This window comes from Sinohyriopsis cumingii, chromosome 6 (assembly GCF_028554795.1).
Source record: "Sinohyriopsis cumingii isolate HCF-2022 chromosome 6, ASM2855479v2, whole genome shotgun sequence".
Classification (NCBI taxonomy): domain Eukaryota; kingdom Metazoa; phylum Mollusca; class Bivalvia; order Unionida; family Unionidae; genus Sinohyriopsis; species Sinohyriopsis cumingii.
Genome location: NC_142966.1, coordinates 60,976,533 through 61,104,820, shown reverse-complemented (window position 1 = coordinate 61,104,820; position 128,288 = coordinate 60,976,533). Strand labels below are relative to the sequence as shown.

Here is a 128,288-nt window from a genome sequence, read left to right as displayed (position 1 = left end):
CAAAGATGATTTTAAAGAATGCTTTTGGTCATACAAAAGTGTCTTTATATTTAAAAACACCTAATTTACATACTCGTGTTCAAACTATGTATTGCAATTTTTATAATACATATTTAAGTAAATTTACAAAATATGAGTGCAAAATGTATGCACATGTATGGAGTATAAAGTAATTTTCAAAGTGCTTAACCCAATAAATCAGGCAATATATTTTGCCTTTCAAGGAATTATGTGTTCCCCAAATTTTCAAACTTTGTCTAATCCTACATTTTTCATAAACCCTGCAATAAATAGAAGTGTCAGTTTAAGTTATATTGCAAGCGATACATGCATTAAATAGCCAATTAAAGTTTATTATAATGTATGTGTGTCTTGTGAGTAGGTTACCATGCCCTTTCAACCTTCGCCTTTGACTTCATTATACATTCACGTGTCAATTTGAGACAAATTATATATTTTTAGTGTTTTGAGTGGCCCTAAATCATCCTATATTTCATAGCTTAGGGAACGTACTCAGGCATGAATGAATTTTCGAGCATTCTGATTTGTCTGCAGGTAACAAATGATGATCCTAAATAAAGTTCTATATCTGACGGTTATCAGTTTACACAGAAATTTAGAGACCCTGTTTTCTTTTTATATGACTAAAATTGTATTTCCTTTCCAGTAAAAGACATTGATGCAATTACCAGTTTATCTGTGTTTGAGTGACTTTAAAAATATAATCCATTGTCCAAATGATTCGTCATGTTTGCCTTCTTTCCTACTTAGTTTATTTACACATTAGTTTATTTACACATTATTACTTTGCAAGGTCTGGTTGTAGTTGGTATGTTCTCACAGTGATTCGAAAATGTATGTATATCCTCTGTCCCAGAACTTTGGGGGCGGAGACACGTTTGTATACAAATCACTTTAGTATTTATTTGTTTTATTTTTAATTAAAATACACACTCGTGTATTATTTGCTGTGAGTTTACATTAAAAAATACTGATGTGTACAAGGCTCCGTCACTATATCATGTTTTTGATTTTACATTTTAAATGAATTATTTAACTACACACGTGTGAGTTTACAATAAAATTAATATTTGTGTGCGTGCAAATTTGCAACAAGTATGTTCCGCACCATCTCAAGACATGGTACAAATGTACACATATATATAAACTACATCCATGTGCAACTCCGTTCACATTACAAGATACCATCGTAAATATACACACGTATGTAAAATGGTACACGTATACGTATATCTATTGTTAGTGGTTCATAGTATAAGATAGTCTGCCATACTTTAATTTCGACTCTTTCTCAGCATAAAGCCATGGTTCCAGGTCAGTCCAAATGTTACGAATCTGTGGTCATGAACTAAGTAACAGAAAGAAACAAAAACGACAAGTTCTGTAAAACTTAACAAATAATTTAATTATCAGAGTTATAAAAAAAAATATTTAAGAAGAACTTACAGTATTATTAATTAGATCGAAAGTTCTACACAAGTCCAAAATAATAGAATGTTCCGAATAAATTTCAGATCATCGAATGTGCTGGTCTGTCAACAGTGCTGATGTATCACAATGACATTGTCCAGAACACCTTTGAATAATTGACAATAGTCCCAGAATATTGTTTTAGTTCAATGAGCAAGTTGTCATTCTAACATAGATTCCTAACAAATGTATTCTTTCAAGTTATCCTAACACATCATTAAAAACCTCTGCAGACTGATATTAACACCGGGATATATGAACTAAGAATCCAGAAATAGGAATTAATTTCTCATTTCTCCCTATTATGCAAGCAAACGGGCTCAACACGAACTTTTCTCATACTCGCTACGTGCTATTTCGCAATTACTCACGTTGTAAAATAACCCACCTGACCCGCCCATCGAATGGGAAATAACTCCAAACCCATAAACAGGTTTATCATAAATATTATTATCAATGGTCGTAAACACCTATTAACAGATCTTATACAATATACGTGCTAAAAGTGAAACACAAAATAGATGAAACCTTATAAATTAAATATAACCACCAAACAATATTCATTTTCTGCCTGGAGTAGGAATAAATTAAGAATTTTTAGGTCCTTTTTGTTGTGATACTTCTTCCCTTTGTCCTAATTTTCAAAGAATTATAAATACTCACTTACTCCAAGTATTTTATATCATATCCAGCTTAACATGTTGATTCTGATATTCTTACTCAAACATTTAAAGAATAATAATTTATGCGAATATGAGGTGATGTCTTGGCTTAATTCGTTTTGTCCAGATGACAGTGCGTGCATTTGCTACTGTCTAGGTCATTTAGTTAAATTTATATCTTTCTTTCTAATGAAACTTTGAATATGGAAGACTCAGGTAAACTTCATCTGAATGTAAACAATGTGTATGATCTTCTAATGCATGTTGTTATGTATATGTGTGTGAATGGGAGAGAGAGAAAAAGAAAGAGGTCAAATACATAAATATTTCAAGTAAAGTCACCTTTCTGAATATTTTATTCTAGCAAACATTATACGTGAGGTCACAAAAGAAAGATGCATATGTAACGGAATTTAGACCATAACCCCTTGGTCACCATATGAGGGATTTGGATCGTGGTATGGTGGAAATGTAGAGCGGGGATTTGACAGGGTGAGGAAAAAGCTGTGATTGTCTTTGTTTTTTTTTTATTAATTGTTGTATTGTTGGGGTGGTGTTATTGGTTTGTTTTTTTACTTTAAATTTAAAATTTCTTTATATGCCTGAAAACCGTTTCTGTATCCACGCGTCTCAGCAGTCGATAGGATGCAAATTGTAATTTCCACAACAAGTATATTATAACATATTATCTGATGCAAAGCTATTAGATACCTTCTGTGGTATAGGTAGGCAGAGAACCAGATTTCGCAGGCCATTGATGGGAAAAAAATGAACCTAGTTCATTTGGGCACAATGAAGATTTTTTGTGAGCACTCGGAAGTGGCAAATCATGTAAAGGTCTTGATAGAAGTCCTTAGCCTCAACTGGTCATCAGATTTGTATCTCTCTCCCTGCTGGTAAAGCATATTGGCACTAATCATGACTGTTATAACCTACAGTAAATGGCATTATATGGAAATAACGTATGTGGGCTAAAAGCAAAGTCTGCAAAAGAGTACAATGTAGATGAATCACATTATCATTTGGACTTGGACTATTAGTTAACTGAACGCTACGGACTCATAATCCTTGTGGATTTTTCTGCTCTACTAATACGAAAGTTTAAATGGTTCAACATTAATGTAAGGCACTGCTTTTTGTATTTGTTGTATTTTTACTTAATATCTGAACATAGTTTGTTGAAATTTAAATCCTCTCTATCCGTGTAGGTCACGTAGTAATAAAAAATGAGTACCTCTTATGTCTTTCTGAAAACAAAGGTCAAGGACGAAACAATATCATTTAACTTAAATTATGCTGGAACTTGGTTGAATGCATTTGTACTATTTAGAGCTGCGCATGCGATGAGATCAGCTATTTTTTTAAATGGCAGTTACTGAAGTGAAAAAACGTTTGTTAACACCAGGATACGATATCACTTCCAAGGAAAATTAAGCGATCAACAAATAAATAATACACTCAAAGTATAAACAATGCATACATTTCACGCTGTATGTGCTGGATTATTATAATTATTTATTTCGGTTTCTTATGAAATTGTCAGAAGAATAATATTTGATGTGCTTCCATTTTCATATTTAACTTAGCAATCAGTCTTTCTTTCTTCGGCGTAAAGTATGGACAAATTTTCAAATAATTCCAACTATACCCAAACTCGTATCAGTTGGGGTTTTTTTTAGAGATAGCCTTGACACTCACTGACTTCTGCATGTTTAGCTTGACCTTATCCCACAACATGTCTTAAAAATTTGACACAAGCATGGCAAAAATGACTTTTACATAAATTAATCCTCAAATTTGCATTACTGAGTCGACCGATGAATTTCCGAATATTTTCCAGCTGATATTCCGAGATGGCTTTGAAAAACTATAACATCATTGATGTATACGTCACAATTATCTAGATCAGATGTTAACAACTTCATCAGACGTTAGAATGTTCCCGGAATGTTTTTCATCCCAAAGGTCATCACGCTATGTTGATAAAGCGCATCTAGAGTTATACATGTCAAAATTGCTTTCCTTCTTTCCGTAAGTGCCATAATCCTTTGAACAGATTAAAAGTTCAAACTTGGCACTATATTTTCCATTTCCAAAAATCATATGTTCCTGTTATTAGAAATTAAGTCGTTTTAGTAACGGAGTTCACTCTTCCATAATCAGTACATATGCAGAAATCAATATATGGATATAGCACAAGAATACATGAAAAACTCTAGGTACTTTTACTTGGTTCAATAAAATCATTCTCCAGTAAATAATTAATTTCTTCTTTTTTTTTCCTCATATTAACGCTACATCTGATTCAGATGCAATGATAGATTTTACTTATTCGTGTTGGAACATCAGAAAACAAGTGCTCATATTCATGTAATAAATGATTTGGCTTATTCCTTTTCTGTCGTAGTAGGTGTGAAAGGTTTTGGTCGAGATTATTTAAAATGTCTGAATACGGAGTTGGATGAAACTAAAGCCACTACAGCAACTAATGCATTCCATCGGTTACACCTCACTATATGAAAAAGGTGCATGTAAACTGACTGAATAATTTTAAATGTGATATCTCTATAGTTCTTTAGCATATACAGAGCTGTTTCTGTTTCCGCCTCCCGGGAGTATAAAGTACATACTTTAAGCCACTTAGTTTCTTTAATTCTATAATGACAATAATATTCAGCCCGAAGAGGATTTTGAGGTATGGGCAAGACAACCGGAACTTCATCACCAGACTGGACATTCTTTTCTTTTGTATTTATGTCGCACCTTAATTTCATGTTTATTGAATATAGTGAAGATTAGTTATTGCTACTTCAGAAGCCTCTGATAACATATATGTTAAATCAGAAAGATTGCCAAAAAGATTAGTCTTTAAATCATCATTTGAAAACAAATATCGTTTTGAATATTGTCAATGATCCTCAAACAGAATGTCTTGTCCCAAAACAAAGTCTGATACCGAACTGACAGAATGGAGATGCAAATTAACACTCTACTCCCTGGAAAGAAAACTCTCATACGAAGAATACTTATCAGACAAAGGATATGTACCTGATAACCTGATAAAACACAGTCCGAGAATCTCGTGTGTCCCTCAATATTTTAATACTGATAGGCTTGGCATAATCATCAATAAGTGATATTGAATCTTCTGATATGAATGGTTCCTGAATGTACAAAATAATCCAAGACAGAGGTATATTTGACCCAACAGATGTATTGCTTAAAAGACAGTGGCCTTGACCTCTTTGAAATAAGAGGATTTGGAACACATGCGTCTCTATTCTGCTGCTTATTTGTCAGCCTCTATCAATCAGAAATGACATCTTTTTCCGCAGTAAGCACACGTGCAAAGCGATAAGGATTTAACATCAGTCTTATCATATATCTGATTACTAAATATTGTTCCGTTGTATAAATCGGAAATACTTATGTGAGACCAGTATGTTTTTTAACTAAATAGCTTGAGAGTGGATGAAATATTGATAAATGAAACTTTGTGAATAACCATAAGCTGTACGAGTAGCATCTTCCAAAGTTTCCTCTTTTTGCTCATCAAGATTGGTCTTGATCTCTCTATGAACTCTTCAATTAACACGAGTTGTCTGAGAATATCATACTCTTTATCCCCTTCTTGGCAGAGCGCTATCTATCAAATAGCTGTTCTTTTTCCTTTGCAAATTCGAAATGGGTTGTTCCAGTTTATTTTCTACACTTCCTATATTTTTGTCGATATGCCTCAGGTATCAACTCATAAGTCTTCAAGATAAATTTCTTTACCACATCATAATCAGCACGTTGTTGTACCGACTATGAAGTATAGACTGTGTGAGCTTTGCAAATAAGTACATTATACAATAATAAACGTCCAATGCTCCTGCCCATTTCAAGATTTGAGATATGTTCTCATAGTGAGGAAACGATGTGTATTTGCGTTCCCTTTCTTCTCACTCTCTGAGTTGGTACTTCCGTTTTTCTTTCTCTGTGTCTGCCTCTCCCGTTTTTCTCTCCGAATGTGCATTTCGTTCACTTCTTTCTCTCATTATCTCTCTCGCTCTCTCTCTATGTATGTGTACTTCCATAATTCTCTCCTGTAGCTGCTGCTTTATGAACTCGAATTATATCTGATTCTTTTTAAGTCATTGGTTTAATTCCAATCAAAAGCAGCGACAACTTTTCTAATAATGCCTAAAACACTATTACCCTAAAAATTGTTTTCCACCAAAAAAAAAACGAAACATTCTTTATATATTGCATTGTTAACAAACTTTCGATTTAGAGAGATTTTCATGTCTGGCAGGCAGAAGTAAATAATTAACTCTCATCTTTTATTATAGACTTGTTCTTCCTGGAAAGGATCTGAAACAAAACTTTTCACTGTGAATATTTCCTGGTATCAATAAAGAATTATAAAATGTATGAAATCGAAAATCTTAACCAGTGAAAATGAAAATTCTGAAATAATTTCAATTTAAATTTCAAAGCCCATTTTAATTTCTCTTAAATATTTCAAATATATTTCGATTTCGGAAGAGCTCATAATTTTGTTTACTACTCTAGGTCTTAATAAAACGTACAAGAAGAAACGAAACCAACAATTTAAGTAAACTTAAACAATTTCTTCCCATAAAACAACAAGGTGAAACTTTAAAGACAACTGATTGTTAATTAAACCCTAAATAATACTAAATATGCTATCTCAAGGTCCTAGAATAAAAAAATATTCAGATTAAATTATAATAGTCTTGAAAGTTCCGATGTGCAGTAATCTTGTATGTGCCGATAAGCCAAGTATTGGATGGCTAAGCGATCGTTTGTTGGAACGCTTCTCGGAGACGCAAGAACAGAATGATGAGGTAAATACTGTTTGAATTTTCAGAGAATTAAAGAAAAACATGTTTAAAGACATCCTGAAAAATGGGACTTTTCTGAAAATGCTGTTACGCTAGCCAAAACTGTTATGATGATAAGAAAAGATATGTTCAGCCATGAACGCTTCAATCTACTGGCTGCCTCCCACCAGAATTTCAAGAACTCTCTGCTTCAAGCCATATTTGAGGCAGTTCCCTGATTTTTAGCCCTCCAGATCGAACGATCAGTACAGACGTGACTCCCGGGCTTGTCTTTCCACTGACCAGTGCATTCTTTGCAACAAACAGAAAAGAGCATATAATTATACTGTAAAACGAGGTACACGCTGAAGTGTGAGCCAGCTCTCCCCATCTATATTAACCTCAATATCCATGGCCTGACCAGAAGCAAGGAGCTCATCCATCAATTATACCTTATGGGTATCAGTATTTAATATGACACAGTTATGGTGCATGACTGTATATTGCATATGAGTTATCAATAGGTGCTGACCAGTTTTACAATCAATTTTAATAACAGACCTGTTTACGACTTTAGAGTAATTTTCAGTTTGATGATTGGGCGTTAGTTTTGTTCTGTTGCGACGTCGGGTATTGTGAAATATGTCACTTGATATATTGTGATTTAGATCGAGTGGGAAAATGTTGAAAAAAGGAGGAATCGTGCTGAATTTTTTTTATTTTCCGATAAGTTACTATATCGCCAGGTACAAAAACATTAACCATCAGGAGGATCCCTACTTTGTTGGCATACTGCAAATCACACAGCGAAGTAAAAAGCGAAGCTCCCCACGCTGATATTAATAAGAAACACATAATATTAATTCATACGCCTGGAAAGAATAAATGCAAATGGCTCCATAAGGGAAGACAACTTACTATGGACAGCAATGTTTCATGGATATCGCTGAATACATGCTAGTACTAATATTAGTACCCTTACTCGTACCTCGTGGACAGGGTACTAACATGAGCATATACGTGTTAATGGAGCAAGCCGGGTGTGATTCACACCCGGCACTCTCTTAGCCTAATAATAACACTTTAAACATATTCCTTGCATATAATCCAATAAATTGAGTAGTCCTCTTATCTAATACCGGAAATATCGAAAATCATTGTAGAAATAGTTGAAAAATCTCGTTTACTGTTTTTAGCCGATATTTTCGTTTAGATCGTCCACCATATTATTTCAAATAATGATTACTTCCGTTCTCAGCCTCGTTTGTTTGTGTGCCATATAAGGACATTGACGCCTTATTTGGAAATGTAAACAAATCGTAGTAAAAATTTGGCGCCGTTTGGGTCAGAAATTTTGCGCATTAAAAGTAAATACGGTTTATCGGCAACTTTGAAATTCACCAAGAAGCGATTATTCGTACTTGATTGATAATAATATAGCGTAGAATATCCAAAATATGGTCTGGCAAACCTTACGTAGAAAAGGGGTCACGGCGAGAGTCTCGCGTTATCTGTCATGGCGGACAGTATAAGGTTAGAGTAACCATGCCAATTTATTTTATCGTATAAGGGCTTAATAAATTCAAAATAAGCCAAACTTCTTTCACAGCATGATTATACTTATGTAGTTGATTTCTACACTGTTTGTTTTTCTGACTTTAGTGATGATATTTTTTGCTCCATTACATGATATGGGATCAGTTCGTAGCCTCAACCACAACAAAATCAAGTTGAGGCTACGACATCGTAGCTAAATACATGCCGATCATGTATGTAAGGGCGGCGTTCCTGTCACGTGTAACCGATTTGGAGTGGGTGTGAGGGGAAAACTTCATTTAGGTAGTTCTTCCAGCAGACCGGAAAGACGATGGAAATTCTGGTATGAAACATAGAAACTGCATGAACTCAGATAAATCTGTATGTAGAAGAAATCATATTGAATATATGCATGAATATATATATATATATATATATATATATATATATATATATATATATATATATATATATATATATATATATATATAATGCCTCTATCCTACCGCTCCGGTAGCCCAGTGGTTACAGCGTCCGCCTTGGATGCGTGAGGTCGTGGTTTCAAACCCCGGTCGAGTCATACCAAAGACTTATAAAAATTGGTACTAACTGCTGCCTTGTTAAGATGTTAGTGTTAGGACTGGTCGGCCTGGTGTCAGGATAATGTGACTGTGTGGAACATCATGCTACATGTCTGAGGCATGATGCCCCAGTGCTGCACATCACTATAAACTGCGCACTGCAGACATCGTAGCGATATGACTGAAAAAATTGTTAACGCTACGTTAAAAATCCAAATCACACACAAACACAAACACGCGCGCACGTTTCCAATGAAAACCTAGCTTTAACAGTTTTTCACATGAAGAGAAAAATTGTATTCAACATTAAATTATATTTACATTACATTGTTGAGAATATGATAAAGTCGCTGTAGAGTTACCAAGATGGCAAGCCAATTTCTTCGCTTAATAGGAAATTTAAATAAAAGTGGCATCATACGCATTCCACGTGTTTAGGGTGAATTTGGAAGGAGTGGTGTTTGACAAAACTATACTGTTCGATTTGCTTCAAATCGGCAATAAGGTTTGAATACTTGGTAGAAAGGAATGCTTTTTTATTGGTACTTACACTAGACACTATCATTTTATATGACTGATTATGTCCTTATTCTTACGACAATGGTGAATATTCTCCAAAAGAATAAGATCTATAATAACAGTTAAGGCAGTCATTATACAATAGGCAATGGTTTCACAAATATTGCTGCAGTGGCTAAGACCTCAGTAACAACGTGGATGTTACCCTAATCTAACATACAAAAAGTAATTGACCTTAAACATCCATTTAATCTTTATTTCAGTAACTTATTCCCTTTTGTTCAGTCAGAGCTACATAAGGATCCTACCTCTACATACGCAAAAATACAAATTATATCTCAGACACAAGTCAGTTCAATAATTTCATTCTACACTTCGTGCAAATTTACATTTATATGTATATTTGCATATGTTTTTAACAAATTATATTTGTATCGATTTGCACACCTATGTAAATATGCGTGGTATGTACATTTTGTATCATCTCTGGTGAGATTGCGAAATTAAATTTGAGCATGCATAACTATGCATCGTACGTAAATTTCTGCACGTGAAGAAATTATGTAATTAGTTTTTTACAAAGTGTTTTAGCTAAATACACCGGAGAAACAATTGCGATCACTGGCCTATATCTTAATACACACTTACTGTGCATGTAACAATATAAGATGTATGACACGAGGGTCCATTCTTACTGCAAATAAGCTGCGTAAAAGTTAATTAAAGCGCTGTTCTGTCTTCTTCCTTTTTCTCGTCATCATCATCATCTCGTCAATTTTACTCCAAAAGTAATTGTAAGTATGCTTTTGGTCGTGCAAATGTATATTTGTATCTACAAATGCCTAATTTGAATACCCATGTAAAATCCATTGCAAATTTGATAATAAATACTTCTGTATATTGACACACGTGCAAATTGTATGTACCTGAATGGATTATAAAGTAATTTTCAAAGTGCTAAGCCCAACAATCAAGCTAATAGAAACATATGTTGATTTTTTAGGGATTATAGCTTAATTTCTTAAGGGATTATATTAAATTTCCCCAAATGTTATAAGGGCTAACCCTACATTTACAAAGCCTAGTAATAACTATAAATGTTAATTAAAAATCTTATGATTAGCGTATTTTCGTGCGAATTTGCACTCGTCTTGCAAGTAGGTTCTCGTTCATTTAGAACCTTCGCCTTTGACTTTAATATATTTTGACATGTCTGTTAGAAGTAAAATATATATTTTTATTTTTTGTATGGCCCTAACACCAGCTATATTTAAAAACTTAGGAAACAAATTCCGATATGCACGAATCTTAGAGCGTCCTAATTTCTCGGTGTATAACAACGGAGGATCCTAGTTAAAAGGTTAGATCTGACGCATTATCAGTTTACACAAATATTCCTAAGAAACACAGATTTCCATTCGTTTCTCTAACATTTCCCAGCTAGTAAACGACGTCAAGGCAATAACCCTTTTATCTATGTTTGATTTATTCAAGTGACTTTTATTTGTGATTTGTGATTTTGATTTTTAACGTAGCTTTAACAATTTTTCAGTCATATCGCTACGATGTCTGCAATGTGGCAGTTTATAGTGATGTCTAGCACTGGGTCATCATGCCGCAGTCATGTAGCATGATGTCCCACCCAGTCACATTATCCTGACACCAGGCCGACCAGTCCTAACACTAACCTCTTAATGCTGAACGCCAAGCGAGGCAGCTGTTAGTACCATTTTTGTAAGTCTCTGGTATGACTCGGCCGGGGATCGAACCCACGACCTCCCGCATCCGAGGCGGACGCTCTAACCACTAGGCCACCGGAGCGGTAAGTGACTTTTAAACAAATAATTTATTCTCAAAATGATTCAGCTAGTTTGCCTCCTACTTAGTTTATTTGCACAGTGATACTTTGCAAGGTAACAACAAAATTATGTCCCTTCTTAACTATTCATGTCTGGTATGCGACCTAGGTAATATTTTGATTTTGTTTCGATAGTCACAAATTAAAATATCATGAGGAGATAGGATACATAACAGAAATTTATATCGATAACAACGACGACTATGACAGATGATGACGATGGTGATGCTAAAAGGAAAAGAATGTTTTTGGAGAAAGTGGTCTACTAATAATAATAAACTTGTTATTTGTCATCATTATCATTTTCGTCGTCGTCATCGGCAGCAGCAGCAGAACCAAGACGTATCAGAGGAACAAATAATTTATAATTTATATACGAATATGCTCTTTCCATTTTATGGAAATTAAAAGAAGTCCGTAAATACACACTCTCGCACATACATTATATATATATATATATATATATATATATATATATATATATATATATATATATATATATATATATATATATATATAGCCAATTACTAGGTGCAAACGTGACGGAGTGTAGTGTTGTGAGTTTGTGAGTTTCCATGATACTATGGTTTACTTTTAGTGAATTCCGGTCATAGCCGCATGAGTGTCCCCGTCGTACCATAGTCCCTAATTTAGTGGTGTACATTGGTTGTGTGACTTCAGGTGCAGTATTTATGGGTTGAGACTGGTAATTTATACAATGAAATAGACAAGATACTACTCCGTCGTCGGCAGATACCGTTTATGTTGCCATGGTGGAAAATGTGATGCGATTTTACAGGCAAAATGTGGTTCAAAACCATGGTTCGACTGTCCTAAAGTGTTGTAGTAAAATTAGTTCCCTGTTTTAAGGGACGTTGTATAGATTTACGGAGTGAAATGCTGACAGTACGGAAAGTTCATGAAGAGAAAGCATGCATATGTGCGGTTGATAGACAATTGAAAAGCTGTGAGATCGGTGGTATTGTATTGATTAGAGTAAAATTATCCTCAGAATTGACGCGCTGGGCTTTCTAATTTACAACAGAAATTGTATGGAAGTCTTTGGATTAGGGTAAACTTATGAATTCTAGTGGAATCGCGCTAAGGTTTGACACCGCTCGGTCAAGCAAATACCCCTGGTTTGCAACAATATCATAAGGGTTAGCACATTTGACAACGTCGTGCTACAGTTAGACAAGAAAATGCAAGAAAACTGTAATGAAAAACGCATAAAGTGATATAGTCATCGTGTTCCCAAAGTGCTTAAGTATTATGTCGATACTAACATCTAGACCGAGACCTAACTATGGTGATTTTGACCTGTAGGATTAAAGTAATTGATAAAATCGTGAAATATCCACATGGTTTGACCGCAATGATTCCAGATGAGGCATGTCTTATTTAATTTCTTATACAGACAACATTTGCATGCAAGGTAACATAAAGTTCTAATTTTAGCTGACATCTCTCTGAGTATTCATATCAAGATGCAGAATACCGTAAATATTCAATTTAGATATCAAGACTCCATATAAACATTGAAACAACCATGATACCGTTGAAAAGATTCCACCAGACAAAATTCAGTTAAATTTCTGTATTTGACCAGCAATAATATCAAATCGTTGCCAGTAGAAGGTGTGACTACATGGCTCATTATGTGGATTGGCTAATTCCACTAGTAGCTAGAAAGACGAAGCATATAATCCTATAAAATAACGAATGAAATATAACACGTTAAGGGGAATGGGTGTACATGTTTTGTAACACCGTTACCAGATTTTGGGTTCTCTCGGCACTATTTAAAGAATGTTAGTTTGTGCAGCTGGTATACAATTTGTTCATGTTTCAGGACATATAAACAAGATCTGTTTCCTATGCCAAAAACAATTTAAATATTTAACTTCTTCAAAATTGTCAATTTGTGTCAGTTTACTGTTATTTTATCGATTTCTAGACTCATTATTGCATAGGATGTCATCATTATAATATGTACTTCAAATGGTATAGACTTATGGTACCTCTGGTCTCAAAACATATGATGTCTTGATATTAAAAAGAGACTACGATGTACGTTCGCATGCATTGCTTTATTTGACCTTTACAGAACAACATCTTGTAGTATGCTATACACTTGATGTTCAAATCTGGATATAAATTTTATAACGACGCATTGCAACTGGCGGGCAGTTAATTGACTCTAGAATCTTTGTAACAATAGAGCTATTGAATATTGAAAAATGATTTCAATTAGATAATAGTGCAGAAGAAAACGCAGAATAGTTTTCGTTGACTCTGTATTTGCAAACAACATCAGTGTCCACAATATGTAGTCTTGAGTGCAGTTGTGCTTTACGTAGTTTATGTATGTTTTCTTATTTTTTTTCGAAACAATGGGTCATTGTGTTTACCTTTGTAACATGTGTCATTTTGGTAATAAAAGAATGAAACACGAAAAACGTAGCACGGTCCTCTTTGTTAAGCACTTGAAGATTAGAACAACATTGACATATACAACGAGACCTTACCCCTGCTATTTTGAAATGTAGTATTCTATTACTTGATAAAATCGTACAATAAATATGTGGCTTGCTGGGAGATGATTCCTCTTATTGTATCACTTATAAACCCTGCATACGGATATAAAGAGATATAGAGGTCAAAGTTTATCTAGTTGACCTGTTATCTCTGTGTTGACGTGAATGTAACATAATTCACGTCATCAGTATAACTATGGAATATCGACATAAACACTTGAAAATCTAAGATACAGGTGAAAAGATGCCTCCAGAAAAATCTGTTAAGTGCTTTATTCCATTAGAGTTGATATCGGGTAATTGAAGAAAGAAGGTGTGCTCACAACGTAAACTGTAACAGGTTGGCCGTATCAACGGGAAGCCAGAAAGACCACGCTGATAATATGAATAATAATGTACTAAACTCTAGGGGGTGGGGGACGCTACAGATTTCGAAGAACCTTACCGTATATTTGGTACTCTTGACACGTTTAAATTAAAAATGATTTTTCCAATGGATATTAAATTGGTATGTGATTAATGACACAGTCATTCTATGTGACCATGTTTGTTTCTCTGATTATTATCTATCTCAGTATCATACAGTGTACGTATATGTCTACACAACTGCATACCCACCTAGGTACGCACGCACGCACGCACGCACACACACACACACACACACACACACACACATACATACATACATACATACATACATACATACAATGTTCTTCGCTGACTGCAGTCACGACTTTTTGGCGATAAACAGTTTTGCCAGTAGAGAGAAGCTACCTTTTATGGGACTTTGCTTAAAGATTTATATTATAGAAAAAGCCACCAATTTGATTCATCAGTTATTTGAATCATAGGGGTGATAACTGTAAATTCGAAATCCTGAAACCATAAGTGCACTGGCAAATATGCAAACATTTAATTGACTTTCACTGCCTTTAATTATAATTGTTAATGTTCCGGCTCCGTACCTGTGCTCGTTGACAAGTGAAACATAATTGCGTACATTGTCAGATGGCTCAACACTCCGTTAGCAAATGATACAAGTTCATTACCTCGGCCAGAATCCACCATAATGATGAATTCAATCTTAAACACAAACATCAAAGACGCTTAGTTACCATTCAGGAGAATTGCTGAGTGCTTTGAACTGGATTTCATCTCCGGCAAGTAATGAGTGAAAAATTATTTGGTACAGGGTGTCTGTAACGGCGTGTGTTAGTGACGAAGAAGTGGGCAATTGATCATTGTCAATATTGCTTTTTGTACCTTACTTATCTCTATATCCACATAAGACAAATACATATGATCCAGACCAGCGCAACTTTCAGATACGAAGTTCAGATCTACCAAAGTAATCCCCGTCCCGAACGCTGAAAGTAATCCGATAACAAGGTCAAGCAAATTTTTAGGGCAAAGAAATGTATAGGGTCAAAGGGAATTTAACACAGGAATGACACTTAGAGGTTTAATGGAAATTGAACATGGGTGACGTCACTGTACTGGACACTAGGGAAAAAATGGCAACAGTATTACGAGTGCTGACCTCAGTCAGGTGAGAACTTAGTAAGTGTTCGAGTTGACCTCAATATACGCTACAGTAGGTAGGTAGGTATGGAAAATGCTATGTGAAATAGATTGATAGGGACTAGTGTTTCTGAAGAGGTTTATAGGGAAAAAAGTATTTATGGGTAGAAAGTTTTACAGGGTAAAAAAGCAAGGGTAATGGTAAAGAGTTTTAAGTTTGAATTGTCAACATACGCACACGCACACGCACACACATACATACATACAAGCAAAAATTAGTTATGGAGTAAAATCTCTTTTCTAGAGATCTGGAAAGCCAAGTTATTTATTGGATTTTGGCAATCGCTTAAGGTCTGCTATAATTGTCACGTTTCACTGCAGGTTTTCCTACAGAATAAGGTCTACTTCTGAGAAAGGAGAAGGAAATCTCCTCGGTGTACACTTGACAATCTACAAATCATCTCTCTCTTACTCCTGTTGTTGTTGTTTTTGCTGCATCTGCTGTTGTCTCTGCTTTCTATACCTCTCTGTCCACATTTTCTCTTATTGCTTCTCTTTTCTCTAAAGATTTCTTCTATCGGGTATTCTGCCACTTTAAGCATCCTAACATTCTCCATCTCTCCTGGCTTCTAAATCAGGTTTTGCCGCACACGATGCAAATGCACATGGGCTTCGTGCAGCTTGGCTAACTTGGAAGGCATATTACTGGTCGACGACTCAACTATGGATAGTCAGACTGTTAGTCAATTTAGATTTTTTAAGTGGTTTTCACACCGTCGTGCATGTACTGCTGTTTTATGCCTACACGGTAGGCTGTTTAATTGCTCCTAGGGGAAGAAATTCGAGCCACTTCCCCCAGGCTTTTATGTGCTCACGGAGCACTGTTTAATTGAAGCCATCCGGCAGTGGGACTTAGATTAGTCCTTAACTGTCTCGATGGAGGGCTTGAAGGCGAGTGGGAATAGACCCAACACACACTCGACCTATTCAGTCGCTACTACTTAGCTGCATTTAGGTATTTATGAGTAGGAATAGACCCATCACTCACTCATATGTTGGTACTGAATTTTCAGTAGTATTAAGGACGTGCACTGCACGATATTTATTTTGATGTCTGGTCGTAGCAAGGGAGGAGATGGTGGAAAGGCGGTTCCAAGATCACAGGTCGGTGGTCCTAGACTTCAGGGTATCGGGTCTAAATTTTCGTCCTACACAATTTTGAAAAAAACTGTGCTATTTTGAGTTTAGAATTTAGCTTAGGAGAGGTGTCTTAGGCAACAGTTTTTAGCAAAGTTTGCCACCTTGTGAGGCTGGTCCTGATGGTTTTGGACTTTTGAGACCAAATTATATGTAGGATTCGGTTTTTAGGGTCTTACGTGTCTAAATTATCGTTGTTTTATTTGCAGCCTAGTGCTGCTTGGCCTGATGGTCATTGGTGTTTGAGACCACCTTATATTTGCTAATCTGATGTCTTTCTTTTCTAAAGTTGTGTATAGGTTTGCCACTGTGTGCGTCGGGCCCTGATGGTCTTATAGTCAGACTGGAGACTTCACCGCTTTATATTCTTCAAGCGCGGACGTGATGGAAAACATCCCTTTCGTTTTATAGGAATGGCAGTGCTAACATAATCTAGAGTAATTGAGAAAGGTGAAATACCATATATTCATGCAGTTTCGAAAATAAAAGAAAAAAACAGACACCTATTTTCAAAACTTAAACTTTTTTATTCATAACAAAAGATCTTCGATACAAATCAACAAGTTAAAAATTTCTTTCAAACAGTAACGTATGTACAAGGTTCACAACGTTGTGGAGTCACATTCGACTTTCACTCATTTAGGGTATTTGGCCACTGAAGCACACTACATTTCATGGCTATCGACAAAAGATTGTTATAATGTCCACAGAGTCATCTTTCTACTTTATCATCGTTCTAATCACTATCAAAATAAGTTACTATATGTTAGAAGGAAAATACAAGACTTCGTTGAGGAAGAAAATACATACAATCTTTACCCCACACCAAGGAATATGTGTCTTCTAATTTCACCTTATTGAATCGAGTCTTCTTTGCAATTCTGCTCACAAAGTCGATGATGTCGTCTTCCAAAGGCAGTAATCCATAAGAATCAAAATACTTCACACAGTGATCGCTGATAAAGTAGACAGCCACCGAATGGGTTCCTAGTAGATGACTGTCGTCGGTTTTGATGGTCAAAAGTAAATGAAGTTCCCCGGTATCCATTCTTTTTTTACAAGTAATAAGAAATCATCAATTCAATTCTGAATCATTCCTTGAAAATAGCTTTCGAGTAAATGGCTCTACGCTTCGTCTCCGTACTCTGTGGAAGAGAGATTCGATTCGTTTGATCTCCAGAGAAGCCAATGGAGGGGAGGAATATTCACGCAAGTCTTCATACCACCGAAGCAATACTGCTCCTTCCGAGATAAGACCCGAAGCGTCATCCAGATGCTCTTCCAGTTTTTCTTCTTGAACAATCATCATGCATTTATTTTTTTGAATTTGACTAAGATGGTCGTTTTGACATCCATAACAATTTTTGTGGGTCAACGCTGTAATTTGTTTCAGCCCGGTGCTTAGCAAAACAAGAAACTAAATGTTCTTCTTGTTCTGGCCGTCTCGACATCATGATGTCATCTTTGTCTTTATCTTTTAATGTTTGTTCTGGTTCAAAGACATCATCATCGCCCATCTCCAAAGGGGCTTTACACTCCGAAGGGGAACAAGATTCTTCCATAGCTTGTAATAGTCTACAATCACTTATCTCAAGCTCTTGACTTCTAGGTATTGTCAAATTCTGCATACAAGATGATGTTCACCGTGTGGGTAGAGATTCTGAAAACTTGAGTCCCGCACGAATCTGTCGGGATTCTATGGGGTGGAATGTTCATCGTTGCTGCCTTGATCTGGAGTGTAATCAAAAGCCCACAACGCGAAACCTCCTGCATAATCGTCGTATGAAATGTCGTGGGTGCTGTTGGAACCCAACTGTCTAGTGACTTCGTACAGAGACAAGTAAGACCTCAAGTAATTCTTCTGCTAAAAGTTAGGTTCGAAGGGTCTGGTACACAAGGTCTGGCCGTCTCGACAGACTTCTATCTTAGACACTTTGTAATGTTTAAACTCGAAAGGATTGGTAGTGGCAGCTCCGATGAGGTCTGCATTGCTGGCGATGTCGATGATCAAACTTTTGGGTAACTGTTGTTGAAAAAGATAATACTCGATGTTGGATCGGAGTCCAACGGCAACGGTAAAGATTTTCACTCTCACACATCGCATCGGATACTTGGTGGTCGTAACACTCAAAGTGTGACTGATGTCATTTCCCACTTTTGGTAATACATCCACACGTCTTACGTAAAGTCTGGCTTCTTGGATGTTTATTTTGTACCCGTTCGCGTTGGTCATAGAATGGAAAACGGTACCGCTTCGATTCAGTCTCAGGCGGACATCAACTCCGATCAGCCAATACTTGTCTTGCAACCAAATGACCAAATACAAACTATCCATCAGTTCTAAAGTGCGTCCTTATATGATTTGTTTCGACGGTCGCTGAATCCCACAATGTGAGGATCGTCATCTTCTCTCAGGGCTTTGTCGTTGAACTTATTTTCGCCCGCTGTGTCAGGTTTCCGTACCACGCAAGCATCCAGAAGGGTGTTCTTGGCTTCTGTCACGTACGTCAAGAGATTTTCTAGGTACTCTTGGTAAAGGTAAGTATCCATGCTGCCGCTGACCAGTTTGTTATTCAAGTACATATCCAATGAGCTGAACAAGGAATGCATGCAATTGTTGACGGGAGCTACTCTGGCATCGGCACCTGGAGAGGTATCGTCCATTTTGAGAACTTTGACTTTGAGGTAGTAACTACTATTCAGATCGATGAAATCTTTGGTATGTCCCTTGAATTCAATTCGATGGGGGCTGTGGTCATCAAATATGAGACGGGATGAAATTCTACCCATTGGAACACTTGTATCATGATGGGTGGCATGGAAAACAAATATAATTCTGACTTGCAACATTCGCAAGACTCTCGGTGCATCATTTCTTTTCTCTATTTAATAATCAAAAACGTATAATTCTCTACTCTTCTTGTCTTAGTGTTTCTCTCAAAGTGTTCATGAACTCCTTTCGAGGGTTTCCATCCTCTATTTCGTTATATTCCACCATATCGGTGTACACAAAGTTCAAATTCAACCCTTCGTTCATTTGCACAGGGTAACAAAAACAAATTTGAAACATCATTCGTTGTCCATGGAATTTGGGATCAGTTTGAGGTCTCCGCCCAAAATGTCAGACAAAGCAGGAGAAAAAGTGATGGACAACGTTTTGGCATCCGAAAAAGTCATAAGCAGGAGGCGATCTATTTTGTGATACAGGATCAGAACACTTCTTTTCGTTTTGTCTCGGGTTTTGTCCAACTGAATGTCGAAAATAGAGCCAATCGTTTACACCAGATAGTAGAGAATGGGGGCGATTCAGGGACAATGGGACTTACCATTAAAAACAGGGTCCCGGCACTTTGAGAACTTTGTAAATTTAACAAGGGGAAAACTGGCCCGGCACTTTGGGGACAATGGGAATTAATATGGGAATCTATTTTGGGTCAGTCTAGGGACAAGGGAAATTTAACATGGGAGAAAAAAGCAATTCTAGGGACACGGGGAATTGAACATGGGATTTTTTTCGTTTTTTTAAAAAAAATAAAACAAATAAATAAAATAAAATAAAATAAAAATAAAAAAAACGGGTATGCAATTGAAAGTCTATCTCTTTTCGAGAGATGTGGGTGGCCCTGAAAAGGGCCTTTCGTTTTCTTCTTCTTCTAATTTCTTCTATTTCTCCACCAGCTTCTTATTTTCTGTCCAACACTTTTTCTCTTCTTTTCTTTCTTTTCTTCCTCCTTTTTCTTCTTTTTCTCTTCTTTCTGCTTCTCCTCCTCTTCTTTCTTCCTCTTCTCATTTTCTTCTTCTTTTTCAATTTTTTCGTTCCATTCTCTCATCCTTATCCTTTCCTCTTCATCCTCCTTCTCCTCCTTTATTTCTTTCATCAGAGCATTGATCATGTCCTTTACTTTTCTTAAATTGTTGATCTCCATCTTCATTCGATGGGGACTATAAGAATAGCGATCCTCGTTTAGCCTCACTAACATTTGCTCCATCATACCCAAATTGTCCAGGACGTCTTGCAATGTTTTCATTTTATCAAGTTGGTTTGAAGCCATCTTCTTTTTTATTCTCTGTAGAATGGTTTGAACGACGAATACTGTGGGTTCTTATACGAAAAGCGCGGACGTGATGGAAAACATCCCCTTAAAGCCCAAAAGTTATATTACCTAGATCATCACTTAAAACGTGCGGACGTGAAGGAAAACATCCCCTACTTTTCTCATTTCATATGATCTACTATCCACATAAGTGAAGCAGCAATTAACAAACCCCAAATCTACTATCCACACACGCAAAGCATTATAATGAAACCCAATAATCTACTATCCACACAAACGTACGTGAGCGCTTACACACACACACACACACACACACACACACAAGGAAAAAAAGGGTCAGTGTTTATATTCACACTACTCTACATACACACATTGGCAAATCGATTACTATTTCTTTTCTAAAGGTTTGGGTAGCCCTGAAAAGGGCTGTTTGTTTTTAACTCCAGATGCACCTATCTAATGCTGGCACCTTCCTGGCCTGGCACCACACACACATCTTCTTCCCCAGTCTTTTTTCACTCTTTTTCGGGGGAGAGCAGAGGCGAGATAAGTGGCTTCAGAATCCCAATTTTCTGTCTCTGGGATTCTGAAAATTCCTCTCTCCTTTCCCTCCTCTGCTTTTTTTCTTCTTTCCTCCTCCTCTTTCATCCTTCCCTCTTCGACAATGGCCTCCGCGGCCAGTTCATTTAGCATGCGCCTGGCATATTCCAGGTGCATCTGGAGTTCTAGAAGCTTTACAATTCTGGTGTTCATTCTCTTGATCAATCAACAAGAGTAGCTAGACTGCCGAGCGATTTTCAATTTATACTAAAAGCGCGGACGTGAAGGAAAACATCCCCTAAAACAAAAATGATCTTACCTAGATCATGACCAAACAACGCGCGGACTTAAAAGAAACACTCACTGACTTTTTTATACTACCCATCCCTATTCTAAAAAATTTTCATTTAATCAATAATATACTATCCACATACGCAAAGCAATCAAATCAAACCCCAAATCTACTCTCCCCACACGTCAAACAGCAAAAAACATGATCTTAATCTACTATCCACACAAACGTACGTGAGCACTTACAAACACACAATCATATACACAAACACATACACTCACACTATAAAAAAGAGTCAGTGTTTATATTCACACTACTCTACATACACACATTGGCAAATGGATTGTTATTTCTTTTCTAGAGTATTGGATAGCCCTGAAAAGGGCTGTGTTTTTGCTTGTGCAAAGCTGAAGCTAGGGCGATCTTTTAGTTTCTAAGAATGTTACGTTCTCTGACGATAGACTTTCTGACGATAGGTCTGCTTCTTCGGAAAGAGAAGAAGAACTCTTTGGTGTCGATACGACAATCGACAAAGCCTCTGTCAGGTTCAGGTTTCTGCTGCTGCTGCTGTTGCTGCTGTTGCTGCTCTCTCTGCTGTTTCTGAAGTCTGTACTTCTCTGTCCATTCTTCTTTCTCCCTCTTCACTTCTTCTCTGAAGAGCTCTTCTATCAGGTCTTCAGTGACTTTTAGCATTCTCACATTCTCTATCTCTTCTGGCTTCGGTATCAGACTGTGTCTGGCCCTATGCAAATTCACGTAGGCTTCGTTTAGCTTAGCTAGTTTGGAGCACATCTTCGTAGGAGGATGAGTCGACAATGGATGGTTAGACTAGAGGCTACCCCGGCTTTAAAGTCAAAGCGCGGAAAGGAAAACATCCCTCTACGGTTTTCGAGCCGGAACGTTCAATGAGTGCTATCAGAGGCATAGTAAGAAGTCAAAGAGCATGAATCAAAATTCTTATAGTCAAACAAAAGACAAAGGCATTTTTTTTAAAACACAAAATTTTTTATTCAAAATCACTTAACACTAACAAACAACTCTTAGATTTTTTAACAATAACTCAACAATATAACATCAAACATTTTTTTCAATTAACACTCTACTTTAAACAGGGCTGACAACGTTGTGAATGAAATTGTGGTTTGCACTGTTGGAAGTCATTAGGCCATTGATGGACACTACGTTTCCTAGCTTGAGACAAAAGATAAGCATAATGGTCACAAAACCATTGATCTACTTTCACATCATTTCTAGAAGAAGAACGAGGATCAAAATGAGTCTCTAAATGTTCTAAGGAATAGCCCAGGCTGCGATGATGCAGAAAATACACACAATATTGTCCACACACCAAGGAATCTGTTCCTTGTAATTTCACTTTATTGAATCGGGTGGTCTGAGCATTTCTTCTTATAAAGTCGATGATATCGTCTTCCAAAGGGGGCAATCCGTACGAATCGAAATATTCCACACATCCTTCTTGAGGAAAGTAAACGGCTACCCAGTGGGTTCCTGGGAGATGACTGTCGTCCGTGTTGATGACATAAGCTAGATGGTCTTGAGGTTTGCGATGAGGGAGTTCATCTTTAGCACAGACGACATGATTTCAAGAAGCCGTATACGAACTGTGGTTCAAAAGGTAATAAAGTTCCCAGGTATCCATTGATTTGTGTGGTTTTCTTCTTCACAAGTAATGATAAGTGACCAATTCGATATTGACTTTTTGCTTGAAAATGTCTGACAAGTAAAAGGCGTTTAGCTTCGTCTCCCCACTCTGATTCAGAAGAGCTTCGATACGATGGATCTCTTGAGTGGTTAATGGTGAACAAGAATGTTCACGCAAGTCTTTATACCACTGATGCAACACGACTTCGTCCGAGATGAGACTCCAAGCTTCGTCCAGATACTCGTTCAATTTTTTCTTCTTGACTGAGCATCAGGCATTTATCGTGTTGAATTTGACTAGGATGATCGTTTTGACATCCATAGCACTCTTTCTTGATCAATTCCGTCATTTTTTCGACCAAGTGTTTGGCAAAACAGGAGACTAAATGGGCTTCTTGTTCTGGCCATCTTGACTTCATCATGATAACTTCTTCGTCTTGGGATTCTTCTTCTTCTTCCCCGGACATTCCATCTCCAAAGTTTCTCCACTAGGTAAAGAGGGATAACAGTCTTCCATGGCTTCTAATGGTCTAGAATGACTTCTCTCAAACTGTTGATTTCTATGGTATTGTCAAATTCTGCATACAGGAGGACGTTCACTGTTTGATCTGGAGGTGGATTTGCAAACCGAAGTTCCACACGAATCTGACCCGATTTTATAGGGTGGAAATGTCCCTCGTCGCTGCCTTGGTCTGGAGTGAAATCAAAACCCCACAAAGCATAGCCTCCTGCATAATCGTCGTACGAAATACCGTGACTGGTGTTGGTTCCTAACTGTCCGGTGGCTTCGTACAGGGACAAGTACGATCTCAAATAATTCTTCGCGACACCAAAGTTAGGCTCAAAGGGTCGGGTACACAAGGTCTTGCCGTCGCGACTGACTTCGATCTTGGACACATTGTAATGTTGAAACTCAAAAGGATTTTGATCGTGGGTTCCGTTGAAGGCTGAATTCCTGACGATACCAACAATCAAACGCTTGGGTAACTGTCCTTGGAACAGATGATCTTCGATCATGGATCGATGTCCAGCGTGAATGGTGAACGTTTTCACTTCTACGCGTCGTATTGGATACTTGGCGGTCGTTCTGCTCAACGTCTGACTGACGTCGTTTCCCACTTTAGGTAACACTTCCACACGACGCACGTAAAGTCGGGCTTCTTGAATGATAGTTTTGTATTCATTGGCATGGGCCATCATATGGAAAGCGGCACTGCTACGATTCAGTCTCAGACGGATATCCACCCCGTTCAGCAAATACTTTTCTTGTAACCACATGTCCAAATGCAAACGATCCATCAGTTCTAAACTTCGCCCTTGCAGAATTTTCTTACGACGGTCGTTAAACCCCACATTCTGAGGATTGTCATTCTGTCAGGACTGTGTCGCTAAACGTGCCTACACCTGCCGTGTCAGGTTTCCATACCACACAAGCATCCAGATCAGTATTCTTGGCTTCTTTTCCGTACGTCAAGAGATTTTCCAGGTAGGCACGATATGGGTAAGTATCCATGCTGCTGCTGACCAGTTTGTTATTCAAGTACAAGTCCACTTCGCTGAACAAGGAATGCATGAAATTGTTGACAGGAGCTAGTCTAGCATCGACTCCTGGATTGGTGTTGTCCGTTTTGATCACTTTCACTTTCAAATACAGGTAAGTGCTATTCAGATCGATGTAATCTTCGGGTTGTCCTTTGATTTCAAACTCGATGGGAGCGGAATCCGTCAAAGAGGAGACGGGATGAAATTCCACCCACTGGGATTCTTGCATGGTCATCATGGTGGGGGGCATGGCAAACAGATCCAGTTCCGACTTGGAACAGGCGCAAGACTCTCGGTGCATCAATTTTTTTTTCTCTTTCTCAATAATCGAAAACGTCTAAGTCTCGAACGGTTCTTCTTTTCTTTGCCTTTCTAGCGTTATACGTGTGAAGTCTGGTGAAAGGGTGTTTTCTTCGTCGTCTCTTTCTGCCTTGTCCTTGCTGAATGCCTGACTCGGTAGCGTGCAGGGCATTTATAGGTGTTTCTCGTCGGCCCAAAAGGCCTTTGCCCGTTTGCAGCAAGACATTTTTGCCTGCCCTCATGAAGGCTTCTTTAGCATTTTGTTTGTCGATGATGACATTTTGGAGAAATTCTTTGCCTTGCGTCAGTGCCGCATCTTTCAAGGCGTTCAATCCGCGTGTCACTATTGGTTTCAACACCGGGGCCACCGAACGAAAGGCCGATTTCAGCATATCTCCTAAACCGTCTCCTCGCTGTCGAGCGACCCCTCGGTACATTGGATACATGACTTACGAGTCGTGAGAGAACCGTTTTCGAAAATGGAGTTTCACCGTGACTTTTCCTTTGGTGAATGAAATATTTTGTCCCAGATCTCCTTTTATAGCAATGTTGACCGTGTCCAAATAAGACTTACTGACAGGCAAATAGTGAGGATGTACAAATTCGCGGTGAACGTGGTGAGTGTTTCCACCTTCCTCGTCAGCGGTCGTGGCAGAATCCACTTTGAAAGGAATGACACGCAGTAACGGAACAGAGGTGTGTCCCACCACGTTGTACTCCACCACGTCGGAGTACACAAACATCAAATTCAGTCCTTGGTTCAGTTCTACCGAGGCACGAAATAACTTGCTAAAAGACTCGTTGTCGTAAATGATTGTTAATTCGTTTTTCTTGAGCATGGCCTTTCTGATGTCCATATCTCCGCCCAACATGTCAAACAATTCAGGACAAAATAAAATGGACACGATTTTACTCCCGTCAAATTTCATCAAGAAGCGACGAGCTGCTTTGTGGTATTCCATAGTGACACTTTTTTTGACACTTTCCAAAGCTTTCAGAAACACGACATTAAACCTCGAGGTTATGGTGCTCACCAAATGTTGACCACTAAAATAATAGCCTGGGGGAATCAACAAGTGATAGGTGGTGTACTTTTGATTTTTTGTGCCAGGGGTTTTCTTGTCATATTTGCCATAGGTATCCAAGTACTGTTGCAATTGTTCTTCATGAACTTCCACATCAAAAAAATTTTGAGTGGGAATGACATTGAGGACTTGAGTCGGGTGAATGATTTCTACTAAAGCCACTTCCCAATGGGCTTCGTGATCTAATGGGATGGTCTGAGGTAATTTGGCCGTGTAACAGCACAACGTGTTCTTGGGAAACACCTCCAAGGAACTGTCACTGGGTAAGGTTAAGTAAAATTGGTTTTGGTGACTCATGATTCCAGAGTTCTGTGGCTGTCCGAGCGGTTACTGGACGTCAGAAGCGTGTCTCCGCCCAAAATAGGGTTGTTGTTGTTATTGGAGTGATGTCTGACACTGGCACTGGACACAAGGTTCCCGTTGTTCCCGTTCGAAGAGAATTTCAGGGAGGGATTGGGAAGCAGGTAACCGATGCAACTGCTCAATAAAACGGTCCACAGTTGTTTGTCTCCTTGTTGCAAACTCAAATTGGCAATGGCTGCCCCGATGACACAATACACCACGAAGATTTGGCAGAAAAAGACGATTTGCGTTTTAGGCACACGTTCTCCACACCACACCCACAAAGGTTGTTTTTGTAAATCTTGCAGAGAAGAACTAGGTGAAGGAGTGGTCGACGTAGCTGCGTCTGTGTGAAAGGGCATGATGGTCACTTCTTTTTATAGTCGATGACTTGCGAAGCGTCGATCCAAGAATCAAAACTGGGTGGATATCCTTTCCAACGTACTTTGACTTCTTTGACACGTCGTTTACCCACTTTACGGGTTCTGCGTTCGAGAATGCTTTCGATGTCGTACACGTCGTCTTCTTTTTTGGTGACACGTTGTAACTCGGGCAAATAAAACGTTCCTTTGAGCACTTCTCCGTTAATGTCTTCCAATTTATAGACGGCAGGATCACGGCCATGCACTCGTCCAGTGACACGAAACAATTCGGTCGTCCAGTTAGGTAAGTAACCTTTGTCGAAAGTGCATTTGGTTTTGCCAATGCGTACCCAATCTCCTACGGTCAACACTCCACTTTTCTTGGGGGCAGCCCTCGTCGGGGACGTACCAAACAGGCGCTCAAACACCAGCACTTCGTTGTCGGGAGTCACTTCTTGCGGGGCACGTCCGATGCTTCGATGGTAAGATTGGTTATACGCTTGCACCAGGTGCGGTAAGATGTCGATGTACTTCAGAGTGTGGTGATGCGTAAAATATTTCCACATACGTTCTTTCAAAGTGCGTTGAAAACGTTCCACGATGCTGGCTTTGGTTTCGGGATTCTCGGTGGTAAAAAAATGAATGTCATGTTTCTTTCTTTTTGGAAAGCTTGGTTCAGAAATTCGGTTCCTTTGTCCGTTTGCCATCGAAGAGGGTGACGACCACTTTGTTTCAACACTCGTTGCAGGGCTCGCACTAACTCGCTGCTCGATTTGGAAGTCAAGGGTACGACCCAGGCAAATTTGGAAAAGACGTCGATGACACAAAACAAATATTTGTATCCGCGATTGTAGCTGGCCAAATGAGAGACATCGGCTAAATCGGCTTGCCATTGATGATCGATGCCTTCCACTCGGGTGCGACTTCTGGCAAACTTGTGTCGAATGGGTTTGTGTAAAGTGTAGGTAGCTTGTTCTTGTAACCATCGTTGCACTTGAGGTAAACGGAGACTTTTCAGTGGAGTTTTGTCAGCACGATACAATTTTTGAACTCCTGCGTAACCTACAGGATGGGAGGGATCGTAGTAAATGCTGGCTAACACTTTTTCCATTTTGTGTTTGTGTGTTAAAAAGGCACCCACTCTTGGAAAATGCTACTCTTTTTCTCTTGGGGTACTTTCTTGGATTGCAATGCTTTGCGTGTGCAACCAGCAATAGGTGTCGCAGAGGAGGATGTCGGAACAGGGGATATCGTTCTTGTTTCACTTCTGTCTTCACTTCTATCTTCACTTTCTTTTTCTCTTGTGATGAAGAAGGGGTGGTCATCATCTTTTTAATCCATCCAATTCTGGAGGTAGGTGGTGTTGTTAACTTGCGTACTTTTTCTGGTGGAGTTTGAAACCCTTCTTCTTCTTCTCCTTTTTCTGTCTTGGTCACTGGTAGTGGTGGTGGTGGTACTGGTGATGGTGCTGGACTTTTCATCAAGGTCTTAAAATCTTTCAGAGTGGGTAGAGCTGTTTCGTCTAAAGCTTTCTGGTGAAAGAGTTGTAGTCGTTGCAAGAGTTGACCGTACTTTTGCGATTTTTCTGTTTCGGACAAATCTTGGCGATCCATCAAGGACTGCAGTTCGTGTTGTAACTGGGACATTTCGCTCAAATGGGGATTAGGAGGTAAATGCGGGGTGCGTTGTTCTTGCCAATGATGGTATTCCATCCATCGTTTGTAAGGCACTAAAGCTAGTTTTCGTCCTTCCATGGGGTTGTCAAGGGTCGATTCTGAGATCTTGGGACTTCAGAGGGCCTTTTTATCTTGCTCCCATCAGTCCTCCCAACATGGTTCCCATGACTCCTTTCAGCAATGGGCCTAACAAGAGGGGTAAAATGCCTCCACGTTGGACCAACATCTTCTTCTTTTGACGAAGGGGGATTTTCTTTTGAACCATTTGGCGAAGAACGTGACGATGTTTGCCTAAGCATTGTTTCTGGTGTTTGGACAAAGGGATCGTGCCTTTCAAGACGTTCAAACAACATTCGCACACGGCATCGATGACCTCTTTGGAAGCTGATTGAATGAGTTTTTTTCGTAGGGCTGGAGAAGCTTTGGACAGGACAGATAACATGTCCCCGTGTTTGACTAAACGTGGAGGCAGTCCTTTCCTTTTCTTTCCTTGGGGTTGTTTAGAAGAAGGATGTTTTCTGGAGGGTGACATCTTCAGGAGCACCAAAACACTGATACCCTACTTGGTCACACACCTTTTCTATACTGGAACGCGTCGCCACCGATTGTCTTTACGTCGTATCAACTTGAGGACAGGCATGACACGTCGTTCAGGGGTACGTGACGGACTAAATCGAGTCAGTTCTTGCTTGGACAAATCCAGTAAACTTTGAAACATGCCCGATCTTACTTGGACTTTGATTTTGGGAGAAGGTACTTTGTGAGCAGCGGCCACTGCCACTAAATTGGAGGGTCCTGCCACTGGAGAAGTTCTTGGGGCCATCAACGGAGAAGTTCTTGGTGTGATCAACGTCTCCAAGTACTCTTCAGTTCTTGGTGACATCAACGGAGAAGTGAATGAACCTGAGGCTACCGGTGACGAGGTCACCGCCGTGGCAGGTCGTGGCTTGCGAGTGTAAGGTTGCGTCCTGGCCGAAGTGCCTCTCTTGCGACTAATTTTCTTCTGTGGACTTTTCTTTTTCTGGGGGCTTTTTCTCTGTTTCTTTTTCTAGGAGCTTCTTTTCTTTTTCCGGGGTGGTGTCTGGTAAGAGGAGGGTCCCGCCACTGGAGAAGTTCTTGGAGACACGGGTCTCCTTGGGGACCTGGTCTTTTTCTTCTTCTTGGAGCTTCGTTTGACTTTTCTCTTGGGGAGAACTTTGGGGGCATTAGGATCCCATCTTAAGAGAGAGCGAATGATGACCCCTCCTAGAGTACCGCTCCCTCCAGGTTTCAAAATGATTTGTTTTTTGGTTTGAGGGATCGGCCAGTTGGGTCAAAGCGACTTTGTTTCGATCAAAAAAGCGTTTGGTTTGATGAGGAATCTGAATGATCCCTTGTAGAAATTGACGTGCTGTCACCGTGAACCATCGTAAGACTTCTTTGAGACTAGCTTCTAAGACACGAGCTCGTGTTTGTGGGTTTTTTTCTCGACTGATGTCATACAAGGCACGAATCAATTTGACGGGAAGATGCGACTGAAGGGATGTCATGTTGACGTTGTGTGAGACAGACGAAAAGTGTCTGAGGTTTTTACAGATTTTTTGTGGAATGAAGTTAAGTCGAGGACGGAGACGTGTACAGGACAGGCCCTCCGTCTTGGCACCAGTGGTGAAACAAGTGGGTACGAAATCGCAAATCATCGGGGGTCGTAGGTTTCAAATCGACGAGTAAATAGGCGTGTGGAGTTTGAGTGGCATCGAAGTACGCCTGAGTCAGCCAAGGCGTTCCTAACTGTTTGGCTAAGACTTGCACTTGCGATTTATCTCGAGGGCTTTTAAACAAGACCACGTAATGCGCATTGAGACTGATGGTACGATGGGCTTTACTTTATTGAAACAAATTTTGAGTGATGTAAACGACACTGGCATTACGATGATGCCCTTTGCGCGTGAACCACAGTTTAATTTCTTCTTCGTCTTCTCCTAACATGTCGTCGAAAATGACCAAATGGGTTTGACGGGAGTCAGAGACGATGCCGTCGTCTTCTTTAGGAATGCCTTCCACAAACACGATGGAATCGCCTTGACTTTCTAGCAAGAGGCTGTACACCGATTGCCACTCTTTGTAACACCACACGATGCGTTGAGGTGGTCCATCGATCAAATGATGTTTATGTTCGATCAAACGTTTGACGAATTCGGTTTTGCCTGAACCGCTAGGTCCAGCAATGAGCATGTTAAAGGGATGCGAAGATAAAAAGCCTCCCAACTGGCACGATCTAAGTGTTCGTCGATGACTTTGACAGTAGAGGAAGAGGAAGCAGAGACAGCAGAGGTAGCCATAGTGTTAGGAATGTCACGTGTGACACGAAAACAGACAAGACAAGAGTTTATATACTTTTTCAGGACACGTTTATTGAATGTTTCCAATATCAACATGAATGACAAAAATACATAAAAGCCAAAGGCTTAAGTACAACGATAAAAGGCACATGATAACCATCAACGTGGAATAAACACAAGTGTCTGTACAACATGTTTTGGGTAATGTTCTGACCAGTTCTATAGGGGGTAAGGTCACACAAGTGTCCTCCCGAAAGGGTCTTTCAGGCATGTCCACGACAGTCCTGTCCTGGGTGACGGGTTCTTCTGGCACTGTCACTAACACAGGTTGAAAAGTAACTTTTTTCCTTGAACAACTCTCGTGCATACTGGGCCACTTCTTGGGTCCAAGCCTCAAAACCCCCTTTTTTCCAGTCACGAACATCTGTCCAATGGGGGTGTAAGTCACAAGCTACACACACATCGTCGTACATGTCTTCGGTAGCTAAAAGTTGACGAATCTTTTTTTCCTGTTGAGGTTGAGAAGTATCCAGATGAAAACGCAAGGCTTTGAGCAAAAGGAGTCTTTCGTGACCATTTAAGGCCACTGGGGTGGTTAGTACTGTTCGTAAAGAGTCCACAAGGAATCGGCTGGTAAACGAAATCCCAGAAAACAAGTCACTAAGACACACACCACTTGTCGACCCAAATTGAATGCATACAGTTCTTGTAATAATCGATGGTAATGATCCACGGTTTGAATATGGTCAATGAGTTCCTTCCACGGAATCTGTTCAATTACATGTGACATAAGCCGTGGCATGGATTCCTGATTTTATAGTCTATTTGTTTCGGAAGCAATAAAGGTACTTTCTAACTAGACATCTTCGTTCTCCAGTAGGGAATCTAAATCTTGCATACTGTAACCGAAACGTCAGAGTTTGTCTAGATGTTTCGTCTTCCGCTAAGCAGATTCCACGTAAAATATGTTGGTAATGCTTTAACTCGTCTTCCTCAATACGTTGCACTAGGTGAATCTCGAAGTAATCAAAATTACGAACGTTTAGTTCATTCGCTAACTGAAAGTGTTCAACAGGGTCTGACCACTCAAACAATTTCTGACGAATCAGTCCTTTTATACCATTCAGGTACCAGTGGTTAAAGATCTGGTGACGTAACGGATGCAACTGTTCTTTACGTTTGACTTGTATTTTGACCAGCTCTCGGTAAATGTGTTCTCTCAACTCCACAGGCAAAGCACCAATGTTCTCTTGTAAAGTATCCATGAACAGGTCAGTCCGTACAATTCACAATCTTCTCCTAGAGCAAAAGTAATCCACATAGTGAGTAATTTCTGACCACTGCCATTCAGGGTAACGTCCAAGAATGTCACTGAACTCTTTTGATGTAAACGGTCTAAAGTAATACAATAGGACGAATGCACACTTGACCCAAAGAAATCTAACACACTGGTTGACTTTTTTCACTTTCCTCTTGTGAATTTCTCGGCACAAAAGTTCTACAGTCACCCATTGAGATTTCACTCTGGCAAACCCTTGCCAAACTTCCTTGTAAATCTTCTCTTGCAGTTCTTTAGGTAATGATTCAATATCGTTTTTGAAATGAAGTTTAAATACCGGTCTCGGTGATGTCCAACATTTGATTCCTAGCCAGTCTGGTTTCTTCTTCGTCAACGACATGGTAAGTTACTTCAATGTCTCGGTCCCACTAAGGGTAAGTAATGACAATTCGGTGACCAACGAGCATGTTCTAGGTAGGCCGAATCTTGCGGTTCCCAGGGGTGAAGTGACACACCGCAACTGAAGCACTTGACTTTATCTCCTTCGCCCAAGTAGAAAAATCCGGCTCTGGCTAATTCTTCGGGGGTCGGGCCTCCCAGATACTTAGGCCATTTTCCTTTGAACGATTGAAGACGATTTTCAAAGTCGCAGTATTCCGACAAACGCACAGGAAACGAATATTCGTCTTTCACAGGTTCGTTTCGATGAGGGTTGGGTGACATGGACAGGAGTTTGCTCAGGGCTGGATGACATCCGTAGGGAGGTAGACGTGAAGGTGAACATCCACCTTTAAAACGAAACCCAGTAAAATGTCCAAGAGGACGAGCTGCATCGCTTTCGCATCCCTCAGGTTTAACACGCACAGCATCACTTTCCATGATAGGGGTAGTGAGAACAAAGTTCCCATGATCCTTTACGGCATCGCTAAGGTCACAGCGTACAGCATCGTTCCCATCGCAAGGCTCACAATCGCATTCCACTTCAGAAGCCCCACACTTAAATTGTGCCTGTCTGAACTTGTTTTGTGTTTCTCTGAAAGTATTCATCTTGTTCGCTTGGTCTTGGTAGTCGCAATGAACTATCGATCTTGCCTAGGGTTCCTTTTCATATACAGACCAATACCGACGTGTCCATACGGTAAGGTGAAATGACTGGGCAGTCGCACTCGCTTCTGGTACACGATTTGATAGACTTTTTCCAAGGGTCGACTGACGATGTGGTGAGTGGGTAAACGTACAATCTTGTTGGGTTGATAGGTGGTCATTTTAAAGTGTTGATCTTTTCCAGACTGCAAGGCTTCTTTCAGTACCCCAAAGTTGACCACTCGACTGGTACGATAATTGAGAGTCAATCCTTTCACTTTACACGTCGTGTGCACTTCTCCTTGTTTGTCCCGGTATTCGTAGCCGTAATTTTTAGGACCGCCACTGGCGAAACTTAGAATCTTGTCGTCGGGATGCTCGTCTGTCCAGGCTCCTAAACGGTCTCCTTCATGTCAGTGTGCTGTTGACTCGGGTAATGGATGTAAATGCAACTATCCATGCCAAAGTACAGGACACGTTCCCCTAACAGTTCTAAAGCTTCGTACAATTTTAAGCGAGCATGAGCTGTCACGTAAGCCGCAATGATGACATTTCCAAAAGGGTCGTCTTGTACAAAGTCCAGATCTTCTTCGTAATTGACCAAGATCAAATCCTCACGAACGACGTCCACGTGTTTCATAAATTTGGTTTTGTCTTGAATCATCTGAAAGTAGCGGGAAGGTTCTGTCAAATATTCCGTCTTGGGTAAACACGGACGTTGTGCCATTTTAACCCACAAGCAATTTAACATCACTTTGGCAAACGATCGCCTGCCTTCGTTTTTCTCGATGTGATCTAAAGTGATGCTTTCTTGTTCATAGTATTTCTCTTTGAATGTCTTTTGGTCTTCGGGAGTGTGACACGAGGAAGGATAGCCACTGGCTTCTTGTTTCAGTTTCAAAAAGGCATCCACGTAGTCTGCGAAAATGCCTTTCTGAGTGGGGTCACCCTTGTGGTATTGTTGTGTCTTGGGAAAGTGACAAATTTCGCACACTTCTAACAGTTGATATCCCATGTCCAGAGCTTTGAACAATTCTACGCTGACCCAGGTTCCCGTCAAAGCCTGTTCTTCATGGGTGTGCTGACAAGGCTGATCTTGGTTGCACGTTTCGGCACAAGTACGGCACAAAGGATACATCAGTTTACCTTGGCAATGGTGAGGTAGCACGGGATGGTACAAGTTAGTGGGAGGCAAGACTTTGCACTTGATCAGACCTTCGTATTGTCGAATGTTTTTCAGGTCGATGTGTTCCGTCAACAATTGTGGGTGTCCTGCAGGAAAGCGACAATATTTGCACACGTAGGGATACAGCGAACACACGTCTAAGGATTTGATTTCTTCTCCTTTCTCTTCGTCGGCTTGGTACAGCAAACAGGTGGCATTGGTCCTTCCTCCGTACAAACTATCCCTCGGGTTCAGCGGGTCCATGAACTGGTAACTTTCCACGAGGCGTTTCAACTCGGGATCGGTTTTCAAACGGTGATCGTATTCGTGTTCCCACATTTCCACCACTTGGTATCCCTGTTCTAACTTTAGTCGTCGCTGACAAGTAGCCTGGTACAAGTCTTCCATGGTTCATTGTAAAATCTGATTTTTAGTGCCACGGTCAGGATAACAGACGGGACATCCGTGAAATAAGCAACCGTTAAACACGATCTTGGGGTTTTCTAAGTCCCAGCCATCGAACGAATGCGTTCCGATGGTCTTTTCGCCCCCTCCGTTGCGGGCATGCTGCATCCACTTGTCTTCCTTGTCGCACAAGTAATGTAACCAACGTAGGGCTTTGACCGAGTATTGACGTTTGACATAGTTGGTCGTTTGAGGACTGATGACAGCTACGGTGTTTTCAGGCATGAATCGTTGCCGGTACACTAAGGAACATGCTTTGGCAATGGGGCAAGATTCTTTCAAAGGATCGACCCCTCCGTGTTCCATGAACAGTTCTCGAAATTTTCCACATCAACGTCGTAAAATGTCCACGTCGGAACGACAATACTTTAACATTTCTTCCTGAAAGTCGAAAGGGTCGGAGGCGTGAGCCTGGTACCAAGCGTAGAAAGCTTCTCGTTGTTCGGTACGCATGTTGTCGGGGTCGTAATAGTGAGCCTCAGGCAAATGGGGTAGAACGGCGTGTTGATTGGCTACCGTGTTGAAAAAGTGTGGAAAGTACCCTTTAGCCATTTCTGTCATTCCAAATGTTTTAGGCATTCGACTCAAAGGCATGGCTAAGTAAACTGCACTTGTCCCACTTGCATGAAAATGATTTTGGCTCCGTTCAAAGTCACTTTAGGACGTTCGGTGCCTTATTCCGTTTAGTATCTCAAAAGAAACTGTCCATCGTATCCGGAGAAATTGTGAGCCATCACCGTGGCATGACGATGACAATCTCCGTAACGTTTGATGTCCTCTTGGCTCCACGTCTTGTCGATGGGGTCTAAGACCCATTGGGCAAAATCGGCTAGTGTGTTCGGTCCCCGAAAGATTTTTCACCCCTCCGGGAATCTTGCTGCAGTGAGGGCAATGACTGAAGATAGGTTCTTGAATGCACTTCTCGCACGCTCGATGAGCCACGCAGAAATTAGGAATGTGAATACCGGTCTCTTGCATGCATTCGAAATCGAAAAAGATGAAATTGCCTTTCTTCTTGTGTCCATCCTCTTTCTCTGGTGGGGATTGGTATTTTTGCACGTAGCATTGGTGTTCCAAGTCCACGATGTGGTGACAAATGTGACATTTTTTCTTTCCTGAACATACGTGTGCCTTGGCACTGTTGGTATGTATGCCTTGTCCACACGTAGGGCACAATCTCAGGAGTTGACAAGTACATTTCTGCTGTGAACCTTGCGTCTTCAGATGTTGTTGGTAACAGGCAGGGCTGACAAACGTGCGCAGACAAGCAGGACAATGCACTCGTTCTTGCCCTTCGCTCAGACAGGGTGGAGAGGCCAAACATCCTGAGCATTTCCATCCGCAATGTTTGTGTTGCTCTCGATTTTTATAGCCATAGTCACATTTCTCACAGTAATAACTGTATCTCAGGAATGCAGTGATACTGGTAATGGTATCGAAATGGTCATCGTGATAATAGACATGAATGTATTTTCCATCTTTAAAGTCTTTCCCTCGAAACAACAGAGGCCCGCGCACTTCTTGAGGGTGCACTTTCAAGGTGTTGAATGGAGCTAGGGTATCTTGCAAGTTTTGCATTTCAGGAATGCCACAGGGTGTGTCTTTGGACAGGCCGGCTTGTTGCAACAGGAGTTCTGCTTCACTTCGTTGTTTGGCTCGGTTCGATTTTCGAATGTTCTTCCAGTCTCCTTTCCATTCTGCCGTGTCGTTCTTGTCGGCATAGGCTCGTCCCACCACGATGGCACGGGCTAAACACATCTGGTCTTGAGAATTGTGAATTTGGACGAGACTCTTTTTGGTGCTGCGAAGGTCGTTCACCAATAACACCTTATTGCGTTGTCCGGTCCCTTGAGGAGGAGAGACGTGGGTCATGTCGAGTGTGGCTTTTCCATCGGTGATGTCAAACTGGTCATTAGATTGTTGCACGTGTTGAATCTTGTCCATGACTTTGGAAGCGGTCAATTCTGCAGGGGTGCTAAACTCGATCCAAACAGGGGATTTCAAACCGTCGTGTTGTATGGAGAGTCTCAAGCGATCGTCTTCTTTGGGTTGACATTGTCGCTTGAGTGTGGTGAGCAAAGAATCCCACACTCCAGTGATGAACCCTTCTGCTTTCTCTAACGGTGCTTCGGACTTGAAATCTTTAAATTTCACCGTGTATTTGTAAGCCGTGGTTCTAAATTTTCTAGAGGAGCGCTTTTCCGTCTCTCGAATGGAATAGTATTTTTCAGGGTTGACTAAGGGTGGCGAACTTTGTTTAGAGGGTTTGGATTCTGGTTCACTCATGTCCTCTTCAAAATCACTGCATGAATTTGTGCCAAGACTTCAGCTCTGGTAAGAGGCGATAGATCACGTTTCTGCCTCTTACTGTCTTCTTTCTTCTCTAATGAATTGGATCGTTTCATCTTGAAAGCAAAAAGTCAAATGACTAAAGTTTAAACACCATGGGCTACTTTATAGTCATGGCAGACCAGCGTATATAAAAGGGTATGTGTCTTGTCCTTTCACTATTCATTTCACTCTCTAACCGAGCACAACGATGGAAGAGACTAGCCAAATCGAACGTTTCATCAGAGCTTTGCGAGGGGTCATTAGAAAATTCTCTTCAGACCAGCCGACGGACTACTCTCCTTCCTTTCGAGATAAAAGTGAAGATACTTGCTATATCTGTCAGAAGAAAGGGCATTGGTCTTCAGAGTGTCCAGACCGTCAAAAAAGAAAAAAAGGGGCTAGAAAAGACGAAAGTCAAGATACCTGTTATTATTGTCAAGAAAAAGTACATTGGTCTCCAGATTGCCCAAAAAAGAAACAAGAAGAGTCAGAAGGAAAGAGGGATTCTTCAGAAGAAGAAAGGGATTCTTCAGAGGAAGAGAGGGATTCTTCAGAGGAAGAAAACAGCCAGGTAAAGAAAAAGAAACAGGAGAAGAAAAGAAGAAGGAAAGAAAGTGAGGAGGAAGAGGAGGAGGAAAAGACTGTGACGGTGAAGAAATTTAAAAAACAGAGAGACTAAACAATGAGACAGAAGGAGTGTAAGAACTTTTTAAAGTGCTCTGTTGTGAATTGTGAATTGGATTGTAACTATTGACAAAAGAATACATTAATTATATAAGGTAAGTGTCTTTGAGTTTTGATTTTAAAATAAGAACGTACACTCACGCACTCATATACACGTACTATAGGGGTAAAATGGGTTTTTTTGGTTTTCTTTTTCTTTTTTTGAGTTATTGGCAATTGAAAGTCTATCTCTTTTCGAGAGACGTGGGTGGCCCTGAAAAGGGCCTTTGGTTTTTGGTGTAGGGGTGAGTTTAAGCAATCAACTTTAACTGCCTTAAGCCTTTGCCACGGCCAAGGCCTACTTCTGGACTGCGTACTGTTTGATGATGATGATTTGGTTGAAATCACTAAGGGTGGTACGGTAGGCTTAGTCACAGGGTTGGCGTGTTTAGCTCGGGAAGGTCGTATTCTCTTCGGTCGTGATAAAGAAGTCTGATACATTTGTTTCAGACTTCTTAACTCCGCTAAAATGTCCTACAGTACCGTGACCGTTTGATTTTCACCCTCTTGTTTCTTTGCTGCTGCTTCTTCTTCTTCTTCTTGTTTTTTTTTTTCTTACCTCTTCTTGCTGTTGTTGCTGTAAAAGAAAAGCTTGTTCCGCTTCCTTTTGTCGTTGTATAAATTTCTCCAATTCTTCTTTCTGTCTCTGTCTAAAATTCTCCACGTGTGGTAATGAAGGTGACGAAGGTTCCGGAACAAATTCTTGCGAGGTAAGAAAATCCACAAAATCCCAGTTCACCTCTTCTGAAAGTAAGTCCGGGTTCCCTTGGGTGGTCTCCACTGCTGGTGCACCCCAATGGATCGGTTTCTGAGTTTCCGTCATGTTGAATAACTGTCGCATAGATTGACTGCACACAGGCGCTAGCGAATCTATATAGACCACGTGACGTCACAGACTGCTCTCTTCGGATTGGATGCGCGCTGACTGAATTTTGTAACGCGTGTTTGGATTGGTCAACAAACTCAATCCGTTTCAATCCTACCTCTACCTATAAATAAGCGCAGTTCACTGCATTGATTCACGTGTTCTCGGCGCCTCAAGATGTGGACCGATGTGCAATCTTCTACGCTTGTGTCTTCAATGATGTTCCAGACGGACATACCCATGTATGTCCGATCCAACTGGACAGTTGTCCACAGGACATACACCAGTCTGTGGATACGTAGGATCTACGTAGAAAGACAAGGATGCCTCAAAAGAGTCCTGATTTACGGTCCTACAGTGAGACGCAGCCTAAGGACAAGAAGAAGACCAATGCGGTGCCCCTTATGTTAATGGATACATTAACATAAACCCAAAGGCCCTTTTCAGGGCCACCCACATTTCTCGAAAAGAGATAGACTTTCAATTGCCTACCCCATTTTTTTTATTTTTTTTTTAATTTTTAAAAAAGAACCAAAAAAAATCCTATGTTCAATTCCCCTTGTCCCTAGAAATGCTTTTTTCTCCCATGTTAAATTTCTCTTGTCCCCAGACTGACCCAGAATAGATTCCCATGTTAATTCCCATTGTCCCCAAAGTGCCGGGCCAGTTTTCCCCATGTTAAATTTACATAGTCCCCAAAGTGCCGGGACCCTGTTTTTAATGGTAAGTCCCATTGTCCCTGAATCGCCCCCGTTCACTACTCCAGATGTTGAGCGCCTAATTAATAGCTTTCAGGAATTTTGATGGTATAGATACTCAGTTTAGCATTGGCAGATGCTGGTCTTGTGGATTTGTAAAATCCAGGATCGTTGGCATTCAAGTTTTCCTGCACTTGTTCGTTCAGGATTTCGACGAAGAAAGTGGTTTGATTTTCACTGATGTGAGATGAATGGTTTCTGCCAAATTCACTTCCCAATGTGTTTCGTGATCCACTTGTATGACCTGGGGTAATTTGGCCGTAAAACAGTACAAGGTATTGTTGGAAAATACATCCTTGGAACTGTTACTTGGTAAAGTTAAGTAAAATTGATTATTCATAATTCGAGGGTTCTGCTTTCCGATGAGTTACTCGAGGTCAAAGTAGTGTCTAAAAGAATGTTGTTGTTCATACTATTTGGTGGTGACTTGCTTTGGCCGTAAGGCTCGCCTTTAGCCTGGAATATTGCAAGGAAGCCGTGGGTAGAAGGCAACCGATGCAACTGATGAGCAGAATGGTCCACAATTGTGTCTCTCCTTGTTGCAAACTAAAATTGGCGATGGCTGCTCCGATGACACAATACACGATAAATATTTGGCAGAAAAAAGACGATTTGCATTTTAACCACTCGTTCTCAGCGCCACACCAACAGGGGTTGCTTTTGTTAGTCTTGAGGAGAAGAACTCAGAGAAGGAAGGTGGTTGCTTTTTAATGATGCTATGTCGAACGGCATGCTAGTCACTTCTTTTTATAGTCGATGACTTGCGAATCGCCGATCCAAGAATCAAACCTCAGAGGATATCCATTCCAACGCACTTTCACATCTTTGACTCGGCATTTGCTTACTTTGCTGGTTCTTCGATCAAGAATGAGTGGAACACGAACCACCCCACCCCACTCCTACCAATCACCCAAAATCTACTCGTTTGCTCATTATACATAGTAGTAGGTAGTACTAGTTCTGGCTTTATTCTTCATCTGGAATCACTAGATAAAGAAGATAAATTTTAATAGTTTATAATAATATATTTTTTTCATGTTTAAAAACGAGGCCTGTGAGTCAAGAGACTAATAATAAGGATGTTACAGGTCTGTAAGTAACGGCACTAAAGATAAGGATGTTACTGGCTGTAAGTGACGACACTAATGATACGGACGTCACATGCCTGTGGGTGACTACACTAATAATAAGGATGTTAATGGCCTGTAAGTGACGACACTAATGATATTGATGTTACAGGCCTGTAAATGACGACACTAATGACAATGATGTTGCAGGCCTGTAAGTACACTAACGATAAAATGTTACATGCATGTAAGTGACGACACTAATGATATGGATGTTACAGGCCTGAAAGTGAGGATGATGCTCAGTATTTTATCATTTCCACAATCGCCAACATTTAAAAGATATTTCATCGTAATAATTACAGTTGTTTACAGTACAGTAACACTGACGGTTATACTGTGCCGAAGCTAGTAGAGTGACGTGTCTTTACAAACGACACCACGGTAGCCAATCTGAGCTGTTCCGACGGTGATAACCTTGAAATTCTATCTTCATACATGATTTCTACTAACAACCTCTATAAATAGCATAGAACACCCAACCTTTTTAGAGCATTTTGAAGAGAGAAAAAAACAAAAAAGAAAAACGCAAGAAACACCAGGCAAATGCAACAAGAAACCAGCGATGTGAAGCAACCAGGACCGTTCCCGAGCTCTCCTTCCCACTAATGACAGCCAACCATTCAAGTGTAAAGGACCTTTATGGACCCACAGACTGAGGCCAAACCATCAGGGTTCCTTGAACCATTCCCTTCCCCCAGGAACAACTAGCAGGCTGCGGTGCAGTCAGAAAAAGTGGCACATGCACAATTGTGCGCACGTCACTATAATTAAACTCAACAACAACAATCATAGCCACTGAGCCATCGCGGCTTTCGAGGAGATTGTATAGACGTGTCATCTTTTAAAAATTCAGCGGTGATACAACTTTTATTGGTATGAAGACTAGTATCTAATTGTAAATCCTAGTATGAACATTTATATAATTTACTTCAAGACACTATGCATAATAACATACGTTCATCTTGTTTGAAATGTAGACTAGATGACTCACAAATGTATGAGTCAGCCCTACGAAATCTATAAGAAAAAGCCAATATACTGCGAAGAAAGAAAATTCCTGTTAAAAGGTGGAGTCAGATTGATAGAAATTTGAATCAGTACAAAATCGTCAAAAACAAACATAAAACTCAAAAAATTATAGTTTCGATTTTACTTTTACTGAATAAGTGGAACACGAACCACCCCACCCCACCCCACCCCACTTCTACCAACCACCCATATACAGTAGTAGGTAGTACTAGTTCTGGCTTTATTCTTCATCTGGAATCACTAGATAAAGAAGATAAATTTTAATAGTTTATACTAATTTATTTTTTTCATGTTTAAAAACGAGAGAACAGAAGGAAACACCTTTACAGGTGATTGTTGAATTGACCAGAAAGCATTATCTACTTATATTTAGTTTGCTTCAAGTAATGTAAAAGTAGGTCGAGTTAAAAATATATAATACGAAGTATCCGAACTTACACATTCTTTGTTTCCACGGAAGCAATGCAATTTTTAGGCCACCTGTAAACAGCATGGTGTGTCGGTCTCAAATCCAGTTCTAGTTTTAAGATTTTGACGTCGTTGTATCTCACATACACTTGAGAACGCTAGATTCCTTTAGCGAACTAAGAATCTGAAAAACTAAAGTGTCTTGAGGTAAAATGAGTGTCATCGGTACATACAAAACACTTGCAATCCGTTCGAATAAGCTCTTCCAAGACGGTGAACGGAGCAATAGATAGGCCTCAGTTTATTGACTGAGAAGTTGCATATATATCGAACTATTTTTTTCATTCACAACTTTCTCTGTCCATTCTACAGTCAATGAAATTGTAGAAACAGTAGACGTTGATCGAATAAATTGTGTTTTTATTTTTGCAACGAACTTTCCATTGAACAAACTGTAGGAGTTCTTTTGCAAATCACTAGCCGATATATAGAGATATGGTTTTGTTTCGCATAAATAACCGATATTGTCAGAATAGCCTCAGAAGCATTCGGAACAAGCTCGGCTATATCTTAGAGACAAAACTATGCCTCCGCTGTATGTCGGCGCAGTAATTTGCAGAAGAATCAAACAATTTGTTTGCCTGAAATTTCTCCACAACAAAGAAATCAATCCATTCATATCACCTCGTCTATGAATGGATTCACTGTAGGTTTATGAAAGAGGTTGTGAATAAAACAAATAGTCTGGTCATGTGTGACATCTTGATCAATCCCTGTTTTGAGCAAAGCTGAAGTACTCCTAATGGCAGCTAGTGACGTATGTACTTTTGAGAGAGTGACATATGTAAGGTGAAATTGTTTGCATTTAAAACATGCACAGTGGAGAGAATGTTGTCATACGTCTATTCTGCTTTCATGTAGTGAGGCTGACATTTCTTTGCATATTGTACTTTTGGAAATTGTACATGATCTAGCACACTGATAACTAAAATGACCGCCCCATTGTGCTCAAATAATCAGCCTTAATTAATCTCAAGTAGACTATCCTTAGCAGCTATTAAAATAGGGAAATTAATTTTGCCGGACTAGACAATACCAGCTTCTCAAAGTGCAGTGAATGAATTACTAAATATATAAAATGCATTTTTTTTAAAAAAGCTATCGGCTCTTTTTTTACAATTTATCTCTGAAGTTCAGGAAGTGAAAATGAACAAGTGGGGCTAGCACTTTTTTGAAAGGTGTACATCTGGAGTAAGGCCAAGCTGTATAATCTATAACCCATAATACACCCATCAATCATACACCAAGATAAAGGAAATTAAAGGTTCTTTGAACAATACCTAAGACACGAAAGGTCTTTTTAAATGACCAGTATAACCAGTGAGGAAACCCAGGGAAATTCTCTTTCTTCAAAATTCTAAACCCCTTGCAAAGTACGAAACTGCAGAGTCCTGTTACAAAATTAACGATATCAACATTTTTTCATTGTTCATGGCAAAAAAATAATTCAAAAACTTAGTATATTTAACAAAACAGTTCTATTATTAATATCTTGTACAAAATATTTGTGTTTGTTATACATTAATTTTAAACATACACGCGCACACAAACAAAATACGTCCACAAACAAAATGTACAAACATAAATGAACGCGTGCATGCAAAAATACATACATACACACACTTTTTTGTTAAAGGATAAGGTTTTTCTTAACAGAAAAAACAAACACATTGAGCAGCGACAATGGTTTTTTGTTAAGAGAAAACACAAACACATTGAGCAGGGACAATGTTTGTTTGTTTGGGTTTTTTTGTTAAGAGGCTCCAAAATTTAGCTGAACCGAGCACGAGCTCTCGTAGTTAATTATAGATGGGTTATTTATAAATTTGATTAGTTAACTACATTTTATATCCATTGGATTTGCATGTCTATTTTTGGTCTCTATATTGTCCCTAAAGTGTCGCTAAGTATCCTCAGTTTGTGACATTTTGGAGAAAATGCAATAATTGTTCGCCGATTTTGACGTCTGGACAAGTGCTGTCTGGCAGTGCTGTTTGCATTCGGATAGTCTTGGATTTCACCAATGATCCAATGGTAAGATTCGAACAACCTCGAGTACGCAGTAAATATCGTTAATGTACATTGTGATGCATCTTAATTGTCTAGACATCAAAATCGGCGAACAATTATTGCATTTTCTCCAATATGTCACAAACTGACCGAAGTTTGTCAAGCTGTTTTGAAAATTGAACTATTCTTCATTACTAATGGATTAAGCTGGAAATTAGCAGACGCAATTAGGATAAACTAGCAGGGTTTGAACTACCGAAGGATGAGGACTCGTGTCTTCCCTTGTGTTATATTGGTACAGGTTAGACTCCTAATTTTCTTTGTAACGAACCCCTGTGGCACACTAGGCGGCGGATGGAGACAAATTCAGACCCGGAAAATTGTCGGTCTCTTGTGTAGCAATATACAAAGTGCACTCTGTCGGACGCAAATCACCGAATCTATCTACAACAACATATGAGGTTATTTCTTGACTTGATGGAAACAGAGTGAAATATGTCAGCACATAACTAACTAGTGTTAGTTTATCTACTGCAAGTGAAATTTCCTTATATGTGGTAATAGGGAAACAACGCACTACCTAACGTTGACAGTTAATCGAAATGTCTTTTCCCATGTGCTCGAGAAATAAACTTTAATTAGCCCAAAATACACTAACTTTAGCAGTTATTTAATCAGTGAAAATTAATTTTGCCAGGAAACATCTTCTAAAAATGCAATAAATGAATTGTGATAATTTTTAAAACGTTATCGGCTAGTATATTGCCGTTATTATAACACGGTGGAGCAAGCAGTCTTTGAAACATGCGCATCTGAAGTAAGACCAAGCTTTATACTCTGTATCCCAAAACACACTCAGCAATAATACACCAAAATAAATTGAAAATATTGCTTTAACGATACCAACAACAAACCAGGTCTATCTTAAATAACCAGTAAAACCAGTGATGAAACCCTTGGAAATATTTTTCTTTAAAACTTCCTGTGCAAAGTACAAAACCGTAGAGCCGAAATAGTATTTCAGCGGACACTATACTCAGGCGCAGATGCCATATCAAGCAGGCCTGCCCTAAGGCTAGGCGAACGAGGCAACCACTTTAGGCCCCGCTCTTCTCCGCAATGCAAATTTTTTGCTTGGGGCCCCGTGCTCATCGCTTGCTGCTTTGGCCACCGCATGCTGCCCTGGGCCCCTCACATCCTAGGGCCGGGCCTGATATCAAGTTTTGAAATTCTAGATATAGTATTACCTTTTCTTTTGTGAACTGGATTTTTACAATGTTATTTTGTCGGGAGTAGTGTTCTAGCCTGAGGTTATGGCGCTGTACCCACCAGACAACTGTAGAAGAACAGGTTTCTCTAAAATGAAGATGTTGTGTATTCCAACATTTCAAGCCAATCATCCCCCTTCACAGGGAGGTGGAAGGGTTGCTGTGGATGGGGTGGGTGTGAAACAAAGTACTTAGAAACAAATGAGCACGTAATTCAAAAGATAACCTATTTCATATTTGGATGACATGAGAAATTTTAGTGACGGTATTTCAATTACGGGGAGAGAAACACGGATGAAAACGGTAACATATTCTGCAGACGTGGTGTCTATTTTGTACTGGGTTCAAAGGCAATAGTCATTCTGTCTCGTGTGTTGCAGCATGATCTGTTTTAACTTCAAAATGATATGCTTCAAGTACTGACAGAATCCAGAATATTTAAGCAGGTGACAAACTTTAACCAATACCTTAACCCAAACCGTCTATGACAATGACCTTGACCCTGTACCCAAAAGGAAAAGCAAGTATATAGCAAAATGAATTGTCTTTACTTTATATTGTTTCACTGGATTTGGTTTTGGGATTTTGGTGTTTTGTTTCGGTTTTGGTTTTCGGTTTAAGATACTAGTTTGTCGACAAACGGCCAAAAGTTGGTGAAAACAAAATGTCAGCCCCAAGCAAGCGTAGCTCCGAAAAACATTAACTCTAATAACTCGGTGCAGATTGATAGCTTTCATAATTTCGCTTTGAATTGTAAGCACGTTGGTATTATTACATTGCTAAATTAAATCAAAATTGTTTATTTCTTTCTGAATTTAAGGCACGTATAATGAACTATATTGATTATACTTGCATCAAATTATAACTTGCTTACCTATCTTTTGTATCAGCTTGTGTATAGCTTGGAAGTATTAACCGATTCAGCACTGCGGCTTAGTAACCGCTTGCCACTGAGTGTCTAATCATGCCGTATACAGCCTCAAAAGCGTGTCGGCATTTTGGTCAATTTCATGGTTGCACATAGTATACAGCTTGCTTGCCAAGTCATGGGAGATAGAGGCTGTGGCGATTATCAGGAATGAATAAGGCAAAAAGGTGGCAAAACCGACATAATGACACAACCCAAGATGGCAAAAGTTCAAAACGAATCTCTCGAACACATAACTTTTAAAACATTTTTAAAGTCACTTCAGCAAATTAATATGCATTCACTTTGGATTTGTAACTATTGCTTTGAACATTGATTCCTCCAAAGAATTGTAGAATATTTAATCTCAGAAATATATAATCTTAACCATTGTCTTTTTAATGAATTTACTACCGGCTATAGTTTGCTAGTTTGCTAAAACGATATGTCAATGGCTTTCTTTTATATCAGGTCTTATTACTTTTTATCAAAAGTACTGATGCAATAGTTTTTATTTAATTCATGTTGTTACAAAATTAGAACATGAAGAACAATACTGTTAAACTTACGAAATGATATTTACACTCAGTATGATAAATTATTTCTAGTAACCAGTGGTACGCTTACAAAATAAAATACATATAAGTGGTACTAACGTTTTCCATTACCATATTTTGCCCCATTTTATATCACACTCAATAGTTAAACAGAGCGAAAAGTGATATTCATGGATCGTTCCGGAAAATGATTTATAACAGTAACAAAATGTTTTAAAATAATAAATAAATAATATTATAGCGTGTGGGTGTGTCTTTTACGCACAAAACCACCTAGTTTATAGCATCATTTTTGCTGGTATGTGCATGATCGAGATGGTATAGGTGTTGGTGCTTACAGGCATGGCGATGGGTGCTGTAAAGCATGGACCCGAGGTTCGAATCTCCATAGAGTACCTATTAAAATTTTCTAATCTGTATGACAATATTATTTATTCTAAATTGTATTTTGATAGTCTCTGTGCAAGAGTATTAATATTAATTGTTCTAACTGTATACAAGAAACATGTATTGTCTTCATTTATTTGTTTTACCCACCGAGTTAAAATGAAAATCTTTGTACATGTCTGACCTTCCTGTGAGCGGTTGATGCCTATTTATGTGAAAAGTTCAGTAATCAATTCTGTCATCATGTACGTTGGCTTATTCTTGTCAAACATTTGAATATAAAATGTCAAATAAACGCTCAATGACATTATTAATTTTACCGCTATTATAGGCCAGGCCCGGTCCTAGGGCAAGGCGAACGAGGCAATCGCCTTGTGCCCTGCATTTTCAGGCAATGCGATGTTTTTGTCTGGGGCCCCGCACATTCTAGGGCCGGGCCTGCTCTATTAATTATCAATTTCACCTCTATTAATTATGTTAAGAGGCCTGGTTCTCTGATAAAAGTATGCATGCTCTGCCTGTTAACTTTCTTCTGTATGTTAAATATACACGTGAAGTCCAGAAGTAACTTAATCAAAATTTAGATTTTGTTTTGCTGCTGATCCATTCAAGATATGGTTTAATAACGTTTAAAAATGTCAAAGAATATAGATTATTTCCACCGTAAAATCTACATACGTTTGCAGTTAGCTTAAGTGAATCTCTATGTCTACTGATCATAACCTTGATTCAGGTACATCAGTTCATCGTCTTTTAGTCCAGTCGAATCTGTATTGACATTGAAGGAGCAAGCAGCTAACCTCTTATGCGTTTTTGGTATCGGAACATCTAATAGGTATTGTTACTCCTCTTCAGAGACTATTAAAGCAGCACAACTGTATCATATGAATTTTTTTAAAAATTCTAAGAAACTTTATAGAATTGTAGTCTTTGTACAAACACAATTACTGTCAAATACTTGGGTACACGCGGATGATCGAAGTCTGACCGTCTTTAAACGCTATTTTCTGCTCTTCAGATCGAACACTATGTTAATTGAAACATTTTTTTGCATTGTGAATATAACAGAAAATACTAAAGCAAAGTACAAATTTTGTTGTGCTCCTTTAGGGATATTATAATCTTTGTATTATGCGTCTATGTATAACGGTAACAACGAAATAGTTAACACATTTTTTTTTATCTACAGTTGCGGTCGTGTTCATACCTCGCGTTTAATTCTGTTTTTTTTTAAATAAGAAACGTATAGAGAGAGAGAGAGAGAGAGAGAGAATTTATCCATTTCTCCAATGTTGAGAAACTTCAGCGCGTCGAAAAAATATTTGCAAATCTTCATCAATAAATAATAACAATAATAATAACAATAATAATAATGAGGACTTTATATAGCGCCTAATCTTTAGAAGCTCTAAGCGCTTTACAACATTAGACAACACATATAAGATTTTAAAAAAAAACATATAATGATATGATTACAAAAACAAACACCATGAAATCAGAAAACATAAAAAAAAATATGCTGAGAATATTTAAGGTAGGAAACATTATTAGGTCGTTAAGTTTCTTCTTGCAGTCGAAATAAGTGAGTTTTAACAGCTCTCTTGAATTGGATCACTGTGTCTTTGTGTCTAATTTCAGTGGGCAATTCATTCCACGTTGCTGGGCCCTGGTATGCAAAAGAACGCTCTCCATAGGACTTTGTTTTCATAGTGGGAATAATGTGCATACGATTGTCAGAAGAGGAGCGTAAGTACCTTGTTGGTGTGTACACATGTGTGAGGTCGGATAGGTGTGATGGACTAGAGTCCGACCGTGAAATGTAGCACAGATAACAAATTTTTTGTTTGATTCTGGATCAAATGGATAGCCAGTGCAGGGTACTGAGCAGCGGGGAGGTGTGCTCTGGTCGTGGTACTCTAAGTATGATCCGAGCAGCTGTGTTGTGAACTTTTTGAAGTTTCTGGAATAGATATTGAGATTAACCAGAAATAATTGAGTTACAATAGTCCAGTCTTGAAAGTACTAATGAACACACAAGTGTTTTAGTGGCATCAAACTGAAAGATATTTGCGAATGGAGCTGATGCGTCTCAGCTCAAGATATGCAGCCTTGTATATGTTCATGACATGTTGGTGCAATGTGAGAGTACTGTCCAGAGTAACACCTAGGTTTCGTACTGATTGTGTGAATTTAATGTTGGTGCTGATATTTATTGTTTGAGGTAAAGGATGTGAGTGAGAAAGTCTGTGTGTTATGATCAGAATAGCCTCAGTTTTATCATCATTCATCTGCGGCTTGTTACATGTTATCCATGATTTCACATCGGAAATGCACCTCTCTAGACCTTGGATGGTAGCATCAACTTCAGTTGGGTGGCTATATTTGCATATTTGGGTGTCATCGGCGTACAATTGGTGAGACACTGGATGATGATCTATGACACTTGAGAGCGACTGAGTGTATAGAATGAAGAGAACGGGTCCAAGAACAGATCCCAGTGGAACACCAAAACATAGATCAACTGGGCTGGAGTGTATTCCATTTGCATATCCAATTTGTGTCCTGTTGACCAAGTAGGACCTGAACCTCAGTAAGGCTGTATCATGAATGCCAAATACATGCTGGAGACGGTGAAGTAATGTATCATGGTCTATTGTGTCAAATGCTGCAGACAAATCAAGGAGGGCGAGGACTGTAATCTTTCCGCTATCCAACGCAGAGAGAATGTCATTAACTACTTTTAGAAGAGTAGTTTCAGTGCTGTGGCAAGGGCGATATGCAGATTGTACATTGCTGAAAAGACTGTTTGAATTCAGATGAGATACAAGCTGGGATAGAACAACCTTTCCTAAGATTTTTTTATATGAATGGGATATTAGAAACTGGGCGGTAGTTCTTTAAATCGTTATGGTCTAGTCTTGGTTTCTTCAGCAGAGGCTTTACAATGGCAGTTTTGAAAAATGATGGGATTTCCCCGGATGAGAAAGATGTATTAATAACATCAGTTAGTGAAGGCAATACTGGATCTAAGCACTCAAGCAGCAGTGATGTTGGAATTAGATCAAGTTCACATGACATTGGTGCGCTCTTCATCACGACTGTACGTACGAAATCCATTGAGACAGGTTCAAATGCTACTAATGGTTGCCGCTCAAATTCTTTATCCCAACTGTATGGTGACGACCAGTCAATAGAAAGTGTGGTGTCAAGCTTATCTCTAATGGTTTGTACTTTGTCACGGAAGAAATTTACAAACATGTCCGGAAGGTCGACTGGAGAGAAGGTAGTTGAAGAGGTGTAGATTTGTTCCTTGACATTGGCTTGTTAGTAATCTTGAAGAGCTCTTTGCAGCTGAAACTTTCCATGATCTTAATACTGTAGTGGGCTGATTTCGCTGCAAGGACTATATTTGTGACATTCTTCTTAGCGGCTTCTTAGATTTGCTTATGAATAGTGAGTATGATGGAAAGCCAGAGCCTCTCAGCTTTACAGCGGTCTTTTTAGCAGTGCGAAGCTGGTCCCTAACACTGCTATACCATGGAGAACACTTCTGAATTGATACTCTGCACTTGGTAACTGGGGCATGTTTGTGGAGCAATGAATGCAGGCAGTTATCGAGTTGTTCTGCTGTAGGAGGTAAGCAAATTGTTAGGTTTGCTTGGATGTCATGCATTAGTTTGGTTCTATTTATCAAACGGAGGCTTCTCTTAGTAGCAGATAAATGTGGAGGGTTAGGGACTGATACATCAAGATGGCAAATAATGCAGAGGTGATCTGATGCAAGGTCATGGGATACCAGGGAGCACCGTAGAATGTTATCATCAGGTCTATGAAGAATCCAGTCTAAAATTTGACCATGTTTATGGGTGGGTTGGTTAATTGACTGTTTGAGGTTGAAAACATTAATGGAATCTATGAGTTTTGATGTGTTTGGGTTTCCGGGACAGTCAAAGTGAAAGTTGAAATCTCCAAGAATAATCAGGTTGCCACCTATCGAATTTCCATACTCCAGGAGATTCGGAAACTGCTCCAAAAAGAGAGATTCAGTCAGCTTGTTTTTTCTGTTAGGAGGAGGGCGGTATAGGCAGAAAAAATGGAGTGACCTTTGCTCCAGTGTGAGTGTGGTTTGGACCAGTTCAAACGATGTGTGGTCGAAATTGAATTTTGTGGTGTGGTTAAGACGTTTGATCATGGAGTTCTTTGTGATGACAGCAATTCCACCATCCGCGAGAGTTACGTGGGAACGACTTGATGGAGTAACCAGTGGGTGTTAGATCCGCACGCTTGGGTTTATCGCCTGATGTTTTTAGCCATGTTTCTGTCAGGAAAAAGACGTCAATATTCTGTTCGTTGATAAAATTAACTATTTATGTGCGCTTTTTCGGTGGTACTACCGACTGGGCATTGAATAATGCAATACGCAGAGGTATCTCTTGGATAGTTGACACAAAGGTTGACGAATTAATAGGGATTTGAATTAGGTTATCTAAATTAACGGTCGAATTTGTTTTAAATTGTTGAGCCGAAATAAGGGAGATAACTGGAATTCTTCTTCCTGTTCTACGCCGGCCAGCTTTGAAACAACGTTTCTTTTTTTTGCTTCTGTTTACAATTAGGTAATGATGAATTTAGTCCCAGTTCGTCTAGTCTAGAGCACAATGTAGTGTGGAGAGCCAAGGAGTGATCATTTAAAGCAATTAATGAGGGTCCATCATAGCATAAACGGACTGACTGGCGAATATCACGTGATGGCGGTTTGTTCAAAAACAGTGGAGCAAGACAGCTGAGAAAAACTCTAATTCTTCTCATTTACAAAACAAGGAGATGAAGAAACACATACGATCTGAACAGCCAATACATAATGAACACAATAACGTAGATGAAGGCATGCAGCAAGCACAAATATCATGAAAACGGCACTAAAAAACGGAACAGCTGCTTCAAGCCGGTTAAGCGATAGCGGCCATCTTGTATCCAATGAGTTGATCCACAAATGCTCTGAAAATGATATAACTATATAAATCTATCAATTCATTTGCTAAAATAATAACATCTTGAGAAATAACTTAAAGTTTATGCAGAAAAAATTACAAATCGTCATATTATAAGAATACCAACAGCAAGCTTAACATATCTTCGTCATATACTAACTAAACGAATGATTTACAGCATATACGTATCGGTTCCTGTTCATCTGTATGTGAAAGACACTTGATTTATAGCAGTATATTTCCACACAAAAAAATACCCAATTTTTTTGTTACAAATCAGAAAAATTGTGGTTGGCTATTTGGCCCTTTGTACGGGCAGTCTGAACATCTTGTAGCATTTAAACCTATCATTTAAAGTAAGGTTCAAGCATTCCGATTTAGTTGATAGTCTGCAGTAGACTGATCCTGCACAGGTAGCGTGAAGACGTTAGTACGGGACAAAATGTTTTCAATCACATTGCAATGAAAACCGATGTATGCCGGGTGATCAAAACTTCTGTCGGGGACCAGTCTTGCAAGGTAAAAGCGGGAGACATGTGCTGAGTATATTGAAACACTTTTAATCTGGTTTTCTGTGCCTTGCAGTTGCATAGAATGCAGCCTGAAGGTAAACTACTACTGCGTGAATTTGCTTCGCCTCAATGTACTGTGCTTGCAATGATAGAGGAGAAAAACGTGTCAGCGTTTGCTCAAGGTGTTAGATGTTTTGATGTCACGGTACAAATTAGTTTTAAGTAGACCGCATTGCTTATGTTTTGGTATAATAATATAATGTATATCCTACCCAGCATGCCTGCAACGCACTGTCATAGAGCAGAATGCTAGATTGTCAATTTTACAAGGACAGAAGCAGGTACATTATTGCATTTAAGGGAGATAACTCTTCTGGAACTAAACGGGTAAGAGTAGCCCTACAATGTAAGACGTATCACATGTTATTTATACTTTATTGCTACGTTTTACTACCCAAATAACGACCTTGTATAGCGTGTTCCGATGTCAGTTGGCATCGGAACGAGTGGTCAAAGTTTCAGGAATATGGTACATTTGGCAGCCCATATTGACACTCTTCACAAATTGATGTGTAATTAATGCACTTACTGTGCTTGTTTTTATCCAGGTGGATTCAAAATCTGACACTAGCAAATGGACGCATTTTTATATTCCGTTGACATACATTTGAATTTGTTGAAATGCGACGTTGGTCGAGGTATGTCTAAGTAGGTTCATGTGGTGGATATGTTTCTTGACTGAAACGAAATGTTGCTTACAGTTCCAATGGGAAAAACATATTTGTATTCATTTCAGTAAAGAATAATACTTAAGCTTAACCCAGTTCCAGCATATGCGGCTTCCTTCGCTTTCCAGCCAACTGAAATGTAGGCCAACAAAACGTGAAAACAGGTCCAGTTGTGTGAGGATTTAATTTCTTAGGAAAAAGACATCAGAAAAACTAAAGTCTGTCTAATACATTATAACTTTAATGTGTAGAAAAGTGCCAATGTGGGCTGCCAAGTAGATGAGATATTCCTGAAAATTTGACTTTCGTTACGATGTCAGTCTACACCATAACATACTACACAGCGCTGTCGTTTAGGCATTAAGACCTTGACGCTGAAAACATAAATGTCAAGGATGAGGTCTTACCTTGTAGGACTAGGGTAAGATTTATCCAGTCACAACAGATTCATTTTCAGTGATAAGTATCAAAAATTTTAAAAAATCTTAAGAAATACAAAATATGATCTAGATATGAATTAACATAATCTCATATGATGCCAAGAGATTCGACATTTTTTTAGGACTGACAGAAAATACAACTCTTACATAATGCACCAGTTACAGCTAGTTTTGTTGTTTGTTTCTGAATACAGTGTTCCCAACACCTTAAGATTCGCCCACCTGGGGTTGTACAGTTGTTACAATAGTCACCTGTTCAAGATAGCTTGCGAATTTTCCTGGATTTTTCATGGTTTTGATGTCAAGCACACAGATCAGAAGGTGAAATGTCAGCTGAGACTTTGCTGTCGAATATTAGTTTGGTATAATCTTTTTCAGATGTGAAAAAAATAAATTCACTAATACCGTTATTAATCAAGGTGTTTAATAACATGCATCAGGGCATTATCTGACAAATATTAGATGAAATAAATTATGAAGATGTGTGGAAGTTATTGCTCCAGACTGGAAGTATCATTGGAAATAACCGTTGTCTAATTGCTATTTTGTACCATCCATTTTGACCATATATGTATCACATGATCATGCATAAGTTGTGCAGCATAGTAGTCCTATAACGTGAAACCTTTACCCTGAGATCTATCTTTTTGGAGGTTGACCCAAACAATATAGATACCAGGGTAGACTTCTTACATTGTAAGACTGGAAAACTTAAGTATTTGCATACTTTCCCATTTGTTTGTAACCCTCCACACACACCAATTTATAAAACAAGCAGCATCAAAGATATAAAAATAAAATGCACAAAAAAATAGTCATTTCATTCATCAGTTTATCATTTTCAATCTGATTGTTGACAGGGTTCCCAAACACTGTCAGCTTGTTGGCATTTAAAATCAAGCGTAAGCTTCTTTATTAATACAGTTGTCAAGTTTGCATGGGTGGGTCTCTGTTTTCAAGCAACAGATGTAATGTAGTTCACTTTGTTTGATTATCTCGTTAATGTTACATCTCTTTGAACACTTGTATACAAAAGATTCTACTTTTTATTTGTTCAATTTGTTTTATAAATATTAAAACTATACATTGCAAATATTAGACATAGACACATTTTTGTATTACTGAAATGGACAACTCGAGAAACAAGGACAGTGAAAAGTATTCTTGTTTACATCAGTAGTGTCCATTTAGTTTGAAACATAATTAAGTTGACAGTGTTAAGAATCCCCTGGCAATAGTTTGGTTAAAAATTATAAATTGATGAATCAAATTACTAAGTTTTGTGCAATTTTTAGATCCTTGGTGCTTTTTATTTTCAAAATCGAGGTGGGGTACAAACGGGAAAGTATATGAATACTATATACACTTAATATGGGGTGAAATTTTATTTTAAAAGTAATATTTAAACCCTAACAATATTTTAATTAATGAAATACAAAATTAAAGTAGGAATATAAATAAAAAAATTTTTCATATATTTATCAATCTACTGTGATTGTTGTATCTAATAGTGTACACGCTTTAACAAAAACATTCACAAAGCTGAATTGATGCCAGCACTGATGAGTGCAAGAAAATTTTTGTCGTCCATGATCATCGGAAGCTAGGGGTTATTATACATATTTTAGCGCTTCTCAGTAAAGTATATTATGTTGTTATCTTGATTGAACAATGTTGATGAAAAGTACCGATCATTAGACAGTTGAACATCTTTTTAAAATAAATATTGGAATAATAATAATAAACAAGATTTTTTAGTAGTGATGGGTCATGCAAATTAGTGGGAGTGAACATATTTTTGAATGATTGTTAATTAATAAAATTTATTACAAATGCTCTCAATCGGCTTAAATCAGGAATAAAATAACTTTTATCCCACTAAGTGCTAGATACACTATCAGCAGTGGTCAGTGATGCTAACAACGGTCCCACACAGCTAGTCGAAATGTTCATAAAACTATATCCAGTTGTTACAGTTTGCCCTGTAACAAGCATTTTAAAGTATTTAATCTATATTTGGAACAGAAGTTTTATAAATACTTGTGAAAACAAATGGGGCTTAATTTGAACTGTTTTTTTAAAATGGCATATGTAAATACTAATATTAGCTAATTTTTTAAAACAAGCACTAAATAAAGACAGCTTTTTTGACAGTTGGAATTTTTAAGATATAGAAAGATTAGTAAATATCACAATCTGATAGAGCTCATATTTTTCCGCACATGCGCTGGCGCTGACATCACTAATTATTAACCATTTGACATCTCTTCTGAATTAATAGCATTTTGTAATTACGTTACTCTACAGTTAAAATGTTTTCACCTCCAAGGAAAAAGAACTGCATTCCACAAAAAGTTAAGTATAGATCGGAATACTCCAAAAATTGACCTTGCATTAAGCCATCAAGTATCGATGTACATTATGCTTTTTGCACACAGTGTTCCACAAATTTTAAAATTGTGAATGTCAACATTGGCTCTTGTCATTGCTTACAATCTACCTGTCATACATGTACTATATAATATTATTATTATATAGGACAAGTATGAAGATAAAAATTGTAAGCAACAATATGAGCCCCTGTGGGCACACTGCTAGCAAAAGGTACAGACTGGCCTATTGGGAGATTTAGTGTACCCAGCAGATTTCAACCCTTGAATACTTCAAGCCTTTAACTGAAGATGTGCATACTACCATTGCTAAAGCATTGTGTGGTTTATTGTTGAGCATAACTTGCCTTTCTCTATCGGAGATCAGTGACTATCAAAGAGTATTTTCTATCATGAGGAAAAAAAAAAAACTTTAGGGCCTCCTTATGTGCTGAAAATTTGCAACCGTTTTAGTCACCAAGATCAACCACCAGACAAGAAGCCTGAACTGTTTTGAAAACAAATTTGCTGGAACCCGATTGAGGAAGTTCAAGTCTGCCACTGCATCATATCATTGCAAATAGCGTGAAGTTTGTATATATCAATAAATTTCATACCACAAATAAATTTGTAATTGGTGTAAATGATATGTTTTAGTTTCAGTTTTGGGATTTTCATATAATGCATACTGACTATCTATAGTGGATGGAGCTAATGTCATGGTATCATTTTTCACTAATTGTGTTCAGAATTCACAAATTTTTCATCTTGGGCGATTATTGTATTCTAAAACTATAGGTTGGAAGAGGTCAGATGTTAAGTATCAAAAATCTCTGATAACACACAACACATTGTTCATTGACATAAACAAAACAAACTGTGTTTGGTTGAACACGAAGGTTTGAATCTGTTATCTGACTGAAAACTTGATCCAATAAAATCTCAAATCTGAGAGGGAAATATCATCCAATTGCTTAAAAGCATCTGCCATTCATGCATCACGTGGTGTTAGGTGCAAAATTACCAAAAGTGTACTATATTCAGGTTAACTATATGACAGACTCTCGCAACTAAAAATCATTATTTGAAAATACGTTCACTGTGAGTGAAAATGACAATCTCGTTAGCATGGGTTACAGAAAGTATTAATAAAGCAAGTTATTGCCGTGTATACATTTACCCACATACGTCAATGCCCCATTCATATTAATTACGATTACAGATGCCAATCAAATAGAAGCATAGATTCTTGTCAATAAATGCTGGAAGGGACACAAATACGGTTTGGTTTATGGGACATCACATTTTGATTTGAGCATTTCTCATGGCAGGGGGTATGATTACCATTGTCATGTGAAATGGGGGGAAACTATCCAAGAATTATGTCAAGATGAGATAGTAACAAGCCATTGAACTGAATAGGGTTTGAGACTGAATTTCGTGCCACTGTACTAGTGGTAGACAAGGTCTAAATGTCTAAACTTTAAGTGAAACTAAATGATTCTTCTACTTTTACTCAAGTTTAAAAATTTCCAGATCCTGGCTGAAATTCTTCAGAACTCTCTCTCAGGTGACATTCAGTGTGGACATGCAAGCATGGCTCCTCACAAGACCTACTCTGTTTTTGTGGGACACCTTTCCAAGGACATTAACAAGGTAATGAATGAGTTAGAAAGATGTCTACACTTCAGGTAGTTCCTTCTACTTGAAAACAGTGTCAAACTCTGTAAGAGAAAATTATGAAATTTACATAATTCCAAAAGAATCAAATGCGAATTTGAGATAAAAATTTTGAACTGGAGATTTTTTTTAGTGGACATCTGTAAGGAGAAAAATATTTAAGCACTAATTAGGGGATTGACAACACACTGATTTCCCAACAAAAATTACAATACAATACAAGGTGCCTGCATGCTTGTTATATTCTTTAACTACATTCAAGCAATGATCCTTGTCTTCCATAAGGGTAAGTGAAATATCTAACAATGTGAGTTGCTGAATATAAACTCATGAAAAACTTGACAGGAAAGAGCTCAGCTTGTAATAATTTGTAGAGAAATTGGAACCAATAAAACTGACAAGACTGTCACTGTTTCTAATTTCTCTACAAAGTGCAAGGAAACATGCAGGTGATATAATAAATTTTGGCAACACATTTATGGCGACATCCATCACATTCCATCAGTAGTATGTTGCAAAGAAACGACAGATCCCAGGCAAAACCACAGAAAATAAATTTGAAACTTCCAGTAAAACCTTACTAAATATTTAAAGTCTGCAGAATACGATTGCAGGTGTGCTGGGCACACAGAATTAACAGACTTCAACATCAAGGGTCACATACAAGCATGCCATTTTGCTCAGTCCACATTACATTGCACCAGCTTAACATGCCTTGGTGGGTGTCATCCCATATATGTACTTAAAAGAGGATTAAACTGCTGCATACCCATTTATTCTTTCTTTTTTTCTATTCATAGGAATACATTTTTCAGCAGGATACATTGTTGTCTTTTGGGAGGGATCCTTTGCCTGTCTCCTGACCAAAAACCTTTCTAATTGGGCAGAATAATCTCACAACTCTTTTCTAGGTATTTTGTTCTTTCTGCTGACAAGTTTTCATTCATGTTTATTATTTTTTAAGTCATTGTGATTATTGTATTCAGTAGGTGTTTTTGTGAAATAAAGTGCAAGATGTTTATTTTCTTGTTCAATGTTTATACTATTATAAGGAAACGGCTTATGATTTTAATACATAATACCATATTTACCTTATATTTGGGGACATTATAAAATTAATATTTTTTTCCTGTCCCAGAACCTATGGTGAAACTTTTTTCACCTAGATCATATGTCCCAAGACTTAAGAAACTAAATAAATTTGTGATTTGTGTTGAATTCCCCCCCCCCCATTGTTATTATTTATTCTTCTTTTTTTCTATCAAGAGCATTAAAAAAATATATATTCACTAACTCCTTGTATGTAGCATAGGCATCCATACTGTAGTGTGTATCACTTATGTCAGGCATGACACATTGTTCATTGACCTGAACATAAAGAAACAAATCATGTTTGGATGCACTCAAAGGTTTGAATATGTTATCCAACTGAAAGAGAGATCCAACAAAACCAAGGACAAGATGGAAATATAAGTTGATTGATTGAAGGCATCTGCCATTCACACTTGACATGGTGTTAAGTGATAAAAATAACCACGATTGTACTTTAGTCAGGTTAATTATATGACAGTATCTCCCAATTAAAAATCACTATTTGAAAATACATTCACTGTGAGCGCAAATGATAGTCTTTTCACTAGCATGCGTTACAAAAGGTATTATTAAAGCAAGTTATTGCTGTGTATACTATTTACCCAAAGACATCGATGCCCATTTGTATTAATTATGACTAAAGATGCAAATCAAATAGAAGCCCAGTGGTGAATAAACACAACTGGCAGCGAGAAAAATAAACTCACTCTTTGAACTTACCGACAGGATATCAAATTCAGAGGTTATTTTATCGCAAGGCAAGCTGACCTTGGAAGCCGACTTTGTTTGTTCTTAAGTGTGCTGGTATTTTTTTTTTTTTATAAAGTCGGCTGACATAGAGAAGGCAGCTTTGGTTCCTTTTTACCGGTATTCATGGGAATTTTGAAAATAAATTCAAAGAGTGGAACAATGTTTAAAGTGGCTTCGTGCATGGACATTGATGACCCAGGATCGCACAGAAGACTTGGAGAATATAAAATCATTTGATGAATTCATGAAGGCCAGAAGAAAAGATGATTTCATCGACAATATGATCAATAATATTGATGAAATTCCAGTGTACTTTGACCTCATTCCTGGAGGACTGTCGATAATATGGGGGTTTAAACATGTGAGAATTAGCATGACTGGTGCAGATTTGAAAAAAATCTGACTTCAGGCCTTGCAGTTTTCACTTCAGAAGATTTAATGCCTCCAATGATAATTTGTAACGGCATGAGAAAGCTAAAATATATTCATACACCTAAAGGATGGATCATACGTTTGTAGGAGAAGTCTTGGTTTGATGAGATTATGCTGCAGTGGAAAAAATAGTTTGATCTCAGGTACGGTAAAACCTGTCTTGAGAGACCACTGCTATGTGACACCACCTGTCTTGAGAGACCACACTCTTAATGCATACATTTATTGATTATATAGCATTGTGACCTGTTATGAGAGACCACCTGTTTTGAGAGACCATAATTTTTTGGCAGAAGAGGTGGTCTTTCAAGACAGGTTCTACTGTACAGTTTTATATTTTTTTTTTACATGAAATTTAAGTTTGAGTGCATTTTCTAACATGTAATTTTTTAATGATTTTAGAGGTCCCAGAACATAGTGTACCAAAAAAAATGCATGGTGTTCAACAAATACGGTGTCCCAACATATACAGTAAATATTGGATGCAAAATTAATATTTGAAAACTCAATGTAATTCAATGACATCTATATTGCAGTACCGTAAATTGGCGAATATTTCATGCGTCCAAGTATAACATGCACTTCTTGTATTACAAGCAGGGTTTCTTTTGTGTTTACAAAATATCTTAGATTACCTGTGAATATGCATGACCTGCAGATTTTCGTGAAGAATAATGAATGTCCAAAATCTGTGTTTGCTTCTTTTGATTATTAACAGTATGAAGTCCTATGGTATGGTGAATCGTTCTTTCTGTTTACCATTGAATCCCTAAACTATCAAAATTTCAATCCACATGCTCTGCTTGATTAAAGGACATACCACAGCAGAACCAATTCAACCAAACTGGGTCAATTCCAAATTTGTTTCCTCACTTTGTTTTCAAGTTGGCAGTCATTTTGATTGGGCTGCAAAATACGTGCACTTTTTTAGTGCCAAGCAGAGATCTACCTCTTCCAGTAAATAATTGACCTTAATACCGTAGCTTGTTTTACCATGTGACAACTTCTTGATTTGAGCCACAAGTCTGGTACAGTGACAAGTTACTGAGGGTGGTTATTTGATTTTGCCACACAACAGACATTTAGTCATTTGCAACCTTGAATAGATTTCACAAATCAAAGTGTTACTTACAAAGCGAAGCATAATCTCTAGATTATATGCTGCAAGGCCAAGAAAAGGGAATTCGATGATATTTGTGATGACTAAACCACAATGATTTACTAGACAATGGTGGAGGACTTGAGAACTTAATCAGACAATGAGGATGAATTATTGGACTCTGTTCCAGATGACATTAGGTTGTGAAATTTGTGGGATACTGTGAATTTAAGAAAATTGTGGACTTAAGGTTTGTATACATTTAGTACAATTTCACGTGGATCAATGGGTACTGGGCAAAAGTTTTCCAAAATTTTGGCAGCTTTACACATACCCATAAATAATTTCCAGATGGCATGAACTGCATACCTTCCGATTTTACAATAAACAGTGTAGTCAATTAGGGTATGGCAGCTTGAGCAAGAATAACACCAGCTACTATCCACAATGAATTCCGTAACTGTGAAATTCTTCCAGAAGTCGACTCATCTAGCTCTGATTCCACCTACAATAGTGAATCAGACATAGATCATAGGTTTCAACTGTCAGTGAAGCATGCCTAGCCAAAGTTATGGATGATTTGAAGATAGTAAGTATGTTGAAATTCTAATTAACACAATTAGTATCACTCATTTTTTAATATTATTAACATTGATATGCTGTGATGTAGAAGTTCATATTCAAAAATTATAGCTATGGCAGTTTAAGATTTTAGCAAACACTACAACATTTTGTCATTCTTCATAAATTAGTAAGTTACTAAATTGAAGATTATGATTTTATTTTGTTGATCTTGTCTTATTATTATTATAGCATGCATTGTTTGAAATAGGAAACTAGTCTTTTAACATAATACTACTACAACAACATAGTAATACAAGTAAAAATCAGTATAACACTCGGACATATATATACCCCACCAATGTGTGTGTGTATGTGTGTGCTTGTTAGGGATAAACAGTATATCACCATACATTTTTTAATCTATCTACCTATCTAATAAACATTTAGTTTACTTTTGCGAAGAGGAAACTTTTATTTGTATTACCAGTCTGTCCAGTAAACTTTGTACACAACATAGCTTGAGTTCTCCATCATCAGCAGTTACCAAACTTTGTAGATAGCTTGCACTTAGGGTCAAGAAAAAAGCTTTTGATTTTCGAACAAAGAATTTAAATGGTTTATATGCTATAACTCTCATCCCGACATCATCGATGGCTTGTACCTGGCATAAAGAAAAAATAGAGTTTCTTGTCCTAGATCAAAGGTCACCACTTGGCATACAGTTCCATATAGATGATTACCACTTGTATGCAGTACATATAGAATATTGGCTTGTTTACCACCCAGCAGCATAGAGATTCATCTAGAACATTAGCTCAGTTACCACTTGACATACAGTCCATTCTGGAACATTGCTACTTTACCACTTGCAATACGGTTCATCTAAACCATAAGATAGTGTACCACCCAACATGCAGTAACATTATGGAACATTAGTTTCCAGGAAGGTTACCATTTGGCAGGAAGTTCTCTCCCAACCAATGCTAGGTTACCATTCGGCAGGAAGGTCCCTCTCAACAATTGCTAGGTTACCACTTGGCAGGAAGTTCCATCGTATGTATTAGCTAGGCTACCAATAAAATCATTCCTTAGTAACACAAGTTTTATTGTAATCACAGCATAAAGTTGTATCTTTTTATTTTTGCAATGAACAAAGAAAGGGAAAAAGCATTTGCTAAAATAGATTGCAAGTGAATTCAGTATTATTAATAGGGTTACCAATTTTCTTGGACTTTGTGGTTGCAATAAAGAACAAATGAAAAAAAATGCAGTGAACAATAATTTTGCTTTAGAAACAATTATTCCTCAGTTAACAAATTTAAGCATCAACAGAAATCATTTTTCAGAAAACCTGAAATTTATATCAGAGAAAGTGAATGAATTGACAGCATTTCATACTTTGAGTAGCTGTCTTGGAAAAATAACAGCATAGTAACTAACACACATTAGAGATAAAGACATTTAACTCCATTGGTATTCATTTTGTAGATATATATGTACACATCATTATTGAATTCACTTTTTAGTGATGGAGTTATATGAGTGGAGATTAAATAGTAAAATAACTGAGGAAAGCTCTAGAACAGGGGTGGGCAAACTGCGGCCTAGGAACAAGCCATCATTCGCATTTACTCTGTTTATGTTACTCTGTTTATCAAATAAATGTGCTTCTTTTGAAGTTTAAGTTTAAGTTTTCAAATATTAACAACATATTAACACTTGAAAATTTATTAGATGTTATTTAGAAAAACCTTTTGTTTTTGCTATTTCAAATATTAATTATTTTACTTAATGAACTATGTGGCCCACAACAAGATGTAAATTTGTGTATACAGCACTTGCACTGGAAAGTTTGCCCACCTATGCTCTAGAACATCCAACTTGATGCAAGCATTGTCTAGCCTATTAGAGCATGTTGGGACTCTGGTATAACATTACTGCAGCAGTGCTTTTGTAGTCAACTCATTCTGTTTTTAGGTTTGTGTTAAGAATTTGGCAAATCAGGTATAGAGGACATTTATGCCTAGTTGCATAAGACCCAGTGCAAGTGAGCTGCTAGAATCCAACAAACACAATGTTTCAATGTTTGGAGCTTTAAGTAATGTGTCTTTCTTACAGGCTGACCTTCGAGAGCTGTTCTCAGGCTACGGGGATGTGGTGGACATGTTCATTGTGGAAAATACTAAGACTGTCTCCTACAACTATGCGTAAATAAGATTTTAACCAGAAAGGTTTTTTTTTTAAATGCAACAAATAATTTAATTCCCTAGATCACAAAATGAAAATTTAAAATTTAAAAGAACTTATAGACTTGTGAATAAATCCCATGTAGTCCTAAAACATCTGTCACACAAGTCCAAATGTATGAAGTCTCAGTTGAATACCAATGGTGTTCCAAATAAATTCCAATATTGGTTATGGTGATGTGCCTGCCAAAGAAGTATTAGCTATGTATTATGTTGTTTTCAAAATAAAGGCCACAAGTGAGGAAGACCATTACGGTCAGTTATGAAATAAATATTTCGTAACATAAAATCATGGAGAAAAGTCAACAAATGATACAAAACTAAATATACATAACAGTATATTATGAAACAGATTATATGTCTGAGACACCATTGTAAACGGGTTTATTTGAAATCCAGACATAATTGCAAGAGATTTTTACAAGAACTAAATTGTACCATTAAATAATATCACACGTCGAGATTACAAGAGAGAGGATCACTAACCAATTAACTGATTAGTATAATCCTGAAAATTCCTTACAATACAAGTGGTATCACTTTTATTTTCATAAGTTTTTTCATATTTTGTACAAGTCATGAATAAATAAAGAAAATGCACTTTAACTGGGTGGATGAGAAGACAGAGTATGGGCAGTTACCAAAGTGAGCAGGATTCTTTTGGATTGATAATTAGTTTTCTACTTTTATACATATTTAATGAATGGTAACATTGTATAATATCGTTAAAGTTCAATTTCTATTAGAAAGAATACTTCTTAGAAAGTTTTTAGGTGTCCTTAACAATTCATGGAAAAGTTCTTGAAAAGCAACTTGCTGGGACTGTAAAAACTGTAAATTTATTAGTAATGCCAACACGATAGGCTGCATGTCTCAAGGTTTTGTGGAAAGAGAAACAACACGGGCTCAATTGTACCATAATAAATCATAGTGGAATAATTGAAAGGTAAAAATTAAACATTAGTCTGGGGCTTTTTTCTGTCAGTAAATTCATTTTTTAAAAACCTGATACAGCTTATATATAATTACCTTATAAGTCAGCCTCCCCCATTTTTAGGGCTACAAAAAGCCAACCTTTTTTTTATTATCCTCTATTAAAAGTCACATCTTTCTGAAGGGGTGATATCATCAGTGAGTCAGAGTTGCACTTTTTAAAAATAAGCAAGCCAGACTAGATAAATTAATAGGAATTTTAGCAAGACCAATGTAAAACATGATTAATATTGAGTGGAATATCTCGCAGATAAATTAAAAACTTACAGCATGTTCTATTTAAATCAATTAAAATACATAATGAATGACAATCACATTTTGATTCCATTTATATCATAATCTATGAATTCTATAATAGGTCACATACCAGTTCCTCAAACTCTCCCCGTGTTATTCCTTTCAAGAAAAATGTTGTAATATCACTTTTTTTCTCATACCCTATTTTGAGCCTACATTTCGTCATGTAACTCTCTGAAAATAGCAGCATGAAGTATTTTATTTAACGTTTTTCATGAAATCCTTGCAGGTTTGTACACTATTCCGAGTTCCTGATGGCACAGAAAGCTGTGAGTGAATTGAATCACTGCACCTTGAAAGGAGTTCCATTAGTGGTCAGCTTAGCTAAAGACACTGTTAAGAAAATAGCTGATGGTAAATGCAAAGTTTCATGAAGCTTTTATACATGTAATTGATTGTTTAACAAGCTAGCTGTTGACTAGGCAATTGACCAATTAACAAGGCACATGCTGAAACAATGTGGACTGTATAGCATAAACATTATGCACCTCTCCCTTACTAGCTAACAAACAACAGGGTCTATAAACATTGTCTGCAGCATAGGCAAGGGTGTGAGTCATTGAGGTGCCACCTAAATTAAGGAAGTGGAGGGACATTGAGAGTATGAAGGCTGGGGGTTGCAGGTTAAATGTTAGAATATTCATTTTATAACTGTTTTGTGATTAATTATTAATAAAAAGTCTTTTTTATTAAGTTATTACCTTTTCTGACAATTTCTTTTATTGTAAAGAAAACCAGTCTCGAAAGATATTTAAGAGTTATTGTTGATTTAGTATAAAATATTCTATTGTTAAAAAGGAATGTATGGTTATTTAAAACTAATGATGTTGAAACTCTTCTGTCAGTAAAATAATGATGTTGTGAATTCATTGCAGTTAACAGCTAAACCTCTGAGTAATGATTTTGGAATTATAAGTTCATTTTCAATTGAAACCTGTTTGTGAAACCAAGATTTTCATGCATCGAGATCCTTTGTATTTTGTTGCTGTCCTTGATCATATTTGTGAATGAGTAGGATAAACCACTGATTAAAGTTTGATACTTCAATTATGTTACAAACATAATGTTTAAAACTGGATTGGTCAGTTGAAATGACACACAGTTGTGACCAGTAGTTCTTTCTTGGGTAGTGTAACAAGATAACCGGGTGGGATATTTCGGATTAACAACAGAACACGTTTTGACAACACAGATATATGGTTTAATGTGGCGATTTATATGAGTAGTGGATGATGAAGATGTGTGCGTATTTATAATCCAAATATTGGATCTATTTAACAAAAAAAACGCACAGTTTCAAAGATGAAAAAAATATACAAATAAATTTAGGTCAGTAACCCTAAACCACAGGATAAATGATTTCACAAATGATTCAATAATGGAAAGATGAATATAGTTCACTCAAATAGTAAACAATGTAAGTCTTTACACATAGTAAAATAATGTATTCGCTCAGGTAGCGAAATTATGTCACTAAACAAGAACGGATATACAATCTATCCTTCCAGTCCTGAATAATACCCTGGGTCTTACTAACCCCAAATTAGCATACAGCTAAAAATACATGTGTGGAGATGCACTCCGTCACCCATGCACCTTATCCGCTCCACAGCTCTTCTGAATCAATTTCACAACCAATATAGACTCCGGACTCTCGGAATACTATGATCACTTGAAATATTAGACCCTCCGGATACTTGAAATATTAGACCCTCCAGACCCCCTGGTCCTTTGACGGCTCTACAGCTGGGTCACCTTAGTCACTCTTGACATTCCGGACGCTAGACATTAAACGCTCCGGCACCTTAAACGCTCCGGACACACGGACGTTTCTACCCTCTGACAACAACGGACACCCCGGATATTCCTACCATCAAAACACTCAGCTGAAAATATACCCGATACAGTGTACTAAACTTGATACAGACATAACGTAAGGACGTTATACATGGTAAGTTATAAAGATTATATTATTATGGCAATTACAAAACAGGTTCAATAGTAAACCTAACCCTGCTCGATAAGACAATAGTAAACAACTTTTGTTAAAAAAAATGTAACTTTACATTACCAATACAAATCCTGCACTACGTCGCAACAAGAATAAAAAATGCACGCATTATGGTATGTAAAGAAAACTATAACAAACATGCAAAGGTAAATATGGTACTACACTAGTTATCACTTAAAACCCAAAAAATTACCTACCCCTACAGCTGGAGTTGTGCGAATCCTTTAAGCAGGCCGCTTGCTGACAAAACCATTAGTATTGTAAAGGTCCTTTACATGTAGTAACGTATTTATACCTTTAGAATTTTCGTTATTCCTTATCGAAGGCACCTTGCACGTGTGGCACAGGACGAATCGTACTCACGATTTCGAAATACATAGACCATATTATAATCACCCTCGGGTATCATTGTACAGAGAAAAGAAACGAAACCCGAGTACATGTATTTAATTAACAACATTTACACCATTCCGTGACAATACCTCCCCCCTAAAAAAAAGTGGTATCACTTTTAGAACAATCACGGAATGTGAACAATGAATCATTATTAAAACTTCCAATTTTCAGACCGAACGAAATGATTTGCTAATTACACCCTACTCAAAAAATCAGCTCCCACATTTTCTGACCCTCGAATTGCCACGATTCGAAAACTGTATGGTTGCAAAGACAACGCCCAACGCATCAATCTTGCATTGGTGACCTTTGCTTTATTCAAATATAAAAGCGGCTGATGGTCCGTTTGCAAGGTAAACTCCCTCCCAAAAAGATATGTATGGAATTTTCCTATTCCCCATACTAAACCTAGGCACTCCTTTTCAATCACGGAGTACTTTTCCTCTCTAGGGAGCAATTTCCTACTTGCATAAGCAATGGGCAATTTCATCCCCCCTTGCTCCTGTAGCAAAACAGCCCCAAGACCCGTATCGGACGCATCAGTCCTCAGTACAAAAGGTTTATCTATTTCCGGCAACTTTAAAATTGGTGCACTTACCAGTTTGTGTTTTAGAGTGTTAAATGCTTTTTCCTGGCATACACCCCATGAAACTTTATTCGGTTGCCCCTTCCTAGTCAAATCCGTTAATGGGCTGGCAATAGCCGAAAAGTTGGGGACGAATTTACTGTAGAACCCGATTAGACCTAGGAAAGACCTTACTTGTTTTTTTGTCTCTGGTCTAGGGGCATCCCTGATTGCTCCTATTTTATCTGGATGAGGTTGCAACTGGCCTAGTCCACTTACCAGATGTCCCAAACATTCCAGACTGGAATACCCTATGCTACACTTAGTAGGCCTAACTGAAAGATTTGCATTGTGAAGTCTATCGAACAGATCCCGTAATACCTTAACATGTTCATCCCATGTATGCGTGTAAACAAAGATGTCGTCTACGAAGCTGTCGACGTTTTCCGTTCCGTTTAATAATTTGCGCATGAGACGAACGCACGACGCACCGGCGTTGACTAAACCGAAAGGCATAACTTTAAATTGAAACAGTCCTTTGGGAGTCGCGAATGCCGTTAACTCGCGGGCATTATCGGCGATGGGTATCTGCCAATATCCCTTGCTTAGATCTAATTTGGAAATGTATTTATGACCTGCCAATTTTGAAAATACACTTTCCATATCTGGCATTGGTTCTGCATCAAATACGGTGATCTTGTTTAATTGCCGAAAGTCGATGCAAAACCGGTTGGCCCCGTCTTTCTTTCTGACTAACACCACGGGGGACGAGTATGGAGAGTTTGAAGGTTCGATCACTCCCTGGTCTAACATTTTCATCACTTCTTCGCTGATTGTCTCCCGTGCATTAAAGGGTATCGGATATCCTTTAATCCTGATAGGCTCAGTGGTATTCAATTTGATCTCGTGTCGAATTAGACCCATACAGCCTGGTCTGTCCGTGAACACATCTGGATATTTGGACAAAACCTCCATAATCTGTGTACGTTGACCCTCCGATAACTCAGGGCATACATTTATCTGGTCAATACTTTCTTTACCAACGTCCATGGGGTATTCAAGGGGTATTTCTGTGCTGGAGACGAATTCCGCTTCGTCACCAGACCTATCCTCTATCACCACAACGCATACTACATTCAAAATCCCTTTATCAATCGTTTGTCCAGGTCTCGCTACGTAGAGTTTAAGCATATTGGCATGAAATGTCTTGGACTTCCCCTCCATATCAATGATATAATCCATTTCGCCTTTCACCTGTCTGACTTCATATGGCCCTTTCCATTGGACTAGCAGCTTGTTGTTATTCGTTGGGAGAAGCACCAACACTTGATCGCCTACGTCAAATTTTTTACTCCGAGTTCCTCGGTTGTAGTACTTGGCGTACCTACGACTAGATTTCGCGAGTTCGTCTTGCGCCATTTGACAAGTACTTTCTAATCTTTCGCGCAAATCAACTACGTAATGGTATGTGGTCTTAACTTCTTCGTCCGCGACCTCGTCTGTCCACAGTTCACGAAGTATGCGCATAGGACCACGAACTGTCCTACCGTACAATAGTTCAAACGGGGAGAAACCCAAGCTTTCCTGAGGAACCTCACGATATGCGAACAGAAGGGCGTTCATATATCTATCCCAATCCTTCGGTCTTTCTGCACACATTCTCCGCAACATTTGCTTCAATGTGCCGTTGAATTTCTCGACCAATCTATTGCACATAGGATGGGTTGTGCGTAACTGTTTAAGGGACAACAACCTACTAATTTCTGCCATGAGATCTGAGGTGAATCGCGCTCCACAATCCGTAAGAACCTCTTCGGGCACTCCGACCCTGCTGAACATGTCTACGAGCGCTTCGGCTACACGTTCAGTTTCAATTGATGGCAAAGCTATGGCTTCTGGATATCTGGTAGCGTAATCTACCAGTGTCAAGATGTATCGGTTTTTCCGATCTGTATGCGGAAATATTGGTCCTACAATGTCGATGGCTACTCGTTTGAACGGAGTATCTATCAAGGGCATCTGACCTAACGGTACTCTAGTTACCCTGCCCTTAGAGATCGTCTTCTGGCAAACGTCGCACGAGCGACAGAACCGCGCTATGTCGCTATTGACGCCAGGCCAATAAAATTCTCTTAATACCCTATCCGTTGTTTTCTTTACACCTAAATGACCTGCCATACTCGACTCGTGCGCGACCTTTAGTACATGTGCCCTAAATTTCTGGGGAACCACTAATTGCAAGAACTTCCTATCCGATGTAGAGTATTCCCTGCACATTAAACCCTTTCGAACAAGGAATTTAGAGGAACCCCTGTTCTTACACTTTCTCACGGTACCCGTTAATGCCTTCTCAGAGGTTGCACGTAAAGACGCGTCACGTTTTTGCTCATTTTGGAATTCTTCGCGGGATATATCAGTAATGGCTTCCGGTACTTTTAACTTACGCAAAGGTTTATTTTCCTCCTTTACCTGAGCCCTAGTTTGCACTGCCTGGATGATAGGGAATCGGAAATCTGCTATGGTTGGGAGTCTAGAACCCGGTACGTTGCCAATCGTCAGTTCATAGATCGGGTTGGCTACACATAAAGCTTCCACAGTCCCGGTCAAAAAAGGTGTATCTATCATTATCCTTGCAACTGGAACGTGGTCGATTGTCTGGTCAAGCAACATGCAAGGTGATTTAACCCCAAGCAATTGATCATCGCGGACTAAGCTCCGTTTCACGACTACAGTAGTGCATCCCGTGTCTCGTAGAACGGTGACTTCTTGTCCGTTAACAGTGCCGTTTGCGGTCGGTACTCGTGCCTCTGGAAAAATACACGTGCCGATTGATTGGATCACATCGCGACTGATCTCTGAACGCACCACTGGTTCACGCACCGCTTTCCGCTTAACTTGCTGGGAAACATTAAGTTTTCCATTTACCGATCTTCTGCCTCTAATGGCTACCGCTACTTTCTGGACTGGTCCCTTCCGCTTAGGACAATAGTGGGAGATATGACCCACTTCCTTGCAAATGAAACATTGCATGTCACTCCGCTTCCCCTGGTTACTCCTACCAGATTTTTCAGGTTCCCTGGGTTTTCTGTCGTTGACCTGATTCCCACCTTTGACATCTCGCGTGATGACATTCTGCGAACCTCCCCGAGCTTCGGCGAACAAATCCGCCTGTGTGGCCATTTCATGTACATTTGTGAAGGATCTTTCCTTCAAGAATAAATATAACTCCTTGCCACAAGTTGTTAACAATTGGTCACGAAGCAAGAAATCGACAAGACCCTCAAATGTCTTGATGACTTTACCACATTCCACCCATCGCTGCAAATAATTGCAAGTCCTACTGACGAACTGTGTGAATGTTTCGCCTCTCTCTGGTTTACTATACTTAAACTTCTTGCGAAACCCTTGCTCGGTTAGTTCATATTTCTTGAGAAGTGCCTCTTTCAACACGGGGTAATTGAGCGAATCAGCCGTGGATAAACGCGAATACACGTCTAACGCTTTACCTTTCAATAACACGCTAAGATGGAGCGGCCAATCGTCTTTCTTCCATTTTTGTACCGTAGCATACCTCTCGAACCTATTTAGATAACTATCCATATTATCTTTATCGTCTTCAAATGGGGGCAACTTTGGACCTCTCAGTTTAACATCATGTTCCCCCTCTTTTTTAGCTTGGAATAGCTCAGAATTTCTTAGATATTCCTTCTGCCGATTTCTATCTTCCCCTTCTAACTTCTCCCTCTCTGCTTCCCTTTCCCATTCTATCCTTTCCCTCTCAGCCTGTTTCTCTAGTTCAATCTTACCCTTCTCTAATTCTATCATTTCCTTCTGGGTTTCCCTTTTTTCCCTTTCTATTTGTTGTTCCCTTTCAAATTTTTCCCTTTCTATTTGTTGTTCCCTTTCAAATTTTTCCCTCTCTAATTCCCTCTCCTTTAAACTTTGGTCCCTCTCCCGGGCTTGTTCTTCACGAACGAAATTTCTAAGGGACTCCCCCTCATAACCAAACTGTTTCCCCAGTTCTACCAGTTCTTTCACAGAAGTCATTTCAAAAGTGTGGTGGTGACCAACCTTAAAGTGCAGTTTTAAACAAAACACGTAATTACCACAAACCGTATTTTCTTTCACGAAATGCAACGAAAGTATTAAATATAAAAAATAAAGTAATATTAGGTATCTACCTAACCTTGGTGCTTTGTCAAACACATCTGAAACACACAGAAAGCATACAAATATAATAAAACAATTTCAGTGCTCTGTTATATCCGAAATGATCCCACTTCTGACACCATTTGTAACAAGATAACCGGGTGGGATATTTCGGATTAACAACAGAACACGTTTTGACGACACAGATATATGGTTTAATGTGGCGATTTATATGAGTAGTGGATGATGAAGATGTGTGCGTATTTATAATCCAAATATTGGATCTATTTAACAAAAAAAACGCACAGTTTCAAAGATGAAAAAAATATACAAATAAATTTAGGTCAGTAACCCTAAACCACAGGATAAATGATTTCACAAATGATTCAATAATGGAAAGATGAATATAGTTCACTCAAATAGTAAACAATGTAAGTCTTTACACATAGTAAAATAATGTATTCGCTCAGGTAGCGAAATTATGTCACTAAACAAGAACGGATATACAATCTATCCTTCCAGTCCTGAATAATACCCTGGGTCTTACTAACCCCAAATTAGCATACAGCTAAAAATACATGTGTGGAGATGCACTCCGTCACCCATGCACCTTATCCGCTCCACAGCTCTTCTGAATCAATTTCACAACCAATATAGACTCCGGACTCTCGGAATACTATGATCACTTGAAATATTAGACCCTCCGGATACTTGAAATATTAGACCCTCCAGACCCCCTGGTCCTTTGACGGCTCTACAGCTGGGTCACCTTAGTCACTCTTGACATTCCGGACGCTAGACATTAAACGCTCCGGCACCTTAAACGCTCCGGACACACGGACGTTTCTACCCTCTGACAACAACGGACACCCCGGATATTCCTACCATCAAAACACTCAGCTGAAAATATACCCGATACAGTGTACTAAACTTGATACAGACATAACGTAAGGACGTTATACATGGTAAGTTATAAAGATTATATTATTATGGCAATTACAAAACAGAGGTTCAATAGTAAACCTAACCCTGCTCGATAAGACAATAGTAAACAACTTTTGTTAAAAAAAATGTAACTTTACATTACCAATACAAATCCTGCACTACGTCGCAACAAGAATAAAAAATGCACGCATTATGGTATGTAAAGAAAACTATAACAAACATGCAAAGGTAAATATGGTACTACACTAGTTATCACTTAAAACCCAAAAATTACCTACCCCTACAGCTGGAGTTGTGCGAATCCTTTAAGCAGGCCGCTTGCTGACAAAACCATTAGTATTGTAAAGGTCCTTTACATGTAGTAACGTATTTATACCTTTAGAATTTTCGTTAATCCTTATCGAAGGCACCTTGCACGTGTGGCACAGGACGAATCGTACTCACGATTTCGAAATACATAGACCATATTATAATCACCCTCGGGTATCGTTGTACAGAGAAAAGAAACGAAACCCGAGTACATGTATTTAATTAACAACATTTACACCATTCCGTGACAGGTAGAATTTCTTTTTATTCTTCTCTTTGAATTGACTGGTACAATGCAACAAATGCTTCTGCAAGTCAGAGATTAAAGCAGCACTTAGATTCACACAAAAACACCTGTCGGCATGTTAGTTCACACTTTGTACATTGGAATGCAAATGGACATGTTACAGTTCTGGTGATTGCACTAAAACGAAATTAACAGAACTGAAACACTTCACTGACAAAATTTATTAAATCATACATTTTTCTATATACATTGTACTGAGAATTTGCTTTTGGAAGAAAATTTAACCAAATGTTGGACTGCTTGTTAAAATTTGCAAATTTCATAATGTTGATTCACATTTCTGGATACTAATGACCATTTTCAATAAAATTATTGACATATCAAGATTTATTTACAAATTTTGGTAGCTGTTTTATTGACATTTAGAAAATATGGGTAAATTTGTTTGTTATCATCATCATCAATCCCTTAACCCAAGAGGTTGTTGGAGCACCACAGTTGACTTTACAACCAATTCTCTCCATCTTTTCCTGTTCTATACTGCCTGTTGGGATTCTCCAAATCCCTTGCCTGTCCACTTCTTAATGTTGTCTTCCCATCTCTTTTTCTGTCTGCCTCTTCTGCACCCTTGCACTGTGCTATGCAAGATTGTTTTTGCCAGTCCAGATGATGCTGAGACATGACCATACCACTTCAGTTTGCACATTTTTACAGTGATCAAGAGGTCTTCATGGACCAATGGCTCACTAGATCCTGTTGTGGACTTCTTCGTTGGTTATATGGTCAATGTATGAGATCCCCTAGATCTTGTGGTAGCATCTCATTTCGAAGGTTTGAATCCTTTTTTGTAGATCTGATGTGAGCATCCATGTTTCACAAGCATACAGAAGGATGGATATGACAATCGAGTGCATCAGCCTTATTTTGGAACCAAAAGCAATGTTGATATCTTTCAATATTTGTCTCAACCTTGTTTATTGTCGCTGTTGTATGGGCAATCCTGCAGAGTAGTTCTGGTTTGGAGCCCTCATCTATGATAATTGATCCCAAGTACTTGAAGCTTGTGACTCTCTCCAGCTTTTGTCCACTGACATTTGTTTCTGAACTGATGCCATTGGTGTTGTTTGTCATCAGTTTGATTTTTTCGGGGCTAACCTCCATACTGTATACTGTATGCAGTGAAGGTTGTGTTGAGGCGCTCAACCAAGTCAGCCGATTCTTTTTCATCTCTTGGCTAAATCATCAATATCGTCTGCGAAGCAAATGGTTGGTGATTATTCTTTCTCTGATGCTGACAGTGTCCTTGTGGTCATGCAAGGCATCATCCATGATCATTTCTAGGAAAATGTTAAAGAGTATGTGACAGTATACATCCCTGTCTGACTCCAACTCTTGTTCAGAACCAATCTCCTCTGCTGCTGTTGATGAGGAAGCACTGGTGGCTTTGTCATAGATGTGCTCAACAACCTTGAGCTCGTGTTGTAACTCCTCATAGTTGCGCATAATGCTGCATACCATACCCTATCAAAGGCCTTTTTGAAATCTATAAAGACATGGAATAGATTCTGCTGATGCTGAAGGTATTTCTCGCAAAAGAGTCTGAGATTGAAGATTTGTTCTGTGGTACTCCTTCCTTCTTGGAAGCCTGTCCATAGCTGCCAACCCTCACGAATTTGGCATGAATTTCTTGACTTTTTTTATAGCAATTAACAGATTCACACCGCAAGCCAAAAATTCATGAATTCTCCAATTCTTAATTATTTTAAATCTTTAATAAAGTAACCGATTTCCCGTTAAGTGCTAGTCATGATATTCGCAGTTGCCAAAATGGTCCGGTACTGCTGGTCGCAATATTAGTAGAGCTACAGCCGATTAGTACAGTTGGCCCAGTAGCAAGCATTTTAGCCTATTTTAATCCATATGTATAAGAGTAGTTTTACAAGTGCTTTTGAATGAAACTGGGGCCTAACTGGAATTTTGCTTCCAACACTGTTTTGAGTTAACGTTCAGCATCGCATGTAAGATCTTGAAAATGTCTTCACCACCAAGGAAAAAGAAATGTATTGCTCAAAAGTGAAGTTAATTTGGAATATATCAAAAATTGGCTATGCATTCTGCCATTAAACATTGAAATACATCATGCTTTTTTGCACACAGTGTGCCACAAATTGTAAGGTGGCAGAGACAGTGTGAGGAAGCACATCGGTTGCAAAAAACACGTAGAAGTTGGGAAAATTAAGAATTAGCAGATTTCAGCTCTGGAATATTTTAATCCATCGGTGGAAAACCTGCAAGCTACCAACACTGAAGCATTATTTTTTAGTTTTCTTGTTGAACACAATCTACCTTTATCAGCTGGAGACCATGCAAAAACATTTGTTCCGACAAATATTCCCGGACTCAAAAATCACTTCCAAATTTTCCTGTGGAAGAACCAAAAGTGCTGCAGCTCCTGTGCATTCCTCACAGCAGCAGTGACAGCGAAAGAGTATTTTCTCTAACGAGGAAAAATAAGACAGACTTTAGGGCCTCCTTAGCTGCAGTTAGCAATTTTAGTCACCAAGATCAACCAGCAGGCAAGAAGTCTGAACTGTTTAGAAAACAAATTTACGATCAAGTAGTTGAGGAAGTTCAAGTCTGCCACAGTATCATGATAAATAACCACAAGAACAAGTAAAATGTATGAATACCATAATGAATAGAAATGCAGATATATTTCTGCATATGTGTAGTGTTCTAGTTTTATATTGCGATATTGATATAGTGTAATATTGACGGTCAGAGTGGATGGAGTTATTGTCATGGTATTTTTCACTAATTCATGTCCAAATTCACGACTTTTTATCCCTATTTTCACTAATTGTGAGCCTGGAAGGTTGGCAGCTATGCCTGCCTGCTCTTCAGCAATAATTTTCTCTGCATGAAGCTTTGGTCTGTTGAGAATTATCTTCAGCTTGACTTTGCTCAGGTGACTGATCAGACTGATGGTTCTGTAGTCTTGGCCTAGCTGTAGGTTTCCTTTCTTAGGGAGCACGATGACCAAGGATTTGAGTCCATGTGGTGGGCAATTCTCCTGTCTGCCACATCTTGTTGTAGATTGTTGTCAGGACTGTGACTATCTCTTCTGCTCCTGCTTGAATGAGCTCTGCTGGTATGTTTTCAACGCCTGCAGACTTTCCTTTTTTCTTAAGTGACCTAACTGCATTTCTACTTCTTCATGAAGAATGGGGTTGTCATCAATTTTTTTTCTGCCTGAGGGCAATTTAGTACTGCTGGATCTCCTTGGGTCTTATGACTGTACAGTTCTGAGCAGTATTCTGTCCATCACTTGAGGATCTCTTGATCTTCTGTGAGGCATTTTCCTGATTTGTCTTGGATGGTGGTCACAGTTTTCCCTTGTTTATGGGTTGTGAGATCTTTCACCAGTTGATATGCCATTTTGCTGTCATTTTTACTCAGACTGTCTTCGATTTTAAAGCATTGTCTTTCTATCCAGGATTCCTTTGCCTTTTTCATGCTTTTCCTGATCATGTTGTTTATCTCTTTGTATTTTCTAGCTCCTTCATGATCTCTTTCCCTATTTCAGTTCTCTTCTTTTGTCACATAGTTGAAGGTCATCTGTTGTGACCCAATGTTTCTTTGTTTGACAATATTTGCCAATGATATCGCTAGCTGTGCTAGTCACAGCTGTGATGAATGTGGTTGTTAAGGACTCTAGGTCAGTCTCTTGGCTGTCCAGGGTTATCAAAGGTGCAAATTTACCACCTATCATTGCTTGGAAGGTTTCTGCGACTTTCGGATCTTTTAATTTTTCAAGGTCAAATTTGATTCTTGGTTGGTTAGGCTTTTTGATCATTTTCAGGTGGAGGCAAAACATTGTCAGTAATAAGTCATGGTCACTTCTAATATCTGCTCCTGGAAGACTTTGTATTCTGGTGATATTCAGTCCTGTGTAGAATCATTTTTCACCAAGATGTAATCAATCTGGTTGTCATGTTGTCCATCTGGACTGTGCCAGGTCCATCTTCTTGATGCTTTATGAGGGCCAAATGTGTTGGCTAGCATAAGATTGTTGTAGGCAGCAAACTCCAAGGGCCTGAGGCCTCTTTCATTTGTTTCTGCATTGCAGAAGGGTCCACATGTGCTTTGCCATTTTGTCTGTGAATCAACTCCCACCTTTGCATTCCATTCTCCATGTACAAACAGATTGCCCTTCCTGGGTGAGTTGTCATTTACATCTTGCAGTTGGTTATAAAAATTCTCTAGTTCATTGTCATCATAGTTAGATGTGGGTGCATAGGCCAGTATGATTGTGATGTTGAAGGGAATAGCCCTGGCAGATGGTAATGAGCCTGCTTTAGACTGGGTAGCAACCCATAATACTGTTCACAATGCCCCTGTTGACAAGAAATCCAAAGCCATGATTGTGTTTGGTCCCTCTTCCTCTGAAGCAGAGCTAATGCCCTTGATCTGTTGTTATTTTGCCAAAGTTTTTCAAGCACTTCATGGAGATCAATAATGTTCCAGTTGTACTATCCCCAACTCGTGTAAATTTTTTTCAGCTTTCCCATAGTCCTTAGTGTTCTAATGTTCTATGTACTGATGATAATGTTGTCTCTCCCACGGATCTTGGTACTGGGGGCACCAGCAGTAGCATACTTGTCACCTCCATCCTATTGTGCAGCTGAATTTGTTTTTAGTGTTCTCAATTTCAGAAATTAGAACCTACACAGGCACAATGGGATGATATTTCTGTTAGAGTGCTATATGGAGAGAACATTGTGTGTAGCAATTTAGACCTGTTTGCTAGCTATTACATGCATCAAAACATAAAATTGGCTACTTGAACATAAAAATAAAAATAAAAATATATCCTCAAGATATAATTGTTTTCAGAGACATTCAAGAACAGCATCCACTTAAAATCCCTTCTCATTGAGCTTAATGGAATGGTCTCTGCTCTGATATTCGTCTATCCATTCACACAAGTATCCTATTGCATCTCTTAAACAACTTGGAGGGTTGATGAAACTTTACATATTCATCCCAAGGTTGGTTCTAAATTAAATGGTGCTGCTCAGACATTCAGTATGGCCACCACAGCAGCCAGCTTGAAAATCTTGTTATCACTACTCCAGAAGAATCTATGATCATTTCAGCATGAGACTCATGATGTCTGCTTGATCATACATGAAAATGGTGACATTCTGACATTGAACTTAGCTGAGTGAACCAGCCAAATGACTTCACAAAGTCTTGAATATAGACATTATGTTCAAAGGCTATGTTTGTGGAAATCACTCTTATTTCATGAGCCAAAATCTTAATGAGTCGTACCTGATCCTGTGAGTGTTCCAAGTACATAAGGCTTGTGCTTGTGTGGTTATATCTTGATTTCCTGCCTTAAGCTTAACAGAAAAAAGTGAAACCAACACGTTTGGTAAAATCAACAAATAAATTTCAAAGTTACGAAGTGAAAATTTAAGAGGGACTTATGGTATTGTGAATTAAATCCCTAATAATCCAAAATGTTCTGTCACAAATCCAAAAGTATCAGATATTCAGAATCTTATGTCACATGTTTAGGCTAAAATAAACAGTAACACAAGAATGAGTGAAAACAACAAGCTTTAACAAATACAATAATTTATTTCCCTGGAAAAATTCTGTAAAAATGAAAAAATACGAACTTAGTTTTATAAAAATCAAATCCAAAAATAATCCAAGAATCGAAGAATAAAATTGTAGTAGTTCTAATAACAAAATGTTCTACTGATTTCATGTTCGAATCCCAATGAAGAATCCAAGATGGAAGACAATGACATATGCTGCAATCTGTAGTGTTGAAGTCAACAGTTCCTTGTAGAAACAAGAATTATCACTCCGGTTTCTGATAGCTGAATAACTTTTTATTTAAAAAAACTAATTGTTCCACAATAATACATGAGCACACATATTTTCCAGAAAAATAACAATTAATCCTTTTGAATTCAAGTAATTTGAAATAACTCCAAACAGCACAACACACAACTAATAGTTTAACAACCCAGCTACTACGAGATTAATTCTCTAAAAAATTGGTTATATCGTATTCTTAATGTAAACAAGGGGTCATGTGATCATCTTCTTGAAGGTTATAGAAGGCAAGTACTTGTTACAGATCATGTTTACCCAGTGTGACCCTGATGAAAACCAATAATTTTACTCTAAGAAATAAAAAAATAAAAACAATTGTTTACATCTTAAAGCCAGTCCCATCATGACCTCGAAAACAACCAATCATTTTAAAATAAAACGGAACTTTTTTACAATGGTTGCTCCAAATTTTGAAACAGTGTCAGGATTTAGATTAATACCTGGTGTTTATACACTAACAGTCAAGGTCAAACTATTTTCTAAAAAAGTATCATCTCTAGTGAATAAATTTATATTACAATAGCATGTAATAAAAAATAAAAATTTAAAATTGACAAACAATTAAATTGAAATAAATATATATTAAATCAGATACAAGTAAATCAGATATACATAGCAAGAATGAATTCCAATAATTTTAAATGTGTTGATGTACCAATAACCTTGAATAAACTGATCTACCACTAGTCTTGATGTATCACAGTGATATAATCCAAGATGTCTTGGATATGAATTCACAATAATCCCAGAGTAGTGTTATTGGTCAAAAGTCTTTGTGCACTTTGCATTTCCAATGAAGAATTTTTAAATAAGTGATTCCACTCAAATTATACCTGGACACAACTAAAAATGATGCGGAAGACTGGTCTTAAATAGGAATGAATAATTTTGTTTGCCACAACTTTATATAAAAACCTAAGGCAATAAAATGACCAGGATGTGGGTCACAATTTTGCTTCCAGAACATTCAAAGTTTATAAATAAGGCTAGACCTTGAACTCGGATATCAATATGCAGATTATTTATAACATACAAAAATGGCAGAACATTATAATAGTGGTAGTCGAATAGTTCATGATAGGGGCTAGCTTCCTGTCCTCAGAAACAAAGCGAAGGAAGTTGAGCCATTGAGTAATGGAGGCTGAAAGTGATGTGACATAATATGGGTGCAGTGGACAGTTTTTATGCACAATTTTAATTTTTCACTCACCAACCTAATATGAAATTATTTTTTTAAATACACAAGTGAGACCAAAAAGGTCCATAGTTTTGGATAAATATATATATAAATGTTGTTTAAAAATAATGTTATTCACTTGACCCAGGAGGTCAAAGGCATTTCATAGCAAAAGAAGTTTAAGATTCCCATCCCTAGACTTGTATCTGCATATTTCATGTCCATGACACCATGTGATGCTCACAATCAAACACAAACCCTATTCTTTTTGCAAAACATTGTGTACTAAACAGCTTGATGCAATTCAAAATAGTTACCAGCCAAGCCATTTGTGAGATATTCTACATGCATTGAACCCATATATTTACTGCTATGGGTGTCTAGCTCTTCTTCCTAGCCGAATAGTAGTATTTTACTGTCTACATTCCGCAGAGTAACTATGGGAGGTGTACATGCCTCATATCAGTCTCAACAACAACACAAGCCTGAAAAACCTAATTCAAAATATATCCATATCTTTAAGTAGTAAACAATAATAGCTGAAAAAGTCATACCAATAGCTTTAAGAAATTTGGCAGACCAGTTTATGAAACTATCCCTTGCCATCTAGGCTTGACACCAGTCATTGAAAATAACACTAATTCACCACATATGCCTTCAAAAAGGAGGGCTGTGTAGCTGTCACAACTCTCTCCTTAATGGTAATTCACACAGATTTTAGTAAAGTATTTTTAATATTTGTCATAAAATTGAAAAAGTTTCACCCATTTAACACATTTTCATATCTAAGATAATAGATTAGAAAACAATAACATGTGCATAGTCACATATGTACAGAGACGTGCATAAAGAAGGAAATATCATAGTTTGCATCTTTTATTCCTCCTTTATGGCATATAAGCATTGTTACAGCTCAGATTGATGTTTGATGTATGCAACTTGGAGTTGTAATTTGGATATTCTGTTCTTTTGTTATCCTATCTTTATTAAATACAAATCCTACTTGTCCTGTCCATACCACTGGTCCTACAGTTTATCGTGCAAGAAGACGATGGTAAATTCAGATAGACTTGAATACTGGTCCTTTGTAAGGTTATTTATATAATGAAATACAGAACATAAAATCAAACTCAATAAAATATTTATATCATATGTCACCTTTTTTTAAATTTAGTACAACATGGCTACTATTTACTGACCAGGACAATTACGCTGCCAGGCTGATCTAGATCCATGTATAACTCGCCTAGAGCACTGGGCATCATAATCGGATTAGTGATGAACAGTCTGAATTAGATTCTGAATAAGAACCAGGAACCTCGTCCATCAACTTTCATCAACAACAACATCAGAACTGAGAGTGTATACATGGTTACAGGACGTGATGTCTTAACTATGGTGATTTTCACTACTCTGGATTCAGTCAGTCATTGGTTCATGCTGGCATAGAACATTGTTATAACAAAACAATCTTGTCAAAATTGATGTATTTCTCTTGTAGGGGAGGGGAGAAATATAGAGTAGTGCTATCCCTATTGTAATACAAAACTTTTGCCTTAGAATTGTGTAGAAATATTTCTAGTGGTACTACATCACACACTTGGTATCATAAAACAGTTGTGGTATTGATAGTTTCAGTTGTTCTTTGGATTTTACTGCTTCACAGCAGTAGCTTTGACCAATCAAAAAGCATTTTGCATTAGCATATTTGCTGAAAATGATGTAACTTACATGAAGTCAAATGTATGCTTAGGAGACTGGGCAGATGAAATCCATTTTACCAACATCTTCAATATTGTTATAGTTCTGTGTGACAAATAAAGTTCAGATTTTAAGATTTTTTTAGATTATAATTGGAGATGCATAAAGTAAAATAATTGAGATAACAAAATGACATGTTTATGTAGCTGTGCCAAAGGAGGATAATGAAAACTAATTTGTAAATTGCAGATCAGATTCTGACAGTTAAAAATTTGAATCTGAAATGGAGAATGTGGGTAAATGGGGTATTTGATAAATAATTCCTGTTGTAGGTCAGTCAGTCTGTGGGAATCCACATTGATAAGAATGTACATTTGTAATTTGAGATGAATTGTTTTTTTTAATATTCATTGGAATTGGTGAAGTGCTCATTCACTTTTAGATCTATACACTACATTGGAATATTGTGAACTCATTTAAAGACATTCTGGATTACATCATTTGTTACATCACGACATTCAAGACTTGAAATTTATTCAGAACATTCTATGTTTTGGACTTCACAATACTGTAAATGTCTCTTGAATTTTCACTTTGTATAGTAGAGAAATAAATTGCTGGTTGGTTTTACTTGAATTGATGGTCTTACTTTCTTTTTATTGTTTAATTTAAGACCTAGATTTGTGTAAATGATTTCCTGTATTTGGCTTGTAGCATACAATGTGATCAAGCCAGCATTTAAGTCATAGTGACACAGATCAGCCAAATGAAGGTTTGGGAAAAGCTCTAAACTGTCCCAGAGTGTCAATATTAGATGATTTCTGCAAGATCTTCAACATTCAGAAATCAAAATAACCATCTACCATCTTCACAGGGTACATGTTTATAATCTGAGGAAAGTGAGTCTCGCTATAAAATCTCTAAATCACGGTGTAAATCATTACTATTAGGAGCCTATAATGTTGGAGTTGCATAAATATGTATCAGGTTGGCCTAGATGGTCCAGATTGATTTTGGTGTCAAAATAATTGATTTAAATAGTTTTTAATATTTTTAACACCCAGATTGTCATTTTTAAAATTAATTTTGGGATGGAGTGAAGTTTTAAGGCTATTGATTTAAATTTGATAGCCTGTTTTATAATTACCTTCTTTATTATTTTGTTCAACCATTTTTATATACAGCTTGAGATTTTCCTGTGGCAGCAAACCTCAACAGTTGTGTATGGTTGACTCCATTTTGGATATACACTCAGCACCAATGTGAAGTATAGATTATATGGACTTGTGTTTAGCAGAAAGCAGTGATTGGTAGTTGGTAGATGTGTCACAGATTTCTTAAGAGATTTTTTTGAAAGTTTTTCATTTGTTTTTGCTTTCTTAACCCACTTCATAGATTCATTTTTATACTTGGAATATCTCTGCTTTTTTAACTCCTTCTTAGATTATACTTGTATTATTTATGTCTTTTTAATTCCTTCATAGTTTATGCTTGGATTATCTCATATTAGATCAAATACAATGCATTCTCCAACCTACTCATGATAGATCAAATACAATATATTCTCCAACCTACTCGGGGGGGGGGGGGGGGGGGCGAGTGGTCTAAAGCACTCTCCGTTATGGATCACTGCCATCTCACCTCTGTCTGTGTGGGTTCGAGTCTCGGATTTGGCCAATGTGGGTATGTGAGAAAGCTTGCTAGTAGCTTCTCGAGTGACGATGGTTCTTTCTGGGGATTTTCCGGGTTCTTCCTCCACCATTAATACTGGCCACCATGTATAGCCTATCGTGTGCTGAAAAATGGCGTTAAACCATACCACAACAACAACAACCAACCTACTCATAATAGATCAAATACAATGCATTCTGCAACCTACTCATAATAGATCAAATACAATGCATTCTCCAACCAACTCATAATAGATCAAATACAATGCATTCTCCAACCAACTCATAATAGATCAAATACAATGCATTCTCCAACCAACTCATAATAGATCAAATACAATGCATTCTCCAACCTACTCATAATAGATCAAATACAGTGCATTCTCCAACCTACTCATAATAGATCAAATACAATGCATTCTCCAACCAACTCATAATAGATCAAATACAATGCATTCTCCAACCTACTCATAATAGATCAAATACAGTGCATTCTCCAACCTACTCATAATAGATCAAATACAATGCATTCTCCAACCAACTCATAATAGATCAAATACAATGCATTCTCCAACCAACTCATAATAGATCAAATACAATGCATTCTCCAACCAACTCATAATAGATCAAATACAATGCATTCTCCAACCTACTCATAATAGATCAAATACAGTGCATTCTCCAACCTACTCATAATAGATCAAATACAATGCATTCTCCAACCTACTCATAATAGATCAAATACAATGCATTCTCCAACCTACTCATAATAGATCAAATACATTGCATTCTCCAACCTACTCATAATAGATCAAATACAATGCATTCTCCAACCAACTCATAATAGATCAAATACATTGCATTCTCCAACCAACTCATAATAGATCAAATACAATGCATTCTCCAACCTACTCATAATAGATCAAATACAATGCATTCTCCAACCAACTCATAATAGATCAAATACAATGCATTCTCCAACCTACTCATAATAGATCAAATACAGTGCATTCTCCAACCTACTCATAATAGATCAAATACAATGCATTCTCCAACCAACTCATAATAGATCAAATACAATGCATTCTCCAACCTACTCATAATAGATCAAATACAGTGCATTCTCCAACCTACTCATAATAGATCAAATACAATGCATTCTCCAACCAACTCATAATAGATCAAATACAATGCATTCTCCAACCTACTCATAATAGATCAAATACAGTGCATTCTCCAACCTACTCATAATAGATCAAATACAATGCATTCTCCAACCAACTCATAATAGATCAAATACAATGCATTCTCCAACCTACTCATAATAGATCAAATACAGTGCATTCTCCAACCTACTCATAATAGATCAAATACAATGCATTCTCCAACCAACTCATAATAGATCAAATACAATGCATTCTCCAACCTACTCATAATAGATCAAATACAATGCATTCTCCAACCAACTCATAATAGATCAAATACAATGCATTCTCCAACCTACTCATAATAGATCAAATACAGTGCATTCTCCAACCTACTCATAATAGATCAAATACAATGCATTCTCCAACCAACTCATAATAGATCAAATACAATGCATTCTCCAACCAACTCATAATAGATCAAATACAATGCATTCTCCAACCTACTCATAATAGATCAAATACAATGCATTCTCCAACCAACTCATAATAGATCAAATACAATGCATTCTCCAACCTACTCATAATAGATCAAATACAGTGCATTCTCCAACCTACTCATAATAGATCAAATACAATGCATTCTCCAACCAACTCATAATAGATCAAATACATTGCATTCTCCAACCTACTCATAATAGATCAAATACAGTGCATTCTCCAACCTACTCATAATAGATCAAATACAATGCATTCTCCAACCTACTCATAATAGATCAAATACATTGCATTCTCCAACCAACTCATAATAGATCAAATACAATGCATTCTCCAACCTACTCATAATAGATCAAATACAATGCATTCTCCAACCTACTCATAATAGATCAAATACAATGCATTCTCCAACCAACTCATAATAGATCAAATACAATGCATTCTCCAACCTACTCATAATAGATCAAATACAATGCATTCTCCAACCTACTCATAATAGATCAAATACAATGCATTCTCCAACCAACTCATAATAGATCAAATACAATGCATTATCCAACCTACTCATAATAGATCAAATACAATGCATTCTCCAACCAACTCATAATAGATCAAATACAATGCATTCTCCAACCAACTCATAATAGATCAAATACATTGCATTCTCCAACCTACTCATAATAGATCAAATACAATGCATTCTCCAACCTACTCATAATAGATCAAATACAATGCATTCTCCAACCAACTCATAATAGATCAAATACATTGCATTCTCCAACCAACTCATAATAGATCAAATACAATGCATTCTCCAACCTACTCATAATAGATCAAATACAATGCATTCTCCAACCAACTCATAATAGATCAAATACAATGCATTCTCCAACCAACTCATAATAGATCAAATACAATGCATTCTCCAACCTACTCATAATAGATCAAATACAATGCATTCTCCAACCAACTCATAATAGATCAAATACAATGCATTATCCAACCTACTCATAATAGATCAAATACAATGCATTCTCCAACCAACTCATAATAGATCAAATACAATGCATTCTCCAACCAACTCATAATAGATCAAATACATTGCATTCTCCAACCAACTCATAATAGATCAAATACAATGCATTCTCCAACCTACTCATAATAGATCAAATACAATGCATTCTCCAACCAACTCATAATAGATCAAATACATTGCATTCTCCAACCAACTCATAATAGATCAAATACAATGCATTCTCCAACCTACTCATAATAGATCAAATACAATGCATTCTCCAACCTACTCATAATAGATCAAATACAATGCATTCTCCAACCAACTCATAATAGATCAAATACAATGCATTCTCCAACCTACTCATAATAGATCAAATACATTGCATTCTCCAACAAAACTCATAATAGATCAAATACAATGCATTCTCCAACCTACTCATAATAGATCAAATACATTGCATTCTCCAACCAACTCATAATAGATCAAATACAATGCATTCTCCAACCTACTCATAATAGATCAAATACATTGCATTCTCCAACCAACTCATAATAGATCAAATACAGTGCATTCTCCAACCTACTCATAATAGATCAAATACAATGCATTCTCCAACCTACTCATAATAGATCAAATACAATGCATTCTCCAACCAACTCCTAATAGATCAAATACATTGCATTCTCCAACCAACTCATAATAGATCAAATACAATGCATTCTCCAACCTACTCATAATAGATCAAATACATTGCATTCTCCAACCTACTCATAATAGATCAAATACAATGCATTCTCCAACCAACTCATAATAGATCAAATACAATGCATTCTCCAACCAACTCATAATAGATCAAATACAGTGCATTCTCCAACCTACTCATAATAGATCAAATACATTGCATTCTCCAACCAACTCATAATAGATCAAATACATTGCATTCTCCAACCAACTCATAATAGATCAAATACAATGCATTCTCCAACCTACTCATAATAGATCAAATACAATGCATTCTCCAACCAACTCATAATAGATCAAATACAATGCATTCTCCAACCTACTCTTGCACATTTTGAAACTTTAGTCAAGATTATAAAGATTTGCATCAAGGTTTTTATTGGAGTTTAAACTCTATTAGATTGCCTTAACAATTTTGTGTATTATGTTCATACTTGTGTTAATACATTAACCATCTTGTGTATTCTGTCCATGCTTGTTTTGATACTTTAACCATCCTGTGTATTCTGTTCATACATGCATTGATACTTTAACCATCTTGTGTATTCTGTCCAAATTTGTGTTAATACATTGACCATCTTGTGTATTCTGTCCAAATTTGTGTTGATACTTTAACCATCTTGTGTATTCTGCCCAAATTTGTGTTGATACTTTAACCATCTTGTGTATTCTGTTCATACATGCATTGATACTTTAACCATCTTGTGTATTCTGTTCATGCATGCATTGATACTTTAACCATCTTGTGTATTCTGTTCATACATGCATTGATACTTTAACCATCTTGTGTATTCTGTTTATGCATGCATTGATACTTTAACCATCTTGTGTATTCTGTTCATACATGCATTGATACTTTAACCATCTTGTGTATTCTGTTCATACATGCATTGATACTTTAACCATCTTGTGTATTTTGTTCATGCATGCATTGATACTTTAACCATCTTGTGTATTCTGTTCATACATGCATTGATACTTTAACCATCCTGTGTATTCTGTTCATACATGCATTGATACTTTAACCAACCTGTGTATTCTGTTCATACATACATTGATAATTTAACCATCTTGTGTATTTTGTTCATGCATGCATTGATACTTTAACCATCTTGTGTATTCTGTTCATGCTTGTGTTGATGCATTCTAGAACAAAGAATTCAGTCTGCAACACAATTGGTCCATCCTTTAATATTAATTAAAGGCACAGAAAGAAGATTTGTGTTAAGATTTATGATGTCTTTTTTAAATAGTTTGCCTATATTCACATAACTCAATAATTTGTTTTGCTTTTCATACTTGGGATCTTTCACTCTGAAGCAAACACAATTTATTCCATGACATACTTGTTTGTTCACCCATTTTACCTTAGAGACAAAGATTTGATTTAGGGTTGTATTCAGATATTTTCATTTGATTATATTTCTTTAAAATCTGAAGTGATTCAGTTAATACTTGATATGTTTCATTATAGGTCAAGACATTTCATTCTGCCTGTGCTGAGCATGCAGGCCATGTCATTTGGAAAGGCAGCTGGTTTACTAAAACGTAGAGTGGACAAGTATCTCTTAAACGTATCATGTTATGGTCAGTCTCAATTAGAAGGTATTGCTTTGATGAAAACTTTATATTCACAAATCTGTTGTGACAATATTATTTTTTCTTTATTCCAGAAAAGTCTGATTCATCTTTCTTTGCTGTGAAAGATCAAAGACAGAAATCTAATAGAGAATACTCTGAAATCACTGGATTAAAGAGCAGTAATCATGTAGATAGTGTCATGTATTTAAGTCGTCTGAAGGAAAACTGCATAGCCTTAAACCTTGACCTTGCCCAGAATAGTCCTACAAGAGGTAGGTTTTTATATACACAATTCAGTTAAAGGGAAGGTTTGATGAATTGAAAGAAATATCAATTTAAGCTTGTATGATTTATTTCTTTTTGTTAGTTCTGCTTCATGTTACTTTAATGGGTTGAAGCAACCTTCACACATTAACCACACATTTACCAGGTAATCACAGCAGGAAACAGATTCTCTACAGAGTGTAAACTGCCGAGAATTGAAGCATAATAAAAGCACCCAGTTTTGAAATCTAGTTAAATTTACATGCTACTCTTGATGACACAAAATATTTCCCTCTTGCTTTTGCATGAACTCTAGGTAGAGTTTTTGCTTTAATTCTTTTTTTTTTCCCTCATTCTTTACCGTATCATGCAGTAATCAGTACCAGTGATGCCAGTTGTCAGGATTGCAGAAATGCTAAGTGTCAAACTTGTATGCTGCTAGCATTAAATTTGCTTAGATGCAAAACTGGAAGATACCAGAAGTATTGAGGAGGAAAATTATATTTGTGAAAGCATTAGTGTTTGTGTAGATTTTTGCTTAGATCATCTTAAGGCATTTAGTTTTTTTGGAAATCTTGTTTGGGATTTTATTGGCACAGATATATTCAGGGTTAAACTCTTTTCATAACAAGACAAGATTCTAATTATTTGCATTTATTGGTTTTATATATATATATATATATATATATATATATATATATATATATATATATATATATATATACTGTAATAGCAAATGTTTACTTTGTATTAGATGCATATATATATATATATATATATATATATATATATATATATTGCTATAGAATTCATTAGAATTAAAGGTTTGAAAGGAAACAAAACTAATTTATGTTCATTATGTTGTTCCCACTTAACAACATAATGCTGGTCAGCAAAATAAAGTTAGAATTTTTATTCTGTACATTGAAATGACTTTAAATGCCAATTTATATGAATATAATCAAACTTGTTTTGTGTGATACATTTTGTGGTGTTGTACATGATCATTTTTTCTGACTTGGATGTTTTGGAGAGTCTTGAAAGAGAAACATCTTTAGATTAACAAAATGCATGTTTTATAATCTAAAATGTTCTTTAATTCCATTCAGTAAACCTTGAAACAAATCAATTTCATCCTGGAAATGATCTGGAAATTTATCTTTAGAAAACCATGGGAACCATGCAAACAGATGTCAGCTGCCAAGCTGTATCATGTTCAGTTAGCATGTACACTGCAAAGCCATGTAGTTCTTGGGACAATGGATATCATAATTAAAACTAGAAGGAACTGTTTGTTCAGAGATATGGATTGATGATGGAAAATAGTATTCCCATTGTACATGAGCAAGATGACAGTCATCATATTTAGGCCTATTTCAGTTTCCTTCTATGACTCTTCCTTCCTCCTCTCTCTCTCTCTCTCTCTCTCTCTCTCTCTCTCCATATTGCGATGATTGGATCATGAAATACTGTCACAGCAATATGTCTGAGAATTTTTAAAGCTATGTTAAAAAAACAAATCACTCACACACACTCATTATATCTACTCAGAAAACATATATATTCTATATTTATAATGTTACATGTTTTTAGTATCATCATGTTATGTCATAAAAATGTTATACCTTGAGATAACACCCAGCAAGACACTTAACATTAGTAACAATGGTTGCATTTGACCAAGACCACATAACATTTGTGAGTAACAGTAATTGCAGTTGATACAACACCCAGTATGACCACATAACCTCATTGAGTAACAGAGTATTTGCAGTTTTCATAATACCCTGCAAACCACATAGGAGCAGTACTAAGTACTGAGCGTTTAGGTGACTGTTGACAGCATGACAGAAATAAAGTTTTTAATGTCTGACCACTGCATATACCATTTTATTGTTGAATACTACAACTTTTGAAATTTAAAAGATATTTTAAACAATTTAAAGAAACAATGCTATTTCTGTACTTTCCGTCCGCAGAAACCAATCATAACTAGTCATCTGGGAACAGGAACTGTTCCACTAGTGCATCGACTGGCGGATTGATGTGTGCCTTTGATAACTAATCTGATTAAGAATAATTACACAGTTGTTGACCTGTGTACGCAACATGCTGTAATCTGACCACTTTATTGTGCTAATTTGGAATGTTTAAGGCCAAAGGCAGGATGTATATTGAGGTGTTCTGTGTAATAAATGGGATCCATCATGGGTTGTAAGTCTCTGAATTAACAATTGGCCAACCTTTGGTAGAGGTGAGAAAAAACAAAGAGTTCAGTCTAATTATTATTTTGGCAGAGGTTGGCACTCAGCATTAAGAGCTTAGTGTTAGGACTGGTCGGCCCGGTGTCAGGATAATGTGACTGGGTGGAACATCATGCTACATGTCTGCGGCATGATGCCCCAGTGCTAGACATCACTATAAACTGCCACATTGCAGACATCGTAGCGATATGACTGAAAGTTGTTAAAGCTACGTTGAAAATCAAAAAGCTACATTAAAAATCAAAATCACATCACATCACATTGTTTTTCCAGATGTTTTAAGAGGAATATATAAGGGGAAATGTGCATCCTTTTTGGGTCAGTCCCTGTCAAAGTGCCAAAATGGGCACTTTAACCCATTGCTAGAAAATAATGAGCTCACAAAAATGTTACAAATCCAAAACTTCTTTGAAATCAGAGTTCAAGTTGATGCATGTGTGTTGCAAAGGTCAAGAGTGTACATTGTGTGATTCAAGCTAAGTGGGTTTTAAGATAAGTATATAATGGAAGAAATGATAACACCAGTCAAATGCAGACACCATTGCATTTGACAGCAAATTGTTGATAGTTTAAGTACATTTGAAACTTGATAATCACAGTGAATATCATCAGCAGTTGGTAAACTATCTGAAGGAAACTGGTTTTATAAAAGAGCATCTTTGTAGTGAACTATGAGATATAGAGTTCCTTTCTCTTTTAATTGACTTGTATTAACTCTTATTGTAACATTGCCATCAGAATCATGTTCAGAACTTGATGTTGTAGTTTAATACAAAGAGAGTGCATATTATTGCACAAAATGCACTTATTTTGTTTTCAGTTGTCTTAAAATGTGTCAGACTTAATCAGTAAGAAAAGCACTGCTTTGGATGTGGAAAGTCATAGGCTGAGTCATACCAAAGACTTTTGAAAACATTACTAACAGCTGCCTCACTTGACATTACGCGGCTAGTGTGAGGACTGGTTTGCCCATTATCAGGATAATGTTTCTGGGTGAGTCCTGACATCGCATGTCTGCAGCATGATGCCTCTGTGCAAGACTTAACTATAAGCTTCCACATTGCAGATATTAGAGCAATATGACTGACAAATGTTTAAAGCTACATTAAAAATCCAAAATTACACACACACACACTCAGTAAAAAAACTTACTGATTTAGAAACCAATCTACTGATACAAATTTTGAAATCTGTTAATCTGCTGTGATGATTTTGCCACATGCATGAGAGTATTTGCAATTTACAAAACACCCAGCAATACCAATGCAACATCATTGAGTTATATAAAGTATTTACTGTCGACATAACACCCCACAAGACTGCATTGCAACATCTGTAAAACAAAGCATTTTTCGTTGACATAACACCCAGCAAGACTATGCAGTGACATCACTGAATTATACAGAGCATTTGCAGTTGATGTAACACACAGCAAGACTTTGCAGTGACATCACTGAGTTATACAGAGCATTTGCAGTTGATGTAACACACAGCAAGACTATGCAGTGACATCAGAGAGTTATACAGAGCATTTGCAGTTGATGTAACACACAGCAAGACTATGCAGTGACATCAAAGAGTTATACAGAGCATTTGCAGTTGATGTAACACACAGCAAGACTATGCAGTGACATCAAAGAGTTATACAGAGCATTTGCAGTTGATGTAACACACAGCAAGACTATATAGCAGTTTCACAGAGTAAATATTTGCAACCCTATGATAAGTATACAAAATACTCATATTCATGACATACAAAATTGATAAAGTGTGTTAAAGAAAACAAAATTCCATTGCTACAATACATTTATGGCATATAAAATCTTTCAAATCATTTCCTAAAATGTTATCCACATGTTTAATATACATGCAGCTATAGTCCTTTATATGGCACATTTGAGCTCTCCCTCCATAGGTGGCCAGGATGGCATCAATGTTCATACGTTGATAGAAGACATTAAAAAAACTGACTGCAGTAAAGCACAAACAGTTTGGGGTGACCTTACACAAAGGAACAGTTCTCTTCAGAGTATCAAGGAAAGGCTTTTTGAAAGGTGAGCAAAATAAATATGCATGTAGTTATAATACAGATATCAGTGCACTCTACCACGATGGCGTTATATCAGAATTTGCATTATAATGGAGCGCGTTATAGCGGGGTCACACTGTAGTTATAATACAGATATCAGTGCACTCTAAATGAGAAATAATATGAGAACCATAAGAAGTTTTTAAAAGTTGTCTATTTGGATATCCTGACAAGATTAAAAACAATTTACCATGTTTGTCAAAAAGAATAGACAAGGCATCAAACTTGTAACTTTATCTGAGTCATATTAGATTACTATATACAAATCGAGTCACAAGAGTTTGGTGTCCAACTATTGGCCATATCTAGATCAACGCTGGAATATCTGAAATAGTGAACAAAACTTTGCCCTAAAAATTTGCTGACAAGTTCTGACATAACAGTGTGTGCACAGCATTGTTGGATGAGGCACATGACAATAGACATGTCCATGTATCAGCATCGGATTTAGCATTTATGCTCAGGTATGTTGTTATACTTATCCTTTCTCCAGTCTGCTCCCATACAAGTTATTCTTTATCTTGCATTTTGTGTTTTATTGGTTGCAAGCCTGAAATCATTTATTTTCTCAGAGCTGCACAGAAAATGAAAAATTTTGAAAGTATGGAAATAAGACATGCCATTTAACTCGAGCAGTAGAAGTATTGATACAAAGCGAATTTTTTAATTTGTCTGCTCAACAGTAACCACCGTGATTTCTTGTTTGCAAATTAGTCTAAACATAGTTCATAAAGGTGTAATTTCATGTAAATACCTGCCAGAATTTTTGAAGTTTTGTTATTCATCAGAAATGAGAGTTTGTGAAGAATAATTTTGTGAAAGTGGCTGCTTTTTAATAGCTCTGTCAGTTTACTCTTGTATGAGACATTCATAATCTTGACAGTATTACTTCAATTGATTGTGTGCAGACCACCCTGAAAAGTAAAGGAGACCTAACATTCCAGATCAGTATCCTCACTGAATGGAAACTTAAAAGTGCCAAAAATTTATGTAAGAAATACATTCAACATGTTGTTTTATTGAGTTAATAACATTACTGAAATTTTGTATGTGTGTTCAATCCTTAAGTTACAGTGCAAAATTTCAGTTATCTGCGTGGAGGTCTCCCAAACATGAGTAAACATGTAATGTGCCAGTCACAATACTCTAGTTTTACAAATTACAAAGAAAGAAAAAAAGCGGTAACCAAAAGATGTTATATCTTAACATTTAGTAGCCACAAGGGAAATTTTTTACACAATGGCTTTTTTTGCTACCACCACTTGTGTGAACTAAGACATGCAAATGGGAGATTTTGCAGAGAATTTCAAGAGATGATTTTTGTTGGTAATGACAGGAAAAATGTAGTTGTATGGGTAAAGTTATTGATAGCTAATATTATGCAGTAGTTATGATTATCAAAATAGCCCTTAAAATCAGTAGAATTGTGTCTGCAAATGCACAGTTTATAAAGCATCCTGGTTGTGATAGGAGCATTTTCTAAATGAACATTTTGTTATTCCATTTAATACTGTTTTAGTGACTGAAAAAAAAAGCATAAAGCCAGTGATTACTAATCCACAATTTGAAGACATGGATTATATAGGTCAAAATATTTGGTTACTCAAGTCTTGCTGTTTATCTTGCATTAATAGTCTATAATTTCTTTAATATAGATTTTCTTAACCAAGCTGGGACAATTTGGGAATAAATTTTAAAATATTACAGAAAAAAATACCTTTGACATCAGAAATAAGTGCTTAATTGTAGGATGTAAACTTCTACATGATGCTGTGAGTCAATGGATCACATGTAATTTGGAACAGAAATATCAGTGAGACATGAAATATGGAAAATTCTGCCTATAAAGAACATTTTAACTTGTTCAGCTAGCTATGTATATGCTCCTTCAAACTGCCGACCATGAAAGGATTTCTCAACACAAAGATAAGGAGCAGATTAAGCTCAAATCAGTCAAAAGATTAGAGCTTGCACAGGTACAGGAGATGTCTTTTGAAGATTTTTTTTGGTCAACATAGACTAATCAGAATGGAGCAGGAAGAGAAATGGATTTATTAGTGTTGGGTCAACAATGAACTGTTGCAGTTAAACTCGACACAAATACACACACATTATTTTCTACTCATTTTGGTAGCAATGTGATCGAAAGAAGAAAAGTTGTTTTGCATAATAATATTTGTTGTGCATTACAGACCTGGATGGCCTGCACTTGGGGTAAGGAAGAAGCCTATCAATTTTGTTTTTTTACAGACGGTAAATGTCAAAGTTAATTTGACTGAAAGAAGAAAAGTGGTTTCTGCACACACGTATTTCATTTATTTAAATAGAGAACTATTAAACACAGTAAAAGGGCATATAATGGGCCATCAGTGGAACACTTATGTGTGGATTCTTGAGTACTTGACAATCTCAATGTAGTCTTTGCCAGTAAATGTAAATACCAAATTGATATAAAAAAGGGCATTGTATAAGTACAAGAGAATGGAAATAGTAATAATTGTTTATTGCAAACTTTACAATTTTTACTGTTGCATAATGCTGGGTTGTATTTTTCAGGGCCAAGACTAAAAATCCAAATCATTCTGTGGGACAGAAGAAGGCACAAGAATTTCTGTCATCACTCAGTACTGTCATATCTACTGTTAACTCCTTTCTGAGAGAGAACATGGAAACTAGTGATGACAGTGTTAATGACGGTCCAAACGTCCTAACTGCCATTGAAAATCACAGAGTTCAGAAGATGGCAGCAAGCATGAGAGGCCCCATATCTGGGAAGGATAAAGTATTGGGCAGTGGTCTGTTAACTCTTGATCCATCTGTTGTCCATGTCGTACAGTCAAATCCTATGAAGGAAACCATTCCTTCAGGACTTCTGAGATCAGATTCCCAGACCAGCAATACATCTGAAGAAGACTGTAATGATACCATCAGCGATTCTGGCATGGAATGTGATGGTGACCTGTTGGCCTCTCCTGTGTTGTCAAAGATAAAGGATAGGTCCAGCAAGACGCTTTCTTGTTCTGAAGTGGATTTACCTTCATATCATTCTTATGAATCTCAGGATAGTGCCTCATTCTTTGTGAGAACATCTTCACCAGGAGACAGCATATTGTCATTACAGACTTCATCCTTAGAGCCAGTCAGGTCTCCAATGGAAAACATTTCCAAAACCTCGCCTAGTTGTATGTCTGATGATGACCATCTTTTAAAGGGAATGTTTACAAGGTCCATGAAAGGGGATATAAATGGGAGAGTGCAGCCATCAAGTCATGAGTCCAGTTGGTTATCAGGAGGCGTCAAATTATCATACTGTCTAGGTAACATTCTCTTATGTTGTTCAGATATTTTACATCATCATTCAGACATTTTTCTTTGGAGACAAAGAGTTGCTTTACACAACAATATTTAATAACCAGTGATTACATCTATTCTCAAAATATTTTTAATATGGACTCAAGTTAAAGCTCAAAATGCCCATTTTTATTAAGCTTGCCTTGGTGGAAGTTGGATTATTTTGGCATCCAAATGCATGTCCATACAGTACTTGTGTACACCTCTTTATGCTATAGATTAGCATTATTAATATTTTTACATAGCTAAATAAAAGACAGGATGAACAAAATGGGATCTTTTTTGTGGAAATTTTAACTGGTGCATATAAACATTGCTGAAATGTAGCATGCTCATAGTCAGGCTTTGTTGTGAACAAAGTTAGTTGAATATTTCTTTACTTTGAACCTAAGTCTTGAATTGTTTTCACTCAGAAGGTTTCAATAATACCAGGTCATTGGTCCCTTTCTTTTTCTGTCTGCTTTATGTGGATTCAGCTGCTTGAATAACATCATTACTTCATTGATGACCTGTTTTTGATGTCCATTTTGTGGCTCACTGGATTAAACCATGACCAGGTGTCTTCATATACCTGATCATAATACGGAGTACATCTACTACCTCATAAATCCAGCCCTCTCAGCCTTGTTTCAGCAACATAATTGCTGTCATTTGCTTGCGAAGATGAATGTTTTGCAAGTGTTGTCTCCCCTTGAATAAAAATGCTTGGCATCAAATCTTTCAATTCATTACTTCCTACATATGTTAATACTTGGAAGCATGCATTTTCTGGAAGACTAACAAATGCTAAATTCACTTGTGCCCCTTCATCAATTGTGCAATTCTGTGGAGATATCTCACATCAGGAAGTATTGTGCAATTCTGTGGAGATATCTCACACCAGGGAAGTATGCTTCAGCAATGTTTCTGTCCATTTCTCAATGCACCTTGATTATCAGTGATAAATTCACACTTCATTTGTCAAATTTTCATGTATGATTATCATGTCATTGACATTTAATTGCCTGTCCTATGATTTATAGTATATCAGCTATATCTTTTAATTTTGTTAAACACTTGTCTATGCATTTAATTTTCATGTGTTCTTTTATCATAACATTCTCTTCAGAAAAAATACAATGCAATGCTTGACCTGTGTATACAATTATTCTGCTTTATTTGTACATTTTTTTCCCCATTGTAGTGATATGACTGAATTTGTTTTTAAATCTATGTTAAAAATACAAATCTTATCACACACACACACACACTATTCTTTATAAATAGCTCTCTTGTCAGTGCATACAATATAAGAAAGATCATTTAAAATCTCACACCCGGTGTTTTCAGAACAAGTTATGTGTATACCAGTGAAAATGTTGTATTATGCCTCCACTCTTTGCATGTGAATGTGGATATATTCTAGTCTTTATGTACATTCAGAAGACAAGATTCTTTAGTTTTAAAAATGGGACATTTATTTAGAGAATGTCAAACCATATATCTTTAAAAATTGTTTTATTAGTTAAATACTGATGCATGTTAAAGTGAAATTCTGCTCACCTCTGAGTGCCAATTCAGGAATTTTAATTTCACTATAAACTTTGGAGCTCAGTTCTCCATAATAAACTCTCTGGGAAAATAATCTTCTGATGTACCTGGTTCATCTTTGCTTGGTTCCTTTGCTAACTGCTTATTTATGTTAGCTACTTTTATTGTGTCACATGTAGTTAAAATATTTCATTGTTTGAGTTGTATGTTGCAGTGAGTTGACTCGTCATACTTTTTACATAGGACTTGCATAACCTTTTAACTTTTTTATTCTGTCTCCATTACTTGATTTGATACAAAAGACTAATTATATGTGATGTTACATTGCAGGTGAATTTGTATTTGATTGTAACAATGCAAGCAACTCTTGTGGAAGTCAGTACTTAATTACATTCTCTTAGAAACACTCATGAGCAACACTGATTAACACTTTTCACATTTGAATACAAGAGGGTACATTGCATTTATGATGAAACCAAATTAGAAGATAAAATTAAAACACAAATTTCACTTGACAAAATTTATTTAATTGGTATTTATTTCTTGAACTATTTCTACAAATTGGCATTACTGACAAACTATATGTTAAAACAATATTTATATCAAAGTAAACAAAAAAGATAAATAGCAAAGAAGCTGTTAAGTGTTGGCAATTTGTGATATAATAACATTGGAATTCTGTGAAACTCTTGAACCTGTTGCAGAATTTAGGGTGGAGAATTTTCAGCAGCATGTAAACAAAACACAATCAGGAGTAATTAACTTTTCTTCAGTGTCTAGTATGCAAATGATTAGATGTTGAAGTCCAGTCATTGAAGGTAGTCATCTAGACATGCAGCAAGGAACAAATTTGCACTGTTGGGAGGTGATGGCAAAGACCTAGCAAATAGTTGTAAATATATGCAGGGACATGAAGGATGAAAGAATTGAATTCTGACGCTATTCACATAAAATACTCGTTCATTTTTCTTTTATCTCAAAGTTTCAGATTTTGTGTATGCACTGATATCCCCAATTCACTGTGACATTGGCCCCCACTGTAGAAATGGTAGAATGATCCCTGTCATTGGTATAGGCTGCAATTCATGTCATGTGCATTTGTACTATTCTAAGACTACATGGATGATTATCATTGCCAAACTTAGTAAAAGTGAGACAAGGGTTTTGCACCTTTCACAGGATCCTCTTCTATCACCCCACTCTTCTGTTTTGTGAAGATTCATGCTTATTATTGATATCTGTGTTATTCAATCCAATGAAGACCAAAGAAGATTCATTCCTATGAGATTGATGTGGTTTTCTGACTTTAGAACTCTTTCTGTCTCTGCCTTCTGAGCCACCTATGAGATCTTACCATATTCCCACAGCCATTGATCTCTTTAAGTCATGAAAGGTAACCCACCCTTCTAGCAACTATTGCAGATTGGTCAAGTTACTTTGATAGGATGCTTCAAAACCCAAGTATATGCATGCCCTTCTTTATGCAATGGCAGTTTCTGACAGTTTTTACTTGCTGTGTTACACCTGCTGACCTTTCACCTGACAGTCATAGTTATCGAAACAGACATTATAGGCCTGGGACTGTTAAACATTCCTCTGTGCCTGGGACTGTTAAATATTCCTCTGTGCCTGGGACTGTTAAATATTCCTCTATGTGTACGGTGCATAAACCCAAATTCCTTTCGTTTACCAGCTGCTTCATAATGTTGTAGCAATATGATCCATAATAGATTTGGTTTCCACTGTCTATTTTTTGTAGCAAATTAAGCATAGCCAAAATGCTAGGAAAAAACAGACAGAACCATTTTAAATTGTAACATGCCAGCAGAGAGAAAATCTCATAGGCTCATTGAATTGTAACATGCCAGCAGAGAGAAAATCTCATAGGCTCATTGACCCAGGACCCCATGCTCATTTTCAGCAAGAGATCAGAGGAAGAGACACAACCCCCAATGGCACAAAACAATCCACCCATTTCATTGCACTTAGTGAAGACCTAGTTTCTACAAGCAATCAGAGGAAGAGACACGGCCCCCAAAGGCACAGAAAACAACCCACCCATTTCATTACTCTCAGTGAAGACCTAGTTTCTACAAGCAATCAGAGGAAGAGACACGGCCCCCAAAGGCACAAAACAATCCACCCATTTCATTGCACTCAGTGAAGACCTAGTTTCTACAAGCAATCAGTGACTAAACATTAGGAATGTGAAGACAAATGCCATCTTCTCTCTCTATCACCCCGCAGCAAATAATGTAAAGTTAATGCTACCTTTTCAGACATCCCAGTGGGAGGAAGAGTTCGGAGCTTTTCCAATGTATGGGGGAGGTGCTGTGGGTGTTTCAAGTTGTTTTGGGTGGCCTCCATATTACATTTGAACCCCTCCCTCATTATCAAGGACTTTCTTTGCTGCAGACATCACAAGAGACCCGTACAAATCAGGTTTTTTTGCATCGGGAATCAACATTCTCCATGAAAAATGGACAGTTGAGATTGTTTATAACGCCAAAGACTTGGTAGAAAAAATTGAATCATTTGAGCAGTTCATCATTAAATGCAGAAAGGAGTGCGCATTCGAACTATCACAGACCGGAAATATGGATGAGATGTATATGACCTTTGACTTACTAATCAGTAAAACAGTCAATGCTGTTGGTGAAAAAACTTTTCTGATAAAGACGACCAGCTATGAAAAAACACATTTCACTCTTGTTTTGGCCTGTTTAGCTGATGGATCAAAGCTGCCTTCTGTCATCATTTTTAAAAGGAAGACGCTGCCGAAAAGCATGATATTTCCTGCTGGCATCATCGTTCGTGCACATGAAAATGGATGGATGGACGAAAGTGGAATGATTGAATGGTTGGAGAAAGTCTGGAACAAGAGACCAGATGCACTTCAGAAAACTTCAGTGCTTGTCTGGGACATGTTTCAAGCACGCAAGACAGATGAAATGAAAAAGGCCGCACAGAAAATGAAAACTACATTGGCTGTGATACCAGGAGGTTTAACATCAGTGTTACAACCTCTTGATGTCTGCCTTAACAAGCCGTTTAAGGACAGGTTACAAAAGATGTGGTCCAAATGGGTTTGTTCAGGCACTGTGAAGATGACAAAAGCCTGGAATTTCATGAGGCCGGACATCAACTTGGTCAAAGACCCATGGGACTCAATTCCATCAGTAATGATTGCCAAATCATTGTGAAAGTGCTGTGTCAGAACTGAGGATGATGCCATATTTGAATCAGACAGTGACAAGGAGAAGCAGAACAACACACTATCGGATAACCATGATGACAATGACGATGTATACAATGAGAGCACGCCCATAACAGAAGCTGAGTTTTATGAACTGTTTGGCAAGTCCAATACTGAGCCAAATTTTGAAGGATTCTAAAAGTGATAGAACTTTCATAATTCATGATTTTATAATGAGGATTTTTTTAATTTCAATTAAGACTTAACATTGAAAATAAATTGTTTTTATTTCAACATATACATTTTTGTATTTGTATTTGTTGTGGGGTTTAACGCCATTTTTCAGCACATGATAGGCTATGTATGGTGGCCAGGATTAATGGTGGAGGAAGAACCCGGAAAACCCCCAGGAAGAACCACCGACCCACAGGAAGTTACTGGCAAGCTGTCTCATATACCCACATTGGCCGAATCCTAGATTCAAACCCACACAGACAGAGGTGAGATGGCTGTGATCTGTAATAGAGAGCACTTTAAACCACTCAACCACTTGGGGCTCCCAACATATAAATTAGCTTTGTACTTTCATTTTCGTTAAGTTTGAAAATAATATTTACTTTAGTAATGTGATTTGCCTTAATAAATATATTCAGAATTCACTTTGTTCATCTTGTGATGTAGTCTAGAACTTAAGGATCAGCTTATGTGTGGGTCATGCCCTTTTTAACATTTTTACCTGTTCAATTTGGGGGGGTCGGCTTATACGCGAATGGACGTTACATGAGTATATACAGTAGTCCTTTGGTTTGAATCTTCCATCTTCCTTGGACCCTTTCAGGACTCGGAAAGGACACCTAAAGCCAACTGATTTCAGTAAGAAGAGAAAGATCTTGTTCTTGCCATTCGAAGAATGAAGGAATGATACTGTAGCTTGACTATGTTACTTTAGCTAGACTATGTTGGGTTTTCCACTCTCCTTACAAGGATCGAACCCATGACCAACAAATTTCTTGTTCATATCACCTAACAAAGTTAGGGTGGTTGGCATAATTGAATGCATCTGCACCCTACTTGACATTATCCAAGTCATGAGATGGATGTCATAAATAGCATTTAGTGTCTGTTTTTTAGAGACGTTTCATCACAAAGAATTCATGGTGGGACCTATACCAGCAGCACAACAGGCTGTCATCCCAAGTCATTCAGCAGAACAGGTTGTCATTCCAGGTCATTCAGCAGCATCATAGAGGGAGAGGTGATTTTACTTTTTGGATTTGCAGAAATGAAAATTTTTCACCAGGTGACATCCATGCATAAACCATGTACATTAGGGGACCAGCAGACTTTTGGGTGAGGGAATGTAGCTTTCTCGTACTGTTGCTTGTTCTCCAGATATCTTATAATTTGGTACTGTTATTGAAAAATAACTATTTTTTTAAGTGAAATATATTTCTTTGATCATAATAATTACCTGATTAAATATAGGCACTCCCTCACAAGCAGTGTGTAAAATTGCCACCAGCCCGACGGTCCTATGCCAACTAATTTCATGGCACACTGGCACAAAATATGAGTAGCCAGACCAGCTGCCCAGTTGAACTTTCGTAGATATCAAGTAAATTGAATATAAAATGGTGAATTTTTTCATAATAAAAGTTGATGTGAAAAATAAATAACAGTGAATTGTTTCTGATGACCACTTGTGTATCTCTGCTGGGTGAGATGAGAAAGGGAATAACATATCATCTGTCTACAGTAGATGCTTACAATTTGTCTGTTTACAACTCCACTTGAAAATTCCTCTGCATCTGTGCATTATCTGATTACACATGCTGCTTCAGATTCTGATTGTCAACATGTGGAGGTATTTGGATGCCTTGTAGCTATTCAAAGCTAAAATGCTCAAAACAGTAGAGGGAAGAGCTCTTCAAAAATAATACAACAAGAACAATCAACAGATGAAATTCATCCTTCCACTGTTATATAGAGATAACCTTACAAAGGGCTACTATTTATGTTTACCTGCATTTCCCATTGAGTCAATGACTTCATTTTGTCTGCCTGCATTTCCCATTGAGTCATTGACTTCATTTTGTCATCTTGTGTGATGAAATGCATGACCAGTTGATTACGGCCAGGATCAGTAGCATTTTCATGTTATGGTCCAGTTGGCTTGCAGGATTATTTGACGAGCTTCAGACGCTGCACACAAACCCTCATTGAAGTTACATCCCTGGAAGAGTGTGCACACCAATCCCAGTAGGACTGAAAAATTGAAAGGATTTGGTGTTAATACCAGTAGGGGATGCCTCTCTCATATGAGTCAATGACTTTCACAATGGCAAGCAGATGACCTTTTAGGACATCTGTCGCTAAAACATGCCTGGGATTTGCAAGATAGTGGATGTACTTCTGATGTATTATGATTGGGTAAGAATTAAGCTGCAATTGTATGCATACATAAATGGCTTACCGGGGTTGTTTAGTTTATATTTGTCTTGGTATCAGTACATGATACCTTTTGAACTAAATATGTGAATCCTAGGCTTTAATTAAGAAAACAGCTAACTTTATCAGAACTTGGTCAACTATAACAAGCTTTAAAAGTTTCCTTCGCAGGTACATTTTCATCTTAAAAGTTTTATTCTCTTTTTAGACTTTGAACATTGATAGCACTAACCGAGACGTGAATAGACATTTCACTAATGAAAGCTGTAGGCACTGTGCTCAGTTTGATTGTGATGAAAAACTGTGCCTAGATTGTCACACAGGGTCAACATTTTGGTGTCATGTGACAAAAAATTGTGAGCCCATGCTTTATGTGCCTCATTGTTGAAGTAATAAGTCAATTAATAATTAATTTTCAAATACAGAAAAATGCACGAAAATACTATTCTTTAGTGAAATTCTGTTGTATGCTTTTTGGAAGATAATATTAATTTTATATATAATTAGTAGGAGAGGAAACTCTTAGAAGGATGATAAAGAGACAGAAAAAAAGATGCATTTCCAGTCAGCCGACTGTCATTGTTTTTCTTCGCCGACCAAGTACTTTTTTCCCGTATGATAAAAAAAATCATATTAACTGACAGGACACCAAAAACAGGAAAAGAAGCCAGCTGACGGGACATATGTCATCTCCAGGCCACACTTTTCATGACATTGTTAGCTATATTGTTCAGAGGAGATTATGCAATGGCCTGTTGTCCATTTTATGTTAGCACAGGTTTGTTACAACCCCCAAACTACACGAAGGACAGCTATTAAACTTTATCTACTCCTCGATTCCAAATGTTTAGTTATTACTAAATGAAAATGGTCCTACTCAAATATCCAGTATGGCTACCACAGTGACTGTCTTGAATAAAAACTTTGTGGATGGCAAATGGTGAGTAGAAACAAAGTTTATTGGTGGTCCAGGTCACAAGAAAAGTGGTTCTTGCATAAAAACTCTTGTTACAGAACATGTACCTTGACAAAGTATGTGGAGGACATGCAATCTAAGTATGGAAGAGGCCTGATTGTGGGAACAAATGTTCAAAGGTCAGAGACTGAGGCTCAGAGAGAAAAAGAATTTTGTAGAATAACTTTTGTTTTAGAAATTATAAAGTCTAAAGATCATAGGTCATGATAGATTTTAATTTGAAATTAATTGTTTCTGCACAGTAGGTTTAAATTTAGAACATAGATAATGATCTGGTCATTGAGACCCATTGATCAATAATCTCAACGACTCCATAGTAGTGCCTACTTAAAGGACTGCTAAACACATGGACAATTTATAATTTCTCATTCACTCTGGTTTTGTTGGTTTAAAAAATATGATGCCACCACATAAAATGTCATCAATTTTATTTGTGATTTCTACTATGTGTACATACTTAACATTTAATTGTTTTTTCGATTCTTTTCATTTGTGCTAACACAAGGTCGAGGAAGAGGTGGAAATCAGGTGACGTGTCCAGCCAAGCCTCGGGCCAGCCTAGGAAGAGGGTGTAAGTACTGCATTTGTCCTTGTCAGAGCCAAATAAATTTTAAAATCTGAGAGAATAAAAGAATCTTTGGGCCCAGCTTATATTCAGCAGCTATAAGAATGGATTTTCATATTATACAATTTACATAATTATTTTTGTTTTCGAAATTTTTGATATAGTAATATAGTAGACATGTTTTTTTAAAAAGTCATATCTTTTAGTAGTAGTAGCAGTAGTAGTAGTCCACTGAATTAAATTGCAGCAGGCCCAACAGTTTGGTTCCTTCTAAGCTTTAGGTGCACAGTTTGTTAGACCCAGACCTTTCACATGTGTACATCTGAGAAGAACCTTTTATAATGTGTTGTTTTCATCAACCATTTCATCCACAAGCCTTTTCATAGCATGTTTTCTCTGCATAATATCTTGTGTTTCGTGGTGTGGTAGCATATATACAATAAAACCTGGGTCATTCCTGGAACTAAGCTTTTATTTTTAATAAACAAATGTCATGTCATTTGCAGAGGACATGACAATAATGTACAATGTCTGGTTCCTGGACTGACTGGTTTGCTTGCTTGCTTACATCAAAATGTTGTCTTTAGTTCTCCTATTCATTTTCTTTTTTAAATCTAATTATCTCACAGTTATATGAGTAGATCATCATCAAACATAGTAAACGTTCCTTTCAAGCCAAACAAAGCATTAGGTTAGCAACATAGATTCTAGTTGGTTAAAGTATCTTGGGGAGACAATACCTAGATTTGGGAGTAACTTTTTCTTCTTTCTGCAGGAATGGATTGTCATTGGAGATGGAGTTCACCTTGCTCTCTTGTTCTTCCATCCACCTGTCACCAATTTCATTTCTGCATAATAACTCAAGTTTTCCATCATCAACAGTTACCAAACATAGAGTACAGGCTAGCAGGTTTCACACAATTTTTGTCCCTTTTGCCACAAATCTTGACTCATTGTGCCCCTTGAGGCACAGTTTTTTTTTCCATTGGAAAATAATTGACAAATATGCCTGCTACCATCCTCTTCCAGTTTAAAATTTAGCTTGGGGATGGGCTTAACATGTAGGCCAAGGCCAGCTCTTAGCTCTAACCAGAATATTGGTATGTGATTTTTAAATGCATGAAGTACTCGAAACTCGGGATACGTTATGACGGAAGTGAAATATTCAACAACATTTCACAATATTGTTTGATGATAACCTTGGCAGTAGATATTCTGATTAATATATGTTGTATGCTAATCCCTGATTGCTACAATTCTTTGAAGGTAAAATAATCCATAGATTAGATTTCCAGAACATTACATTTGTCACATCTTACGATATTTATACAAGATGTGGACATGTTAGTACATTATAAATGACATTTAGAGGAATGCAAGCTCAAAAATATTTTGTATTATTTTCATCCCCCATATGTCTTGGCCTTCAAGATCTGTTGCCTCTTTCTCAGATGCCTTCAGTGCCATCTTAGATTCAGCCAAAAAGGAGTAAAGAACAGTTGTACAAGCAAGAAAGGCAGGGAGGTAACACTACTCAACTTGATGATCAAGACAGAAGAATTGATGTACTTCAGGGCAGTATTTGTGACAAATTTAGGGCTGTCCTTTACATGATAAACTTATGGCTTTTCATTTTAATTTCTCGTTTTCTTTGCTTTGAGTTATGCTGAGAAAACCAGAATGAAAAATATACAAAGGGAACAAAAACCCATTTGTGTTTTTAAGATAATACTTATTCCCATCAGCTTCATTTTGATATCATTTTTATGTATTTTTACACATTATTTCTGCCACCAGCAGTGTTCAGTGCTATTTCATTCTTGTCATCAGCAAGGTTTTGTCATGCTGATGTTTTGGTTTTTTTTATTGAACACATCTTGATCATTTTAATCTTGCCATCATCATATTTGTCTTTGTAATTGTTGTCATCATCATCATCCACTATAATCATCATTCTTGTAAATATTTCGTACAATTTGTCATCATATATGTGGATATACAGTCTAGCATTAGTTATCAGCATGACGATTATCCAGAATATTTGCTGATATGGACTACTATTGTGACCCTCCAAAAATTTTACTTTTGATAATGAACATATGTCTGTAAATTAAACTTATTTTTTGATCATGATACCAACATAAAACAGAAAACATACATAGGAACAAACTGAATCTAATATCACAACACCTCATTGTCACTGAGTGACTGTTGCTGTGACAATGTTATTTGTCATACAGACATCCCAACCTAATCAAACATGAATAAAGACTAACAGTAGTTTGTTTAATGGCATTTGGTAGTCTGAGCCTATGTAAAGTACTGTTGATCCACTTTCAGAGGTGACTTAATGGGTGATACAAATTAAACACCGAATGGCACAGTTGTGAATGGAATCCACGTCAGCAAAGTTTACCTTGACTAAAGCCCATTGATGTGTGCTCAAAAGACCTAATAAAATGACCACCTGTCACATCTATGACATCATTCCATCATTCATAGTTCTATATTTTGATATCTGGAAGATCGATTATCCAGAAGAAAAAAATATGTCCTACAATTAGTCCATGTAATCAGTGTTTATTGTCATTAGTATAGCTGTAGTATGTATAGTTTTCATGTACAATTATTTCAAAAAGGTGCTAGATATACATACATATTTTGGTTATAGTGATTATTATGGCTCTAAAGACATTAAAAATCTGTTCACCCAGCCAGGCCAGTACCAAATATTTTACTTTCCAGAATGAATATTTGCTCAACCAACTGTTACAGAAATATAAACGTTGACTATTTTAGTGATGTAACTTTCAACTTTATGAAAGTTTGTCTTCCTGAACTTATTTTGTAATTTTTAGAGACCAGTTGTAAGTATTTACTAGTTGAAGTCCACCTGCTCTTCCCATTGCAATGTTTCTTTAGTATTGAAGAATGAGAGTTAAATGATCATGTGAGTTTGCTCAAAGCAAATGAAATACAGCCAATGACAGATATGGACCAAATAGGTGAATATTCTTGGACAAAATCTCCTTTTCATTCAAGAGAAAGATTTGTTAGCTTTGAATTAACACTCATCATTTCGAGTTGGGACAGTGAATTTTCAACCTCAGTATCATCAGCATGATCATCATTTAAAACTAAATAGGGGGATCACCTTTGCCTTTGCTAAGATGAATTATCTTTTCTACATTTTTCATTTCCTTTACATTTTAATTGTTGTGATGTACAATTTACACTTGTTTATAAATAATGGTTTTGTCTACAGTAGTTTTGTTATCATTATTTTCACATTTCCAAACAGTATTCTCCACCTCAAATGTTTGAAGTAATACAAAAAGAATGTTTAGAGTCACTTAATGTCATCAGTTGGTTGTGGATCTGGGTAGATGTCACCAGTTTTTATAAGGTTTCTTAAAACATTTTCTTGTATTATTATCAATGTTATTGCTTTGCTTGTATGATTTGTTGAGAAAAATATGAATGTTTCTCAGCTTTTGATATATCTTATTGTTTTTGCTTTATGTTTTTTTGTGTTATGCTTTGTTTTTTAGGGTCACACTTTTGACCAGTTGTAGTCCCTCACAAAACGGTGATTTTTTAAAAATTTTAAGTATTTTCCTTGTATATCTTAATGGCACTGACACAATCGTCATAATCGTGTTGTTAGAATTATCTCAGATATCATCATTAGTATCATAATCATCATCATCAGTATTCCAGACTTGTCTGTATGTAATAACTTAGTGCAGTTGTGCTCCTGTTAGCAAGGGAATTCATGTTTATGAGGAAACAACTTGACCAGTACCCTCCCACCCCTCTAGATATTGGGGTTTCAATCATCCTATACATTTGTCTTTTTGAAATTTTCAACATTTTACCACAGTTGTTAATGGCAATGGGACTTAATTGACCAAGAATTTTAATTATTGTTTACTGTTTTCAAGATGATGGTGCCCCATATATACAGGGATGGCCTTGTTTAATTTTCTTTTCATTATGGTAAACCATGGTGGCTCATTTGCTAGAGCATTGGTAGGGTTAACACAACTATGAATGATCACATTGCATGAACTGAGATAAATTCAATGACCTTTTTGTTAATCAGTTGTAAAAATGCCCATTTAGAAGGGTTTGTTCTAAACAGAAACATTTTTTCTCGCTACTGGTATTCTACACTTTGTGGGAAGGATGGGTTGATGTGATTCAAAAGTGGGTAATCATTGAAGGATTATCTTTGCAATGCCGATGTTTTTACTCATAAAGGTTCTCCATTCTCAGAAAAGTCTCAGAATTAATGTGTATTAATGGCTGTGGAGTTTTATTTTGTTACCAGGTGCTTTCAGAAGGTGTAAGAGTATAATATTGACATGGGCTGTTTTATTTTATTAGCAAGTGTTTTCAGAAGGTTTATGGGTGCATCATTGATACTGGCTGCAGCAGGTGGTTTCATAAGGTTTAAGGATACATAATCAACACTGGCTGTAGCAGGTGGTTTCAGGAGGTTTATGGGTGCATCATTGATCCTATCTGTAGCAGGTGGTTTTGTAAGGTTTAAGGACACATAATCAACACTGGCTGTAGCAGGTGGTTTCAGGAGGTTTATGGGTGCATCATTGATACTAGCTGTAGCGGGTGGTTTTGTAAGGTTTAAGGTGTAAGAGTATAATATTGACATGGGCTGTTTTATTTTATTAGCAAGTGTTTTCAGAAGGTTTATGGGTGCATCATTGATACTGGCTGTAGCAGGTGGTTTCATAAGGTTTAAGGACACATAATCAACACTGGCTGTAGCAGGAGGTTTATGGGTGCATCATTGATACTAGCTGTTGTGGGTCGTTTTGTAAGGTTTAAGGACACATAATCAACACTGGCTGTAGCAGGTGGTTTCAGGAGGTTTATGGGTGCATCATTGATACTAGCTCTAGCGGGTGGTTTTGTAAGGTTTAAGGTGTAAGAGTATAATATTGACATGGGCTGTTTTATGTTGTTAGCAAGTGTTTTCAGAAGGTTTATGGGTGCATCATTGATACTGGCTGTAGCAGGTGGTTTCATAAGGTTTTAGGATACATAATCAACACTGACTGTAGCAGGTGGTTTCAGGAGGTTTATGGGTGCATCATTGATACTAGCTGTGTCAGGTGGTTTTGTAAGGTTTAAGGGTGCATCATTGATACTGGCTGTAGCAGGTGGTTTCATAAGGTTTATGGGTGCATCATTGATACTGGATGTAGCAGGTGGTTTTGTAAGGTTTAAGGACACATAATCAACACTGGCTGTAGTCAGAAACTACTTGGTGCTGCTTTATGAGTATTTGACATCCTGTATGTAATTCAAAAGTCCTAAATGTTACTTTATATGGGCCCATAGCAGAGATGCAGACAATTTTTTTAAATGTTGGGAGAAGTTGTAGTCAGTCAAAAAAAAACATCACATCCTGCTGCCTTCATTTTACCTCAGAAGGTGAACTACATTAAATTCCATTTTTGTCTTTTAGTCAAGTTTTGAAGTCTGCTTGTAGCTGTGGTATTAAAATAGGTTTAACATCTGACAAAATCTTTTTCATTTCATTGTGGCCTGGGAAGCAGACATCAGTTTTATGTGCAAGAATGTACATGGACTATTTGACATTGTACTGCTGAGATTGGCTATGGGCTGGCTACCTGTAGTGTAGATGGACAGTGGATTTGGAACAGACCCATAGAAGTAGTAGTGGGGGGGTCTGTTACAATCACACTTGCTACATCCTGTTTTTACTTTGCATTAGTACAGATCGATTGTTGTCAGCATAAATTATGATTTTTATTTTTTCTTTCCTCAGTCATATTTGAAAATGACTAAAATGCTTGTTGGGTTCCCTCTTGACTCATGAAATTGAATGGTCTGCTCCCAATCTTGGTTGAAGTAAGGAATTAATTCCCTGGGAGAACATAAAATATACTGAGTAGTTTTACACCTGTGACAATGTACATACTAAGGTGGTGCTCTACAGTTTTGTATTTTGCATAGGGTTAGAACTTCAAAGATAAAGAATTTCCTCGGGTTACCTCTCTGGTTATACTGGCTGTTTGGAAAGACCTTGTATATCTTAGGTATTGTTCAAAGAACCTTTAATTCCCTTTATTTTGGAGTGTGATTGATTGGTGTAAGATGGGTTATAGAGTGAGTATACAGCTTGACTTCTCCAGATGTGCACTTTTCAAAAAACTGCTAGCTCCACTTGGTCATTTTCACCTCCTAGTCTTGAGAGGTAAATTGTTATATAAAAAAAGAGCAGATAATTTTTTTACATTTTATATATTTGGTAATTAATCCATTGCACTTTCAGAAGCTGGGATTGTCTAGTTGGGCAAAAGTCATTTTCCCAATTTTATATGTGCTAAAGATGGTGTACTTTAGACTAATTCAGGGTGATTTTTTTTAGCACCATTGAGTAGTCATTTTAGTAGCAGTATGCTTAGATCGTGTACAGTTTCCATAGGTACAATATCCAAAGAAATGTTAGCCACATTACAATAAAGTAGCATAGAGGTATGCCAACATTCTCTCCACAGTGCATGTTTCAGATGCAGAAAGCTTCAGATTTTGTATGTCACTCTGTCAAAACAATAATAACAAGTGAGTGCCCCCTTAACTAGAAGATGAAGCCCAGATCCATGTATAATATTCAGATAAAGCTATTCTTTTTCAAGTATTCCCACTCTTTTTTTTCCAATAGCTTTTCTTTTCAAGTAACCCATTCTCCCTCCTTTGGTTGCTTTTACCATTATAAACCAATGCCATAGCCTGAGCATGTTTTGCATAATAAAGAATTCTTAAATGAAGTATATAAATAAACAAGTAAATAAGAATATAAATGAACAGGCATTCTAAAATTCCTGTTTAAGTGTCAAGCTTTGAGCAACAGCATTTTCTTTTTCTTTCTTTCTTTCTTTCTTTTTTTTTTTTTTTTTTTTTGCTTCAGTATTAATAACATACTGAACTGTGTCATAGAAAGTGATGCAAATTTTCTAACATTGTATGTCTACCTCTACGGCACAGACTCCCTGATGACACGAGATATGACTTGGTCACATATCATTACTTTTAATTTTGAAGGACAATCAAGTCTTATTTATCATTTTGAATAATATAATATCTCCATTTCTTTATCTTATCTGGGATGAATGTTTACATTTGTATGACCACTTTTTTTTATACAAATAATGATAAGAAAATTGTCTATCTTACAATACTATGTTCCCAAGATAATATCTTGTACATATTTCTCTTCAGATATATATCTTAGTCACTCTGTGTGTGATAAGTGTATCTTCTTTCTAATTATGCAAGCAGTGTTATATATTGCAGTCTGAAATGCCCTGCCTCCTAATCATTTGTTTGAATGGCTTCATTTGTACACCTTTCCCATTACCAAGGTATGTTGTGGTTGCCTGATTTTTAATTATGACTAATTAGTGGTCAGAAGATAAAATAAATCAAAAAATATATTCAGGGTACTTATTAATCGATCATTTGAGTCAATCCAACATTTGTTTAGTAGAACCAGTTGTGTCAGATAAATGAGAAAATAGAGTACTTTAAAACTTTTTTTGATCCTGGGTCCTTTTTTCTTTCATTGGTCTCCTCAGCATTTTAAGCATTCCAAAGTTTCTGTTGTAAAATTGGCTCAAACCTGGCTTGTCTTTTTATGAAAAACCCAAATATAGTGTTCCTTAGTTAGTCTCATTTTATTAAATAAAAATGCATTTATGTAACAATTTTGCAATCTATTCCATATTTTTGTTATTGCATATATTAACTGTTGTCTCATGTTGGGGACCCCAGGTGGCTATTTGGGATAAGACACTTGCCTTTACAGATCAATGCCATCACAACTCTGCATGGGTTCTAATCTCGGGCCAGTGTGGATATGAGATAGCTTGCCAGTAGCTTCCTATATGCCAGTGGTTCATCCTGTAGTTTTCTTGGCTTCTTCCTCCACCATATATACTGACTATCATGTATAGCCTGTCCTGTTTAAAAAGAGTGTTAAGCCCACAATAACACTTTCATGGTGTCAGAAAATATATGCATAAATCCAAGTTGTCCAGCTATATTCTGGTCGTATCATCCAGCATTTTAGTGCATTTTATAGAGCAAGAATTTGTTTTATTTCTTGCCTTATTAGATAGAATCTTACATTTGTGCTTTATTGGTACACTTGCATATTTTCTACAATTTGTTTAGGTGAGGGTGGGAAAGAGGTTATCATCAAACACTGTCTTACCAGTGGAAAAATATAATTGGTACTTTTATGTTTATGTTTAGCCATGGAAAATATGTGTTTATAGTTTAACATAAAGCATGCACTTGGGAAAGAGGCCCCAAGTGGCTGGGTGGTCTAAAGTGCTCACCATTACAGATCACTGCTATCTCACCTCTTTCTGTGTGGGTTCGAGTTCGTCCAGTGTCGGTATGTGCGAAAGCTTACTTGTAGCTTCTCATGGATCAGTGGTTCATTCCGGGGTTTTCCTGGGTTCTTCCTCCACCATTAATGCTGGCCACCATGTATAGCCTGTCTTGTGGTGAAAAATGGGATTAAACCCTACCACAACAACAACAACAGCAGCAGCATTTGGGGAAAATTTGCCTTTGGACAGTGGAAAATCTGGGATTTTCAATTCTAGTATCTGGTGGGAATCCTGAACTGTGTCCAAGATATGATGACTGTAGAGCCATGACATTAGTAATCAATGTGAGATTGAAAAATTTGTCACGTGTAGCAATTTGGTTTAGTATCTTACACATGCTTATGGTATACAGTAGATATAATTTTGATTCTTAATACTGTTACTGTGGTTAGATTATTTGTATTGCATGTACTGTATTTTGTTACAACATGTTTTGTACAGTATGAGAATTTTTGAATAGTGCATTGCTTTTCTCTTCTTTGATCCATTGTTTATACATCCTCCTCACTCATTCTCCTGCAGGGTAGAAGTTATGTATGTTATTAATAAATTAGAAAGCATTTCATTGGTGTTTTAGGCCTGCGTCATATTGCTTTAGAAACCTTTTTTAAGGTGAAGTATGCTTATTTGTCAAATAAATATGAGTATGGATCATATAATGCTGACCTTTATGCCATGACACCCTACTGTAAACAATTATTAGAATTTAGCAATGTCACATAGCAACATCACTGAGCAATGCAAAGTCATTAATGATAATTCTGACATAGAGATGCATGCTGGACAAGGTGTATGAACAAAGCTATATCCATGTATCAACATCAGATTCACACAGTGTTTGATGCCATTGTGTTTTGCTGTAATTATTCTTTTCTGGACCTCAAACCAAATGTCTGTATTCCATATGATGTTTGTATTGGCTGTAAACATGCATTCATGCTGCATTTCCCATTTGCACTGAAAGAAATATTTGGAGCTGAGAAATAAGTTGTGTTCTCTTGCCCTAGTACAGAATAGGGGACCTGCTGTTGTAGGGTTTAACGCTATTTTTCAGCACAAGATAGGCTATACATGGCAGCCAGTATAAATAGTGGAGGAAAAACCCGGTCAGAACCACCGACCCACGAGAAGCTACTGGCAAGCTTTCTCACATAACCACATTGGCCAAGCCCGAGACTCGAACCCACGCAGATAGAGGTGAGACGGCAGTGATCTGTAACGGTGAGTGCTTTAGACCACTCGGGGCCCCAGAATAGGGAGCGTTGTTACTGAATAATAGAAAAAATGATGCATAAACTGTCTTTTCACTTTGTTCCACAATAACCAGTGTGTATTCTCATTTGTTTATCAATCTAAATACAGCCCAGAATATGTTTAAGTTGACATATTTATCTGCCAAACATCTGGTAGCTGCTTATTCCTTATAACTTAAGAGTACATTGTGACATCCTTGTATACATTAACCTTTTTTTTCGTCTGATTGAGAGTGAAGATTAAATAAAGCCAATACACTGGATTGGTGATCTCACTTGGCGATCTTTAAATTGCATCTTTTTATGTACATGTAGCAGTCATGCTTCCCTGGTATCAGCATTCTCCTAACCCCATGGTTTAGTTGAAACACTTGCCTTTCAAGTTCATGATTCAGCAAACATTGATACCATAAAGAATTGTGACACCCGTTCAGTAATATAGGATGCCACTTATTACAGGTAACTCTTGATATATAATCAGCTCTTTCTTAAACTTCATATCAATGTAAGATTCACTTTGTAAGCTGCACCTAGGTCAGCCATGTATTCCCAGGTCACACTGAATTGAATTAAAGTAAATCTTGCCATTGTAGAGACACTAAGTGAAATGGACATAATGCGCAGTTGGAGACTGTCAAATCTACCATGGATTTTAAGATCTATGTAAGTATATGTATATATTGATTTCTCAGTGTAGAAATTATATTTTTTGCTGGCTTTTTTCTCCTGAAGTAGTGCTTTCTTTTCCTTATTTGCTTATGTTGAAGTTATTTGAACATAGACATTCACATTGCACATGTTTTTCTGTCACAGTGTTGTATTTGTCAGATTTAACCCCCCTTGTAATTTTGTTAAGTGGTATCATTATTTACCAGAATTAATATGATTACAGTTTTAAGAATACAGCTATTTTTATTTCCAACGTTATTCTTGTGTATGCTAGCTTGTAGCTTTTATTCTTTCTGAATTCATTGTCTCGGAAATACTAGTTAAGTATTGAAATTGCAAGTAAATATGTGGATGCACTGTAACATAAAATTTATAATGGAATGCCGTCATTTTCTTTACAATATAGATTTTCTCTTTCCCCTGCAAGAAATAATGAGGTAGTGATCACCATTCCAATGACATTGTTGTTAGTGTTGTAGACATCACATATGTTTCTCTGATGGCTATCCAACATGAAACTTGATTGCTGTATCCATTATGGAGGGTTCTGGTCACCATAGGCAGAATTGGATTGCTATAACATATATTTATGCTCCGACTATTATGGTATGTTTCTGCATATAGCTAGGTTTCTCAAATACTTTTGTGTGACATGAAACTTGATTGTTTTATCCATCATGGACCATTCTAGTCACCATGGGCAAAAATTGGTCAGCTGTGACCAATTTTTCATGCTCAGGCAGTTTTGTTAAGTTCTTTTATTTAGTTCTGTTTCCCTGATACAGTTGTGTACAGTCATGTTATCTGATGAATATGGTTATTTTTAAGGGACTAGTCACCATGAGCAAAAGTACATCACTATTACCTGCTTTTGACTCGTTATGTTAATTGTTTCTTTTACTACAATGGACTCGCACTAAATAACGTGCTTTTGTTGCAGTGCCATTAAACACCAAATCAAACCAATCACTTTCTCTGATACCATTGTGTCAGGAAGCTCTCTAGATGTATTCGTCTCTGAGGTTCTGTGTACCATATGCAAATATTGGTCACAGTGACCTACATTTTCTAGTGATAACATCAAGTTTGACATTTAGTTCAGTCTTAAAATTTTATGGTACATGAAGTTTAGCATATAGCTCAGACATAAAACTATGTATGTATTTATGTTGGAGAGTACTACTCTTCACCTGCAAAAGAGACCACAGTGACCTACTTTTATGCTTCACTGAATAAGTGTAGTTGCATTTGACTCATTTTCTCTGGCACTGTTGCATGTGCAGTTATGAAATGCGAAAGATGCATTTCTGTTGAGAGATACTTCTAACAGTGAGCAAATATAGATCACAATGATTTACTTTTCTTGCTCTTGTGTCTTTGCAAGGCTTGTGGATTTTTCCATAGCATAGACAATGCATTCTGCAGATTTATTGTCATGTTTACTTAAATCTGTATTATAGATAGGACAGTACAACTGTCATACTTGAGTGGAGCAACTAGTAATGCTTAACAATTTTATACTAAAGGACTTCTGTTTGTTTTGGGTTTTTTTAAGTCAGTTTTCCAGTCATTCAGAATTATAGTTAAAATGCAAGATCAGCCTAACAAATAGATGTCAGTAGCTGCCAGTATTACAATATTTTGATTGTGTTAGGCATAGATTGTACATACCATGTTAGGCATAGATTGTTTATACCATTTCAACTTTGGTAGTAATTTTAATAATAATAGTAATAATCTTTATTCATTGTGGCATTTATTGTTGTAGGCTGTTTTCCCAGTTTGGGTGCTCTGATGACTTTGCAATCCCATTCCTTATGCATGTCATCCCATTTTTCTCATCAGATACAAAACTATTATTTTGGAGCATCGTTAAGCAGGATTACTTTCGGTAACCTGAAAAAGTGAGTGGTCATTTTGATCTATTTCTAGCTTGGTAAATAACACTGAAAATTAGAGATGCTCCGTTTAATAGTTTTGTTATTACAGTTAAAAATTACATTGCAGCTGCTGTGTTAAGACATGTTTCATTACTCCCAACATTTTTCGTGTGTAAATTTGAAATAAGATTGAGCAACATTTTGTCATGTCTCTTCACGTCAAGATGATGTCTTGTTTTGTTTTGCTTTTTTGTTTCATTTACTTATCCAAATCAGGTTGGAGTTGTTAAGATGCTTTGTTTAGGTGAAACATTGGTGTCATATGAGTTTCCAGACAAAATGCATGAAGACTATGCACAGTTTAGTTTTTATTTGCATTTTACTTGTATTCAGTGTGATATAAATGTTGTGAATGTTTGTGAAGTAAAGCCGGTTTTACTTTCTATATTTCTATATATGCTGAATTGTCCATGCTTCACTAATTTACACATCTATCAACTATATATGATGATCAAACTTACCATTTCCAAATTTACCATTGATATGACTCAATTCTTAAAGCTACATTTAAAATACAGAGCACACACACATTTGCAGAAATGACAAATTACTAAAACAAAAACTATGTACAGTGCAATAAATCCAAAATATCAAATTTACCAATGGTAGATTGAATGTAACAAAATTGTTTGACCACTCCGGTGGTCTAGTGGTTAGAGCATCTGCCTTGGATGCAGGAGGTCGTGGGTTCGATCCCTGGCCAAGTCATACCAAAGACTTCTAAAAATTGTACTAACATCTGCCTTGCTTGTCGCTCAGCATTAAGAGGTTAGTGTTAGGACTGTTTGGCCTGATGTCAGGATAATGTGACTGGGTGGGACATCGTGCTACATGTCTGTGGCATGATGCCCCAGTGCTAGACATCACTATAAACTGCCACACTGCAGACATCATAGCAATATGACTGAAAAATTGTTAAAGCTATGTTAAAAATCCAAATCACACACACACACACAAATGTTTCCATGTCCACAAGTTAGATATAAATTTGTATTCGTTTCTGTTTTTCTGTTCTCAAAACATTTTATCCATTGACTGAAGTTTAGTCAGATATTTACTACCGGGTACTTGAATTTCGGTAGTGAGTGAGTGTATACTATACTTCTTGTGATATAGTCTAGCAGTGGCATTAGCAGTAGCATGTTTGTCCACAGCACTAGGTGCAGGAGAGTTTATACTTTATCTCCAAGTATCATGTTTATTACTATGAACTATTTTTTAACATTTTCTTGCCCATGTACACATTTAAGTTTACTGGTAGATCAGTTTCTCATATACTGCGGTTTGTAATAATAATAATAATAATGATAATAATAATGTGCGCTTTACAATATTAAATAACACATAAAAACATGCAATGACATGATTACAAAAACAAACAACAAGAAATTACATAACAAAAACATATTGACAGTAATTAAGGAAGTAAACATTACTAAGAATTAAGTCGGTTCTTGTACAGGCCTGAAGCTTAGTATGTACATACATCTTATATTGTACTATACTATCATACCAACAGTAGATTAATGTTCACATTGAGGTGTTTTCTTAGACAATGCTAATATCCTCATAGTGTATGCATCCTAAGAGAGTGACACCAAAATACCAAAAGTAGGTCACATTCATAATTTTCACACTCCAATGATCATGTAAACTTGATTGAGTTTCTGAGCACTGTTGCATGCACAAAGTCATGATACCTGGTATTTGCATACATCCCAAGGAGCATTGTACTGATATCAAAACTTGACCTACTTTGATACTTTAGTCACTATTTACACCAATAATATTTGAGTGAGTTTCTTGGATCCTGTTGCTTATAGTTATCATGTTGAATACGATTTTAGGTTTTAAAACCATATGAAAGAAAAAAGGTAACTGTAATCTACTATCGCTACTTGGTTTGTCTTCGTCATCATTCAGTATTGATCATATTGAGTATTGACAGATATTTAGCACTGACAGATACTTGTCTATGCTCAGATGAACTGAGCTGCCTTTGACAGCTTGATTTTTTGTTTTGCTTTGTTTCATCCCATAAAGGGTAGTTTAAAAGTTCATCAGTCATTCTAAGAAATACCATTTATTTACACACCTGAAAACTTTATTGTGTTCCAGAATTTTCTTTTTGTTTTGTCAGTCAAGATATCCAATTGCTTACAGAAATCTTAGATACTATATGAATCAACATGCAAAGGCCATGTTTTCCTTTTTATTTTCTGCCATATGGCAGAGTGTATTATGTTAAGATGTTGTATGTTGTCCTTCCATATGTATGTTCCCAATTTCATTTCCACACAAAACCTGGAGTTTTCCATCATCTACAATTACCACATTTTGTAAGTTTTAACATTTGGAGCAAGAAGGAAACCTGGTGATTTCAGGTGCAAAAAGGGCAAGGTTACATCTGGAAAACGAAGGATACAAAAACTTGGCTTGTACGTCAGATGGCTTGAACAAACGTTGTAAATGGTTTATGCTTGAGATAAGAAAAACACCTGTTGATTTTGGGTCCAAAGGTCAAATCCATAGTGACTAAGAAAAAGAATGGTTTCTGCATGATAGTTCAAGTCCTTAGATCTATTCATTTTGGTTTGAGAAGTCAAGGCCGTACACTAACTTTGGAAAATTAATATCCACAAAACTACTTAAGCTCTTCACTTGACTGAACGTTTTGTTGATGGCTTGTCTTTTGGACAAAGAAGATCGTTTGATTTGAGGTTTGAAAATGTAAAAGGCATATATGAAGAAGGAAAATGGTTTCCACAGAATAACTCGTATCATATGCACAAAACATGATCAGACATGGTGGATGGTTTCCATTACAGACAAGAAAGGCATTTGACAGTTTGTGGGTCAATGTTCATGGTCATCAAAGCAGAAAGAAGAAAAATATTTCTGTAAAATGACTCTAGTTCTGATTTTATCAATTTTGTGGATGACTCACATTTGAGACAAGGAAGATACCTACATGTATTGATTCCAGATTTAAAAGTTACACTTTTATAGTGCTCATGTTAAATGTTGTAGATGTTTTAGAAAATTACTTGAAATTAAAAGTTATTAAATAAAAATTGTGTTTGTCTGCTTCTTACCAACCCATCTAATACTGTCTTTCAACATTACATGTCAGTATTTGTGATACTGTAATAAAAAATATAACATTACAACATGCACTACCTATTAGATATGTGATATATATCCACACATTAGTTTCTCTCACATATAAATTATCGATTGACACCTAGAATTAGGACCTGTGGTCAGGTTCAATAAACCATGATTAACATTAATCACTTTTTTCATTTCAAGAGTTAATTTACGCCCCTGACATAAGTTTGACAAGGGGTGTATTCTTTGCCCATTGCAATCCATCACATTTATGTTTCATCCATTCTGTGAGCCATGGTGGCTCAGTGGTTAGCGTGCCAGGCTTGCAGATGAAAGGGTGCCAAACCAGCCTCGTCAGCTATGATGATGTGCCTTTGTGCAAAGCACTTAACTCGATTGACTCGGCACTAAATAACATATTAGTGTTGCTGTGTCATAAAGAACCAAACAAAACCAAATCATCCATTGTGAATTTTGTTTATGTTCACTTTGGTGTGGGATTTACAGCAAGATGACGCAGGTCAAATATGATCTTTAGCTCACCTGGCCCTCAAGCAGACAAGATTATAGTATGGCTCTGTATCCTTGAGCCATCAATATTTGCTGTTTTCAGCATCTCAAAAATCAGTTAGACTAATTTCAACCTATTTCAGAAGATGTTGAAGGACATTCAGTTGTATACAAATGATGCTGATCCACTGTAAAGTATAGTTAATAATAATAGAAAAACCTTGAATGATTTTTTTCCGAGTTAACTCGTCTGAAGTAGAGATGACAAATCATTCATGGTTGAAGATCTTTAATTCTGTACCAAAAATGTAAAATCTGCCATCAGTTAATGATGTTTCTAAAACTCTAGTTTCTTCTCAAAAAAACAGAACAGTATTTGACCAAAATTTGATGCCCTCCTGGAATAAAGGTCTTTAACATTTGTACAAATTATCTTGATACATGTACTTACATCCATGCCTGAAGACCTTTCAATTTTCTATAAATGATGCTGACTGGCAAACATTGCTGAAAATACCAAATCTTGAAAATTTTTCATTCAAAAACTCTTCCAAATATGATCAGATGTCTTTTGTTAAATTAAATATGCTTTTAAAATCTAATAATATGTCAGAGACAGAGGTTCAGATCAACACAACATTGCTACTTTATTGGTTCAGTTACTTATTTTTTGTATTCACTGATTGTTATAATATCAGTGGTCTTTACATATATATACCCATGTTATACATTAGGCAAAGTGCCATGGGTTGAGACTGCTCCGTTGGCCTAGTGGTTAGAGTGTCTGTCTCAGATGGAGGAGGTTACGGGTTCAGAACCCCAGCTGAGTCATACCAAAGACTAATTAAAATGGTACTTACAGCTGCCTTGCTAGGCACCCAGCATTAAGAGGTTAGTGTTAGGACTGGTTGGCCTGGTGTCAGGATAATCTGACTTGGTGAGATATCATGCTACACATCTATGGCATGATGCCCTGGTGCTAGACATCACTATAAATTTCCACACTGCAGACATCATAGTGATATGACTGAATTTTTTTTAAAGCAGCTTTAAAAATCCAAATAACACATACACACAATAGGTTGAATTTTGTCAGCTATATAAAGAAGAGTTTTATTCTGCAGCATCACAAGAGCAAGAGATCCAGGTGGGTCTATGCTCTCTCAGATGGCTGAGAGATACCTAAGAGCAGTTGACTAAGAAATCTTGGTCAATAGTATTCTTTCAGTGGAAATTTCTGTATGTTGATTGGCTATTGTTATGAAGAATAATTACTTTTAGGTTTCAGGATGAATGGGGTGCAAACCAGTATATTTTTGTACATATTTTACGGTAGATAAGTACTACTAGCAACAGACTTAAAAGCCCTTTTGCTAAATTTTATCAAATTCAGTTGAGCAATTTGACAGAATTTATTTAGAGACATTTCTATTTTTAGCAATGACTTCTGAATTTGATTATGGATTGGCATCATTTGTGCAAGCTTGAAAGCCCTTTATGCCATCGTGCTCTCTGCAAGTTTTGAAATGTTGCATTGGTTGATGAGAAGATATTTACACATGCAGGACCTTTTGTTTGCTATATTGGGGTTATGGCCATGTAGGCTAAAAACCATTAAAAACTATACCTAACCATGCTGTGGGAAAAGAGACTGGTCACGTTTTGTTTCAGGGCAATTTATGTAAGGACATCAGAATACACAGTACCTGTAATCAGATGATGCAATGAACTTTGTAAAAAAAATTACTGATTAAACAAAACAGAAAATATATTCAAACATGTTTTAGATTTTGTGTTTAACAATTTTGTGCAATATAATTTTTGTTTTAAATTGCTGATGGATGCAAAGCAAATAAGATATACACAGATCTATTTTATATAAAATAACATTGATTTTCAGATCAGAGTTGGAGATCAATGCCCATGTAGATTGTTCATACATTTATAGACACTGGCCTTGTCAGATACTTTCCTGAAGATGCAAATACAACCCTAAAGTATGAACTCCACTTTAAGTCACAATGTGCAGTTTACACATGACTTATATTGGTGTAGTTCAGTAAGAAGTTATATTGCTTGATTGACAAGAAATGTATCTTTATTAACTCGTTTTCAAATGTAAATGCAGTCTCCATTTAGGATGATGGGAAGAATCTAGGTAATTTTATATGACATAGCTCCTAGCAAAATATTCAGCACCATTGGAATCAGTCAAATGATTTGCATTGCTTGTATAATTGGACAAGGCCATTTCCAAATTTTGTATTGCTTTACTCTGAATTATTCTCAAAACCTCAAACAATAATCCCATGAATATGAAGGATCACTGGAATATCCAGAATAGTTGATACGAAAACAAACGCAAATCAAAATATTATTAAACTTGAATACATTATTGAGATTGCAGGGAAGGCATATTGCATGAGACATGTAGACTCAGTGGTATGAAGATTGGGTAAGCCATGGAACTAAACAATGAATTTAGTTTCCAGTGTAAACTCGTACAATTTCATTTAATTTTTATTCAGAAAAATAAAACATGCACCTATTTACTGTCTGTACTTTTTTACTTAGATTTTGTAGGACCTCACAGTTTTTGTTTTGGCTACTGAAATTCAGGCTTGGAATAACACAAGTAAATGCAGGATTTCATTAGTTCCCTTTAAAGCAGATGGATTTATAGGAATTGCCAGACTTGTCCCAATCCATGATTTTATGGAAATAAAATCTGCAAAAATTATGTGGGAGAAATTAATAGTGAAAGAAGACAGATGGGATATATGAGATTGAGTTAAAGAAATATTTATCAAGTGGCAGATAGTTTGTTAAATTAGACAGAGTGGAGAAAGGCAAGCATGAGAAATAGAAATTGAGCTGGAGTATTGAGTGAAATTTTTTAATGCACTGAATAGGTAATGTCACAAAGTGGTTTGCTATCACAAATATAAAAACTTTTCAAAAGCATTATCCTCAACCATCTTAAGTTGTATAATGCAATCAAAATTCTGCAGATGAATTTTTACACAAGTGATTTCTCTACTCACTGATTGCTGCATACCACCATTTAAATACATAGGCAACAAAATGAACATTCATTGAAATTAAGGTCACTTAGCATACTATGTTGTGGTAATTAGTATATATTTTGACGTAAAGTGCTTATACCTTCTTAAATAACTACACATATATAAGCAGTGTCCATGCTTGCCTCACACTTCTAGAGCTATATGGAGTCAAATATTCATGTAAATGGCAAACATCATAATTAGTTGTGACAATACAGTTCACAAAGGCTTTTGAATCCCTCCCAAAAGCTGAAGACAAATGAGCAAATACAACAGTTTAAGCCTTTTAAGAAAGTCTATCCAGAGCAGAAAAGAAATTTGAAGCGAGCAATTTGATTTTGAATGAAATTGAAATCCTACATTAAAAAATAGCTTGAATCAGAGGATTGACGAGGTAAAAGGAAGCATGACTCGATTGTGTAAGACAAAATACACCAGAGTGAGCTGGAAGTGGGTAACAGAGAATTGGAAAATAATTAAGGAATGAGAAAAAAGGTATTTTGAAAAGAATCATAAGTTTTGACATCAATGTTGTGGCCTGCTTGTATAGGGGGGATTTTTTAAATCTTGTCGTTAAAACTAGAGATGTTTCATTGGTTAGTGTGCTTGATTACTGACGAAAAGGGTGCTGGTCCAAAACCTACCCATACTAAGTTGGTTTCACGACAATGTTGGTGTGCCCCTGACCAAGGCAATTACATCCAATAGCCTCAGCATTTTAGTCTTTCATGTGTTGATGTGCTATTTAAAAGAAAACCACCTCGACAAACAATTAAGTCATCTTTGGTGTAGAAAATTTTGAACAAAAATGTATTTATGCAAACATGAAAAACACAAGTTGGCCAGAATTTTGCCACTACACTGATACGTTCAGTACCATACTTCACATTTAGAAAATAATGCCAATCTTATTGATAACTCAAATGCTTTCTGAACTTTAATAATTCTCTATTATGTCCCATGTTTACTCTTTTTGTCTCAGTGCCTTCAGTTTGGTCTACTGAATGTTCGTTTTACAGATGTAGGATGTTGACATTTGGGGGTAATGGTTAAGAGCATACATGTACTAAGAAAGGTGTGTTTTGGAAGAGGGTAGGGTGCAGTTGGTAATATAAACCATAAAATCTACGTTGTATTTATTTCATTAATGTGGGCAGTACAAGTTTTTAACATGCTGGAAAGAGAAACTGACAATGAACCAAATGCACACACCTATCACATTTGTATTTATAAAAATGAATAATTTTGAAATTATCATCCCAAACAAGCGCCAAATAAATATTAAGTGACAGCTGCACACCAAAACTATCCTGTGTTATTCCTGTTTTCAAATGTAATTGAAATAACAACAAAAAAACATATAAAGTTAGCAGACATTATTAGATTGTTGATTGGAAATCCATTTGGTATTACACAAGGAAGCCATAAGTAACTCATTATAAATTGACCTATAAGGAATGTTTATTGGAATCAAAGCTGCCTCATTTTAATTTGGTCTCTGTTGTTGTCTGTCTGTTCGGCTATTTTGTTTAGTTTTTCTCGTTGGCTTGCCTTTTGTCCTATACATGGTTGTTCTTGACAAATATGTTAATTCATCTCAGTATGTGAATAATTACAGATAATGCGTACTTGATTCACTAAGAATCCAAGAGTTTCGTTTGATAAAATAAAAATCCTACTATGCTCTGAGGACTATGAACTGATTGAAAGCTAACATTGAAATGATCCAACTGGAAGCATCAGACCTTGCTGTTATGTGTCTAAAATCTTGGTAGGAACAAAAAGTACATCGTTAAATGCATTTCAGGTTCATAGTGTCTATTTGTATATATCATCCACTGTACCCCTTTCTGCAGCAATTCTTGTCTTGTTTTTATGAGCTTTTCTCCATTTAATTCTAAACGATAAATTTTCATTCCTGTTTGAGATCTGTTACTATTTGTATCTTAATTATGGAATTTGCATTAAATATATTTAAACATTATTGAATGAATTAGATTTGCAATAACTGTAATTACTGTAAATCCAGTTTCTTTTTTTTTTTCTTAGACTTTGAGGATTTATTTCCAATATTTTGGTAATTCTTACAACTCTGTATCGGAGAATATAAAGACTGTTAATACATGTTTCTACAGTTGATGAGTGCCTTTCCATGCGTTCTACTATTTCTACAAAGGATTAGATTTATTGGTTGTGAATAATCGTAGCAAACATAGTCTTAAATCTCATATAGAGGAGACACTTCAACAAACTTGTGTGAAATTTGATACTGGATTATATTATTAGTTACGGAATAACCATTAAGTTTCTTCGGCACCAAATTGACACATTATGTATGATATTCACATCCCAATATACACAGTTATACATATGAGATTCATATCCCACTTGTAGCTGAATGATTTCACATTGAAAACAATTAAAAATCAAGCAATAGGTTTCACCGTGGATGGTTTTGTTGGTCTTATCACTTAAATGCCATTTTTCAGCATATAATGTGCTATACATTGCAGCGAGGATATTTGGTGGAAGAAGAACCACCAAATCACATGGAACTACTTGCAAGCTTTCTCACAACTATGTTGGTCAAGCCAAGACTCAAACCCATTCTGATAGTGGTGGGGTTTGAGTGATCTTTGAAGATGAGCACCTTGGGGACCCTAATTGGCATCAGTGTCCATAGCAGTTCAAACCTGGTTAAGGCTTCAGTACTGTAAGATGCAGTGTTTAAAATACTATCTGAGATTGTTTCCCTACATCCAGATTCAAGTTTCAGTACTGTACAATGCAGTGTTTCAAATACTGTTTGTGGCCGAGTGGTCTAAAGCACTCTCCGTTATGGATCACTGCCATCTCACCTCTGTCTACGCCAGTTCAAGTCTCGGAATTGGCCAGTGTGGGTATGTGAGAAAGCTTGCCGGTAGCTTCTTGTGGGTCGATTGTTATTTCCAGGGCTTTTCCGGGTTCTTCCTCCACCATTAATACTGACTGCCATGTATAGCCTATCGTGTG

At 37.0% G+C, this 128,288-nt stretch overlaps 1 protein-coding gene across 6 annotated transcripts; it reads left to right on the top strand.

Annotated features, from left to right (window-relative positions):
* Positions 1-52,730: 52,730 nt before the first annotated feature.
* LOC149797058 (uncharacterized) lies at positions 52,731-121,664 on the top strand. Of its 6 annotated transcripts, none has more exons than XM_089961731.1 (9): positions 52,731-52,843; positions 57,910-58,029; positions 64,109-64,197; positions 65,756-65,880; positions 89,688-89,867; positions 94,039-94,177; positions 96,769-97,529; positions 106,219-106,284; positions 116,575-121,664. In XM_089961731.1, coding segments are annotated over exons 1-9 (1,539 nt in total). In that variant the 5' UTR covers positions 52,731-52,786; the 3' UTR covers positions 116,577-121,664. The 6 variants fall into 6 exon arrangements, with proteins under 6 accessions (XP_089817857.1, XP_089817856.1, XP_089817858.1 ...); XM_089961730.1 differs by lacking the exon at positions 116,575-121,664 and adding an exon at positions 107,730-109,538; XM_089961732.1 differs by lacking the exon at positions 116,575-121,664 and adding an exon at positions 107,730-109,538 and having other exon boundaries at positions 52,832-52,931.
* Positions 121,665-128,288: the final 6,624 nt, after the last annotated feature.

Excerpts from the sequence above, each read along its gene's own strand:
- LOC149797058 (XM_089961730.1), top strand. The coding sequence starts at position 52,787 with ATGAAAACCGATGTATGCCGGGTGATCAAAACTTCTGTCGGGGACCAG. Across the intron at positions 58,030-64,108 it reads TTTCCAAGGACATTAACAAG|GCTGACCTTCGAGAGCTGTT; the intron begins GTAATGAATGAG and ends TCTTTCTTACAG. Across the intron at positions 64,198-65,755 it reads ACTGTCTCCTACAACTATGC|GTTTGTACACTATTCCGAGT; the intron begins GTAAATAAGATT and ends AAATCCTTGCAG.